The sequence below is a fragment of the Hyperolius riggenbachi genome, chromosome 4, assembly GCF_040937935.1.
Source record: "Hyperolius riggenbachi isolate aHypRig1 chromosome 4, aHypRig1.pri, whole genome shotgun sequence".
NCBI classification, from domain to species: Eukaryota; Metazoa; Chordata; class Amphibia; order Anura; family Hyperoliidae; genus Hyperolius; species Hyperolius riggenbachi.
In genome coordinates, this window is record NC_090649.1 from 487,236,445 (window position 1) to 487,338,214 (window position 101,770).

General features: G+C 45.6%; 2 protein-coding genes across 2 annotated transcripts in view; both read left to right on the top strand.

Annotated features, from left to right (window-relative positions):
• Window positions 1-11,691, top strand: part of PLEKHH2 (pleckstrin homology, MyTH4 and FERM domain containing H2) — a 229,527-nt gene extending 217,836 nt beyond the window's left edge. The window contains exon 30 of the mRNA XM_068279711.1: window positions 10,616-11,691. Coding sequence (XP_068135812.1) covers window positions 10,616-10,795 — 180 coding nt within the window. The 3' untranslated portion in view covers window positions 10,796-11,691. The remainder of the gene's footprint in view (window positions 1-10,615) is intronic.
• Window positions 11,692-38,927: 27,236 nt separating this feature from the next.
• DYNC2LI1 (dynein cytoplasmic 2 light intermediate chain 1) lies at window positions 38,928-100,219 on the top strand. The gene is made up of 13 exons (XM_068279712.1): window positions 38,928-39,081; window positions 41,067-41,184; window positions 44,790-44,824; window positions 47,645-47,714; window positions 50,409-50,497; window positions 52,320-52,506; window positions 56,981-57,049; window positions 68,165-68,242; window positions 72,019-72,095; window positions 75,071-75,141; window positions 76,843-76,940; window positions 78,947-79,039; window positions 99,830-100,219. The coding sequence occupies exons 1-13, from the start codon at window positions 39,068-39,070 to the stop codon at window positions 99,899-99,901; spliced, it is 1,071 nt and encodes a 356-aa protein (XP_068135813.1). The 5' UTR covers window positions 38,928-39,067; the 3' UTR covers window positions 99,902-100,219.
• The last annotated feature ends 1,551 nt before the right edge of the window (window positions 100,220-101,770 follow it).

Consider the following 101,770-nt stretch of genomic DNA (forward strand, 5'->3'; position numbering starts at 1 on the left):
CTGCCCACATTACGATTTTCTGGTGTCTGCTGCCCTCATTACGATTTTCTGGTGTCTGCTGCCCACATTACGATTTTCAGGTGTCTGCTGCCCACATTACGATTTTCAGGTGTCTGCTGCCCTCATTACGATTTTCAGGTGTCTGCTGCCCTCATTACGATTTTCAGGTGTCTGCTGCCCACATTACGATTTTCAGGTGTCTGCTGCCCACATTACGATTTTCAGGTGTCTGCTGCCCACATTGCGATTTTCAGGTGTCTGCTGCCCACATTGCGATTTTCAGGTGTCTGCTGCCCACATTGCGATTTTCTGGTGTCTGCTGCCCACATTACGATTTTCTGGTGTATGCTGCCCACATTAGGATTTTCTGGTGACTGCTGCCCACATTGCGATTTTCTGGTGACTGCTGCCCACATTGCGATTTTCTGGTGACTGCTGCCCACATTGCGATTTTCTGGTGACTGCTGCCCACATTAGGATTTTCTGGTGTCTGCTGCCCACATTACGACATTCTGGTGACTGACTGCTGCCCACATTAGGATTTTCTGGTGACTGCTGCCCACATTACGATATTCTGGTGACTGCTGCCCACATTAGGATTTTCTGGTGACTGATGCCCACATTGCAATTTTCTGGTGACTGCTGCCCACATGGCGATTTTCTGGTGACTGCTGCCCACATTGCGATTTTCTGGCCCACATTACGATTTTCTGGTGAACACTGCCCACGTTACGATTGTCTGGTGAATGCTGTCCACGTTACGATTTTCTGGTGAACGCTGCCCACATTACGATTTTCTGGCCCACATTACGATTTTCTGGTGAACACTGCCCAAGTTACGATTGTCTGGTGAATGCTGTCCATGTTACAATTTTCTGGTGAACTCTGCCCACATTACGATTTTCTGTCCCACATTACGATATTCTGGTGAACGCTGCCCACATTACGATTGTCTGGTAAATGCTGCCCACGTTACAATTTTCTGGTGACTGCTGCTCACGTTACTATTTTCTGGTGACTGGTGCCCACATTACGATTTTCTGGTGAACTCTGCCCACATTATGATTTTCTAAAGGCCCACATTACGATTTTCTGGTGAACTCTGCCCACATTACGATTTTCTGGCCCACATTACGATTGTCTGGTAAAATGCTGCCCACTTTACAATTAATTTACAGTGAAACGCTGCCCCATTACGATTATTTGGCACCTATGGGGGGGGCCCCATCCAAATATTCGCAGGGGGGCCCAGTGATTTCTAGTTACGCCCCTGGTCGTACAGCTAAGGAATAGATCATTAGTAGTAAAGAAAAGAGTCTCATATGGTTTTCCAGTACAGAAAGAGTTAAAGAGAACCCGAGGCGTCTTTTTAAAATCTTGCTAGGACACAGAGGCGTGTCCTGTGCACAATGACACGCCTCTGTCTCCTCCTATTGCCACCGTTCCCCCCTCGGGTTCTGCTGTTCTGCTATTTGTAGTGGGGGACTAACGGCGGCATTATGAGGACACAGAGGCGTGTCCTGTGCACAATGACACGCCTCTGTGTCCTCCTATTGCCACCGTTCCCCCCTCGGGTTCTGCTGTTCTGCTATTTGTAGTGGGGGACTAACGGCGGCAATATGAGGACACAGAGGCGTGTCCTGTGCACAATGACACGCCTCTGTGTCCTCCTATTGCCACCGTCCCCCCCTCGGGTTCTGCTGTTCTGCTATTTGTAGTGGGGGACTAACGGCGGCATTATGAGGACACAGAGGCGTGTCCTGTGCACAATGACACGCCTCTGTGTCCTCCTATTGCCACCGTTCCCCCCTCGGGTTCTGCTGTTCTGCTATTTGTAGTGGGGGACTAACGGCGGCATTATGAGGACACAGAGGCGTGTCCTGTGCACAATGACACGCCTCTGTGTCCTCCTATTGCCACCGTTCCCCCCTCGGGTTCTGCTGTTCTGCTATTTGTAGTGGGGGACTAACGGCGGCATTATGAGGACACAGAGGCGTGTCCTGTGCACAATGACACGCCTCTGTGTCCTCCTATTGCCACCGTCCCCCCCTCGGGTTCTGCTGTTCTGCTATTTGTAGTGGGGGACTAACGGTGGCATTATGAGGACACAGAGGCGTGTCATTGTGCACAGGACACGCCTCTATGTCCTATCAAGATTTTAAAAGGACACCTCGGGTTCTCTTTAAGAAACGTCAGTTGTTATCTATGCAAAAGAGCTTCTCTGAGCTCTCCGATCCACTAGGTGGAATACAGTCCTGTTTTCTGAAGAGCTTAAACAGCCAAGAAATAGTGAGAGACAGCATGAGATAAGGGTTTGCTGCAGGAAAGTTCAAAGGGTCATTAGCTCTGCTTTGTTTTACAACTTAAAATACAGAGTAGATCCAAAGATATCACCAGCACACCACAGATTATAGCCCACCTTTTATTGTGCCAGTCTCCACAATATTCCTGAATTGTTTTGGGGGCCACGCAGGGTCCCCCTTTATCAAGGCATGCGGTTACACAGCACATCGAAAAACAAATACTTTATATATGAAACTAATCCCCAATACCCCACCCATAAAAAGCGATCTTACATTGACCACATGGTAATTACCATAGGTAAACATAACTTTGCTTCTTATAGTTCAGGTAATCAAAACTTCTTTCAATGAATATACAATACTAGCCGACCCGCGTCGTAGCATACGCCGCATCTTCAATCTATCTAATAGAGTACGTGCCTCAACCTTGAAGCAAGAAGAATAAAGGTGGGTACACACATCAGATAAAAGTCTTTGGAAAATGAAAGATCACAGACCAATCTTACCACCTTCCATGTAGTATGAGAGCCACACCTACACAGTCTATTCTATGGAGCTGCACTCCCCATCAGACAGAAATCTTACCCCCTTCCATGTAGTATGAGAGCCACACCTACACAGTCTATTCTATGGAGCTGCACTCCCCATCAGACAGAAATCTTACCCCCCTTCCATGTAGTATGAGAGCCATACCTACACAGTCTATTCTATGGAGCTGCCCTCCACATCAGACAGAAATCTTACCACCTTCCATGTAGTATGAGAGCCACACCTACACAGTCTATTCTATGGAGCTGCACTCCCCATCAGACAGAAATCTTACCCCCCTCCATGTAGTATGAGAGCCACACCTACACAGTATATTCTATGGAGCTGCACTCCCCATCAGACAGAAATCTTACCCCCTCCCATGTAGTATGAGAGCCATACTCTACACAGTCTATTCTATGGAGCTGCACTCCCCATCAGACAGAAATCTTACCCCCTTCCATGTAGTATGAGAGCCACACCTACACAGTCTATTCTATGGAGCTGAGCTCCCCATCAGACAGAAATCTTTGCAAGATGCTGCACACAAAGATGCTGTACACATGCAACCGATCAGTATCTGCAAAAGATCTGTTCCTGCAAAAGATCAGTACCTAAAATACATTCATAGTCTATGTCTGCAGATCTCATACACACCTTGTTTAACGGACTTCATCTGCAGATCAGATCCACCAGGATGGATCTTTGGATCTTCAGATGATTGTCTGATCTGCAGATGAATATCCGTCAAACAAGGTGTGCATTATGCTGGGCATGCATGGTATGTTTTCTACCGTGTAATCGAGCCGCTGGCTCGATTCCCGCGGGCGCCCAGATCGATTCCCGCTCGTCCCCGCGAGCGCTCTCTTATTTTCCACTCGTTTCTTCTTTTGTCCTGCCCGCCGGTATCTAGCGCAGAATTGATCCGGCGGGGTATTGGACACGGCTCGATTACATGGTAGAAAACATACCGTGTATGCCCAGCATGAGATCTGCAGATATCATAGACTATAAATGCATTTTGCAGAAACTGATTTTTTGCAGGAACAGATCTTTTGCATGTGTACAGCATCTTTGTGTGCAGCATCTTGCAGAACGCAATGGACGTTAAGGTAAGTGCCTGTTTTTAATATTGGGAGGTGGGTGCGGACGGCTCTCCCCGGCGCTGACCACGCTTGGAGGGGGGTCGCCTGCGCCACCCAGCCTCCCCTTCCGGGGTGCTGCTGTGGTTCCCAGGCAGTGAGAGTGCCTGGGACCCCGCGCTTCCCCGGTTGTATAAAAAGGGGGCATTGGGAATCCTCCCTGTGGCGCTCCTGGATAGTGCTAATGTAGCATGTAGCAGTGTTTCTTGCGAATTTTCACCTAAGTCATTTTCGCATCGAAAATCCCGTTTTCGTTTTTGGCGAATTTTCACGCAAATCTTCAGAAATATTTGCGTTTTCGAAAATGCATTGTATGTGGATGCTTATGCCCTTATGCAGAAAAATGTCCACAATAATCCGCATGGAAATTCAGCCTATGCGGACGTTTATACGTAAAAATGTCCACAATAATGCGCAAGAAACTTCTCTGAATGCAGACGCTAATGCCCTTATGCGGAAAATGTCCGCAATAATACGCAAGTAACGCGAAAACGACTGGCATTAGCCGAAAATTAACGCGAAAAAATTAGATGGAAAATTTGCCTGTCAAAACGAAATTAGGCGAAAATTCCGTAAAAATTTTCGCTCATCACTGGCATGCAGCAGGGCGACCCCTTTATTGTTTTTTTGACTCTGCATAGTTTGGCATGCAAAAGCAATTTGCGTGAGCATTGCTTAATGAATAGCCAATTAGGCCAGATTTGCAAAGCCAGACTTGCTAGGGTAGGCCTCTTTTCCACGGACAGTTGATAGGCAGTAAAATGCCTCTCAAACTCTTACAACTGCTCACTACTGCCTGGTAACAGCTTGCTGCTGCCTGGTAACAGCTTGCTGCTGCCTGGTAACAGCTTGCTGCTGCCTGGTAACAGCTTGCTGCTGCCTGGTAACTGCCTACTGCTGCCTGGTAACTGCCTACTGCTGCCTGGTAACTGCCTACTGCTGCCTGGTAACTGCCTACTGCTGCCTGGTAACTGCCTACTGCTGCCTGGTAACTGCCTACTGCTGCCTGGTAACTGCTTACTGCTGCCTGGTAACTGCTTACTGCTGCCTGGTAACTGCTTACTGCTGCCTGGTAACTGCTTACTGCTGCCTGGTAACTGCTTACTGCTGCCTGGTAACTGCTTACTGCTGCCTGGTAACTGCTTGTTGCTGCCTGGTAACTGCTTGCTGAACACACAGCTCAACAGTCCATGGAAAAGAGGCCTTAAACTTGGTGTTTGAGCACGCATACATTTTCTCATGCAAAGTACTTCTTCTTCTTACTGGAAGGTTGAGGCACTTACTCTATTATATATATAGATTAAGTGCATACTGTGCTATTCAGCCTGTAATCTCACCGTCATGGATATGCCCATATCACTCTGGGTGTCATGTTGTGCCAATTAACTTCATATTTGAATTCCAATGCCATCCCCTCCGTCCGTTAGTAGATCAGAAATGCGTGCATCGGGTGGAAGATTCCACCATTCAGCACCGCAAAACCAGCCGAACCAAAGGCGTTGCTTTACTCCACCACTAAGGACGGAGGAGCGTCATTGCCACAAGCTGATCAGTGGGCATGGATGCGTACGTAATCGTCGCATAGGGTGGGCGCGGTTATAGGAGGGGCGGAGGATTGTCATCGCCGCAAGCCGAGGAGTGGGCGTGAATGCGTAAGTAATTGGCGCATAGAGTGGGTGCGGTTATGGGCAGAGGATACCCACGTAGAGTAGTAGGTGTGATTGTGGTACTGCCTATGCCACTTCACCAAGCACCCCTTAAAGTGAATGGGAACCGCATTTTAAAAAATGAGATAGATACTTACCAAAGGAGAGGGAAGGCTCTGGGTCCTATAGAGCCTTCCCGCTCCTCTCCTGGTCCCCTCGTTCCAGTGCTGGCGCGCCTGGTTAGCAGTATTTGACTAATTTAGTCAAATACAGCTTTACTCAGCCGAAGGAGGCTTCAGAAGTCTTCAGGGAGCCCGAGTGCTCCTGAAGAAGGGCGGCCCTGTACTGCGCCTGCGCAAGCACGCTCTCTTGCACGCTCACGCCTGTGCAGTATGGAGCCGCACGCCTTCTGGAGGACACAGCTCCCGGAGACTTCCAAATACCCTTTTGGCGGGGGATTGAAACGGGGGGAGGGGGAGCCAGCACAGGATAGAGAGCACCGAGAGAGGAGACGGAGGGCTCTATACAACCTAGAGCCTTCCCTCTCCTTAAGTATTTGCTTCATATTTTAAAAAATGCGGTTCCCATTCACTTTAAACTAATGTCTGATGGTGTGCCTGCTTCATCCTGGAACACTAAAATACAGAGTGTGCTTTATAATTTGCAAATATGACAGACAACGTTATAGAAAAAAAAAGCTATATAACTGAAAATTAATATATGAGACTCTTTCTTTGCTACTAATGTTCTATTTGTTATGCGTACTACACATACAATTCATTAAAGTATATTTTTTGCTGCTCTTTGCAGGTTTGCTTTAAACTGACATAGGACTGCTATGGCTTCTACCCCAAAACTTAAAAGCACACATAAATATAGATGGCTTCTTTGTTAGTAAATAGAGCATTTCAAAGACATTCGAAGTTCACAAAACCAACATTAGATGGCGACATTGAACCACATATAAAGCATCAGGAGTTGAGTTACTAAAGTCAGAGAAAAATGGAGATAAAAAAAATAAGTGATCAAACAAACCTGGACTGGAGGTTTTTTTTTTTTTTTAATGTCTGGTATAAGGTGACTAAAGTGTGGAGACCTCAAATGGGTTGTATCAAATCCGCAGCGCTGTACAGAGTATATTATCACTTAACTCTCCCCCAGAGAAGCTCACAATCTAATCCCTACCATAGTCACATGTTTATGTACAGTGGAGGAAATAATTATTTGACCCCTCACTGATTTTGTAAGTTTGTCCAATGACAAAGAAATGAAAAGTCTCAGAACAGTATCATTTCAATGGTAGGTTTATTTTAACAGTGGAAGATGGCACATCAAAAGGAAAATCGAAAAAATAACCTTAAATAAAAGATAGCAACTGATTTGCATTTCATTGAGTGAAATAAGTTTTTGAACCCTCTAACAATAAAAGACTTAATACTTAGTGGAAAAACCCTGTTTGCAAGCACAGAGGTCAAACGTTTCTTGTAATTGATGACCAAGTTTGCACACATTTTAGGAGGAATGTTGGTCCACTCCTCTTTGCAGATCATCTCTAAATCCCTAAGGTTTCGAGGCTGTCTCTGTGCAACTCTGAGCTTGAGCTTCCTCCATAGGTTTTCTATTGGATTAAGGTCCGGAGACTGACTAGGCCACTCCATGACCTTAATGTGCTTCTTCTTGAGCCACTCCTTTGTTGCCTTTGCTGTATGTTTTGGGTCATTGTCGTGCTGGAACACCCATCCACGACCCATTTTCAGTTTCCTGGCAGAGGGAAGGAGGTTGTCGTTCAGGATTTCACGATACGTGGCTCCGTCCATTTTCCCGTTAATGCGATTAAGTTGTCCTGTGCCCTTAGCAGAAAAACACCCCCAAAGCAAAATGTTTCCACCCCCATGCTTGACGGTGGGGATGGTGTTTTGGGGGTCATAGGCAGCATTTTTCTTCCTCCAAACACAGCGAGTTGAGTTAATGCCAAAGAGCTCTATTTTGGTCTCATCAGACCACAGCACCTTCTTCCAGTCACTCACAGAATCATTCAGGTGTTCATTGGCAAACTTCAGACGGGCCTGCACATGTGCCTTCTTGAGCAGTGGACCTTGCGAGCCCTGCAGGATTTTAATCCATTGCGGTGTAATGTGTTTCCAATGGTTTTCTTGGTGACTGTGGTCCCTGCTAATTTGAGGTCATTCACTAATTCCTCCCTTGTAGTTCTAGGATGCTTTTTCACCTTTCTCAGAACCATTGACACCCCACGAGGTGAGATCTTGCGTGGAGCCCCAGAGCGAGGTCGATTGATGGTCATTTTGTGCTCATTCCATTTTCGAACAATCGCACAAACAGTTGTCACCTTCTCTCCCAGCTTCATGCTAATGGTTTTGTAGCCCATTCCAGCCTTGTGCAGGTCTACAATTTTGTCTCTGACATCCTTGGACAGCTCTTTGGTCTTTCCCATGTTGGAGAGTTTGGAGTCTGCTTGATTGATTGATTCTGTGGACAGGTGTCTTTTATACAGGTGACTAGTTAAGACAGGTGTCCTTAATGAGGGTGACTAATTGAGTAGAAGTGTCTAACCACTCTGTGGGAGCCAGAACTCTTAATGGTTGGTAGGGGTTCAAAAACTTTTTTTACTCAATGAAATGCAAATCAGTTGCTATCTTTTATTTAAGGTTATTTTTTCGTTTTTCCTTTTGATGTGCTATCTGCCACTGTTAAAATAAACCTACCATTGAAATGATACTGTTCTGAGACTTTTCATTTCTTTGTCATTGGACAAACTTACAAAATCAGTGAGGGGTCAAATAATTATTTCCTCCACTGTATGTATCGTGTAGAGCATATGTCATAGTCTACGGCCAATTTAGGGGGAAGCCAATTAACTTATCTGTATGTTTTTGGGATGTGGGAGGAAATCTAAATACCCAGGGGAAACCCACACAAGCATGCGGAGGACATACAAACACCTTGCAAATAGTGCCCTGAACGCCCCCCCCCCCCCCCCCCCACCACCACCACCACCACCACCACACAACCTTAAATTTCAATAAACAATGTGTCCCACAAGTACGATTGTGTTTCATATTTTGACCCCTTATGCCATTTTTGACACCCCTGCACTATAGCTCTGAAATAAGAGAAAATGTTTTTATTTATTTTTTTCAGACAGACTTTTTTGAACAAGTTCAACATTTAGCAAAGCTGTGTGAGTCGGTGGAGGAAGTCTAGATTTTTCAAAGTATAAGGCCTTGTTCATGTAAATCGCAATCGCTGACACCAGGGTTTTGCGATTTTGTGGGCGATTTCTTTTAGCGCCTCCCGACACTTACCTGCGCATTGGGGATTTTTTGTAAAGTGCTTTTCTAAGCGCTTTTGCAGAGCGAACCGTTTTTTCACTTCCTGACATTAGTCAGGAAGTGAACTCTTTCACCCGGAAATGAATAACTACAATGTATTTATTCATGAAAGCGCTCGGGAAATCGCTATACAAAGAGCTTTTTCAAGCGCTTTGTGATTTCTCTATACTTGCCATTGAGGCAAATCTCCCCGAAAATGGTACAGACAGCACTTTGGTGAATATATATGTGTCACTTGCCCGCCCGCTCTCGTAACCCCTGATGACGGCGGAAGGCAGAAACTAGTCGGGACGAGAGCGGGCAATGCCACACACATCTGATCGTAAATACTTTGTTGGTAGTACCACACGGAGTGGGAAGCAGATATTGCCAAGAGGGTTCCTACTGGAGTAGGACCCTCTGAATGTGAGTTTTTATTTGCTATTTTTATCTGGAAGACTATGTACTCAAATAAATTTGTCTTTTACAAATTCCATGGAGAGAATCCCTTATCTCCTTTCTTTATGGTGCACTGAGTGGCACTTTTTAGGAGTGAAAGAACACACATACGGGATCTCTGAAGGTGGAACAAAGATATTCTGATGCTGGTCACACAGCGCTGCTGTTTTTGTCTGACAGAAGTAGTACAGGGCCAGGCTGTCCATAGCTTCGTGGCAAGCAGCTCGCCTATGCAGGGGAGCTGTTCGCCTACATCTCTAGTTGTGAAGTGCTGAATTGTAAAACATGGCCTGGTCACTAGGGGGTGCGTACGTTAAAAAAGGGCGCCGGGAAAAAAGGGCGCAGGGTTTTAAAAGATAATCATGAATAACGTTTAAAAAAAATTGTGTTATATTTCGTTTAAAAATAATGTTTTATAAAGTTATAAATCATTAAATAATGTGTATAAAATCGGCAATTTTAAAAACGTTAATCTTCCCTGTTTAAAAATTGAAATTTATAATAACGTTTTATAAAACATTAATAAGAATTTTACTAAAGCTATACCTAACCCTACTCTCACACAGAACCCTCCCTGTACCTATCCCTAACCCCTAGACCCCCCTGTTGGTGCCTAAACCTAAGACCCCCTGGTGGTGCCTAACCCTAAGACCCCCCTGGTGGTGCCTAACCCTAAGACCCCCCTGTTGGTGCCTAAACCTAAGACCCCCCTGTTGGTGCCTAAACCTAAGACCCCCCTGGTGGTGCCTAATCCTAAGACCCCCCCTGTGATAAGCATTAATAAAGTTTTAAAAAAATATGGTGCGGTTTTTTGTTTAAAAATGTAAAAAAAAAAAAAATATTGTACGGTTTTTCGTTTAAAAGTAATGTTTTAAAAAAATATTGTACTGTTTTTCGTTTAAAAATAATGTTTAAAAAATTATAAATCATTAAATAATGTGTAATCATGAGAAACCGTTATAAAACATTAAAAGTCTCCGGGCGCCGCTTTTAAAACGTTATTTTTCTCCAGCGCCCTTTTTTCCTGTTGGGCGCCGATTAAACGATATTTATTATGGGAGTGAATGGCGGCGCCCTTTTTGTCCACCTGCCTCATGCGCCCAAATTTCCTGCTTCCCTAGGGCGTATAAACCTCTGGGGCTCAAGTGGTTAATATGTTGTATTATATTGTGATTCTCAGCTGATGTGAAATTCTTTTTTTCTTACAGATTTTGGAGATCACGTTGCTGGTCGCCGGTTACATAAACACGATTCAGCAGCAGAAGATGGCAACCCACCACATGTCTGCCCCCGCCCTCCTCTCAGGGGAGGAGTCAAAGGCCAAGCAAATGGGAAGCCAGATCCTTGTGACAAACAGCCGGCCCACTAAAGGACCAACGTTGCTATAGCGATCTCATACCGGCATATTGCTATAGCGATCTCACTCCTGTGTATTGCTATAGCGATCTCATGCCTGCATATTGCTATAGCGATCTCATACCTGCATATTGCTATAGTGATCTCATGCCTGCATATTGCTATAGCGATCTCATGCCTGCATATTGCTATAGCGATCTCACTCCTGTGTATTGCTATAGCGATCTCATGCCTACATATTGCTATAGTGATCTCACTCCTGTGTATTGCTATAGTGATCTCATGCCTACATATTGCTATAGCGATCTCATGCCTACATATTGCTATAGTGATCTCACTCCTGTGTATTGCTATAGAGATCTCATGCCTGCATATTGCTATAGTGATCTCATGCCTACATATTGCTATAGCGATCTCATGCCTGCATATTGCTATAGTGATCTCATGCCTACATATTGCTATAGCGTTCTCATACCGGCATATTGCTATAGCGATCTCACTCCTGTGTATTGCTATAGCGTTCTCATGCCTGCATATTGCTATAGCGATCTCATGCCTACGTATTGCTATAGCGATCTCATACCTGCATATTGCTATAGCGATCTCACTCCTGTGTATTGCTATAGCGATCTCATGCCTACATATTGCTATAGCGATCTCACTCCTGTGTATTGCTATAGCGATCTCATGCCTGCATATTGCTATAGCGATCTCATACCTGCATATTGCTATAGCGATCTCACTCCTGTGTATTGCTATAGCGATCTCATGCCTACATATTGCTATAGCGTTCTCATACCTGCATATTGCTATAGCGATCTCACTCCTGTGTATTGCTATAGCGATCTCATACCGGCATATTGCTATAGCGATCTCACTCCTGTGTGTTGCTATAGCGATCTCACTCCTGTGTATTGCTATAGCGATCTCATGCCTGCATATTGCTATAGCGATCTCATGCCTGCATATTGCTATAGCGATCTCATGCCTGCATATTGCTATAGCGATCTCATGCCTACATATTGCTATAGCGTTCTCATACCTGCATATTGCTATAGGGATCTCACTCCTGCGTATTGCTATAGCGATCTCATGCCTGCATATTGCTATAGCGATCTCATGGCTACATATTGCTATAGCGATCTCATGCCTGCATATTGCTATAGCGATCTCATGCCTGCATATTGCTATAGTGATCTCATGCCTGCATATTGCTATAGCGATGTCATGTCTGCATAATGCTATAGTGATCTTATGCCTGCATATTGCTATAGCGATCTCATGCCTGCAATGCCTGCATATTGCTATAGCGATCTCATGCCTATATTGCTATAGCGATCTCATGCCTATATTGCTATAGCGATCTCATGCCTACATATTGCTATAGCGATCTCATGCCTGCATATTGCTATAGCGATCTCATTCCTGTGTATTGCTATAGCGATCTCATTCCTGTGTATTGCTATAGCGATCTCATTCCTGTGTATTGCTATAGCGATCTCATGCCTGCATATTGCTATAGCGATCTCATGCCTGCATATTGCTATAGCGATCTCATGCCTGCATATTGCTATAGCGATCTCATGCCTGCATATTGCTATAGCGATCTCATGCCTGCATATTGCTATAGCGATCTCATGCCTGCATATTGCTATAGCGATCTCATGCCTGCATATTGCTATAGCGATCTCATGCCTGCATATTGCTATAGCAATCTCATGCCTACACATTGCTATAGGGATCTCATGCCCGACGTTGCTATAGCGATCTCATGCCTACATATTGCTATAGCGATCTCATGCCTGCATAGTGCTATAGAGATCTCATGCCCACATATTGCTATAGCGATCTCATGCCTGCATATTGCTATAGCGATCTCACTCCTGTGTGTTGCTATAGCGATCTCATGCCTGCATATTGCTTTAGCGATCTCATGCCTACATATTGCTATAGCGATCTCATGACTACATATTGCTATAGCGATCTCATGCCTGCATATTGCTATAGTGATCTCATGCCTGCATATTGCTATAGCGATCTCATGCCTGCATATTGCTATAGCGATCTCATGCCTGCATATTGCTATAGCGATCTCACTCCTGTGTGTTGCTATAGCGATCTCATGCCTGCATATTGCTATAGCGATCTCATGCCTACATATTGCTATAGCGATCTCATGACTACATATTGCTATAGCGATCTCATGCCTACATATTGCTATAGCGATCTCATGCCTGCATATTGCTATAGCGATCTCATGCCTGCATATTGCTATAGCGATCTCATGCCTGCATATTGCTATAGCGATCTCATGCCTGCATATTGCTATAGCGATCTCATGCCTGCATATTGCTATAGCGATCTCATGCCTGCATATTGCTATAGCGATCTCACTCCTGTGTATTGCTATAGCGATCTCATGCCTGCATATTGCTATAGCGATCTCATGCCTGCATATTGCTATAGCGATCTCATGCCTGCATATTGCTATAGCGATCTCATGCCTGCATATTGCTATAGCGATCTCATGCCTGCATATTGCTATAGCGATCTCATGCCTACGTATTGCTATAGCGATCTCATGCCTGCATATTGCTATAGCGATCTCATGCCTGCATATTGCTATAGCGATCTCATGCCTACGTATTGCTATAGCGATCTCACTCCTGTGTATTGCTATAGCGATCTCATGCCTGCATATTGCTATAGCGATCTCATGCCTACATATTGCTATAGCGATCTCACTCCTGTGTATTGCTATAGCGATCTCATGCCTGCATATTGCTATAGCGATCTTATGCCTATATTGCTATAGCGATCTCATGCCTGCATATTGCTATAGCAATCTCATGCCTATATTGCTATATCGATCTCATGCCTGCATATTGCTATAGCGATCTCATGCCTATATTGCATTAGACTTTCCCGATTGTTCAGCCAAACCTAGTGGAATGAAGAACTACCCTCTCACTTAGCATTTTATCTGCATTTTTTAAAGTTCTGTTTTGCACCTTCCTGAACTCTGCCAGCTCTCAGAATCATGGAAGGAGGCCAGTTTGGACCAAATGAGTGGCATAGCAAAAGGGCATGCAGAGGTTGCGACCGCACCAGGGCCCCTAAATCAGAGGGGCAAATTATGGGCCCTCCCTAATCCTCTTTAGTAGCTTTTCATTGGTGCTATGCTGGTAATGAACACCTCTATATGTGCATCGAATAGTAGTAATCCTGTTTCCTTAGTCTGATTACACCTCTCTGACACTGAAACTGTCATTGGTAAGTTTTGGGACTTCATATCAATAGAATGCTTGGGGCCCCACATAAAACACGCACTGGGGCCCCAAGCTCCTCAGCTACACCACAGGATCAGAGAGGATGATAGATGCCATTCCTTGCCACTGCCACCAGGGGCATGCATTTAGCAGAGAGCAATGATTTTTGTGACGTTCACCAAAATATACAGAGTGGGCAGTATTCACTAAACTTTACTGTGTGCAGATAGCACATGAACAGTTTCGCGGGGTTCATGCAAGTAAAGAGGAACCATAATAACCTATAGCAGAATGTATGCTAATTATCTTGGTTTCAACATCAGAAACAATTCTAAATATATAGTATCGTATATTGGCCCTCCCAGTCTTGCTTAGCCTAGGCCTACTGCCCCAGAGCACTCTGGGAGACCACATTACCTTGCTCACTTCATGGTGTGGGGGGGGGGGGGACATTCTACAGTTAATTACTACGCCAGTAGTGAAGATGCCGGCATCTGTGATAATATGAAGAATGTAAATCAGGATGAGGAAAGATTTTACAGTTGGCAAACAATGGAGAAATAGTGTATAAATGAATACTGAATTGTAGAAAAGAATCCATTTTATTAAGGCCTGGTGCACACCGAGCGGTTTTTGAAGTGCTGCGCAAACCGCTTCCGCCTGTGAAAACGCTTGGCTAATGTATCTCAATGGGATGGTGCAAACCAGCGGTGTGAGGTTTTTAGCAAACCGCAAACGTGGGTGCTGCAACACTTTTGCGGTTTGCAGAAGCGTTTCTGCCTCAATGTAAAGTATAGGAAAAGCGCAAACCACTCTGGAAAACGCTAGATCAGAGCTGTTTTTCAGTAACAGCTTCACTGTAACAATATTTGTAATCTGCTACACAAATGCTCCAGAAAAAGCTAGGCTTGTTTAGAAAACGTCTCTAAACATGCCTAGAATCGCTCTGAAATCTGCTCCAAAAACCTCTAGCGTTTTGAGGATCTGCTAGTGGTTTTGGTGTGCACTGGGCCTCAGTTATAATCTGTAAAGTTACTTTTTAAAGTGTACCAGAGACAAAATATATTAATTCTATTCTAAGTTTTTATTCTAAGTTTTATACATACCTGAAGTCACACGTGGCAGGATGAGATAAACATGGGTACAAATAGTACTAATCCTGTTAATAAATTGGCTGTGTTCCTTTTCTGTTTTTATTTTGTCACCACAAGTGTTAAAAAAATAGCAAGTCTTAATCAGCAGCAGCTCTCCTGAAAAGTAGGAAGTTGGCTTCCTCCAATCGGCTTACGGAGGCGGGGAGGGAAGGGACACAGGCGGAGTGCTATGCAGGAGCGGTGGTGAGTGGGAGCCTGAAGGTAAACAGCAGGCTAGTGACAATTTGCGTGCCGCTAGCCTGGCGCTTTTTATAATGGCGGACAGCAGAGCCCAGAGGAGGGACAATGAAAGGAGTGGTGAGTGTATACAGAATGTGCCTCTATGTCCTAATTGGATTTCACAAACCCACCTCAGGTTCTCTTTAACATCACTGATAAGCAAAGGACAGCCATAAAAGATTTCCTGACAAAACACAACTTCTGAGAGCAGAGGGAGATAGAATAAGGCCAGTAGTTCATGTATCTTCATTTAGGGACACTTAATAGGATGCCACTGAGCAGATACAACAAAACATTAAATCTACTTTGTAAATGTTTAAATATAAAATAAAACCATGGGATATCTAAAAAAAAAAAGTAATTTTGTTTGGAGTAGGAGGATAAATACAATTGTTTATCTCATTAGTTTATTTTCACTTCGGATTCACTTTGTCTGTTTTTTTATTTTTATGATATATTTGATTCCTGCTGTTATTGCTATACGTTTTCTTTTATTACATCATACAGAGTTGCTGGAGAGGAACAGAACAAGGGAATTCGAGCACTTTCCATAGAGCATTCTGTGACAATTTCATTTCATTATTTTCATAATAAGAAGGGAGGAAATAGCCCCAAGAAACATATTATAAGCTTTCCTGATACATTATTTGCTATAATTACCCAAAGCAATTAGGGCTGCATTACTGCTGTGTACATTAGTGCCAGGGTTACCTGTGTATTCTTCTGCAGAGCCTTGTTGGGGGAGTCATACAGAGCTACTTATATCACTAATTGTGCAAACATCCACTACATGGAACTGGTTAATACCATTTTATTATTATTTTTAAAGATGATTCTATTTTATAATGTGGCAGATTTGTAGGCGCACGGTGGTGTAGTGGTTAGCACTCTCAACTTGTAGTGCTGGGTCCCGGTCCAAATCCCAGCCAGGGCACTATCTGCATGTAGTTTGTATGTTCTCCCCGTGCCTGTGTGGGTTTCCTCTGGGCACTCCGGTTTTGTTAAAGGAAAATAAACTTACTCATGAGACATTCCTCAATAAGGGCTGGTGCACACCAAAACCCGCTAGCAGATCCGCAAAATGCTAGCAGATTTTTAAACGCTTTTTTTTATTTTTATGAGGCGTTTTGCTAGCGTTTTGCGGATTGCTGCTGCGGTTTTCAGTATAGTAGATTTCATATATTGTTACAGTAAAGCTGTTACTGAACAGCTTCTGTAACAAAAACGCCTGCAAAACCGCTCTGAAGTGCCGTTTTTCAGAGCGGTTTGCGTTTTTCCTATACTTAACATTGAGGCAGAAACGCATCCGCAATCCAAAAAATGGCTCACCCAGGCATTTTTCGTTTCCGCAAAACGCCTCCCGCTCTGGTGTGCACCACCCCATTGAGATACATTGACCAAGCAGATCCGCAGCTGCAAGCGGATCTGAAAACGCCCAAAAAGCCGCCCGGTGTGCACCAGCCCTAAGTGCCAAAACGTAGAAATCTTTATTCACTTGTACAAGGACTTTTCTTCAGCCAGCATATATAGGGACTGCAGCTACACAGACCCTGCACAGCAGTAGAAAAGTAGCTCCTCCTGTGTGCAGGGAACTTTTAAACTCTAATCAATATGATAAAATATCCCTCCTTTTGGGCAGTTCTTTCTGTTAAAAGTCCAATCAGCATGTTCAGTTCTCCTTTTGGGTGGGGTCGCTTGACTTTTCCTCTCTGTCCTTCATTAAAAGTAAAAGTCAACTGAAAGAGGAAGTCTTCTGAAATCAGTTCCTTGTTTCCTTCAAAGTCACCCCCACCTTCAGAAAGCTGGCTCAGACTGGTTCTCAAAGAGTCGTCTCTCTCGTGGCTAGTACACCATGACACAGAGGGGGGGTTGAGGGGTGTTCTGGAATTTCACTGTGAAGGATATAGGAGACTGTGCACAGTAAAAGGCTCAAAAAACATATATAACATATATTCAGTGATATCGTGATAACTCCTTGGTTAATAATAATCCTATTACTTAAAGTGTCACTCTAACATACTGATCTGATTCTGTGCATGTGGTCCTTATAGCCACATGAAGATATAAAAGGATATGAAGGATATACATAAAGATTAACAGATTAATTATAAATTTCCATAATTCTTTCCACAGTTTCCTCCTACATCCCAAAAACATACAGATATGTTAATTGGCTTCCCCCTAAATTGGCCCTAGACAAGAGACATACACTACATGATGCATAGACATAAGACTATGGCAGGATTAGATTGTGAGCTATGAGGACAGTCAGTGACGTGACTATGTACTCTGTACAGTGCTGCGAAAGATGTCAGCTCTATATAAATACTAAATAATAATTTGTATTGTGGGAAAATATTAGCATCAAAAAAGTTGAGCACAATACTGATAACTGCAAACAGCGATAAATAATTCCATTGTGTGTTGCTGAATATAGTTTTGCCTTCTTAAAACAGAAGGTATTTGTGATAATTCAGCTGTAAGTGAGCAAGTGTGGTTTCCCATGATGCATCGCTCCTGAATATGCAAATCATCTCTTTATCATTTTGGTATATTTGGGAGTGATGCATCATGGGAACCACAATTGCTCACACAGGGCCCATTGCTGCTAAGTACGAATTCCTAATGTGATTTTTCGCATTAAAAATGAAAGCAATGCATGACAAAGGAGTCATTTCTATTGAATGAGGATTTTTATGTGCAGGGAAACAAATACTGTATATATAATGCATTCTGCAGATTTCTGTACCATGCATCTGTTTCCCATGTAATTATTGTCAGACGCATATGAAAAGTTCACATAAGAAATGTGAAAATTTGCATACAGAAAAGCGTATGTCAAGTGTAATATTCTAGTGGAAATACATCCATTTTTAAGTATTATTTATTTAAGTATTTATATAGCACCGACATATTACGCGGCGTTGTACAGAGTATATAGTCTTGTCACTAACTGTCCCTCAGAGGGGCTCACAATCAAGTCCCTGCCCTAGTCATATGTCGATGTATGTAATATGTAGTGCATGTATCATAGTCTAGGGCCAATTTAGGGGGAAGCTAATTAAGGCCTCCTTTCCACCAACTGTTGAGCTGTGTGCTCAGCAAGCAGTTACCAGGCAGCAGTGAGCAGTTACCAGGCAGCAGTGAGCAGTTACCAGGCAGCAGTGAGCAGTTGAGAGAGTTTGAGAGGCATTTAACTGCCTATCAGCGGTCCGTGGAAAGGAAGCCTAACTTATCTGTATGTTCTTGGGATGTGGGAGGAAACCAGAGTGCACGGGGGAAACCCACGCCGTCTCGGGGAGAACATACAAACTCCATGCAGATGTTGACCTAGCTGGGATTCCAACCAGGGACCCAGCGTTGCAAGGCGAGAGCGCTAACCACTACGCCACCGTGCTGCCCAGCTTACAGCTGAATTATTGCAAATACCTTCTATTTTAAAGGGACGCTGAGCAGTAATTAAAAATGATATCGGGACTTACCTAGGGCTTCCTGCAGCCGGCTTGGTCCCTTGGTACCCTCTGGGTCCCCTCCGTGGTCCTGCTGACTGCTCCTGTAGGTGCCTCGACTTTGGCAAAGTCAAGCATGTGCAGTACAGAGACCCGGCAGTCCATCACCTGTGGCGCCATCACGCGTACCGCCGTAAGAGTCCTGTGCGCGGTACAGTCTTTCTAATACCGATTTGCGTGCCCGATTGTCTTGGCCAAGTGCGCTGTTCTCCTACTCATCCCACCCCTCCTCCCATCGCCATAGCAACAGAACTTATCCTGAGGCTGTAGCCATGCAACTCATTTGGGTACTTATCCGTTAGCCGGGCGCATCCGGCAGGTGGCGCTAATTACTATTCCCCCTCCAGGCTGACATGGATAGTAGGGAATGATGTAACTCTGGTGGAGTTTTGTCGCCACCTGCCGGATGCGCCCAGCTAACGGATAAGTACCCTCATTTGTACTGCACTTGGCCCTGATCGGTTGCCTGAGCAATCAAGTCAAGTGTGTACAATCGCTCTGATGCATAAGGGAGCCAGAGTGCTGGAATGTCTAATGGTACCCATACATGGTACAATAAAAACATTCGATTTTCCCATTTATTCGACCAAAAATGATCGAATCGAATGAAGGTACAAAAGAATATTTTCTTTTTTCGATTAAGTAAAACAAACGATTATCGCGTTTGTTCTATAAAAATCCGATTTGTCATGTTGGAAAAATCTTTATGCTCGATCTAACGGAATAATCGAACGAAATTATCTTATCGAAAAAAAGAACAAATTGTACCATATATGGGCACCATTAGCCAAGCACATTGATCTCCCCGCGCCTGCCATAAGCTGCTCCATCTTAGTCCCTCCTCCTCCCCTCTCCGTAGCAACGGAATGTCCCGCAAGGCGGTAGCCATGTGACACATACTTGGCCCTGTTCTGTCCCCAGAGCTATCAATTCCTGATCTCTGCAGGTGATATTCTTTCTGTATGTGAGCACAAAGCATGTCGTGAATAAAATTAACTTCTATCTAATATTCATGTATAAATTATTTCATCAGTGTTTGCCCATTGTAAAATCTTTCCTCTCCCATCTTTAGTTCTGTCAGGTGCAGCTCTGTGGAATGTTCGTTAACAAAGTTCAGAAGCCAGTAGAAAAATATACCTGGTGTTCCAGATTGCTCTGGGAGGAGAATTCCGCATAGCTAAACAGCCTAGGCTAAGCATTACTGGGAGGGAGGGGGTTACATGCCAACATAAAGCAATATATATAGCTATAGGAACTTTCCGATGCTGAAACCAAGAAAGTTACTGTAAACGTGGCTAGCCTGAATAATTGAGTGCATTGTTCTTTATGTCACCACAGCACCTCTTAGGCCTCTTTTCCACGGGCAGTTGAACTGTGTGCTCAACAAGCAGTTACCAGGCAGCAGTGAGCAGTTGTGAGAGTTTGAGAGGCATTTCATTGCCTATCAACAGTCCGTGGAAAAGAGGCTTGAGTATGGCTGCACATAGGCGGTGAACATACATTACCTGAGCTCTATGCTAAAGGGTTTATCAATTACGACCACAACTCCACTGTGGTTAAATTTGATTGAGAATGGATAAAATAAATAATGCAAGTTTATTGCATTATTGATCAAGGGCTCATTTAGGCCTCTTTTCCACAGACAGTTGAACTGTGTGATCAGCAAGCAGTTACCGGGCGGCAGTTACCAGTTAGCAGGCAGCAGCGAGCAGTTACCAGGTAGCAGAAAGCGGTTGTGAGCATTTAAAGAGGAACTCTAGTGAAAAAATTGTAATTAAAAAAGTGCTTCATTTTTACAATAATTATGTATAAATGATTTAGTCAGTGTTTGCCCATTGTAAGATCTTTTAAATCCCTGATTTACATTCTGACATTTATTATATGGTGACATTTTTACTGTTGGCAGGTGATGTAGCTGCTGCATGTTTTTTTGGCAGTTGGAAACAGCTATTTCCCACAATGCAGCAAGGTTCACAGACAGGAAACTGCCAGGAGTACGTACTCAGTTTCTTGTGGGAGGGGTTTCACCACAATATCAGTCATACAGCGCCCCCTGATGGTCTGTTTGTGAAAAGGAATAGATTTCTCATGTAAAAGGGGGGTATCAGCTACTGATTGGGATAAAGATCAATTCTTGGTTGGAGTTTCTTTTTAAGAGGTATTTCACTGCCTATCAACAGTCCGTGGAAAAGAGGCTTTAGGCCTGGAACCCACTGAAAACTGCAAACGCAAAACGCAACCGCTAGCGTTTTGTCTGAGCGGTTTGCAAGCGGATTCATGCGCGTTTTTGGTCGTGTTTTGCAACATTGTATTTTTTCCCCCAGCGGGTGCCTAGCGTTTTGCGTTTTGCGTTTTTATCCTGATTGGTCCTGTGAATTATTTTTCATTTTGTTACAGTGTGCTGAACCGCAAAACGCTAGCAAAACCGCTCAGTTTAGGTTTTGCTGAGCGTTTCCGCTAGCGGTTCAATACTTTACATTGAAGCGCTAACGCTCCCAAAATGCTGCATGTCCTGCGTTTGCGTTTCTGGGAAACGCAAACGCTCCTGTGGAAGTTGCCCCATCCATTAACATTAGCCCAGCGTTTTGGCAAAGCGCTAGCGTATCGCAGTGCTGCCAAAACGTTGCCAAAAGCGCTCCTGTGGGTTCCAGCCCTGAGGGTATTTCAAACAAACAAGAACACAAACGCCTTGCTTTTTGGAGCATGACCGCATTATTTAAATAGGAGAGGCTGAAATAACTAATGTTATTGTGATTGTTTGTAAACATGAGAAATATTGGCAGAAGGATTTCCAGGAAAAGTGTTTGGTAGCCGCCTACCAGTCATAATTTGCAAGCTGCATTTGATAGGGAGTGTGCCTATGCTGTGGATTTAAAATGGACCTGAACTCTTGCATAGGACAGAAGGAAAACAGAGAGAAATGCACCCTGTATGTATGTAGAGAGTTTAGGCCAAGGCTTTCTCAACCAGGGTTCCCTGAGGACATTGCAGGGGTTCCCTGGCATTCCTCCCTCCGGTGAGACTGGTGTTGTGAAATATCACAGATCAGTCTTGTAGAAGTATAGTAAACGTTTATTTACTGTACAGGAGACGAAATTGTCTGGCGAGGAGGTCTCGGAACAGAAGTTATATACTGCAAATTACACATTACAATAATTCCTCCTACCAATAACCTGATTGGATCCTCACAAAATCTCTAAGTTAACTATTGGAATACAGAATACAGCATAAATGAATACATGAATACATATTTAAGTGGATGAGATCAGTCAGTCGTTAATTATTATTAGAGGTACATATTTCATCCGTAGCTTGTTTAATTTAAGGCTAGTTTGACTGGTGAGATTCACACAGCGCCATCCTTATCTACAAGACAGACAAATCATCCCTAGTAGCACATTCCAAACCCCTGAGACCATGTGAAAAAAGAGAACTAGTCTTATAAGAATAAATGTATAGAGTAAAGGAGTATGGTAATATGGTTTTCAGGAGGCCATTTTGTTATATTATCAATTTTACTTCATTGGCCTCAGTACCTCCTTGACTCCTCTACAGAAAGAAGGGCTAAATTGGGGGACAGTATAATAAGGATGTGCAGCAATAAAACAAATGATAGTGAGGCAGTATAAATAAGAGCCATAGGTACTTATTCGATAGCCGGGCACATCCGGCAGGTGGCGCTAATTACTATTCCCCCTCCAGGCCGACATGGATGGTAAGGAAAGATGTAACCCTGGTGGAGTTTTGTCGCCACCTAGAGGATGCGCCCGGCTAACGGATAAGTACCGAGCCATATTTTAGGGGAGAACCAGAATTGTGGGAACTATAATAAGAAATACTAATACAGGTTACTGCAATAGGAAACACTATAGAGGAGTAATATGGAATGGAGGCTAAACAAGGCGGGGTTTTGTTAGCCACGCCTTCTTTTAAAGACTGCGCCCCCCTGCAAAATAAATCTTCACTCCCTCTGCTAATACAGGGGTTCCCTGATATCTAAACAAATATATTTGAAGGGTTCCTCCTGGGGGAAAAGGTTAAAGGGGAACTGAAGAGAGAGGTATACGGAGGCTGCCATGTTTATTTCCTTTTAAGCAATACCAGTTGCCTGGCAGCCCTGCTGATCCTCTGCCTCCAGGGTCGGACTGGGCCACTTTAGTACAGTTTTTTTCATCGGCGGGCCCCGCCTCCAGGTCTCTGGTGCCCCCCCCCCCTCCTTGTCTGACAGAGCTCCAATTGCTGCCTGCAGCACAAAAATTCTCTTCTCAGTGCTGTAATCACTCATGCTGAGAGCAGTGGCGTAGCTAAGGAGCTGTAGGCCACGATGAAAATTTTACAATGGGGCCCCCCAAGCACTCTATACATAACAATTGATACGACGCACCGAAACCTGCCAATGGCAACTACAGTGTCAGAGGTGCAAGAAGGGGATGGGGAACAGCTTGTTAATGATTACCACTGTCCAAAGTATCTATAGAAGTGATTATTATGAGCACAGGACCAATAGAGAGGTAATACTGTAGTTGAGCGAGGTCCCTTCGGGGCCCCTTTGGCCCAAGGGCCCGATGCGGTCGCAACCTCGGCAACCTCTGCGGTCGCAACCTCTGCAAAGTAGGACATTACTTTATATTGAAGGAGGGGACTCTATGCAAAGTTTTGCTGGGCAGCAGTGTCTCTGAATTACAATGCTGCTAAGATCATGTACATTTGGCCCTGTCCATAATACATCATGACCACGCCCACCTTCCGATGCATGTCACGCCCTTTTTTCACTGCAATCATGGGATGTGTGGGCCCCAGGTTGAAATTTCTTTGGTGGGCCCCCAGTGTCCCAGTCCGACCCTGTCTGCCTCTAATACTATTAGCCATAGCCCCTGAACAAGCATGCAGCAGATCAGGTGTTTCAGACTTTAAAGTCAGATCTGACAAGACTAGCTGCATGCTTGTTTCTGGTGTTATTCAGACACTACTGCAGAGAAATAGACCAGCAGGGCTTGCAGGCAACTGGTATTGATTAAAAGTTCCCCTTTAAGAAAGACTGGTTTAGGGCTGGTGCACACCAGAGTGGTTCTGGAGCGTTTTTTAAAACGCCTGCAGGGGGAAAACCGCTTGGCTAATAAAAGTGAATGGGATGGTGCACACCAGAGTGGCTCGTTTTTTCCACAAACGCAAACTCCCGGGCTGCAGCATTTTTTAGATTGAGGCGTTTCTGCCTCAATGTTAAAGTATAGGAAAGTGGAAAACTGCTCTGAAAACGCTAGATCAGAGCGGTTTTCCAGGCGTTTTTGTTACAGTAGCTGTTCAGTTACAGCTTTACTGTAACAATATACGACATCTGCTACACAAAAACTCTCCAAAAAACGCTAGGCATGTTTAGAAAACCTCTTTAACCTCCTTGGCGGTAACCCCGTGTGTGACACGGGGTAAGCCGCCGGAGGGTGCCGCTCAGGCCCTGCTGGGCCGATTTACATAATTTTTTTTTTGCTGGACGCAGCTAGCACTTTGCTAGCTGCGCCAGCACCCCGATCGCCGCTATCCGGTGCGGCGCGCGGCCCCCCCCCCCCAGACCCCTGCGCTGCCTGGCCAATCAGTGCCAGGCAGCGCCAAGGGGTGGATCGGGTCTCCCAATGACGTCCTGACGTCGGTGACGCCATTCCGCCCCGTCGCCATGGCGACGGGGGAAGCCCTCCAGGAAATCCCGTTCTTTGAACGGGATTTCCTGATCGCCTATCGCCGGAGGCGATCGGCGGGGCTGGGGGGATGCCGCTGAGCAGCGGCTATCATGTAGCGAGCCCTCGGCTCGCTACATGATTTAAAAAATAAATAATTAAAAAAAAAACTGCTGCGCTGCCCCCTGGCGGTATTTTTCATACCGCCAAGGGGGTTAAACATGCCTAGAATCGCTCTGAAATCTGCTTCAAAAACCTCTAGCATTTTGCAGATCTGCTAGATTTTTTGGGTGTGCACTGGGCCTAAAATTCCCCCTCATCTGTGACTAATCACCACTGTAATTTCATCTCTCAGCTATGTCGGCTCAGGAACCTCTTCTGCCTCCACAGAGCAGCTAATTTATAAACACAGAATGTTAACTGCAGATTTATTGCAGAATTTGTAGAGATGAAGTGATGAGTTCAGATCCGCTTTAGGCCTCTTTTCCACAGGCAGTTGAACTGTGTGCTCAGCAAGCAGTTTCCAGGCAGCAGTGAGCAGTTGCCAGGCAGCAGTGAGCAGTTGCCAGGCAGCAGTGAGCAGTTGCCAGGCAGCAGTGAGCAGTTACCAGGCAGCAGTGAGCAGTTGTGAGAGTTTGAGAGGCATTTCACTACCTATCAACAGTCCGTGGAAAAGAGGCCTTAATCCATCTCTGGTGCTAGTGCAGAAGCATAAGCTGTCTGCGCCTGTGGGTGCAGCTGAGCACCATGGACAAGCCTTTCTTGACGAACACCCATTTTTCCCATCGATAAGCACCGATTTTGGGGCACTTTTTTCACTACAGGTACATTTTAATAACATTAAAATACAAAAAAGTTTAGCATAGCACTGATATGTTTATAGCAAATATTTAGCAAAAAATGGAATTCCCTTTGACGCTGTTGCTATTAATATTACGTTTCTAGTTGTGTCAGATTGTGTTGTATGAACAAGATCTGCGCAACCGATTATGTTGTATTATAGAATGATTCCTAACATACCAGAAATTTTTTAAAATAGATTTAATATAAAACATTTAACAATTTGGTGTAAATTAAATTCAACCATGTTTAGTCGGTTTTCCTGTTCCTGGAGAACGTCGTTTTTTTCTTGATTGTTTAATATTTTTTTTAGTATTTGTATTAAATCTGTTGGTTTATGTAAATGAATATTTAAAATAAAATTTCTGAAAACGCTAACTGAGCAGATTTTCTCTGGGTGGTGATTTCACGGAAAAAAAGTATTGTGAAGAACAGCTTGTGGGGCGAAAGTGACAATGTTAAAAAAGAAACTAAAGTAAACCTGAGACGGCAAAAAATATATACATACGCCTGCAAGACCATCGGCACCAATAAGCAAAAGGAACAGCGGGCGGCCGTGATTGGTGCCAGCAACCCCGCCTGATTGGTCACATGCCAAAGCTACCCCCTCCGCCTTGCCTTAATGATCTCTCGCCGGTGATGGGGTTTTATATATATATATATATATATATATATATACATTTGAAATTGGCGCGGGAGACTTGGGCGCAGGATACAGCCAGTATATGGCTGATCCTGCTGCTGCACAAGTTCCCGGCCGTATTAATTACTAGTCCCCCTCCAGGCCGCCATGGATAGTGGGGGAATGATATAATTCGGCTTTCAGCGATTGCTGGAGGCCAAATTATTGTGAATGGGAACCGTATTTAAAAAAAATGAAGCAAATACTTACCTAAGGAGAGGGAAGGCTTTGGGTTGTATAGAGCCTTCCCTCTCCTCTCTCGGCGCTCTCTATCCTGTGCTGGCTCCTCCCCGTTTCAATCCCCCACCGAAAGGGTATTTGGAGGTCTTCGGGAGCCGTGTCCTCCTGAAGACGTGCGGCTCCATACTGCACAGGCGTGAGCGTGCAAGAGAGCGTGCTTGCGCAGATAAAGTACCGGGCCGCCCTTCTTCAGGAGCACTCGGGCTCCCTAAAGACTTCTGAAGCCTCCTTCGGCCGGGTAAAGCAGTATATGACTAAATTAGTAAAATACTGCTACCGGGCGAGCCAGCACTGGAACGGGGGGACTAGGAGAGGAGCCGGAAGGCTCTATAGGACCCAGAGCCTTCCCTCTCCTTGGGTAAGTATCTGTCTCATTTTTTTAAATGCAGTTCCCATTCACTTTAAGCAACTTCGGCTCCATCTCCTGACGGCGCCGACGTTACTCACTGAGCGCCGCTATAGACTGATTCCCATTATAGTCTATGGCTGCGCCAAAATGTAGCAGCGCCGAAAGCACTGCTCCTATAGATAGATAGATGATATATATATATATATACACACACACACACACACATGGGAGAGCATCCTCCAAAGTTTTCTTAAAGGTGCGTACACACGCCGGACTGGAGGCAACGACGGGTCCGTCGGATCGCTCAGAAGCAGCCATATCAGTCCGCCGACAGTGCGTACACACGCCGGACTGTCGTTGGCACGCCCACCCAGCGGGAGGTAACGACGGACCCGTCGTTGCCTCCAGTCCGGCGTGTGTACGCACCTTTAGTCAGCAGAAAGTCTAGAACCCTCCCTGTCCTTCAAGCTGTCATTGTTCCTTCATGAAGCACCTCCTGTGGGACTTTTACCATACTTTCTGCTACTATTGCTACATTGCAGAAAAAGGACTCCCGTTGCAAGTAAAAATGTTTTTAATACTTTTTATTGTAAATCAGGGAAATGCCTACTGTATATTCCTGCGTATAAGACTACTTTTTAACCCTTGAAAATCTTCTGAAAAGTTGGGGGTCGTCTTATACGCCGGGTGTCATTGATGTCGGGTGATACGCCCTATACTGTTACCGCCTCTCAGATCTCGCTGCTGAGGGAGCGCAATCTATTCTTCCATACCGCTCTGATAAACAGGTAGACAAGGAGAGCTGACCAGTCTACTTAAGGAGAGTTGACCAATGCGACAAGTCAATTGACTATATACTGGGTAAGACATACTGTACAGCACCAGTACATGATTATTTTAATTTGGTGTGCGTTGGAAGAGGGGTAGTCTTATACGGCGAGTATATCCCAAACTCTATATTTTAGCTGGAAAAGTTGGGGGGTCGTCTTATACGCCGGAATATACGGTATTTGCAGTGCTTGGCACAGAGAAACTGGCACTCTGAACCTGGAATGTGCCATAGATGGGTGATAGCGGGATAAGGTGACGTTGAGACAGGGCAATCCAAGCCCCGTCTTTCCAGCATTCCTGAAGGGCGTGGCCTCGTGACCTTTGACATTGAGAATCCAACATGGGAGGAGTATGGGGAGTACATTTGTAAGTTTCTGGAAGAAGGTGAAACGAGTTTAAAACATGGGCAAGTTTTATTTTCCCTAGACCTTAGTAGGGAGACAGACCCTGAGAATAAGTAGACTAAAGGTAGACTAAGGGTCCAATTTCTAGCGAAAAATCGTTTGAGTGATCAGAATTTCTTATTGCTCGAACGATTTTTCGCTAGAAATTGGACCCTTAGTGGCCACCTTAAAGAGACTCTGTAACATGAAAAACCTCCCCTGGGGGATACTCACCTCAGGTGGGGGAAGCCTCCGGATCTTAATGAGGCTTCCCACGCCGTCCTCTGTCCCACGGGGGTCTCGCTGCAGCCCTCCGAACAGCCGGCGACAGAGCCGACTGTAGATTCAATATTTACCTTTGCTGGGTCCAGCGGGGGCGCTGTGGCTGCTTTCGGCACGGAAATAGACGGAAATACCCGATCTCCGTCGGGTCCGCTCTACTCTGCAGGCGCCGGAAACTTGCGCCTGCGCAGTAGAGCAGACCCGACGGCGATCGGGTATTTCCGCCTACTTCGGAGCCGACAGCCGTCAGAGCGCCTGCGCAGGAGCCGGGAAGGTAAATATTGACGTCCCCGCTGCATGGAGGGCTGCAGCGAGACCCCTGAGGGATGGAGGACGGCGTGGGAAGCCTCATTAGGATCCGGAGGCTTCCCCCACCCGAGGTGAGTACCCCCCCAGGGGACGTTTTGTCGTTACAGTTCCTCTTTAAGTATCTCTCAATTGTCTGAAAACCCATATTTACTAAATCCTTGAGAATGTCCAATGGAAACATGATGTGGGGCCTTCTAGAGGAAATGACATAGCCTCACACAGTGCATTCTAGGTGAGAGGTGTGGTACATTTTGACAATCACCCTTACTTATGTTTTATCTATGGGAGGAGGGTGTGGCTAGGTGAGCCTTTAGTCCACCAATCTGTCTGCATCCAGGAAGCGAGACCGGCGCACGGAGGAGCAGTGAAGTCTGCAGGGAAATGACTTGACTCCTAAAGTTGAGAACCTTGTAGATAAGGGTGATAGGGAGAAAAATAAGTAGACCAGGAAGTCCTAGTAAGGGCATCCTGTCGGTCTGCAAAAGAACCAATAGGAATCCTCGTGCAACAGAGAAAATTCTGATTGGTTCATGTGGACCAATGAGAATCCTCCCTGTCACTAGGTGGGATTCACATGCTTTTTTACCAACCAAAAGGAAGCCCCATGCTTACTGGACTCCGGGCGTGCGGGTGTACAGTGTGGACGATGAGAAAAGCGGCAAAAGTACCGGTGGACGGGTGGCATCGCAAACGCAGCGGCCAGTCTGAACAAAGTCACTCAGGATGCAATCCCTTACTGCAACCTTTACACATGCATGGCATTTGCGTCCTTGTGTGAACCCAGCCTTAACTAGAAAAATCATAATGGGATAGGTGCCGAAAGATTTATGCACAGAAGAGCTCAAACCTTATATCCAAAAATTACAGGAGTCAAAAAAGTTGGATCACTAGTACAATAACCAATAACTGTGCTAGTGGATGACCGATCTGTTGCTTTCTGGCTCTACGGGCAGGATGAAGAATGTATAGTAACCTATGACTAGACCACGTAAAGACATTAACCTTTCTCTTCTTCAGACACTGTGTGGTCAGTTTGGCTGTTTGGATCTTAAAAATGACAGGTCATTTTTTCTCTGACCCAGGAGTAAAACTCATGACCTCATGCTTCGAGGTCAGGGGCAGTACCTCTGTACCATCTCAGCTGACTAAAAATGACAGGTTTTTTTTTCTCCGACTCGGGAGTCAAACACATGACCTCGTGCTTCACAGTCAGGGGCAGTACCTCTTCACTATATCAGCTGACTAAAAATGACAGGTTAATGGAGCTCCCGATCTAATGTTAACCATTTGGTATAAAAATGTGCACACATGGGTCCATATGCAATTCATTTTTTTTCCTAAGTTTTCTCCTAGGTGATATTTTCACACCTATTTAATAAAATGCCTTTTAACCACTTGAGGACCCACCCTTTACCCCCCCTTAACCTGCTGGGCGGTCTGGACGAGCTCAGCTCGTCCATTACCGCCGGAGCCTGCCGCTCAGGCCCTGCTGGGCCGATTTGGCTCAAATAAAAAGCAGCACACGCAGCCGGCACTTTGCCAGCCGTGTGTGCTGCCTGATCGCCGCCGCTCTGCGGCGATCCGCCGCGAGCAGCGGCGAAAGAGGGCCCCCCTAGCCGCCTGAGCCCAGCGTAGCCGGAACAAAAAGTTCCGGCCAGCGCTAAGGGCTGGATCGGAGGCGGCTGACGTCAGGACGTCGGCTGACGTCGATGACGTCACTCCGCTCGTCGCTATGGCGACGATGTAAGCAAAACAAGGAAGGCCGCTCATTGCGGCCTTCCTTGTTTATTCTGGGCGCCGGAGGCGATCGGAAGATCGCCTCCGGAGCGCCCTCTAGTGGGCTTTCATGCAGCCAACTTTCAGTTGGCTGCATGAAATAGTTTTTTTTTAATTAAAAAAAAACTCTCCCGCAGCCTGCCTGGCGATCTTAATAGAACGCCAGGCAGGTTAAGGACCAGCGCTGGTTTGATTGATCTGTGCTGGGTGGGCTCTGCAGCCCCCAGCACAGATCAGGGTGCAGGCAGGGAGATCAGATTGCCCCCCTTTTTTCCCCCCTATGGGGATGATGTGCTGGGGGGGTCTGATCTCTCCTGCCTGCTGTGGGTGGCGGGGGGGGGGCACCTCAAAGCCCCCCTCCGTGGCGAAATTCCCCCCTCCCTCTCCTACCTGCTGCCTCCCCCGGTGATCGGGGCTGCACAGGACGGCTATCCGTCCTGTGCAGCCAGTGACAGGACGTCCCCTGTCACATGGCGGCGATCCCCGGCCGCTGATTGGCCGGGGATCGCCAATCTGCCTTACGGTGCTGCTGCGCAGCAGCGCCGTACAAATGTAAACAAAGCGGATTATTTCCGCTTGTGTTTACATCTAGCCTGCGAACCGCCATCGGCGTACGAGCGGCTGCTTCCTGATTAATTAGGCTGCAGCTGGCGACGCAGTACTGCGTCGCTGGTCCTGCAGCTGCCACTTTGCCGACGCACGTTATGAGTGTGCGGTCGGCAAGTGGTTAAGCCACCAGCATGCAAGAAAACACTCAGAATCATTTTGACAGTACCTTTCCACCTGCTTTTTCAATGGAGAGTGCTGAAAAGTTATTTTAAACAGAAGATGAGAATTATCTACTAGCAGAAAACTTAGGAGAAAAAGTAAATTGCATAAATCAGAAGTGAATTCTCCAAGCAGCCCTCAAATCCCACCTCCACACCTCTCATTGACTGTTCTCTAACAGCCTTCTCTCCACTCTCTGAACACTCTCTCTCCTCTATAATATCCAAAGCTAATCTAACCACCTGTTCTTTGGATCCTATTCCCTCCTATTTCATTCCGCAGCTATCCTCATCTGTCTTGCCTGCACTAACATCGCTATTTAACCTGTCCCTCTCCACTGGTATCTTTCCGTCGCCACTCAAAAAGGCTGTTGTGACACCACTACTTAAAGAGAAACTCCGACCAAGAATTTAACTTTATCCCAATCAGTAGCTGATATCCCCTTTTACATGACAAATCTATTGCATTTCACGAACAGACCATCAGGGGGCGCTGTATGACTGATTTTGTGCTGAAACCCCTCCCACAAGAGGCTCTGGTACCGTACGGTACTCTGGGCAAACTGCCACAATGTAACAATGTTCACAGACAGGAAATGGCTGTTTAGAGCTGTCTGCAAGGCCAGAACAGTTAGAAACAGCTACATAACCTGCCCACAGTAAAAATGTCACCATGTAATACATGTCAGAATGTGAATCTGGGAGAGGAAAGATTTTACAATGAGCAAACACTGACTAAATCATGTATACATAATTATTGTAAAAATGAAGCACTTTTTTTTATTACATTATTTTCACTGGAGTTCCTCTTTAAAAAACCTTCTCTAGATCCTACCACACTTGCCAACTACCGCCCAGTGTCACTTCTCCCATTTGCATCCAAACTACTTGAACGCCATATACATGCAGAATTAAGCCATTATTTATCTGCTAACTCCCTACTTGATCAGTTCCAGTCTGGCTTTCGCTCTAACCACTCCACGGAAACAGCCTTTACCAAAGTGGCCAATGACCTTCTTACAGCCAAATCCAAAGGTCAATTTTCCATACTCATCCTTCTTGACCTGTCATCAGCATTTGATACTGTCGACCACACCTTACTCCTACAAATACTTTCAAATGTCGGAATAAAGGGCCTTGCTCTCACATGGTTATCTTCCTACCTCTCTGGAAGGTCTTTCACAGTCTCCTACTCAGATCAGATCTCTTCTCCTCATGCTTTGTCTGTCGGGGTTCCCCAAGGCTCTGTCCTTGGTCCCCTCCTCTTTTCCATCTACATGCATGGTCTTGGTGATTTAATCAACTCTTTCGGGTTTCAATACCACCTCTATGCAGACGATACACAACTGTACCTCTCTGCCCCAGACCTTAACACCCTCATTAAACGTGTTCCTGACTGCTTGTCTGCTATATCCTCCTTCATGTCCTCCCGCTTCCTAAAACTTAATATGAGTAAAACTGAACTGATAATTTTTCCACCGTCTCTGTCCACCTCTCTGCCTGAAGTAATAATAAATGTTAATAACACTCCCATAACTTCAGTTCCCAAAGCTCGGTACTTGGGGGTGATATTCGACTCATCTCTCTCTTTTATTCCTCATGTTCACTCCATAACCAGCTCCTGCCATCTCCAACTCAAAAACATATCTCGCATCCGTCCCTTTCTCACTCAAGACACAACTAACATGTTAATACATGCTCTCATAATTTCTCGTCTGGACTACTGCAACGTACTACTTTGTGGACTACCGTCTAACAAACTGGCCCCGCTCCAGTCAGTACTGAACTCAGCTGCTCGTCTCATTCATCTTTCTTCTCAATCTTCCTCTGCCAACCCTCTTTGTCAAGCTCTTCACTGGCTGCAAATTAACCAAAGGATTCAGTTCAAACTCCTAACCCTAACCTACAAAGCTCTCCACAATCTCTCTCCACGGTACATATCCTCACTAATCTCCAGATACAAACCCAATTGCAATCTCAGATCGGCACATGATCTTCTGTTGTCCTCCTCTAGAATCAACTCCTCACATTCACGTTTACAAGACTTCGCACGCGCTTCACCCCTCCTCTGGAATGCTCTCCCACAACACATCCGTCACTCACCAACCTTTGTTACCTTTAAACGCTCTCTAAAAACACACTTGCTCCGACAAGCATATACGCTACCTTAGGCCACTTCCCTTTGTACTAAGACCAAATTGCACTCCTACTAGGTATCCTAAAACACAAAGCCTCTATATATTTGCTGCATACTACCCCTCCTCCTGTCCCCCCCCCCCCCCCCCCCCTATTCCCTTTAGATTGTAAGCTTGCAAGGGCAGGGCTCTCTCCCCCTTTTGTGTCTTGGTAACCATTATACATTTTATTCATCATGTTAATTTTATCACTGTCATTACCAATTGTATAATTTGTATTTTGTATCATTCTTTGTATTTTGTCACTAATTATGTATCTTGTATATTGGTGTACACCATTGTCTGTATTATTATGTACCCCATGTTTGTTTCTTACTTTGTACAGCGCCACGGAATATGTTGGCGCTTTATAAATCAATAATAATAATAATAAGGGCCATGGGCTGGTTTTCATGAATGCATATGCCAAGATAGCTACACACCTATTGGTACACAACCTTACATCATGACATGCACGAGAGTATGTACGCCCAACTGTGACCCTATGCCTAACGCCCCATTCGGATCCACTACCTGCACTTGGGCACTCGTGTGCCAGCCACCACACCTAGACAGGTAAGTGACCCTAACATTGTGACAATCCAGCCCCGCGATCCCGTCGAGATCTGCTCCCGTTAGTGTTTGCAGGAAGTACGGGTGCAAACGGACAACGAGACCGGTTGCTGGATCGTCAGAGGGAGAAAGGTTAATGCGACAGAGCGTGCCAATCCCCTCTAATCTGCTCCCGTTAGCATACGCAGGAAGTACGGGAACAGACCGACAATAAAGATTGATCGCGCAGCTGCCGACGATATGTAATGGGACAGTCCTTCACCAATCGCGTCTTACTAGGCCACTGTTGCCCTGCAGGTCTCATGCACTAGAGACTGCTGGAGGCAAATTCACTGTGTTCGTAGTAAACGGTTAAGATTGGTTGGAGGTGCCCATACATGTACAACGCCAATTGTATGTACAATCGGTAAACTAAAAGAAATCGATTTCGCGCTGGAAATGGGGTAAATACACTGCCACCACTCTTCCAGTTCAGTAGGGAGGAAAGAGACTCCCGCTATCATAATACGGTAGCCAGCCCAATCACGTTCGACATGCTCCAATCACGGTTCGGGGAATAGTCACTTCCGACAGCTTAAAGACTGTGAGCAATCTGACGTTAAAGAAAGGTTACTGGGTCCATATATGATGCAATCTCAATTGTATCCAATCGAGAAACTAAAAGTTATTGATTTTGCACAGGAAATCGGGTACTAGCTAATCCTAGAAGGAAGAAACGGTTATTTACAACCTAGCTAGCAAATCAACAATTTATAAGCAAATAATAAACAATGCGGTAGTATGACTGACTCTTCAGAGGGCAGATTCGTTATAGCAGCAATCAGATGACCAGAACAGACACAAGACTGAACGATAAAAATCGTTAGTTTTATTCTAAAACTACATACACACACTGCTTACTTTAGAACAGATTGATTGGATAGAAAAAGAGTAGAGATGAAAAGAAACAGAATGTCTTAATATACAGTTCAAATACCGTTATTTGTAGTCCATGCGCCAATCGTAAGTCTTTGTTGAAAAGTCCAAGATGGCGATTGCCATGTGGCCAGAGGCCGTGATAGGAATAATCCAAGATGGAGATTCTGCCAGTGTCCAGCTGGCTTGTCAGATGTTATAGACAAAGATTCCAGATGATGGACTTGGACCCAGAGCTTTCTGGGCTCTCTGTAGTTATAGCCCCCACTCCAGCAAGGAGGGGTTAGGGGGCGTGGATCACACACCTCTTTGAACCAGGAGATATGGCTGCCCCTCTCATGGACACAGGAATATACCTGAATCATGATAGGTGTGCTAATCTGCAAACCATACAAGTTATGTTAAATCTAGTAACATTTTTAGGTTTGTCAGAATTTATCAAGAACGTTGATACCAAACTTGGGGGATCAGACCCCTGGAGTATTAGAGAGTTATTTTAAAACAGTCTTACGCTAGATCTTGGAGTCCGATTGGTCCGTAAACCTCTCAGAACCAGCGTCCTGAGGAATCCCACAACCTGTGCAGATTAGATGCCCTGGCACCCTAGACTTCCCCCTCCATGAACCTACAAAACCTCGCCGAAACGCACCGCAAGTGTGCTGGCTAGCCCAGCTTTCACCTCCCCGCACTTCCCCTGCCTGGCGTAGGTAGCCACAGGTGCCCTTTAGTATTAGGACGTACCCTCAATATTAACTGTCTTGAGGTGCCCCCAAGAATTAGGTAGCTAGAGATGCCCCTGGCTAAAGGGAGATCTGGTCAGTGGCTGGATAGTGTAATGGTTAAGGGCTCTGCCTCTGACACAGGAGACCAGGGTTTGAATCTTGGCTCTGCCTGTTAAGTAAGCCAGCACCTATTCAGTAAGGAGTTTCTTGGGCAAGTCTCCCTAACACTGCTACTCCCTATAGAGCGCTTCCTAGTGGCTGCAGCTCTGGCGCTTTGAGTCCGCCAGGAGAAAAGCGTGTGTTTGTCTTTTGGAATGCTGAGATCAGAGTAAGTAACCTCTCATTTACACTCTCATCAGGACTCTGCATAAAGAAAGGAGGGAGGGAGGCACTTCGGAGGAAAGTGAGCCGCCTTTCCATTAGTGATGGGAATTTCGGCTCTTCTCAGAGAATCGGCTCTTCTGAATCGGCTCCCATTAAAGAGCCGGCTCTTACGGCTCTCAATCGGCTCTTCATTAAATATCACTAGACACCACTCAGAATCTGCGTAAAAGCCCTGCCCCGTCTCCATGACAACTCCAGACTGCTTCTCTGACTGGGGCAATCCCTCCTGCTACTGCTCTGTTCCGCCCCATACACTCCTACAAGCTGCAAGAGGAGGACTACATCTCCCAGCATGCCTCAGCGCCCTTTATTACACAGCAAAGCAGGGCTGTGTGGGGTGGCTGTTAGAGCCGGCTCGTTCGCGAACGACCCATCACTACTTTCCATCATCAGGCGCCTGTAGGCACGTGCCTATAGGCACTTAGGCAGGGGTAGGGAACCTATGGCTCGGAAGCCAGATGCGGTTCTTTTGATGGCTACATCTGTCTCACATACAAATCATTAGGGGTTGATTCCCTAAGCTACACTGCTCAAGCAGCCCAGCTTAGTGTGGCAGCGCAAATAAAATTTTCAAAGTGGGCGCGCTACTGCTGTAGCCAGGGCTGGGCCAAGGCAGAGGCAAGAGAGGCTCCAGCCTCAGGGCGCAGTGTAGGAGGGGGTGCACAACTCACTCAGCTATTATTCCCCGATTGTGCTTGAAGCAGAGAGAAATAAGAAAAGGGGATACATGGCATTAACTGCAAGCCAGTTTGTTAGAAATGAAGGTGATGGGAGGTTTGGGAGCCTGGGGCGCCTCTTAGTGTAATAGCAATCAGTGTGTGACGGCTGGGGTGGGAGGGATGGGGGAGGGGCCTCTTAGTCTAATAGCAATCAGTGTGTGACGGCTGGGGTGGAAGGGATGGAGGGGCACACTTTAGTGTCTCAGCCTTGGGTGCTGGAGGACCTTGTCCCGGCGCTGGCTTAGCATGCACTATTAACTTACACTACCCCAAAACGAGCAACTGCTCCAATTGTTCCACTCAGGACCCTGTCAGGTCCAGTGACTTTGTAAGACGAGTCAATTGACAGGCAGCCTATTGGGCCAATCAAAGTGCTCGGATCTCATCCTACAAAGTGAATCAACCCCCAAGTCAGCTGGCTAATTGTACAAGCTGTTAGTTGGTATTTCTCCTGTCTGGCTCTCGGGGAAATTGCTGATGTTACTAAAACCCAAGAGAAGCTGAAGACATGTCTGACACGTCTGCTGCCTGGCAGATCAATAGTATACACATCACCATGGCAACAGGGACATGAGCCCTACTGTCCCAGTTTGAAACATATTGTATGGCTCTCACGGAATTACATTTTACAATAAATGGCATTTATGGCTCTCTCAGCCAAAAAGGTTCCTGACCCCTGCTATAGTGCGTTATGGTAAATCCGGCCCTGCTTGTACTGTTCTCATAATAGAAAATCATTTATAAAACAAGGGGAATTGTTTGAAATTATGTTTTATGTATTCAGGAGAAGGTACTTAGAGTGTACCTGAGACAGGAGAACAATTGGTGGGATAGGGCAGAAGCATCACTCTGGCTGTGCTGTGTGTGTAGTATCCACAGCACACCTATAGCAGGGCTGTGGAGTCGGTCCAAAAATCCACCGACTCCGACTCCTCAGTTTAGGATTCCACCGACTCCGACTCCACGACTCCGACTCCTCTAATTTGCATATTACAATTTTGTTGATTAAAAGTATGTAACATGAAATTCGTCTCATAACTGCCAACGCTTAGGAATTTTACAAGACAACTGAAGTGAGAAGGATATGTAGACTACTATATTTATTCCCTTTAGACTAAAACTAGTCCTTAGTAATAGTACTTGTAAAAGGTACAAACCGGAACAAAGAACATCTATCAGGCCCTAGGCAATGTAAGTGTGGGTACATGTAAGAATGATGTGCAGGTACTCTGCAGGGGAATGAGGAGATTGTAAACAGACAACACCTCTGTGTTCAATGTGCACAGCATTCTCAGTGGATTCCCTGCAGCTCTGTGAGGAGTGCATATGTAGAGTATAGTACTACTGTGTAACAAAGTAAACCTGAGACAGATGAAATTAAAGTTTTATACATACCTGGGGCTTCCTCCAGCCGCCTTCAGGATAATCAGTCCCTCGTTGTCCTCCTCCACCACCTGGATCTTCTGCTATGAGTCCAGGTACTTGAGCCAGTCGGGCGTAGTGTGCATGCACACACTCCGCCGCCAGGAGCATACTACACCTGTGCAGCACTATTGCGCAGGTGCAGAATGTTCCTGGCTGTGGGAGCGGCACACGGCCGGACTGCGCTGACTGGCTGAATTACCAGGACTCATAGCAGAAGATCCGGGTGGTGGAGGACAGTGAGGGACTGATTAGCCTGAAGGGGGCTGGAGGAAGCCCCAGGTATGTATAAAACTTTACTTTTCATCCGTCTCAGGTACCCTTTAATTTGTAGTCACCAAACCAAATTTTAATAACATATCAAATTATTTGATTTCATCAGCAAAGGGAGTGCATACATTTGCATAAATCAGCATCAGTGCAGAATTATTTCCATCTCATTGACCATCTCTATTAGTGACACAGCTACACATCAGGCTTTATTCTTACAGCATAGATGTTATTTAGTATATATAAGAGATTCCTGTGTACGCATCATATATACAGTCACAATCAGATATGTATATCTGACCTTAAAAATACGGGGACTGCTTTATTGAAGCAGCACAAGTAACTAATTTTGATTGGTTTATTTCATTTTTGTGGACTAAGCACAGCTATTACTGTATATATACATTATTTTTAATGACTATTATCTGAGAAATAGAACATTTTATCATATTTTCTGTTTTAATTACAGTTACAAATTCATTAGGAGTCGGAGTCGGTGCATTTTTTCCCGACTCCGACTCCAGGCACCCAAAATTGCCCCGACTCCACGACTCCGACTCCACGACTCCGACTCCACAGCCCTGCCTATATGGAAGTCAATAACACAGCAGCTCCTCCCCCTGCTGGCTGTCAGTCACACGCAGCAGCTCCTCCCCCTGCTGGCTGTCAGTCACACGCAGCAGCTCCTCCCCCTGCTGGCTGGAAGAAGTGAGCAGAGAGCTGGGGAGGAGCTGCGGCTCCCGGGTCGCGCAGCATCCTAACGTCATCACTACGCGACAAGAAGGGAAGCGTTACTATGGTGACGGAGGAGTCGCTGGATGCTGTCATATCTCGGGTGTAGCGGCGATGCCCCGCACCGGGTATGGAGGGGAGAGCGGTACAGCGGGAGGGGAGGAGGGGGGATAGGGAGGCTACGCGGGGCCCCGCCCCATCCAGCTCTGCGTGTCCAGGAGTCTTTGTTTGATGTATTATAGCTGATGTAGCACGCAGGGCCAGGCTGTTACCTCGGTGTGCCCTCTCAGGTCGCGCTGCTGCCCAGCTGGAGGAGTTTACAGCAGGCTCAGGACACGTGTGTGCTTCTGCTGCTCGCCTGTCCATCAGTGTGCTGCTCATCCATGCTAGTGCATAGCTCCCAAATCTCCCTCTTTCTATGTAAATCTGTATATTTCTCTAATACAAAATGTGTTTGACTCTAAACCTTATTCCCATCCTTTAAATTGATATATTACTAATTGTAAAAATAAATGATAATATGAAGGAAAATGCACCAGGATAGAAAGGACCAGTGTGGTTTGAATTATAAAACAACATATTTTTCTTATGAAATCTTTATGGTATGCGTGACTAGGGGTGTCACCATGATCGGGGGTGTGATGGGGGTGTGACTTAGGTGTCCTTCTTTCTCATCTCAAAAGATTGGGGGGTATGCTAGTGGGCCGAACACAGTGAATCCAGCGCAGGAGACTTGGACACAGCCGGCGCCACCATAGGCTGTGATAGGAATTATAGCGGCGCACAGGGAGTAACTTCAGCGCCTTTAGAAGACGGAGCTGAAGTTACTTATAAAACACAATATTTGGCCGCCAGCAACTGCTGGAAGCCGAATTATTTAATTCCACATCATCCATGGCGGCCTGGAGGGGGAATAGTATTTAACACAGCCGGGACTTGTGCAGCAGCAGGACTAGCCATATACTGGCTGTGTGCTGCGCCCAAGTCTCCCGCACCGATTCCTTTCGTACGCTAGTGGACAGCCGTATGTAAAGCTAGGCACACACATACGAACATTGTTGCCTGCAGGGATTGAGGATGGGTCCCTCAGGCAGCCCAGCGACGCATTCTGTTACTGTGAAGGGTAGGGGCAGCGGGACAACGAGTAGGGCACAACAGAGTGGGAGTGGTAATGAGAGAGAACAATGGTGTCAAGCAGCCTTCAGCCAAGATTTTGGCTTAAATTGCAACATCCCAACCGTGGCCTCTCCGCTATAACCCTGTACACACGCTAGAAGAACTCAGCCAAGACAGCCACTGAAGAACGCTGCTGCCGAGAATCGTGTGTGTGTGTGTGTGTGTGTGTGTGTGTGTGTGTGTGTGTGTGTGTGTGTCTGCGTGTGTGTGTGTGTGTGTGTGTGTGTGTGTGTGTACACAGCTTCCCCCAACTTCACCCCAATGCATTGGCTTGCCCATCCTCTAAGACAAACACTGCCTGACACCATATTCCCCTGTTCTTACCTCTCCCACTCCATTGTGCACCGTGTCCCCCCCCCCCCCCACACACACACACACCTAACAGTGCATTGCTAGCCTGCCTGTGTGTGTGTGTGTGTGTGTGTGTACACCTAGCTTTAGGGTGCACATTAACATGCACTTTAGACTGGCTAATGATTGGCAAATTTTGCCTTTTCCATGTTGGGGGGAGAGCCAACAGCTTTTGAATACTATGAGCAGATTGTGTAGGCAAGGTCTCATGCTGCATGGAAGTGGTAAAATTGGCTAATCAAAATTGGATGTGTGTACGCACCCGAACATCTCACTCCGGGTTGCTGGAAAGCCCCATGCCCATGCTGATGTGAACCAGTCTGTTGGGTCACTCACTGTAGATATGCCCTCTGCCAGTCAGTATACTGATTAAGAGGACCACTATAGTAAAGAAGTAAGTAGTTAAAATCTGACAGAACCGACAGGTTTTGGACAAGTCCATCTCCTCATGGGGGGGTTCCCAGCGTTTTCTTTGCTTTCAAAAGCATTTCTTGAACCGAGTAGTAACATTTCTGTTGCTCTGCTGTAAGAATTCAACAAGAGATGTTTATGTGATGTGAGCAATCTATGTATGTGTCATTGGCAGTGACAGTCTCTGGGAGCTCGCAGCAGCAGAGGTGCAGAGGAGAGACAATCCCGAGGATGATACTGAACCATCTGCTGATACAGAAAGATCTGTGTTCTTTATAGGAAACAAAAATGGGGTAAGATACAATCCTGCTGTGAACCTGTACACTGCCACTGAGGTATGAAGGTGGCCATACATCATACGACGATGGGCAGATTGACCTAGAGACAGATCTGTCTATGATCAAATCTGATCAGAGAGAGAGATCTGTCGCCTACCCATACACCACAGGCCGATTCCCAATCATCAATATCATGCTGAAATCGATTTGGAATCAGGTGACGCTGTTCCAATATTGCCCCCCTTAATGGTGAATGACCCCCCCCCCCCCAGGGGCCCAGTGCTCTATACATTATCTGTCCACGTCTGCCGCTGGCTCCTCCATGTGCCCCACGTGGTTGCCGGAGTAACATGGGCTCGTGTGTATCGTCACACGCCCATGTGTAAGCCGGCAACCACGTGGGGGGGGGGGGGTGTGTACGGACAGAGGGCCGCACCCAGAGACAGCGTCGGTCATGGACAGGTAATGTATAGTGCACTGGGCCCCAAGGAGAGCACATTGGCCATTAGGGGGGGCCGCATCTGGGGTTTTGTTGCATTCCTTGCTCGTCCCAATATCGCTTGTCCTTACCGTCGCGTACCCGACCGACCATGAAGGTCGGACATCTGGCAGTATATCCGACTAATGCGACCAATTTTGGCCCGAAATCGGACGCATCTTCAATCGGGTATGCACTTGGCGGCACTGATTTTTATCCGATTCGATTATAATAATCCAATCGGATGGTCGATCGGCCACCAAGTCGCCTGATATATCGCTACCTTTACAAATTTCAGGTCTACTCTCAAGAAAGAAAGCATAAACTCCATTGCTATACCTTTACATGTAAATCGGAGGTTGCCAGCTCACTAAATATAGAGGAACCTAAAGGAAGCTGTTTGATATGGCCAGCAGATAGATCCTTCTCCAATCATTATCTGATCAGAGAGGGATCTATCTGCTCGATTCCCTCCACACACAGATTTTCAATCGATTTCAGCATGAAATCTTTAAAAGTCTGTGCAGATTAAAAATGGGATTTAGATATTCCACATCGTAAAATAACATTAATGACATTTGTAAAGGGCATTTCTGTGGTATGTGTCAGATCAGTAGGGTTGTGTGAATTGTGTTACAGAGGAAGGCAGCTACATCTGTGCCAGACTAAACATCTGGCCCTTCAATTTAGATTTAAATCCTTCTTGGGATGGAGCATTGATTGTCCTGAGTGATATTGGTAAGAAGTTCCGAAGAGTATGGCACAGTGCACACCGTGCGGATTTGGATGCGATCGGCCGGCCGCGTCCGCCTGTAAATCCGCTTGGCTATTGTATTTCAATGGGCTGGTGCCTCCTGCTGCACGTTTGCAGTTTGCTAAAAAACCTCAAACCGCCAGTGTGCACCAGCCCATTGAAATACAATAGCCAAGCGGATTTACAGGCGGATGCGGCCGGCGGATTGCATCCAAATCCGCTCGGTGTGCACTGGGCCAAATCTCTGAAATCCGCACCAAAAACCGCTAACGTTTTGTGGATCTGCAAGTGGTTTTGGTGTGCACTGGGCCTTAGAGCAGCATGACAGAAAGCTCTGGTTCAAAAGGTTGTGAGGTGGATTCTGGAGATGACCAAGATATTGGATCCTGTTGATCTGAGGTTGTGGATGGTATGGTGCAGTTGTAACAAGTCCTTCATCTAGTCAGGGTCTGAATTGTGTAAGGACTTGAATGTTCATGGGCCAATCTAGAATATAATTCTGTATTTTATGGGTAGCCAGTGAAGTGAGCAGCCTGTTAACAGCCTGGCAGCAGTGTTCTATACTCACTGCTAGTGGGATAGGGCATTTTTGGAAGGCCTGTGTGGGCATACCTATGAAATAGCCGCCAGGAAATTTGAACGCAGGATAAGGCCGATATACGGCTCACCCTGTTCCTGCACAAGTCCCGAGGGCGTTAACCCCACTGGCGGTTTGATTATTAACAGATTATAGGGTTTTTTCAGCACGTTTCAGACCCTAAAACCAGGAAAAAATCATGCCGCCAGAGTCTCTGCAGCAGCCCCTGCTCTCACTCACCTCCCTGGGCTCCAGTGCTGCAATTTTACCTCTGTCCCATGAGTGGCGCTGTAACTCTGTAGTGAGATCACTGACGGCGATCTCACCAGATGGCGAAGAAGACAAAGAAGATGCCGAATTACAGCTTTTTAAAAGTAATTTGAGCTCCGTCTTTTGATGGCGCCCAAATTACTCACTGAGTGCCACTATAGCCGTAATTCGTATTACGGCCTACGGTGGCGCTGGCTGCGCTCAATTCTCCTGCACTGCTTTAACAATGCTCGCTGTGTGGAGGCAATGCAATAGCTTCTTTATACTCGCCTCTTTCTGTAACAAACCCCTCTCCAAACATGTGGTAAAATCTCCTTCTCTCCACACGCAGTTCATGTTTTCTTGTTCTTTGTACAGACAGAGGGATCCAAAGCTAATTTGCGAAGTTTTTACATTCCCCTAGGTGGTATCCGTTTGTGCTAATTACATTGCTTTTAATTTGAGGATACAAAAGTCCGGTTTGTCTGATCTTTCTCTGCAAGTGAAACCTTCCAAACCCTTTGATTAATTTAGTAGCCTGTTTTGTACCCACCTATCTTAATTGTAATGTGCTTCCCAAAACTCTATCCCTTATTCTGTGTGCATTTGAAATCTCCGTGGCCAAATTTCAGCGCAGGGTGATGCCAAAAGACAGCTCACCCTGCACCTGCTGAAAGTCGGGGGGGGGGGGGGGGGGGCGTCAATGCTATTCCCCCTTTGAGTTATGGGGGATGGACACTTAATTTGGACACCGGCTATTGCCAACAGCTGAATTACCTTGTTTTTTCTCATTTAAACTCCGGCAATTGCCGGTGCCCAAATAAGTCACAGAGTGCTGCTATTGCCGTAATTCTCATTATTGTCTGTGGCGGGTGCCCAAATCATACTGGGCCGAAATGAGCTGTCTTGCTGTTGTCTCACAAGGAATTTATACAGCACAGATGTACTCTAGTGTCAGGGTAGCACGGTGGCGTAATGGTTAGCGCTCCGGTTCTCTGGTTTGAATCTCAGCCAGGACACCATCTGCACGGAGTATGTATGTTCTCCCAGTGTCTGAGTAGGCAATTTCCAGTTTCCTCCCACATCCCAAAAACATACAGATAAGTTAAGTGGCTTCCCCCTAAATTGTCCCTAGGCTTCGATACATGCACTACACAATACATACATAGACACATGACTATGGTAGGGATTAGATTGTGAGCCCCTGTGAGAGACAGTTAAGGGACATATACTCTGTACATCGCTGCGGATGATGTTAACGCTGTATAAATAATAATAATAATAATAAATAATGTCTTATTTTCCTTGTTTTTCCATCATTTAATTGGCTTTAGCTGCTGCTGCTGCTTATCATTGATTACTGCTGCTTAACGTCTCATAAACCAGTGTTCCAAAGTCCTTCTCCAATCCTGAATTTCCCCATTCAGTTGACATGTTGCTAGGCCACTGGCACAGCCAAGATAGACGACCTGCCGCTTTATGTAGTCATGCCGTGTAGACTCTTCTTAATGCTGCTGGCTCCAGAACATCTTCTAATAACTGACCTTATGCTTTCATTCCAGGGTAAAACTACCATTATCCTTCGATGTATTGACAGGTAATGTTTTACATTTTTACCATGTTTACCTAATAGATGTAAGGCTGATGATATATGGCAAATCCTAGCTATTGAAACAGTAATTGTAGTGTTTGTGAACTTGTAGTATCAGAAAGAAGAAAAGTTGACATGACTCTATTGTGAGTCTTCTTTTAACCTCCTTGGGGGTTATCACGAGTCAGGGTAGAAGAAACAAACCAGGAGCGGTTATCCTAAGCGTGAGGATGCAGAGCATAGCCCAGCCGGATTATGCAGAGTATAGCACGCAGCGGGTGTATTCACCCACCTCCCGGGGGATCCAGACACTGGCAGCCATTCTCCTTCCTGTCCTTGGAGTCTCTGCATCCCTTGGGTGAGATTGCCGTTTGTCATCATGACGACAGACAGACATCTCATTTCAGGGTTACAGCGCCACCTGGAGGATGGAGGGGAAACTGCAGAGCTGAATCTCAGGGGGGTGACTTAGTGATGGGGTATTCGGTATTAGGGCTGCACAATTTTAGGGAAAAATCGAAATTGCGATTTCTAAACAAGCTTTTGCACTTTAGGGCAGCGGGGGGGGGGGGGGGGGGGGTGTTTCATGTTAAGACGATCTAGTGATTGTCTACTATCTGCAGCGGCCCGTTGTCTGTAGTACCTTATGTCTGTCTGGCCCCGCTGTGCGCGGATTGGCCAGAAGCAGTGAATATGTATGAGTGTTAATGAGCGAGGGGCGGATCCACTCGAGCGAGCAGCCGGACACATGCAGCTTTACCAATCACTGGATAGCAATGAAATGACGGCAGCGATAGGCGGAGCTGTACGCTCTGTACAGCTCCGCCTTCCGCTGCCGTCATTCCATTGCTATCCAGTGATTGGTAAAGCTCCATGTGCCCGGCCGCTCGCTCGAGTGGATCCGCCCCCCCACTCATACATAGTCACTGCTTCTGGCCAATCCACGCACAGCGGGGCCAGACAAGGTACAGACAGCGGACCGAAAAAACGAGGTTACTGACGATCAGCAGATCGTCTTGCCACGAACCGCGGTTTCGGTTTTAAACCGAGAAACCGCGCAGCCCTATGCGGTATGATTTATTTCCTGGTTTTAAGTTCTAGAGGCCTGCAATGAAAAATTGCACCGCTTTTAGACCCTAAAATCTCGTAAAGAATCATACCGCCAGGGGGGTTAACCACCCTGGCGTTCTGATTAAATCGCCAGGGTGGCTGCGGGAGGGTTTTTTTTAAATAAAAAAAAAACTATTTCATGCAGCCAACTGAAAGTTGGCTGCATGAAAGCCCACTAGAGGGCGCTCCGGAGGCGATCTTCCGATCGCCTCCGGCGCCCATAATAAACAAGGAAGGCCGCAATGAGCGGCCTTCCTTGTTTTGCTTATATCATCGCCATAGCGACGAGCGGAGTGACGTCATCGACGTCAGCCGACGTCCTGACGTCAGCCGCCTCCGATCCAGCCCTTAGCGCTGGCCGGAACTTTTTGTTCCGGCTGCGCAGGGCTCAGGCGGCTAGGGGGGCCCTCTTTCGCCGCTGCTCGCGGCGAATCGCCGCAGAGCGGCGGCGATCAGGCAGCACACGCGGCTGGCAAAGTGCCGGCTGCGTGTGCTGCACTTTATTTGATAAAAATCGGCCCAGCAGGGCCTGAGCGGCGACCTCCGGCGGTGTTGGACGAGCTGAGCTCGTCCAGACCGCTCAGGTGGTTAAACAGCTTGTTTAGGTCCTTTTTTTATGTGGTACACATTTAAAAAGCATGACGTCTTTGCTATTCCCATCCATAACACCCAAAGCTGCAAGCGAGCATTCTTTTTAAGCAAGGCAGCAGGAAGACCAGCCTCTCCAACCCCACCCACCGGCCTTGGTATCCCACGGTGCACATGTAACGTCCGGTTTTGCTGTGTTCAGAGGAGCTCACCACTTAAGGGGCTACATTCTGGTATTGCACATGACGTCTTTATGGTGCCCCCCGGAACACCTCCCCTCTTAAATTTTAAATTGTAACTGTCGGCATAAAATCAAAAATCAATTCTTTATTTGTATCTGGTAAACAAGTAAGAAGGATGCTAACCAGGCAATCCAACAGTTAAAATCTCTATTACTTTTTTGTTGATAAATGATCATTCCCCAGTTTACCTGACTCTTATTTGGTACACACAAAATTTGGTATGCAAAAGGGAAGTTGCAGGGCATGCTGGGTTGTCCTTTTTTGCTTCTCTGCTTTCCCTCAACCTTAACTAATGCAGCCTGATTGGCTGAAGCCTCTTTCCCTCCTGTTTTCCCTTCCCACGCCTCTGTTTCTCTCTGATTGGCCAGTATTTCTCATGCTGAGACAATGCACTTTCTATAGTGAAAAGCAGGCATCAGGATTGGCTTTAAAATATCCACAGTTAAAATGGGAAATGCTAAAAAGGATTTTCTCAATTTTTTTTGTTTTTTTTTACTGTAGAAAAATTACTAAAATCAATACATGGACAGTGCAATACATCTATTATGTAAGTAGAGCAAGTATTTATCTACTTATATATGTTTTTTTTTTTTTTTTTTTTTAGATAGTATAGCTGACAGCTCCTCCTTTAATCACAACGTGGCCCGCAACTGAGACCATGTGTCAGATTGTGGCCCCTTATGCGAGTGAGTTTGACACCCCTGCTCTAGCAGTGCATGCCGGGGTGATGCCCTGTGAGACAGTTTACATATTTTAGTTCCCTGCAGAGATACGCTTGATGCATGAGCTGCGGTAGAGTCACATCTAGTTATAATCACAGATAATGGAGCATACAGCGAGATAAAATCATAATGACTTATTTATGTTTTCGCTTTTCTCTTTAAAGAGATGAAACCCCCACCCCGACCCTAGCATTGGAATATACCTTTGGCAGGAGGGCGAAGGGACACAATACAGTAAGTATTTATTTAGCATTGGAAGTGACTATACTGTATGTGCATGAGAAACGAAAGCTTGCTTTCTTAAAACAGAAAGTATTTGCAATGATTCAGTGGTCGAATCCTGCGTGGACGCGGTTGGACGGTGTCCACTTACTTTTTCCAGAGAGTGAACGCCGTCCACCCTGGCTTGTGTGGAGGGCAGAGAAGGCGAGCTATGGGGACAGCGGGGAAGGGCGGGCGTCTTCTCTCCCCCCCCCCCCTTCCCTCACCTCGTGCTCCCCTTCCTGCCTCTCCCCTCCGGTGTTTTCAAGTGTCAGGCGGGCGGCGAAAGTGGGCGGATACTTACCGCCTTCTTCCAGCCGCAAGGGACGCTCTGCTCTGTGTGCGGCTAGAAGACCAGACTAGCCGCACACAGAGCGGAGCGTCCCTTGCGACTGGAATGCGGTAAGTCTCTGCCCACTTTTGCCGCCGGCCCGACACTTGAAAACACCGGAGGGGAGAGGCAGGAAGGGGAGCACGAAGGTGAGGGAAGGGGGGGGGGGAGACGTCCGCCCTTCCCCGCTGTCCCCATAGCTCGCCTTCTCTGCGCTGCTCCACTCCTGCTGGGGCACACCTGGCTAGCTGGGGACATATACCCCTGCCTACATATACTGGGGACATATCCCACTAGCTACATATGCTGGGGACATATCCCACTGGCTATATATACTGGGCACATATCCCACTGGCTATATATACTGGGCACATATACCTCTGCCTATATATACTGGGCACATATCCCACTTGCTATATATACTGGGCACATATCCCACTGGCTATATATACTGGGCACATATCCCACTGGCTATATATACTGGGCACATATCCCACTGGCTATATATACTGGGCACATATCCCACTGGCTATATATACTGGGCACATACCCCACTGGCTATATATATACTGGGCACATATCCCACTGGCTATATATACTGGGCACATATCCCACTGGCTATATATACTGGGCACATACCACACTGGCTATATATACTGGGCACATATCCCACTGGCTATATATACTGGGCACATATCCCACTGGCTACATATACTGGGCACATATCCCTCTGCCTATATATACTGGGCACATATCCCTCTGCCTATATATACTGGGCACATATCCCACTGGCTGTATGTACTGGGCACATATACCCCTGGCTATATAAACTGGGCACATATCCCACTGGCTACATGTACTGGGCACATATACCTCTGCCTATATATACTGGGCACATATCCCACTGGCTATATATACTGGGCACATATACCCCTGCCTATATATACTGGGCACATATCCCACTGGCTACATATACTGGGCACATATCCCACTGGCTACAAATACTGGGCACATATCCCACTGGCTACATATACTGGGCACATATACCTCTGCCTATATATACTGGGCACATATACCCCTGGCTATATATACTGGACACATATACCCCTGCCTCTATATACTGGGCACATATACCCCTGCCTATATATACTGGGCACATATACCCCTGCCTCTATATACTGGGCACATATACCCCTGCCTCTATATACTGGGCACATATACCCCTGCCTCTATATACTGGGCACATATACCCCTGCCTCTATATACTGGGCACATATCTCACTGGCTACATATACTGGGCACATATACCTCTGCCTATATATACTGTGTACATATCCCACTGGCTATATATACTGGGCACATATCCCACTGGCTATATATACTGAGCACATATACCCCTGGCTACATATACCCCTGCCTATATATACTGGGCACATATCCCACTGGCTACATATACTGGGCACATATACCCCTGGCTATATATACTGGGCACATATACCCCTGACTACATATACTGGGCACATATACCCCTGGCTACATATACTGGGCACATATACCCTTGGCTACATATACTAGGCAACTATACCTCTGGCTACATATACTGGGGACTACTATACTCATGGCTACTTATACTGGGGACACCTATAGACCTGGCTACCTATGCTGGGGGTACCTATTTTGGGGGAACTGCATTTTGTGGAACCGCTGTTATGTATTTTGGGTAACAGCTGCCAGATTATGTGTATGTTAGGGGAACGGCTGCTGCCAGATTACATGTATTTTGGGGAACTGCTGCCATATTGTGTATGTTTGGGGGGACCACTGCTGCCAGATTATATGTATTTTGGGTGTTCCGCTGCCAGGTTTCGCGTATTTTGGGGAACTGCTTCCAAATTATGCGTATGTTGGGGGAACTGCTGCTGCCACATTGTCTATTTTGGGGGAACTTCTACCAGATTATGTGTCTTTTTGGTTAAATTCTGTCAGATTACATCTATTTTTTGTGGGATACACTACGGCAGAGCTCAAACTTCCCCGGCAGACCTTTTACATCACTGCTAAGGTCATGTATATTTGGCCCCACCCATGACCACGCCCACGGTATGCCTGACCACGCCCATTTTTTGGCGCTACGCTCGGCGTGGGAGTTTTCCAAGTGAGTCCACTCACTTCGTTTCCCAGCAATGATTTGTAATAAATTTTAAATATAAATCGGGGAGAGGGAAGACTTTACAATGGGCAAACACTGAAAAAATAATTTATAAATGAATATTGTAAATATCAAGCAATTTTATTCATTATGTTATTTTGACTACAGTTACTTTTGTAATTTTCAGCCAAAAGACATTGCTCATTTCTGGGAATTAGGAGGAGGGACGTCTCTGATGGATCTGATACCCATCCCCATCACACAGGAGAACATCCGGTAAGATGCATTAGTGGCGTTCTAGTGGCCTGGAACGTGGAAGCAGAGGGCGTAACTAGAGGGGGGCAGTCCATGCGACCGCAGGGGGGCTCAGAGCTGTAAAGCTGGGTACACACAATACAATTTTCCATCAGATCGACGGATCTATCAGATAATTTCCAATTGGATACTGATCAATCTTGTGATCGATTTTTGGGTACTTATCAATGCAAAATTGATCAGGAACAATTTGGACTTCTACACACGATGCAATTTCTTATCAGCTCACTGATCGATCTAATGGAAAATTGTACCGTGTGTATGAGGCTTAAAGGAAACATGAGCCAAAATAAGCTTCCCCCCTTTCTACTTACCTGTGGCTTCCTCCAAGATGGCCTTGAGGTCGGCCTCTGCACCGGAGTGCAAGGAGTCCATCCTACAGGTCAGGTGATTAGTGGCTACACTTGTTATAGGTGTGAAGGTCAGGATAGTCACACTTGTTTTATGACCCTTGTGAGATGGGCCTCCAGGCTGTGAGGGTAACCATGGGAAGGGGTGTGACCATTGGGGGCCCATTCAAAGTTTAGCTGCTTGGCCCCTCCCCATGATTTATAGTTCCGCCCCTGCATGGAAGCTTGGTTTCAGGGATCTTTTATATAGGTAGCTGAAGACAGTGGATTCACCGCCTGTCAGCTGCTCTCTTGCATCGGCCGGGCGCTTGCTACCCCACGGTACCGCCAGTGGGCATGCATACCCTCCCACCCCCCCATGGAGTCACATCTGAGTGCATGCGCAGCCGTCCTCAGCTGTGACATGCTGCCGGGTGATGCCACCGCATGTCCAGTGCTGATGCGTGGCGTTACAAACGCTACCATTCGGGTGGCGGCAGACGGGATGCTGCTGAGCTGCCCAACAAGCTTGGCGTTCAGTCTTACAGAGGCCTTCATCTGCTGGGTGCAGTTTAATAATCATGAAATAAAACCAGTAGATTGAGCTTCCTATAGGTGGGGGATTCCCAAATTTCAGGAAAGAATTCTAGATGGACCTGCACAGGTAGTTCTCCAATGCTGTGAAGTAATTGCAACAGTAGAGGGTGATACAGGCTGTTGTAGAGCGTTCCAAAATGAAAAATAATTGTACCAGTAGATGGTGTTCATACTTAACTTTTCATAGATAGTTCCCATCATTTTTATTGCAATATAAGGATCCGTTCACAGTGCAAAATGCAGTCGCTAGCGCTTAACAATTGCGTTTTTGCAATGCAACTTTCAGAGTGATTTTTGCACATTCATTTGCACAATCAAGTTTGATTGTTCCAAAAAATGCTAGATGCAGCAAGTTTGTGATTTTAACCCTTTAGCTGCTCATTTATTTAGGCTTGCAAGTGCTCCAGGCCAATTTCTTTTAGCACATTTTTTTTATTTCTTATGTTTCCTTGCTACTAATTAGTACTGCTGCAATGTGTATTTATGGCCACTTGTCACTAGGGGGCAGTGTGAGACAATAACAGTGGACTTTCAGTTTCTATATCTTCTGCTTAGCAGAGAGACATCAAAGCATTCCAAGAATTTACAGCCAACGAGTTCTGCCGATTCAGGTCAAAAGCAGTCCACTTATCTCAAATGATATAATTCCTTTAAAACTGCTAATGGTTTACCCAAACCACAATGCTGCTGTGGGAACGCTCTAATAGGGTAGCGCTTTGCCGATAGTCGACAAGCGCATCGCAAGCGCCCCCGGAGTGGGGCATGCCTAACACCCCATATTGTTACATGCTGTATAACATTGACCTGCTTCTTATATTTGTAATTATTTATATATCTAATGTGTCTTCTTCCCCAAGGACACTTTCTATAGTACTAGTCCTGGATCTATCAAGGCCCAGTGAGCTATGGAACACTGTGGAAAAGCTGCTACAGGCCACCAGGAACCACGTGAATAAAGTTCTAGCTGATATTGGAAAGTCCAACACCAAGACAGCCAATCAGATCGTGCAGAACGTTTGGAGAAATTTCCCAAATAATCACCCAGTATGTATATCAGAAAATAAAAATGCAATAGATGTATGTGGAGTGTGCCTGTGTTTCTGTAGCAAGTGAATGGGGGCCCGGCCACCGACAGCCAGGGTGTCCTCTCGTGGTGAGGTGTAATTAGAGGAAGTAGTACGTTTGTTTACATGTATTACTGATTATCTGACATGGGTAGTCTTTAAAGTGAACCAGAGACAAAGCACCATCATGTATTTTACCATATATATCAGTGGGAACATTAGAGAAAATACCTACCCTGCTCTCAGTTTCATCCTCACTGCTAAAAGTGTCTGTTATCAGCTGTGATAAGAATCCCTGATTGAGCACTCAGTCTGGCTTTGCCGGGAATGATTTTAGCTGAGTCATTATAGCAGAGCCACAAGGGGGCAGGCTTGGGCTTGAAAAGACACCAGAGAATGCAGAATCAGCTATAATCATTCTGTAGCAAAGCTAGACTGAATGCTCAGTCGGGGATTCTTATCAGAGGTGATAACAGTTAGATTAAACAGAGAACAATGAAACAAAGAGCAGATTAGGTGTTTACTGTCATGTTCCCACTGATTTATAAGGTAAAATACATGAGGGTACTTCGTCTCTGGTTCTCTTTAAAGGGGGTCTGTGACGGTATCTAAAAACAAAGTGTCACTTACCTGGGGCTTCTAACGGCCCCCTGCAGATATCTTGTTCCGCGCCATCACTGAGAATACTCCATTCCCCGCCACGGGTCACCGTCCAATTATTCATCTAACTAGACAAATGCATCCTGGCTCCCGGACAAATGAGCGAGAATGCTTGAATGACGGAGATCCACTCCATCATCAGTCTCCCAGTGGCGAACGCCGCTAGGAAACTGTTAGAGGTTGAAACAGCCGTCTACTTACAATGTACAGAGCTGCGATCTACAATCCCCCTGGGACCCACATAGGCTGCTGCCAGGTTCGGGGTGAAGCCTGTGGTCTTTAAGTGGTTAAAGGGAACCTGAGGTGAGATGGATATGGAGGCTGCCATATTTATTTCCTTTTAAAGAGACTCTGAAGCGAGAATAAATCTTGCTTCAGAGCTCATAGTTAGCAGGGGCATGTGTGCCCCTGCTAAAACGCAGCTATCCTGCGGCTAAACGGGGCTCCCTTCACCCCCAAACCTACTCCCGCAAGAAGAGACCCCCAGTAAGCAGCCGGATAGCGGCGGTTTAGCAGGGGCACACATGCCCCTGCTATCTATGAGGTCTGAAGCGAGATTTATTCTCGCTTCAGACTCTCTTTAAACAATGCCACTTGGCATAAGTATGGTCTGGGTCAAAACCCTGGAACAAGCATATGGCTAAGCCAGAAAAAAAACCTGATGTAGAGTACCTTGATCTGCTGCATGCTTGTTCAGGGTCTATGGCTAAAAGGATCAGAGACAGAGGATCAGAAGAACAGCCAGGCAAATGATGAGTTAGGTAGCATATGTACAAGGCTTAAAGGATACCTGAGGTGACATCTGACATGAGTAGACATGGGTATGTACAGTGCCAAGTACACAAATAACTATGCTGTGTTCCTTTTTTACTTTCTCTGCCTGAAAGAGTTAAATATCAGGTATGTAAGTGGCTGACTCAGTCCTGACTCAGACAGGAAGTGACGACAGTGTGACCCTCACTGATAAGAAATTCCAATTATAAAACGCTTTCCTAGCAGAAAATGGCTTCTGACAGCAGGAAAGATATAAAAAGGTCAATAGTTCATAGATTTTAGCTCTGGCATACTTCAATGAATGTGTCATTGAGCAAAAACTATAAAACAGTTAAAACTTAAAAAGTAGATTTAAATATAAAATAAAACGGTGGAATATCTTAAAAAGTCATTTTTAGGAGAAGGAAGATGGATACAATTGTTTATTTCATTAGTTAATTTTCGCCTCGGGTGTCCTTTAAGTCGACCTAAACGCTGAATTCCAAATTACAGAATGATACCTTTACTGTTCCCCCACTTTCCCATCTGATGCATCAGTTGATTCCAGTATTCAGCTACAGGAAGGTACAGTACTTTGGTAGCTTTGTTAGATTTCATACTGTGACTGGCATTGTGAAGACTTGGCTTGGCACTCTTCCCCTTTCTTATACAATACAATACAATAATACCATAACATTTCTATGGCCCTTTTCTCCCATAGGACTCAAAGCGCTTAGGCTCTCTCAGATTCAGTAATTGGTAGTAGGATGAAGTATTCACACAACAAAAGTTATATTTCTGCAAATGCCAAACTGAACAGGTGGGTTTTCAGTCTGGATTTAAACATGTCCAGGGATGGAGCTGTCCTGATCTGTTGAGGTAAGGAGTTCCAAAACGTAGGGGCAGCATGACAGAAGGCTCTGGGACCAAAAGTTTCCAAGTGGACTCTGGGTATGACTAGATTATTACAACCTGTGGATCTGAGAATGTGGGGATTGCTACGCAGCTGTAACATATCTTTCATGTATCCCGGGCCTAGATTATTCAGGGATTTAAATGTCAGTAGGCCGATCTTGAATAGGACCCTCCATTCTGTAGGTAGCCAGTGAAGGGAATGCAGGACTGGCGTTATGTGGCAGTGACGGGGTTGGTTGGTTAGCAGTCTGGCAGCAGTATTCTGTATCAGCTGTAGGCGGTACAAGGCCTTTTTTGGAAGGCCGGTGTAGAGAGCATTGCAGTAGTCCAGGGATGTGATGAAGGCGTGGACTAAGGTTGGCAGATCTTCTGGGGGTATGAGGTGCTTGATTTTTGCAATGTTCTTCAGGTGAAAATAGGATGATTTCACCACAGCAGAGATTTGAGTTCTGAAGTTTAAATCCCCATCAATTAGAACTCCCAGGCTACGCACATGGTCAGAGCTGCGTAGATCCGTGCCTCCTATTCCCAGTGGTGAAGACTGCAAGTTAAGTTGTTTTGTTATCATGCTCTGCCCTCCAATCAGAAGGACTTCAGTTTTGTCTGCATTTAGTTTCAGCCAGTTGTCATTCATCCATTGCTGTAGTTCACGTAAGCAGGCGTTTAAAGTTAGAGTTGGGTCTGTCACACCAGGCTTGAAGGAAAGATATAGTTGGGTGTCGTCTGCATAGCAGTGGTATGTCAGGCCATGTTTTTGGATTAGTTTTCCCAACGGTAGCATGTAAATCGTGAAAAGCAGGGGAGAGAGGATTGAGCCCTGGGGCACCCCATATTTAAGTGTTACAGGGGTGGACAGGAAGGGCCCCATAGACACTTTGGGCCCTTTTCCACTAGCGCGTTTGTGCTAGCTGAATCGCAAAACCGCAAACCGCTAGCGATTTGCTTTTTAACATAGGAATCGCGGTAGGTCATTTCCACTACCGCGATTCGTTTTTTACTTGATCGCGATCGCGCCGCGGAGCGACTTTTGCCGCGATTTTGCTATGCAGTGCATAGCATAGCAAAATCGCGGCCGCAAACGTCGGGAAAACGGCGAAATTGCGATTCAGCAATCGCTAGCGTTCAGCGCGAACGCTAGCGACTGCTAGTGGAAAAGGGCCCTTTGTGGGTTCTGCCACTCAAGAAGGATTGGAACCACTGAAGTACTATGCCATCAATGCCGCAGTATTCCTGTAGCCTGTTTATCAAGATGTCATGGTCAACTGTGTCAAAGGCTGCAGAAAGGTCTAGCAGTATGAGGATGGAGCACTCTCCTCTGTCTCTTGCCATGAGCAGGTGGTTGCATATTTGGATGAGGGCAGTTTCAGTGCTGTGGTGTTTCCTGAAGCCAGACTGGAATGGGTCATAACTGTTGTTTTGTAGGATTTTGGCTTCTAGCTGGAGGTAAACAGCTTTTTCAATTAGCTTGCCCAGAAAGGGGAGGTTAGAGACAGGTCTGTAGCTGGTCATTGCATCTGGGTCCAGGGAGGGTTTTTTGAGGAGAGGCCTGATGATTGCTTCCTTCAGTAAAGCAGGAAATATCCCTGATTGTAAGGAACAGTTAACAATTTTGAGGAATACCGGTACGAACAGGTCGGGGCAGTTCAACATGAACTGTGTTGGGCCAGGATCCAGGTCACAGGTAGTTAGGCGGACGTGAAGGAGGATGCTTGATGTGACTTCTTCATCAATTTCTTTGAAGTTTGACCAAGGTGTTACGTTGTTTCTTCACTGTTCCCCGCTGTGGTAGGCTGGATCACAGGCACAGTACCACTCAGGCCACACCCACTTAACTGCTATGAGAGACTCCTCCCACCTATCTATGGTACTCCCAGCAGCCCTAGCTGCAGCCAAAACAATGTTTCTGTTGCAGAAGAGGGTGGGGCTAAGTAAGAACACTCAGATTTGTTGCATAGAAGGTTTTTAAACATTTATTCCTGCTATGCTAATATAACTTCTGCTGACCACAGGATGGTATTTTTACACTTCAGGGCTGTTTTAATTGGAACCTGCTGTTGTGGTTGTTTGTACTGTAGTTGTTTTCAGGCTCCCATTCCATTTCCTGAATTTCTTTTCATATCACGCAGGACCGAGAACTGATTGACCCGTTTCCGCTGCCTTTGCTGGTTATTGGAAGCAAGTATGATATATTTCAGGTAAGTACCTTGCCTGCCAGTTATATACTTATTTCACTATGAATGTATTGGTATGATTTTTGATACTGGTACATCCCACACTATGGATGTCTAGGCTGTGAATGGCTGCAGTTAAAGGTAACTTAAAGAGAACCCGAGGCAGGGTTCTGGGAATGAAATCCCCATACAGAGGCTGGGTCTGCTTATAGAGCCCAGCCTCTGTTGCTATATAGATCGCTCCTAAGCCCCCCCTGCGCTCTGTAATCCCCCCATAAATCACAGCCGCGCTGTGCGGCTGTGTTTACCTCTCCTCTGTCAGTCTCGGCAGCTCCCCGCCTCCTGCATCGCTCTGGTCCCGCCCGCATCCCTTCCCTCCAATCAGCGGCGAGGGAAGGGATGTGGGCGGGGACCGGAGCGATGCAGGAGGCGGAGAGCGGCGAGACTGAGAAAGGAGAGGTAAACACAGCCGCACAGCGCGGCTGTGATTTATGGGGGGATTACAGAGCGCAGGGGGGCGGGCTTAGGGGCGATCTATATAGCAACAGAGGCTGGACTCTATAGACAGACCCAGCCTCTGTATGGGGATTTTATTCACAGAACCCCGCCTCGGGTTCTCTTTAAAGGGAACCAGAGGCCACAGAAAAAAAAATGTATACATACCTGGGGCTTCCTCCAGCCCCATACGCACGGATCGCTCCCACGCCGCCGTCCTCCGCTTCCTGTTTACGGCGGTCCCGTAGTTTCGGCCTGCCGGCGGCAGCACACGGCCAATTGTCCGCATCACAGGGGCTCCCGGCATACCCTTACGCGTGCGGCTGCATAGTGCGCAGCCGCAAGCGTACGGGTATGGAGGTAGCCCCTGTGCATGCGGATAATTGTCCGCGTCCGCCAGAAGTGACGGGACCCGGTACCGGCGATCCAGGAAGCGGAGGATGGCGGCGTGGGAGCGATGCAGGCTTATTGGGCTGGAAGAAGCCCCAGGTATGTATGAAATCTTATTTCTTTTTTTAACGCTGGCGTCTCTGGTTCCCTTTAAAGCCGATCCGAGATGAAAAACTAATTATAACAAGTAACTTGTCTATATATCTTATCTAAAGTTTAGATAGTTTACACAGCATATCTAGCTGCAAACCGCTTCAAAAGTTTATGACTATTTATTCCTGTTATACAATGAGGGCAGCCATGTTCTGTTTGTCACATTACACACAGGCAAGCTGATAACATCTTCAGCCCTCAGCCTGTGACAAATTCACTCCGCTGTCCTCCTCCCTCCTCCCCTCATCCTCTGAAATCAATGGCTAGTAACCTCCTCCTCCTTCTGGCCAGACTGAGCTCCCATAAGCCTTTGTTACAGTGCCAAGGCACAAAAGGAGCTGTGGGCGAGGCTTGTTTAGTTTATAGTGAATTAGAGTATTAAAACAAAACAAAAAAAGTATTTGGCTTGAGGAATGCCCTATAAACTATATGAAAGGAACACAATTATGCAATGAGTAAAAGTTTATCTCGGATCCACTTTATAGAGGAACTTCAGCCTAAATAAACATACTGTCATTAAGTTACATTAGTTATGTTAATTAGAATAGGTAGGTAATATAATCTCTTACTTGCCCTGTTTTAAAAGAACAGGCAAATGTTTGTGATTCATGGGGGCAGCCATCTTTTTGGTAGAAAGGAGGTGACAAGGAGCAGGAGACACAGTTCCAACTGTCCTGTGTCCTGATCACCCCTCCCAGCTGCACACACTAGGCTTCAAATTCTAAATGTAAAAAAAAAATTGCCCCAAAACAGCAGAAAGAGAACAACAACATCAGAAATCCCATTATGCTTTGCACAGCATCAGGGGAAAAATGCCTGGGCAGTTTTTTTCTGTGCAGCTAAAAATGAGGCTTGGGTAAGAAAACAAAGTTCTGATGCTGTGAACCTGTGAAAGAAATACCAAGCCTTTTCAGTGCTGCTGAGTAGATTCTTAGTGCGGAGGTTCACTTCTGTGCTGCTGCTCTGCCTCTAATACTGTGATAAGTGGAAAGTAGTGTGGCCAGTTACTTAGCTGGGCTTCTTCCAGCTGAAGTCCCCTCCGTCGCTCGCCGTCATTCCGCACTGTTCCATTCCCCCTTTGTGCCCTTCTATAGGTTGGGCGACTCGGTGAGTCACCGGAAGCTGCGCATCGCTGGTTGCGCTCCTTCTCCATTGCGTAAATTCTACAGAACAATCCCGGCCATGGGAGCACAGTGGAGCAGTATGGTGGCCACACTTTCAGCATTCGGAGGGGGACAGTAGAGGATCGGAGCAGTGAGAGATCAGGAGAACTTCAAGAGGCTGGAAGAAGTAACTGGCCACATTACTTTCCGCTTAAAATTTCCTTTAAATAGAAACCGTAACCAAGAATTGAACTTCATTCCAATCAGTAGCTGATTCCCCCTTTCCCATGAGAAATCTTTTCCTTTTCTCAAACAGTCCATCAGGGGGCGCTGTATGGCTGATACTGTGGTGAAACCCCTCCCACAGTGTGATGTTAGGACCATGGTCCTGACAGTTTCCTGTCTGTGAACCACGTTACATTGTGGGAAATCACTGTTTACAGCTGTTTCCAACTGCCAAAAAAGCAAGCAGTGGCTACTTCCAGTGACATCACCTGCCAGCAGTAAAAATGTCACCATGTGATAAATGTCAGAATGTAAATCAGGGAGAGGAAAGATTTTACAATGTACAAACACTGACTAAATCATTTATACATAATTATTGTAAAAATGAAGCACTTTTTTTTTTGGTATTATTTTCACTTTAGGTCCTCTTTAAAGAGGAACACCACTGAAAATAATGTACTGAGCAGCGGATCAGATGCTTTGCAATTTTTGGGCTCCTCTAGAAGGATTCCTGTATGTCTTGAAAGTGCAAAAAGAGTGAAAATCTATTTTTACTCACCTGGAGCTTCTTCCAGCCCCCAGCAGCTGTTTAAGTCCCTTGCCGCAGCCCCTGGCCTCTTCGGTGTCCCTGCTGACCGGGCTTAATCAATGTGACCCTCCGGGGGGGTCAGCTCCTCTACATTACACTCCAGATGACGTGGGCACGATGATGCATACGTATGGGCACTCCCAGATGACGTAGGCATGATGACGCACACGCACTCCTAGATGAAGTGGGCACGATGACGCGTACGCATGGGCACGATGATGCTTACGTGTGGGCACTCCCAGATGACGCATACGCACTCCCAGATGATGTGGGCACAATGATTCATATGCGTGGGCACTCCCAGATAATGTGGGCATGATGACACGTATGCGTGGGCATTCCCAGATTACGTGGGCACGATGACGTGTACGTACCCTCCAGATGACATGGCCGCGATGACACGTACGCGTGGGCACTCCCAGGTGATGGGGCACTCCCTGATGACGTGGGCACAATGACTCGTACGAGTGGGCATTTCCTGATGACGTGGGCACGATGATGCGTACACACTCCCAGATGACGTCGGCACAAAAGAGCCAACCCCGGCGGTAGGTCGCGATCATTATGGGGTGGCCAGCGGGGACTCTGAGGAGGACCATGGCTGCGGCGAGGGACCGAGATGGCTGCGAGGGGCTGGAAGAAGCCCCAGGTGAGTAAAAATAGATTTTCATCTCCACCTCCTGAGTACTTTAATAAATAGATTCATTTTTTCCAAATTGTTTTTATGATTGTTATCCTTTTTATGAAAGCTATCCTTTGGTTGCACAGAACATTATGAACAGAGTGGTGGGACACTATTAAGAATATTATAAATACTCCCAATTGATTGCATTTAAAAACCCAAGGCCAGGTGCACAAGAGACAGACCAAACATGGCCTCCCTGTATGACAGGCATTTAAAGATGTGGATGTGATGTCTCCTTTCTGTATGTACAACTGCTATGCTTATTCTGCTGCTTGTATTCAGAGCTCTGCCATGTCACTTTCTATGCATTGTTCATACTGAGTTCTGCCTCAGCCAAGAATTTGTTTTCAGGTTGTGCAAGGAAAGTGCTGGGAGCAGGGGCGTAACAATAGATCCTGCAAGAGTTGCAGCTACAGGGGGGCCCAGAAGCCACAGGGGGCCCCGTGAGGGAAGTAGTTTCTTTTCCCTGTCCTAATAGACAGACAACTAAGGGCACAGAGAGAAAAAATGTTCTGCTATCTGCACAATTGTTCTAATGACTGCATCTGCTCAGCCACTGATAAGGAATCATATAAAGTTTTGTAAACAAAGATTTGTAGACAGTCCCTATTCAGTGTGCAGCAGGCTCTTGTGTACAGCACCCCACCCCCAACCTCTCCACCCCTCCCCAAGTGCTGTGTACTGTAGTGATGCTGGAGGAGTCTGCAGAGCCAGTTCTGCTCCATCAGAGATGGACAGAGTAAGTGTAAGAAGCTGAAGCTGGGAGCACATCCAAAGTTTTACAGGTGTGCCCAGTGATTTCTAGTTACGCCTCTGGCTGGGAGGAGCACAATCTCCGAGCCAATGAGGTCCTTCCTATGGTGTTGTGTTGTTAACCCCCTAGCCACCACACTGGCCACGAGCGCTGTCATTACAGCGCAGGAGATTTAGGTGCAGCCAGTGCCGCCATAGGCCGTAATAGGAATTACAGCTATAGCGGCGCATAGTGAGTAACTTCGGCGCCGCTGGAAGCTGAATTACATCATTCCCCCACTGTCCACGTGGACCTAGAGGGGGAATAGTAATTAACACTGCCGGGAACTTGTGCAGCCGCAGGATCAGCCATATACCTGCTGTATCCTGCGCCACGTCTCCCGGGGGCGATTTCATATGTATGCCGCTGGCCATACCGTCACACGTTATCCCCATACAGTCATGTATGCACTGAGAATGACTGCCACCAAATCAGCCTGACAGCTGTATAATCAAATGAGCGGGATGGTAAATGTCAGCTAGAGCCAGATGTTCTCTGCAGAAACACCAGATACACATCCCTGTCTGATGAGACACTGGCCAGCTTGCACTACATGTTTAGACTATCTACGGCCATCAGATATCGATTTCCCAATTGGAAGTGATGATCTCATGTCTGTAGATTCTCTGCAGACACTGCTGCCTGACAGCAGAGTGAGAGGTAATGGGACTATTGGACAGATGGAAACAAACTTGAGTCACTACAATAGTTCAGTACTCCACCTTGAAAGCGTTATTGTAATTACTAGAAGTATTTAAATACAGCACATTTACATTGTGGGTCTTTGCAAACAGGACCCTATTTGTGTGTGTTCACATTATATCAGATGCACATAAAGTGCTTAGTGAGTACAATATGGACTTGCCCACTCTCAAAACCTGACCTGTTTCGCCCGTCCTCCATTGCCGTCACAGGGCAAAGCCATACCTCTCAACTTATTGAGATGAGAAAGAGGGACACTTAAGCCACGCCCCTGATCATGCCCCTGACCAGGGTTGCTCAAATCGGGGGGGGGGGGGGGGGGGGCGCAAGCTTACCTATCTGACGTCTTCTTCGGTCCGTCCCTCGGCGCCTCCCACGATGCGTTACACGCGGCGGTCAGGTGATTACAAACACTTCCCCCTTTCCGGGTTGAAGGAGGAAGTGTTTGTAATCATGTGACGCGCATGGACCGCATCGTGGGAGGCGCCGAGGGACGGCCCGAAGAAGTCGTCAGACAGGTTAACTTGACACCCCCCCGCGCCCACTCCGCACGGGTATCTGGGTGAAATCCAGATAGCAACTATCCAGGTTGCACGCGAATTCGGATTTTAGCATCCCTGCCCCTGACACACCCCTAGTCACGAATACCATAAAGATTTTATAAGAAAAATATGTTTTTTAATTCAAACCACACTGGTCCTTTCTATCCTGGTTCATTTTCCTTCATAATAACATTTTAAAATAAGTAATATATCGATTTAAAGGATGGGAATAAAGTTTAGAGTCAATCAAACACATTTTTAGTAGAGGCATATATATATTTACATAGAAAGAGGGACAAGGTCCTGAAAGAGGGACAAATGAGGAGGAGAGAGGGACAGAGGGACAGGGCTGCCACAGAGGGACTGTCCCTCCAAAAGAGGGACAGTTGGGAGCTATGCAAAACTGTCCTTGATCTGAATAATTAATTGCATTTGGAGTAGGTTAGCTTACCATAAGTCAATAAAAGAAGAGAACCTTAACATAGGCAATATAAAATCATATATATTTTTAAAGATGACTCTAAACCTCAAAAAACTCTAAACTCCTGGAAGTAATTTTCTAAGGATCATTTGCCAATTAATTCAAAGCGAAGTATACATATCCTTGATATATAAAAACCAAGAACTTAACACAAGACAACAGCGCATTTTAGTTTAAATTAGTTTAGTCTAATTTTGTTAGTTTAGTTTAAATTAGTTCAGTAAGAATATATCACAGGAATATTGGAATCTTGTAATGTATTAGACATAAATTTTGATAAGGTTATAGGCTTCTTTTGCCTATTTAGGCCTAACGCGTTAATTCGCATCATTTCAAGTGAACTTGTGCATTGAATGTTATTCTGTGTTTTCTTCTATATATATAAAATCGTGTGTGTGTGTGTGTGTGTGTGTGTGTGTGTGTGTGTGTGTGTGTGTGTGTGTGTGTGTGTGTGTGTGTGTGTGTGTGTGTGTGTGTGTGTGTGTGTGTGTGTGTGTGTGTGTGTGTGTGTGTGTGTGTGTGTGTGTGTGTGTGTGTGTGTGTGTGTGTGTGTGTGTGTGTGTGTGTGTGTGTGTGTGTGTGTGTGTGTGTGTGTGTGTGTGTGTGTGTGTGTGTGTGTCGATCACGTGAAAACGGCTTGACCGATCTGAACGAAACTTGGTACACAGATCCCTTACTACCTGGGATGATATGTTCTGGGGGTCTTGCGGCCCCCCTGCACATGTGGGCGGAGCTACAAACAGCTAATCAGATTCCACCCATTCAAGTCAATGGAAAAAATGTAAAAGGCTGCCATTCTCACAGTAATCAAGCCAGAGTCCCTACACATGGCACAGTTGGTCACTTGGTGACCGAGGTTACGAATCCAGGAAAAGTGGGCGGAGCATAAAACAGCAAATCAAATTTCAGCCGTTCATTTTACATCGTAAAATGTAAACTGCAGCCATTCTTAGACTGTTAATCGCAGGGTTCTCAAACTTGGCACACTTGGTCACTGGGTGAATGCGATTAAGATTCAAGAAAATGAGTGGAGCCTACAACAGCCAATCAAAATTCACCTATTGATTTTCAAGGGGAATATTTAAACTGCTGCTATTCTTACACTTTTAATGGCAGAGACTTCAAACTTGCTACAGTCAGTCAGTGGGTGACTGGGGTCCAAATTCACTAAAGGGGCGGGGCCACATACAGCCAATCAGATTTCCTTGGTGGATAAACTGCTTCAAATCACACATTTTTGATGCCAGTAACCTGAAAACTCACACACTTGGTCACTGGGTGACTGTGTGTCAAGGTTACAAAAAGTGGGCGGAGCTAAAAACAAATTTCACTGGAAAATATAAACTGCAGCCATTCTTACACCGTTAAAGTGAACCTAAAGTCACTTAAAAAAAACGAGATTAACTCACCTGGGGCTTCCCTCAGCCCCCTGCAGACGATCGGTGCCCTCGCAGCTCCGCTCCGATGTCCCAGGACCCGCCGGCGAGCACTTCCGGTTTGGCCGCCACCGGCCGACAGGGATGGGAACGCGAGTGATTGTTCGCGTTCCCAGCCTGTATATCGCCCCCTATGCTGCTATTGCGACCTCCTGGCCGCAATAGCAGCATAGGGGGCGATATACAGGCTGGGAACGCAAACAATCACTCGCGTTCCCATCCCTGTCGGCCGGTGGCGGCCAAACCGGAAGTGCTCGCCGGCGGGTCCTGGGACATCGGAGCGGAGCTGCGAGGGCACCGATCGTCTGCAGGGGGCTGAGGGAAGCCCCAGGTGAGTTAATCTCGGTTTTTTTAAGTGACTTTAGGTTCACTTTAATAGCAGGGTTCTCAAACTTTGCACAGTTGGTCATTGGGTGACAGATTAGGATTTTGGAAGGTGGGTGGAGCCTACAAGAGCCAATAAAAATTCACCTTTTGATTTTCAAAGGGAATGTTTCATCTGCTACCATTCTCTTATACTGGTAATAGCAGATGCCTCAAACCTGGTACAGTTGGTCACTGGGTGATTAGGGTCCAAATTCAGGAAGGGGGCGGAGCCACAAACAGCCAGATTTGTTTATTTTTCAATGGGAATATACAAAGTATTGATACCAAGGACCCCAAAGCTGATAAACTTGATGATTGAGTGACTGTATGTCATGGTTAGAAAAAGTGGGCGGTGCCAACAACTTCATTTTTTACATTGCAGGGTTCCCAAACTTTACACAATTGGCCACTGGGTGACTGGGATGAATATTCAGAAATGTGGGTGGAGCCTACAACAGCCAATCAAAATGTACCTATTGATTTTCAAGGGAAATATTCACATTGCTACCATTCTTACACTGTTAGTGGCAGAGGCCTCAAACCTGATACAGTCAGTCATTGGGTGACTGGGGTCCAAATTCACTAAAGGGGTGGAGCCACAAACAGCCAATCAGATTTGTTAGATTGATTTCAGCCATTCTGTTATTGGCAGGGTTCTCAAATGTGACACAGTTGGCCACTGGGTGACTGGGACTAATATTCAGAAAAGTGGGTGGAGCCTCCAGCAGCCAATCAAAATTCACCTTTTGATTTTCAAGGGGAATATTTACATTGCTGCCTTTCATGCACTCTTAATGGCAGAGGCCTAACATCTGCTACAGTCAGTCACTGGGAGACTGGGGTTTAAATTCTGATGGTAGCGGGCCAAAAACAGCCAATCAGATTTGTTTAATTTCAATGGTAAAATGCAACTTTTTGATGCCAAGAACCCAAAGCTCATAAACTTGGTCATTAATTGACTGTATGTCAAGATTAGAAATAGTGGGCGGAGCCAAAAACAACTAACTTTTTACATGGGGAAATGTAAACTGCAGCTTTTCTTACACTGTTAATGGCAAGGTTCTCAAACTTCACACAGTTGGTCACTGGGTGACTAGGATTAATATTTGGAAAAGTAGGTGGAGCCTACAAGAGCCAATCAAAATTCACCTATTGATTTTCAAGGGGAATATTGAAACTGCAGCCATTCTCACACTGTTAATGGCAGAGGCCTTGAAACCTGCTACAGTCGGGCGTTAAGTGTTTGGGGTTCAAATTCATTAAAGGGGCGGAGCCAAAAACAGCCAGATTTCTTTGCTGGATAAACTGCTTCCATTAGCACAATTTTGATGCCAGGAACCCAAAAGCTCACAAACTTGGTCATTGAGTAGTGACTGTGTGTCAAGGTTACAAAAAGTGAGTGGCGTTAAAAACAGAATTTTCTGGGAAACTGCAGCCCTTCTTCACAGTTAATGGCAGGGTTCTCAAACTTAGCATAGCTGGTTACTGGGTGACTGGGATTAATATTCAGAAAAGTGGGTGGAGCCTAAAAATGCCAATCAAAAATCACATGTCACTTTTCAAGGAGAATATTAAAATTGCTGCCATTCTTGCACTGTTAATGGCACAAGCCTCAAACCTGGTACAGTTGGTCATTGGGTCACTGAGGTTCAAATTCAGAAAAGGGACAGAACCACAAACAGTTAATCAGATTTGTTTCATTTCATGGGAAAATACAAATTATTGATGCCAAGGACCCCAAAACTCACAAACTTGGGCATTGAGTAGTGACTTTGTTTCCAGGTTACAAAAAGTGGGCGGAGCCAAAAACAAATTTCACTGGGAAAGTGAAACTGCAGCCCTTCTTACACTGTTTATTTCAGGATTCCCAATCTTTGCCCTGATGGTCACTGAGTGACTGAGATTAATATTCAGGATAGTGGGTGGAGCCTATAATAGCCAATCAAAATTCACCTGTTGATTTTCAAGTGGAATATTTAAATTGTTGCCATTTTTACACTGTTAATAGCAGATGCCTCAAACCTGCTACAGTTGGTCATTGGGTGACTGGGGTTCAAATGCTGGAGAGGGGTGGAGCCACAAACAGCCTATCTGATTTGTTTAATTTCTATGGGAATATACAAATTATTGATGCCAAGGATCCCAAAGCTCACAAACTTGGTCATTGAGTGTTTGTGTGTTAGGGTTAGAAAGTGGGCGGAGCCAACACCAGTCAAATACATACACAGGCAACGCCGGGTCATCAGTGGCTGGAGACAAATACAAATTTCACTGGGAAAATGTACACTGCACCCATTCTGTTAATGACAGGGTTTTTAAACTTTGCACAGTTGGTCACTGGGTGACTGGGATTAATATTCAGAAAAGTGGGTGGAGCCTACAAAAGTGAATCAAACTTCACCTATTGCTTTTCAAGGGGAATATTTAATTGCTACGATTCTTGCACTGTTAATGGCACAGGCCTCAAACCTGGTACAGTTGGTTATTGGGTGACTGGGGTTCAAATTCAGAAAAGGGGGTGGAGCCACACACAGCCAATTAGATTTGTTTCATTTCAATGCAAATTATTGGTGCCAAACAATGCAAAGCTCACAAACTTGGTCAGTGAGTAATTGTGTGTTAGGGTTAGAAAAAGTAGGTGGAGCCAACACCAGCCAAATACTGTACATACCCGGGCAACGCCGGGCAATCAGCTAGTATGATATATATATATATATATATATATATATATATATATATATATATATATATATATATATATATATATATATATATATATATATATACACGTTTTGTACAAATTTGATAAGCGCTGTAGGTGCATTTTTTGCACATTTATACGCGGTCTATGAGCAGCAAAATTTTATAGTACTGATCATTGTATTAATGATAGTGATATAGGTAAGACTACAGTAATGTTTCTGTAATTTATATTCAGATTTTTTTTTTTTTATTTATATAATCTTTTGTACAGGTTATTTTATATTATTTGTTTACACAAAGAATGTTATTATGTATAAAGTGTATCTCTGTTTTTTTTATACATGATATGTCAATAGCATATTTGTTAAAAATTTGAAATTCCAATAAAAAATATTGAAAACTAAAATCATATATATTTTTTGGTATACATTTGTATATGTTGAAGTAACTAACTGCATATTATTCATTGATTTTAGGATTTTGATCCTGAAAAACGAAAAATGATATGCAAAACTCTTCGGTTTGTGTCCCATTATTATGGAGCCTCTCTTCTGGTTAGTACTATAAATAAAATGATTGGGAGTGGGAACATGTTTGCTATTGTACAATGGATGGCTTATCACTCCATACATAATACAGGAGAATCCCTTTTATAGTAAACTCTAGGGGAACAGGCAAAGTAGATTACTATATCAGAATTGGTCATACAGTGTATATTTATACAGATGCAGTTGCTGGGACCTGAGGACTGAGTCTACTATAGCCGGAGGTTTACTATATAGGAGTTTACTATAACAAGATTTTACTGTATATACACCCTGTACCCTGATCTTCAGGCAGGGGTCACGCTTCCTCAAAATCGTGTGTTTTCTGCAACGCAAAAATGCACATAATGCTTCCCAATGCACATCGCTGTGCACTGGGAGCAATGTGCGGTTTCCCACAGCAGTAAAAAAAAAATTCTAGCACGGCTACTTTTTGGGGTTTTTGTTCCCCTTTTTTTTTTTTTTTTTTCTTTTTTTTTTTTTTTTTTTTGCACATGTGATTCCCTTTTTGCCAACATAAGGAGGCTGCCATATTTATTTTTTATTTTAAACAGTACTAGTTGCCTGGCTGTCCTGCTGATCCTACGCCTCTAGAACTTTTAGCCACAGCCCGTGAACAAGCATGCAGATCAGGGATTTCTGACAGAATCTAACTGGATTAGCTGTATGCTTGTTTCAGGTATGTGATTCAGACACTACTACAGCCAGATCTATAGCATGACTGCCAGGTAATCGGTATTGTTTAAAAAGTAATCAATATGGCAGCCTCACCTAGGTTTCCCTTTAACCTGTTAACAGCCACAAACAAGTTATCTCACTTTAAGATAATGCACTGCTTTTGTCTTTAGCGGCAGAACTTGTTGTGCTGTAAATTTTTGCAATGGTTTGATCTCTCTACAAGCAGAAAACATATAAACTGAAAGCAGAAGTTCTCCTTTGTCTTACACTGCCCCCTATGGACAAGTTTCCATAAATACATATTACAGCAGTACTAATCAGAAACTAGGAAATGTAACAAATAAGAAATAAAAAAAAAAATGTGGTAAAAGAAATTGGCCTGAAGCACTTGCAAGCCTTTAAATAAATTGACTGCTTAAATGGTTGAGAAATATGGCAATAATTCCTGATCCAATTAAATGTTCTCCATCAGAGAGCTGCAGTTTTTTGACACTGGCGATGTAGATGTAATTGAATAGTTACACTTTTGTGGCTCCAGGAAATTAGATTACTTTCCAGCTTTGAAATGCCAGGAATTCTCCGCCTCGGTTATAGCTATATCATCAGTATCTGAACGCCACAAGTCAGGGGAGGTAGAAGCAGAGTAGCATCCAATGACTGTGAGGAGGAAGTCTGCATGAGGTATATTAGAAGGTGAATGGAGAGAGGAAAGGTGAGTAAACAGGAAGAGATGAATGGCGTAAGTAGGGAGACCTCATGAATGGCAGAACGAGGGGAGCAAGCAGGGGATACAAAGCAGAGCAAGACATGAATGGGTGCATGAGGGGGATAGCAGAAGATACAGCAGGCAGGCGTGTCGCTAGCCACATAAATCTGTAGCACATGCCACGCATCTATTCTAGGGTGCCCCAAACCTCAGCGGCAGAGACGTGCAGCGGGCCACACAGCACTCACCTCCGCCCACTTGGTCTCCGGAGCCTGCAGACATTTTCACATACAGGCTTCTCCCCCTAGTGTCTGATGTCTGAGAATGAATCGAACGCTAGGAGGAGAAAGCCAGGAGGGAAGATGGAGGAGGTGAATACGCAGCCTCCCCCTATGCTATATTGCTGGGGGGTTCGGGGGACAGGGGAGGCAAGTACATAGCCACCCGCTGTGCTACTGTGTCGGGGGACATCCAGAGCACATCCGGGGCAGAGCTGCCACTTTTATATGTGTGTGTCCCTGTCCCTCTCATCTAGCTATGCCCCCCCCCCCCCCCCCCAGCCTGGAGGGCAGATGTGAGGTGTGTGTCCCTGTCCCTCTCATCTAGCTAGCCCCCCCCAGCCTGGCAGAGGTGAGAGAAAGGGGGCATAGCTGGCAGAGGAGAGGGACTCACGCAAAACAGCACCCAGCATGCCCCCCATTAAGACACCACAGCTCCCAACATGTCGCCATAGAGGCACTTCAGCTCCCAGTATACCCCCATAAAGCTGTGGTGCCTCTATGGTGACATGTTGGGAGCAGTAGTTCCTCTATGGAGGCATGCTGGGAGGTGTGGTAGTCCCAGCATCATAGCCAGCCAGTACACATCACTGCCAGGCCAGCCAGCATAGCATCACCGCCAGGCCAGCTGAGTACAGCATCCAGGCCAACTCAGGAGCCAGGTAAGGGGACTCTCTGCCTATTACTGTGAAATGCTGACTATTTAATGTATTTCTATGTGGAAACACACCTGCCACACTGTGATTGTCGCTATAGGTGTTTTTTTTGCAAAGCGGGCCTTATGCCACACCGCAACGTGCCACTGCGGACGTTGCCTAGGTTACATTGCTGCTAGGTTCATTTGCATTTGGCCCCTCCTATGATCGCCCACTTTCCAACACATGGCTATGCCCATTTTTTGCCAAGGCGCCTCTGCTCAGTACTGACATGGTGCCCAGAGGAGTCCTGTATTTCCCAGGACCTTAGCAATGCCCTCTGGTAGCAGGCAAAGCGCGCATTTTGAGCAGTAGGTGCTGAATGGCTGGATGAGGGGCGTGCCTACCAGCTGAATCCAAAGAAAACAGGAAGCAAGCCATAATGTAGTTCCAGGCACATGTAGCTGATGTAACAGGTATTCTGTCCACCACTTTCCTGCTATACATCTTTTTATTTGAGATTTATGTGGGTATGCATGTCTTATTGCACCACTAAAAACTACCTACTCTACTCTAAAAACTTTATCTATACATCTAATTGTTATAATTTAAGTAGGCCTCAGTTATTTGGTCTGAGTTCAGGTAAAAGGCTTGTCCGCAGTGTATGCCTTTAAAATAGAGTTCTTGTGATGCAGGCAGAGGCATCTCAGGGTCTGCGTGTAGCAGAGGATACACGTAGATACTGAGAACATGTTCCTGAAAGAAGGCCACAGACCTGCTCTGACCTCAACACGTACACCACAAGAACAATCAACATAGGCCATGTTTACCAAAATACCAAATTCCAGTAAGTAAAGGAAAGGTGACATTGAATATTAATCGAGTAGGTGGGTATTATGACACCACGAGGGGGCTCAACAAATAGTCTGGTCTAGGGGATGGCGAAGATGATGTCACATTTAACTCTTTCCTAGTCGGTATTAAAACCCAGGTGGGCAATCAGAGCTCTCCCTGCTTCTTACTTTCACACTAGCTCTAAATGCTGACTAGGACCTCTAAGTATTTTCATTCTATATGTAATCTGACATAATGTATGCTGTACATAGGTAGTCTAGTGTAACGTAGTTTAGAAAGAAGGTACCTGATTGACTTCAGCAGGAAGTTTAATCAAGAAGCTTGTAACGCAACATGAAGATTGGCGTGGCTAGGATATGATGAACTGTATCTATCTGTATTTCTGTTTCCTGAATAAATAACATGAATATTGAAGAAGCCTGAGAAAGTCTATCTCCTGCTTGCTGTGTTGAGTCGTGTGTGCAACTCTTGCTGATGAGTTGCTGGTGCCGGAAAAAGGTGATTAGAACAGTTTATAACACTAATGTGTGTACAACACTAGGGGATGGTTGTCATTACAGTGCTCGCCTCATTCATGGAAAATACTGAACCATTAAACTTGCCATATCACATGACGTATCTTTCCTTTTTCAGTTCACAAGTAAATCTGAAAGCCACAGAGGAGTAATGCGCACATTTGTCAATCAGCTGGCCTTTGGACAAGATAAGAGGTAAAGCTCTAGAGGAAAACATAAAGGCAGTCAGTTGTGTGTCGTCCGGTATTAGTCTGGGAGGGAATCCGAAGGCATAACAACAAAAGTTGTTTAGGTGGTACCTTTAATGACTAACTGTACAAGATTTCTCTGCAAGCTTTCCAAACTTTACGTTTCTTTTTCAGGCATGTTTCAGAACTAGATCGAAAGCTTGTAGAGAAATCTTGTACAGTTAGTCATTAAAGCAGGAGGATTAGCCATACTATGCCAGGGAAAAAAACACATGTATAAGTAGATAAATACTTGATCTACTTACATAACATGTATTGTACTGTCCACATTTTGATTTCAGTGAATGTTATATAGTAAATGAAGAGAATTCTGTTCCTGGTGGGGGCCATGTCTTTTGCCCACAGTTTAGGCTAAATCCTGATGTCATTTCTGCCCTTTACTTTTTTTTTCTCATCCAATCGCTGAGTCACCTCAGCCTTGCTTGTAAATACAAGTGAGCAGAGGATCATGTTTCAGCTAGGCAGTTAGGCAGGGGAATAAAGGAAAGAGGAGGAATATATTATAGATAAAAATTTTCTCCAGCATGCAACTGTTTGGCACTGACTACTAAAGGGCCAGTGCTCCTTAGGTATGTGATAACTCCAAATCAGAACTGCAGAAAAAGTTTTGAAAGTTTTGAATGCAGGATTAGCATCTTTATCACTTAATACACTCGGACCAGTTGCTGTTGAAATTTGATTTTTATGGTGACAATCCTACTTTAAAGGTATCACCTAAAAACTTTTTTTGTTATGTTTTCTGATAAAGGCAGTCATATGCGATTGCTCAGCAGTGACCAGGAAGTGATTCCTGCAGCTGGGGGCTCTTTCTATGGAGCGAGGAGAGGAAGCCACTATGAACCGCAACGCGTTGTCCTAATTGTGTAATAATCTGTCAGGTTCGACTGGCTTTGTCCTCTGCACATCCACTCAATAACTATTTAGTTATCTGCAAGATTTATAGAGAAAAAAGGTTAAGGGATCTATGTTGGTAATTTCTGAGCAGTTAATCTTATAATAAAAGTACAATATTTCTAAAATGTTGAGATATGCAGTAATACCTCCACAGCAGTATTTGTTTTCTTTTTATGGATTTCTTTTTTTTCTGCCTAAAATATAACTTCTGGAATTGAATCTTTTTTGTACACAGTGGGGTATTAGCGTGGTGAGTGATGTATCCAGGGCATTAGATAAATTATAGGACATTAGTAACCAACGCAGGATTTACACAGGCTAAAGATTCCTCTTGAGTGGAGCTTAATGTTTAAGTGGCCGGCTTTCATCTTGTAATTGGAGGTCTGAGAGGGTTGAAAGTTAGGCCATTGGGAAATCCAGCGGAGTCTGTTAGGATTTTATCTCTGGAGGGATGGGAAGTGACTTTGACATGTTTAGCGTTCTTACGGTTTGGCTGAATAAGCAGAAGGGGGATTAAGTGAAGGAGAATGCTAACTTTTGAAGGACTTTCTGGAAGTTCAATCATTGTGTTTCTATGTAACCCAGCGCAGCTTGCCAAGAATGTAGCTTTGCTGGGAAGGGGACTCAGAGAATGCAGATGGGAGTAGGGGAACCGAGACTCTTTTGTATGGGATTTATTGAAACGTTTTGTGGCTTTCTGTAGTCGCTCCTTGTTCTTTACATTTGTAAGAGTTGTATAGCGGCACAGATTAGGGTTGTGTCTATAGTCTTAGCGGAGTAATCATGTAAGCTTCATCATTTCAGGCTTCTGCACTGGCATAGATGTGTACTGAGCTGTCACTTGTTATATAGGAGATCACGGGAATCTGCCCCTAGTTTGGTTAATAAAGCTCTGGATATAGACATAAAAGAAATAGAGAGGGGGCACTCAGTTTTGTGTAGCTTCTTTAGTAAATACAATAATACATACAAATTGCACTGACCAGAGATGGGATCAAAAGCCCCTCCCCTTGCTGGGTGTATTTTAGGAGCCTTCTGAAGTCACATGGTCCAGGATCCCTCCCATGCTGGGTGCATTGCAGAAGCCTCCTGAAGTCACATGGTCCAGGACCCTGCCCTTGCTGGGTGTACTGCAGGAGCCTCCTGAGGTCACATGGTCCAGGATACTTCCTGTGCTGGGTGTACTGCAGGAGCCTTCTGAGGTCACATGGTCCAGGATCCTGCCCATGCTGGGTGTACTGCAGGAGCCTCCTGAGATCACATGGTCCAGGATCCTTCCCATGCTGGGTGTACTGCAGGAGCCTCCTGAGGTCACATGGTCCAGGATCCTTCCCATGCTGGGTGTACTGCAAGGGCCTCCTGAGGTCACATGGTCCAGGATCCTTCCCATGCTGGGTGTACTGCAGGAGTCTGAGGTCACATGGTTTAGGATGCTTCCCATGCTGGGTGTACTGTAGGAATCTCCTGAGATCACATGGTCCAGGACCTTTGCCACGTTGATGCACGTTTCAGATATTTTTTTCAAGTATAAATACGTCATTAAGATGCCTTAATACAAACAGACCATCTACTGTAAATGGGGTAAGATAAGGATCCTTGTTTACTCCAATGCTCACAGACCTGGTATTTAGGATTGACCCACTAAATCCTAAATACCAGGTCTGTGAGCATTGGAGTAAACAAGGATCCTTATCTTACCCCATTTAGATGGTCTGTTTGTATTAAGGCATCTTAATGACGTATTTATGCTTGAAAAAAATATCTGTTTTCCCTTTTGATGTTGCATGTATATAAGCTGTCTGTACCACCAGCTTGCAAACTAACAGGGTATAAGCCAGACGAAGGCTGCAAGGCCGAAAGCTTGTTTATTCTTATTCATTTGTAGTTAGCCAATAAATGGTAACATCCTGATTTAAAACTTATTGCTTTTACTGATGGCTAACACGGTACAATACCCTACTGCTACTACTATTTACCATCATAAGAGGAGTATGAGAAGAAATAACTTTTGTTTTTCTGATTTTCCAGCAAATCTTTGTCAGTAGATCACAACAAGCCGCTGGTCGTTCCAGCAGGACTGGATTCCTTCAGCCAGATTGGTGAGTTCAGCCATTAGCTGATTAACTTTTTCTAAACTAGTAATAACTTTGAAGTGACCATATACTAGTAGAGTGTGATCGACATTCTGTGTGCTGGATCAGCGTGATTGGAATCCTAAGTATGGAATCTTTTATACAGGATTAGAGTGACCAGTGTTCTGTATACAGGATTAGAGTGACCAGTGTTCTGTATACTGAATTAGTGACCAGTGTTCTGTATACTGAATTAGTGACCAGTGTTCTGTATACTGAATTAGTGACCAGTGTTCTGTATACAGGATTAGAGTGACCAGTGTTCTGTATACAGGATTAGAGTGATCAGTGTTCTGTATATAGGATTAGAGTGACCAGCGTTCTGTATACAGGATTAGAGTGGCCAGTGTTCTGTATACAGGATTAGAGTAATCAGCGTTGTGTATACAGGATTAGAGTGACCAGTGTTCTGTATACTGAATTAGTGACCAGTGTTCTGTATACTGAATTAGTGACCAGTGTTCTGTATACTGAATTAGAGTGACCAGTGTTCTGTATACAGGATTAGAGTGAGTGGTGCTCTTTATATATGATTAGAGTGATCAGCATTCTGTATATGGGATTAGAGTAATCAGCGTTATGTATACTGGATTAGAGTGATCAGTGCTCTGTATATGAGATCAGAGTGATCAGTGTTCTGTATACAGGATTAGAGTGATCAGTGTTCTGTATACAGGATTAGAGTGACCAGTGTTCTGTATACAGGATTAGAGTGACCAGTGTTCTGTATACAGGATTAGAGTGACCAGTGTTCTGTATACAGGATTAGAGTTACCAGTGTTCTGTATATAGGATTAGAGTGATCAGTGTTCTGTATACTGGATTAGAATGATCAGTGTTCTGTATATAGGATTAGAGTGATCAGTGTTCTGTATACAGGATTAGAGTGACCAGTGTTCTGTATACAGGATTAGAGTGACCAGTGTTCTGTATACAGGATTAGAGTTACCAGTGTTCTGTATATAGGATTAGAGTGATCAGTGTTCTGTATATAGGATTAGAATGATCAGTGTTCTGTATACTGGATTAGAGTTACCAGTGTTCTGTATTCAGGTTTAGAGTGATCTGTGTCCTGTATACAGGATTAGAGTGATCAGTGTTCTATATACAGGATTCAAGTGACCAGTGTTCTGTATACAGGTTTAGAGTGATCAGTGTCCTGTATACAGGATTAGAGTGATCAGTGTTCTGTATACTGAATTAGAGTGATCAGTGTTCTGTATATAGGATTAGAGTAATCAGTGTTCTGTATACAGGATTAGAGTGACCAGTGTTCTGTATACAGGATTAGAGTGACCACTGTTCTGTATACAGGATTAGAGTGACCAGTGTTCTGTATACAGGATTAGAGTAATCAGTGTTCTGTATAAGGAATTAGAGTGACCAGTGTTCTGTATACAGGTTTAGAGTGACCAGTGTTCTGTATACAGGTTTAGAGTGATCAGTGTCCTGTATACAGGATTAGAGTGATCAGTGTTCTGTATACAGGATTAGAGTGATCAGTGTTCTTTATACAGGATTAGAGTGATCACTGTTCTATGTACTGGATTAGAGTGATCACTGTTCTGTATACAGGATTAGAGTGACCTGTGTTCTGTATACAGGATTAGAGTGATCGGTGTTCTGTATTCAGGATTAGAGTGATCCGTGTTCTGTCCTGACCTGTAGGATCACCTCCTGCTTCTGACAGTGACCTGAGACAGGTACAGGTGCGCACCCCCATGGAGCTGTGGAAGAAGATTTACGAGAGACATTTTCCTCCCAAGGTAAACCGCAACTATTTCACATGGATTTTCTACGCTTTCCCTGTATTTATGGAATTCAGTCTTGGATTTGAGCTCAGCTGCTTTTGTTGTGTGATCTATGTATTCCATTCATAAGGGCTGGTTCACACCACGGAGCTTTTCAGGAGCGTTTCATAGCTTTGCTGGTTGCACACACACCCCATAATGTTCCCTGGTGTCTTGTGACTTCCCTCCCCTATACAGCTCCCTGGTGCCTAATGCTCCTGATCCCCTGTACAGTTCCCTGGTGTCTAGTGACCTCCCTCCCCTATACAGCTCCCTGGTGTCTAATGCTCCTGATCCCCTGTACAGTTCCCTGGTGTCTAGTGGCCTCCCTCCCCTATACAGCTCCCTGGTGTCTAATGCTCCTGATCCCCTGTACAGTTCCCTGGTGTCTAATTCTACACCCCCCCCCCCATCCCTATCCATTTCCCTGATGTCTAGTACACCCCCCTCCCCCCCATACAGTTCCCTAGGGTCTACTGCTTTCCCTCTTTCTCCCCCACATTGCTTTCCTGGTGTCTACTACACCCCCTCCTTTCCCTATACATTTCCCTGGGGTCTACTGCTTTCCCCCTCCCTCCCCCATGTGGCTTCCCTGGTGATCTAGGGTTTAATCTCCACTATAGCTTCCCTGGTGGTCTAGGGTGTGTCATACACAATGCAAAGTGGTAAAACCACTTGCGGGCCATTGCGATCATGCAGTGCTCTGACATCTTAGCAGATGTCAAACGGTCGCAGCACACATGCTGGTGTCACGGTTCTCGTCCAAACTGGTCTTTTTCGTCTGCCGCGGCTGAGGTCCAACCAGCGTGTGTACGTAGCAACAAAGCGTGTTGCCCGACAGGGATTGGGAGTTGATCCCTCTGGTGACCTTGTAGGGCCGATGTTGTACAGACACATCGCTAGCCTGCAGGCTAGAGACACAATCCTTTGCGATGTGGAGGAGAGGAGGGCTGGTGAAGCGGTGAGCAAAGAGTGGGTCACAGCTGGGGGGGGGGGAACAATACCCTCGGCCAGCGCTCAGCCAAATGGATCCGCCATACTGATCAGTGGCCGAGGCGTCGGGGCTGCTGTACACACAATAGAGTCTCGTTATCAATCTGCCTCTGCCGAGCTTCATCCATCGTGTGTACACAGCTTTAGATTATGATAATAATACATTATAAAAATACAATTCATTATAAATTATAGTCCTAATAAAAAGTCATAAAATAGAAAGCATTTGCATGCCTGGCAATCATACAGTGATCACATTAAAGTGTACCTGAGATGAGTCTCCGGTTCCATAATTACCTGGGGCATCCTCCAGCCCCCTTGAGGCCACTCAGTCCCTCACTGTCACCCCGGGCCACTCTGTTGCCAGGAGCGTTCTGTAGGTTAACGCATGTGTGACAAAGTGCAACTCTGACAGAATACCTGGCCGTTCAGCGGGGGGGGGGGGGGGGGGGGGTCAGGAGCAACCCGGAGGGACAATGGAGAAAGCCAAAGGCAAGTATGGAACCTGAGACTTCTTTCGTCTCAGTCTCCTTAGAGGTTATCACGAGTTCAGCTCGGGGTGGAAAAAAACAAGCCAGGAGCGGTAACCCCGAGCTGAACTCGGGGTAGCCGCCGGGAGGTTACTGCAGAGCAATGCCTCAACTCCCGGGGGATCCCGACATCGACCGCCATTCTTCTTCCTCTCCTCCGAGGCTCTGCTTCCCCCTGGTGAGATCGCCGTCTGTCGTCATGACGACATCCAGAAATCTCACTATAGGGTTACAGCGCCACCCGGAGGACGGAGGGAGAACTGCAGCGCTGTATCCCAGGGAGGTGAGTAAGCGTTGGGCAGTGCAGATCTCCCTTGCAGCATGATTTTTTTCCAGGTTTTGGGATCTAAAAGTGTGCAAAAAAAATGCACCGCTTAGGTCCTAAAATCCGGAAAGAATCATAACGCCAAAGGGGTTAAATTCTGTACAACAGAACCTGATTTTTCTTTCCTTTTGCAGAATACAAATGACACCAAAGACACGAAGGACCCGGCCAAGGACCCCCAGTATGCAGAGAGACATATTGATGCCATGAGGGCACAGAAGGACCAGGTGTGTATCCCTGTAATCTCGTTAAGGTGGCCACTAACGATAGAATTTGCTGAATGATCGTTTACAAACGATTCTTTGTATGGACGATCGTAAAGGATTGTTTGGTTCCACTAATAAACAAAAATCTCCTAACCAATCCGATCAGATTAATAAGATCAAACCGAAATTCAGATCGATTTCATTAATCTGATTGGATTGGTTAGGAGATTTTCGTTTCTTAGTGGTACCACACAATAATTTACGATCGTCCATACGAAGAATCATTCGCAAACGATCATTTAGCAAATTGTATCATTAGTGGCCACTTTTAGGTCAAAAGACTGGCACTCTCCAAAAAGTAACTGAAAAGGTAGCTTTTACATGCAATACAAAAATAGTGACAATCCGGAAGATCAATAGGCTGCAGCGGGGGTAGGGAAGCTATGGCTCGGGAGACAGATGTGGCTCTTTTGATGGCTACATCTGGCTCACAGACAAATCAGTAGGGGTTGATTCACTAAGCTACACTGCTCAAGCAGCACAACTTAGTGTGGCAGCGCAAATAAAAGTTTCAAAGTAGTGCACATTACTGCTGTAGCATGCACTACTAACGTACTCGTGCTGCCCCCAAAAGGAATGGCTGCTCCAATTGTCCCACTCTGGATCCTGTCAGGTCCAGTGACTTTGTAGGACGAGATCCCCGCACTTTGATTGGCCCAATAGGCTGCCTGTCACTTAATCTCATTCTACAAAGTGAATCAACCCCCAAGTCAGCTAGCTAATTGTACAAGCTGTTAGTCTGTATTTCTCCTTTCTGGCTGTCAGGGAAATTGCTGATGTTGCTGAAACCCAAGAGAAGCTGAAGACGTGTCTGACACTTCTGCTGCCCTGCACATCAACTGTATCACCATCACCATGGCAGCAGGGACGTGAGCCCTCTGCTGCACATGTACACTGTGCCAGTTTGAAACATATTGTACGGCTCTCACAGAATTACAGTTTAAAATATGTTACCCCCGGGCTACAGGATAGTTACCAATGGCAATCAGAGAACCAGAGAAACCATCAAACATGCCAGATATAATGAGCGATATATAGTGGTGCTGTATCCCTGTAACCTCACATAGATCTGCAGCAGAGGTAACTATGGGGACCAGGTGTTGTATCCCTGTAACCTCACATAGATCTGCAGCAGAGGAAACTATGGGGACCAGGTGTTGTATCCCTGTAACCTCACATAGATCTGCAGCAGAGGTAACTATGGGGACCAGGTGTTGTATCCCTGTAACCTCACATAGCTCTGCAGCAGAGGTAACTATGGGGGCCAGGTGTTGTATCCCTGTAACCTCACATAGCTCTGCAGCAGAGGTAACTATGGGGACCAGGTGTTGTATCCCTGTAACCTCACATAGATCTGCAGCAGAGGTAACTATGGGGACCAGGTGTTGTATCCCTGTAACCTCACATAGATCTGCAGCAGAGGAAACTATGGGGACCAGGTGTTGTATCCCTGTAACCTCACATAGCTCTGCAGCAGAGGTAACTATGGGGGCCAGGTGTTGTATCCCTGTAATCTCCCATAAATCTGCAGCAGAGGTAACTATAGGGACCAGGTGTTGTATCCCTGTAACCTCACCTAGATCTGCAGCAGATGTAACTATGGGGACCAGGTGCTGTATCCCTGTAACCTCACATAGCTCTGCAGCAGATGTAACTATGGGGACCAGGTGCTGTATCCCTGTAACCTCACATAGCTCTGCAGCAGAGGTAACTATGGGGACCAGGTGTTGTATCCCTGTAACCTCACATAGATCTGCAGCAGAGGTAACTATGGGGACCAGGTGTTGTATCCCTGTAACCTCACATAGATCTGCAGCAGAGGAAACTATGGGGACCAGGTGTTGTATCCCTGTAACCTCACATAGCTCTGCAGCAGAGGTAACTATGGGGGCCAGGTGTTGTATCCCTGTAACCTCCCATAGATCTGCAGCAGAGGTAACTATAGGGACCAGGTGTTGTATCCCTGTAACCTCACCTAGATCTGCAGCAGATGTAACTATGGGGACCAGGTGCTATATCCCTGTAACCTCACATAGCTCTGCAGCAGATGTAACTATGGGGACCAGGTGCTGTATCCCTGTAACCTCACATAGCTCTGCAGCAGAGGTAACTATGGAGACCAGGTGTTGTATCCCTCTAACCTCACATAGATCTGCAGCAGAGGTAACTATGGGGACCAGGTGTTGTATCCCTGTAACCTCACATAGCTCTGCAGCAGAGGTAACTATGGGGACCAGGTGTTGTATCCCTCTAACCTCACATAGATCTGCAGCAGAGGTAACTATGGGGACCAGGTGTTGTATCCCTCTAACCTCACATAGATCTGCAGCAGAGGTAAATATGGGGACCAGGTGTTGTATCCCTGTAACCTCACATAGATCTGCAGCAGAGGTAACTATGGGGACCAGGTGTTGTATCCCTGTAACCTCACATAGCTCTGCAGCAGAGGTAACTATGGGGACCAGGTGCTGTATCCCTGTAACCTCACATAGCTCTGCAGCAGAGGTAACTATGGAGACCAGGTGTTGTATCCCTGTAACCTCACATAGATCTGCAGCAGAGGTAACTATGGGGACCAGGTGTTGTATCCCTGTAACCTCACATAGCTCTGCAGCAGAGGTAACTATGGGGACCAGGTGTTGTATCACTGTAACCTCACATAGATCTCCAGCAGAGGTAACTATGGGGACCAGGTGTTGTATCCCTGTAACCTCACATAGATCTGCAGCAGAGGTAACTATGGGGACCAGGTGTTGTATCCCTGTAACCTCACATAGCTCTGCAGCAGAGGTAACTATGGGGACCAGGTGCTGTATCCCTGTAACCTCACATAGCTCTGCAGCAGAGGTAACAATTGGGACCAGGTGTTGTATCCCTGTAACCTCACATAGCTCTGCAGCAGAGGTAACCATGGGGACCAGGTGTTGTATCACTGTAACCTCACATAGCTCTGCAGCAGAGGTAACTATGGGGACCAGGTTTTGTATCCCTGTAATCTCACATAGCTCTGCAGCAGAGGTAACTATGGGGACCAGGTGTTGTATCACTGTAACCTCACATAGATCTCCAGCAGAGGTAACTATGGGGACCAGGTGTTGTATCCCTGTAACCTCACATAGCTCTGCAGCAGAGGTAACTATGGGGGCCAGGTGTTGTATCCCTGTAACCTCACATAGCTCTGCAGCAGAGGTAACCATGGGGACCAGGTGTTGTATCCCTGTAACCTCACATAGATCTGCAGCAGAGGTAACTATGGGGACCAGGTGTTGTATCCCTGTAACCTCACATAGCTATGCAGCAGAGGTAACTATGGGGACCAGGTGTTGTATTCCTGTAACCTCACATAGATCTGCAGCAGATGTAACTATGGGGACCAGGTGTTGTATCCCTGTAACCTCACATAGATCTGCAGCAGAAGGTAACTATGGGGACCAGGTGTTGTATCCCTGTAACCTCACATAGCTCTGCAGCAGAGGTAACTATGGGGACCAGGTGTTGTATCTCTGTAACCTCACATAGATCTGCAGCAGAGGTAACTATGGGGACCAGGTGTTGTATCCCTGTAACCTCACATAGATCCGCAGCAGAGGTAACTATGGGGACCAGGTGTTGTATCCCTCTAACCTCACATAGATCTGCAGCAGAGGTAACTATGGGGACCAGGTGCTGTATCCCTGTAACCTCACATAGCTCTGCAGCAGAGGTAACTATGGGGACCAGGTGTTGTATCTCTGTAACCTCACATAGATCTGCAGCAGAGGTAACTATGGGGACCAGGTGCTGTATCCCTGTAACCTCACATAGATCTGCAGCAGAGGTAACTATGGAGACCAGGTGTTGTATCCTTGTAACCTCACATAGCTCTGCAGCAGAGGTAACTATGGGGACCAGGTGTTGTATCCCTGTAACCTCACATAGATCTGCAGCAGAGGTAACTATGGGGACCAGGTGTTGTATCCCTGTAACCTCACGTAGATCTGCAGCAGAGGTAACTATGGGGACCAGGTGTTGTATCCCTGTAACCTCACATAGCTCTGCAGCAGAGGTAACTATGGAGACCAGGTGTTGTATCTCTGTAACCTCACATAGATCTGCAGCAGAGGTAACAATGGGGACCAGGTGTTGTATCTCTGTAACCTCACATAGATCTGCAGCAGAGGTAACTATGGGGACCAGGTGTTGTATCCCTGTAACCTCACATAGATCTGCAGCAGAGGTAACTATGGGGACCAGGTGTTGTATCCCTGTAACCTCACATAGCTCTGCAGCAGAGGTAACTATGGGTACCAGGTGTTGTATCTCTGTAACCTCACATAGATCTGCAGCAGAGGTAACTATGGGGACCAGGTGTTGTATCCCTGTAACCTCACATAGATCCGCAGCAGAGGTAACTATGGGGACCAGGTGTTGTATCCCTCTAGCCTCACATAGATCTGCAGCAGAGGTAACTATGGGGACCAGGTGCTGTATCCCTGTAACCTCACATAGCTCTGCAGCAGAGGTAACTATGGGGACCAGGTGTTGTATCCCTGTAACCTCACATAGATCTGCAGCAGAGGTAACTATGGAGACCAGGTGTTGTATCCCTGTAACCTCACATAGCTCTGCAGCAGAGGTAACTATGGAGACCAGGTGTTGTATCCTTGTAACCTCACATAGCTCTGCAGCAGAGGTAACTATGGGGGCCAGGTTTTGTATCCCTGTAACCTCACATAGATCTGCAGCAGAGGTAACTATGGGGACCAGGTGTTGTATCCCTGTAACCTCACGTAGATCTGCAGCAGAGGTAACTATGGGGACCAGGTGTTGTATCCCTGTAACCTCACATAGCTCTGCAGCAGAGGTAACTATGGAGACCAGGTGTTGTATCCCTCTAACCTCACATAGATCTGCAGCAGAGGTAACTATGGGGGCCAGGTGTTGTATCCCTGTAACCTCACATAGATCTGCAGCAGAGGTAACTATGGGGGCCAGGTGTTGTATCCCTGTAACCTCACATAGATCTGCAGCAGAGGTAACTATGGGGACCTGGTGTTGTATCCCTGTAACCTCACATAGCTCTGCAGCAGAGGTAACTATGGGGACCAGGTGTTGTATCCCTGTAACCTCACATAGCTCTGCAGCAGAGGTAACTATGGGGACCAGGTGTTGTATCTCTGTAACCTCACATAGATCTGCAGCAGAGGTAACTATGGGGACCAGGTGCTGTATCCCTGTAACCTCACATAGATCTGCACCAGAGGTAACTATTGAGACCAGGTGTTGTATCCTTGTAACCTCACATAGCTCTGCAGCAGAGGTAACTATGGAGACCAGGTGTTGTATCCCTGTAACCTCACATAGATCTGCAGCAGAGGTAACTATGGAGACCAGGTGTTGTATCCCTGTAACCTCACATAGATCTGCAGCAGAGGTAACTATGGGGACCAGGTGTTGTATCCCTGTAACCTCACATAGCTCTGCAGCAGAGGTAACTATGGGAACCAGGTGTTGTATCCCTGTAACCTCACATAGCTCTGCAGCAGAGGTAACTATGGGGACCAGGTGTTGTATCCCTCTAACCTCACATAGATCTGCAGCAGAGGTAACTATGGGGACCAGGTGTTGTATCCCTGTAACCTCACATAGCTCTGCAGCAGAGGTAACTATGGGGACCAGGTGTTGTATCTCTGTAACCTCACATAGATCTGCAGCAGAGGTAACTATGGGGACCAGGTGTTGTATCCCTCTAACCTCACATAGCTCTGCAGCAGAGGTAACTATGGAGACCAGGTGTTGTATCCCTGTAACCTCACATAGATCTGCAGCAGAGGTAACTATGGAGACCAGGTGTTGTATCCCTGTAACCTCACATAGATCTGCAGCAGAGGTAACTATGGGGACCAGGTGCTGTATCCCTGTAACCTCACATAGCTCTGCAGCAGAGGTAACTATGGGGACCAGGTGTTGTATCTCTGTAACCTCACATAGATCTGCAGCAGAGGTAACTATGGGGACCAGGTGCTGTATCCCTGTAACCTCACATAGCTCTGCAGCAGAGGTAACTATGGGGGCCAGGTTTTGTATCCCTGTAACCTCACATAGATCTGCAGCAGAGGTAACTATGGGGACCAGGTGTTGTATCCCTGTAACCTCACGTAGATCTGCAGCAGAGGTAACTATGGGGACCAGGTGTTGTATCCCTGTAACCTCACATAGCTCTGCAGCAGAGGTAACTATGGAGACCAGGTGTTGTATCCCTCTAACCTCACATAGATCTGCAGCAGAGGTAACTATGGGGGCCAGGTGTTGTATCCCTGTAACCTCACATAGATCTGCAGCAGAGGTAACTATGGGGGCCAGGTGTTGTATCCCTGTAACCTCACATAGCTCTGCAGCAGAGGTAACTATGGAGACCAGGTGTTGTATCCCTCTAACCTCACATAGATCTGCAGCAGAGGTAACTATGGGGGCCAGGTGTTGTATCCCTGTAACCTCACATAGATCTGCAGCAGAGGTAACTATGGGGACCAGGTGTTGTATCCCTGTAACCTCACATAGCTCTGCAGCAGAGGTAACTATGGGGACCAGGTGTTGTATCTCTGTAACCTCACATAGATCTGCAGCAGAGGTAACTATGGGGACCAGGTGCTGTATCCCTGTAACCTCACATAGATCTGCACCAGAGGTAACTATGGAGACCAGGTGTTGTATCCTTGTAACCTCACATAGCTCTGCAGCAGAGGTAACTATGGAGACCAGGTGTTGTATCCCTGTAACCTCACATAGATCTGCAGCAGAGGTAACTATGGAGACCAGGTGTTGTATCCCTGTAACCTCACATAGATCTGCAGCAGAGGTAACTATGGGGACCAGGTGTTGTATCCCTGTAACCTCACATAGCTCTGCAGCAGAGGTAACTATGGGAACCAGGTGTTGTATCCCTGTAACCTCACATAGCTCTGCAGCAGAGGTAACTATGGGGACCAGGTGTTGTATCCCTCTAACCTCACATAGATCTGCAGCAGAGGTAACTATGGGGACCAGGTGTTGTATCCCTCTAACCTCACATAGATCTGCAGCAGAGGTAACTATGGGGACCAGGTGTTGTATCCCTGTAACCTCACATAGCTCTGCAGCAGAGGTAACTATGGGAACCAGGTGTTGTATCCCTGTAACCTCACATAGCTCTGCAGCAGAGGTAACTATGGGGACCAGGTGTTGTATCCCTCTAACCTCACATAGATCTGCAGCAGAGGTAACTATGGGGACCAGGTGTTGTATCCCTCTAACCTCACATAGATCTGCAGCAGAGGTAACTATGGGGACCAGGTGTTGTATCCCTGTAACCTCACATAGATCTGCAGCAGAGGTAACTATGGGGACCAGGTGTTGTATCCCTGTAACCTCACATAGATCTGCAGCAGATGTAACTATGGGGACCAGGTGCTGTATCCCTGTAACCTCACATAGCTCTGCAGCAGAGGTAACTATGGAGACCAGGTGTTGTATCCCTCTAACCTCACATAGATCTGCAGCAGAGGTAACTATGGGGACCAGGTGTTGTATCCCTGTAACCTCACATAGCTCTGCAGCAGAGGTAACTATGGGGACCAGGTGTTGTATCCCTGTAACCTCACATAGCTCTGCAGCAGAGGTAACTATGGGGACCAGGTGTTGTATCCCTCTAACCTCACATAGATCTGCAGCAGAGGTAACTATGGGGACCAGGTGTTGTATCCCTCTAACCTCACATAGATCTGCAGCAGAGGTAACTATGGGGACCAGGTGTTGTATCCCTCTAACCTCACATAGATCTGCAGCAGAGGTAACTATGGGGACCAGGTGTTGTATCCCTGTAACCTCACATAGATCTGCAGCAGAGGTAACTATGGGGACCAGGTTTTGTATCCCTGTAACCTCACATAGATCTGCAGCAGAGGTAACTATGGAGGCCAGGTGTTGTATCCCTGTAACCTCACATAGCTCTGCAGCAGAGGTAACTATGGGGACCAGGTGTTGTATCCCTGTAACCTCACATAGATCTGCAGCAGAGGTAACTATGGGGACCAGGTGCTGTATCCCTGTAACCTCACATAGATCTGCACCAGAGGTAACTATGGAGACCAGGTGTTGTATCCTTGTAACCTCACATAGCTCTGCAGCAGAGGTAACTATGGAGACCAGGTGTTGTATCCCTGTAACCTCACATAGATCTGCAGCAGAGGTAACTATGGAGACCAGGTGTTGTATCCCTGTAACCTCACATAGCTCTGCAGCAGAGGTAACTATGGAGACCAGGTGTTGTATCCCTGTAACCTCACATAGATCTGCAGCAGAGGTAACTATGGAGACCAGGTGTTGTATCCCTGTAACCTCACATAGATCTGCAGCAGAGGTAACTATGGGGACCAGGTGTTGTATCCCTCTAACCTCACATAGATCTGCAGCAGAGGTAACTATGGGGACCAGGTGTTGTATCCCTGTAACCTCACATAGCTCTGCAGCAGAGGTAACTATGGGGACCAGGTGTTGTATCTCTGTAACCTCACATAGATCTGCAGCAGAGGTAACCATGGGGACCAGGTGCTGTATCCCTGTAACCTCACATAGATCTGCACCAGAGGTAACTATGGAGACCAGGTGTTGTATCCTTGTAACCTCACATAGCTCTGCAGCAGAGGTAACTATGGAGACCAGGTGTTGTATCCCTGTAACCTCACATAGATCTGCAGCAGAGGTAACTATGGAGACCAGGTGTTGTATCCCTGTAACCTCACATAGCTCTGCAGCAGAGGTAACTATGGAGACCAGGTGTTGTATCCCTGTAACCTCACATAGATCTGCAGCAGAGGTAACTATGGGGACCAGGTGTTGTATCCCTGTAACCTCACATAGCTCTGCAGCAGAGGTAACTATGGGGACCAGGTGTTGTATCCCTCTAACCTCACGTAGATCTGCAGCAGAGGTAACTATGGGGACCAGGTGTTGTATCCCTCTAACCTCACATAGATCTGCAGCAGAGGTAACTATAGGTCAGCTGCAGTTATCTAGACAGCCGTGTGCTGAGGCCTAAAAATACCCGTCTCTGAGGTGATTCCCGGTTATCAGGCAAAGATAACTCGTGTAATGGTTTAGCAGGATGAGGCAATACCACACATACATTCTTACCTCCTAATACATACATGAGTGTTTGTACATATGGCAGAGTTCAGTAGTGCTGAGTATAGCAAGGCTGAAAGGAAAGTAAATACTGTATCGTGCAAAAGGGAGGGGGTTGGTTAGAGTAAGGCGTCAGGAAGGGGGGTTGTGCTGGGGGGTGTGGTTAGGCGTCAGGAAGGGGGGTTGTGCTAGGGAGGCGGTTAGGTGTTGGGAAGGTGGTTTGTGCATGGGGGGCATTTAGGGTTAGGTTTCAGGAAGGGGGTTTGTGCAAAGAGGACGGGGGCAGTTAGGGTTAGGCGTCAGGAAGGGGGGTTTGTGTGTGTGTGTGTGTGTGTGTGGGGGGGGGGGGGTTAGTTAGGGCAAGGTGCCACCAGGTGGATCTTAGGTTTAGGCACCAACTCTCCTGCTCCATTGCTCCAATAGTCCATGTGCTCTTAGGTTTTAGGCACCACCTGGGGGATCTTAGGTTTAGGAACCACCAGGAGGGGGTGAGGTCTTAGGGTTAGGCACCACCAGGAGGGTGGTTAGGCACCACCAGGGGGGTCTTAGGGTTAGGTACCACCAGCGGGGTCTTAGGGTTAGGCACCACCAGCAGGGTTTTAGGGTTAGGCACCACCAGCAGGGTCTTAGGGTTAGGCACCACCAGCAGGGTCTTAGGGTTAGGCACCACCAGCGGGGTCTTAGGGTTAGGCACCACCAGCAGAGTCTTAGGGTTAGGCACCACCAGCAGAGTCTTAGGGTTAGGCACCACCAGCGGGGTCTTAGAGTTAGGCACCACCAGCGGGGTCTTAGGGTTAGGCACCACCAGCGGGGTCTTAGGGTTAGGCACCACCAGCGGGGTCTTAGGGTTAGGCACCACCAGCGGGGTCTTAGGGTTAGGCACCACCAGCGGGGTCTTAGGGTTAGGCACCACCAGCGGGGTCTTAGGGTTAGGCACCACCAGCGGGGTCTTAAGGTTAGGCACCACCAGCGGGGTCTTAGGGTTAGGCACCACCAGCGGGGTCTTAGTGTTAGGCACCACCAGCGGGGTCTTCGGGTTAGGCCCCTCCAGGGGGGGTCTTCGGTTAGGCACCACCAGGGGGTCTTTGGGTTAGGAACCACCAGGAGGGGGTGGGATCTTAGGGTTAGGCACCACCAGGAGGGTGGTTAGGGTTAGGCACCACCAGGGGGGTGGTTAGGGTTAGGCACCACCAGGGGGGTGGTTAGGGTTAGGCACCACCAGGGGGGTGGTTAGGGTTAGGCACCACCAGGGGGGTGGTTAGGGTTAGGCACCACCAGGGGGGTGGTTAGGATTAGGCACCACCAGGGGGGTGGTTAGGGTTAGGCACCACCAGGGGGGTCTTTGGGTTAGGCACCACCAGGTGGGTTAGGAATTGGAAGTGAAGCGTTCTGTGTATGTATAGGGCTAGGTTTAGCTATAGTAAAATATTGGTAACAATTACCAATATTTTACTAGCGAAAATTAACACTTTAAATAGTAGAGTATTGGTAAGTTAACCTTTATTCTACTCTCTGCGCTGTTATTGCACCCGATTCTCCATGACGCCCAAAATTCCCGAAATGCATACATTTGCATAAAAGTTTGCATCATTTCAGAAGAATTTGCATCTCATTAATCATCCCTAGTCTGTTGTGATCCGTGTTCATGACCAGAACTTTCAAAGTTTGAGTGAATTTTATTAGAGCCTTGCACAGAATGCCAGAGGCTTCCCGAGCAAGGCCGTCTCCTCCGAGCGGAGTGTTTTCCTGCTTACCACTCCCACTCAAGGTTGTCAGGGGCGACAGTACCGTAGAGGAAACTTGGGCACTTGCCCCGGTGTCCCGGAGCGCTGCTGGGGCCCCCCAGGTCTCCCCCAACTTTTGGTCCCTGGGGCCCCTGCAAAGTGTTTGGCAGCATTGCATCTCTCCTCCGGCTGCCGCGTTGCTCCATTAGTCCATGTGCTCTGGTTTTCCTCCCCGCCTGGCTCCGTAGATCACTGGGAGATTAATGCAAAGTGATAGAAACTACCGGAACTGCCTTTTGGTTGTCATTATTATTGTTTTTGGAGTACACAATAAAGATTTTTGATGAACATTCCTTGCTGACTCTTCTATGGTGCGGCAAGTTGCGTGTTGTCCGATATTGGACATCATGGAGAGAATCCAAAGACCTAACAAAAGTTGTTATAGACTAACTGTAAAAGATTTCCTTGCAAGCTTTCGAAACTTTAAGTTTCTTCTTCAGGCATGTTTCAGAGCTGGATCAGAACCATACCGTATGGTTCTGAACCAGTTCTGAAACATGCGTAAAGAAGAAACGTAAGTTTTGAAAGCTTGCAAAGAAATCTTGTACAGTTAGTCATTAACCCTCCTGGCGGTCTATTAAAAACCGCCAGGGGGCAGCGCTGCCGTTCTTTTTTTTTTTTTTTTTTTTTTTTTTTTGTTTAAATCATGTAGCGAGCCTAGGGCTCGCTACATGATAGCCGCTGCTCAGCGGCATCCCCCCAGCCCCTCCGATCGCCTCCGGCGATAGGCGTTCAGGAAATCCCGTTCAAAGAACGAGATTTCCTGGAGGGCTTCCCCCGTCGCCATGGCGACGGGGCGGGATGACGTCACCGACATCATGGACGTCGTGACGTCTAAGGGAGACCCGATCCACCCCTTAGCGCTGCCTGGGGCTGATAGGCTAGGCAGCGCAGGGGTCTAGGGGGGGTGCTCTGCGGCAGCGCGGATAGCAGCGAATCGGCGCGGGGCGGCGGCGGCGATCGGTGTGCTGACGCAGCTAGCAAAGTGCTAGCTGCGTACAGCAAAAAAAAATTACGCAGATCGGCCCAGCAGGGCCTGAGAAAACCTCCTGCGCGGCTTACCGCCAGGAAGGTTAAAAGTATTACCTAAACAACCTTTGTTGTTATGTCTTCAGATGGGGCGATAAGTGTTACCTCCACCTGTTTTTATTGGTTTTAATTTATTTAAATCTGATTGGTGCCACTTTTTCATCTGCATAAAATACATAGAGTCCGCCATTGGGGTTTACCACCGTCCTTTTCCTGCTTTGACAGAGAGCGAAATCTTAATCCTTGAGTGGATGGGTTTTAGCAGTAAGTATAAAGTTATACTCACAAGTATGGGTTACCAATAGCCAACCATTTTCCGGCAGTAGGGGAACTTAATCCAGTACCAATCGTGGTCTGAAATGCTACACCGTAGTGGGCTCTCAATTCTCTCTTTATATCTATTTTTATTTTACTCCACCTCGGGTTCTCTTTAAGTTAAGACGTAAAGCTATTGGTGTTCAGTATTGATGCCGGTATCTCTGCGCAGGAATTGTACAATATCAAACAAATGCACTAACTGGGAAAGCACTGATGTTCCAAGGCTGCAAATCTTTTGATGGGGGCTACTGAGCTGGAGTACCAAATATACTCTAGTATAAGCCGACCCCCACTTTAAAAAACTGGGGAAAATAGGTGACCCGAGTATAAGCCGGGTCACAGCCATGGCGGCCACAACCATATATTAGAAAAGCAGCATAAATTCAGCATATTGCAATAATAGGCCAGAACATAGGCCTACAATGGAGATGGACATGCAAGGAACTCCTGTTGCAAAGTTTAAGCTGACATAAAAATAAAGCAAGGAATGCAGAGCCACATTGTCATATAACTAAAACTTGATATAGGAATGCAAGGATTCTCAATACTAAGTAGACACTGTCCCTGTATGCCTTCCAAGACTACAACTCGAGATGAGGTTAGCTGGGACCTTCCGTGGAAATGTCAAGTGTGTGGTCTCCCTAAGATGATGCACCACTGGGCATATACTGGGAGAACTGTGGGGGTTACTCTAGTATAAGCTGAGATCCCCAATTATGGGCCACTTTTTTTGGCCCAAAATTTAGGCGTATACTCGAGTATATACAGTTAATACCTATATAATTTACTCTTAAATAGTTTGACCGAGAGTAACCCCACAGTTATCTCTTCCTTCTTGCTTATCATTGAGTATGGATCTGGCACCTCTTATCTAATTGCGTCTTCTTATTATAACTCCTTTATTTTATCAGCTGGGCACATGACATCAGCACTTATAGGTCAATGCCCCAGAGTTACCTCTACTGTGGCTGCCCTCAGCTTCTGGTTCTCCTCATATTACAGAGAATTTGCACAACACTTCTAGAGTGGATTATTTTCGTCATTTGTTGGTTTGAGGCCGGCTTGAGAAGTATGAATATGTAAAGCACATTTTTAAATACTTGTGTAAATAAAAAAAATAAAAAAAAATAAAAAAAACCATCACGCAGAGTTTATACTGCTTTACAATGATGTACCAGAAATTTTCCCAAAAGAGTTTTGGCTGCATTGCTCATTGATCTTGGTACTCAAGGAGATTTATTTATTTATTGTATTGATAAAGCGCCAACATATTACGCAGCGCTGGACATTAGTTAACCACTTCGCATCCAGACCTTGTTTCCCACTTATGGACCAGAGCAGTATTGACAGTTTAGCTATGTCCTTATTTAATCAGAAATAACTTTATCCCTACTTAGGACACAGAAATGAAATATATATTGTTTTTTTCAAGACAAACTAGGCTTTCATTGTATGCCATTTTTTTCCCTCAAACAATTTTGTTTTCTATGAATTTTAATGAAAAAACACTTATTTCTCAGTTTTACCAATTCCAGTTTAAAAATAAAAAGTGCTACTGTAGATAAAAAACACAACTTTTGTGTGGCTATTCTTACCGCTTATCACACAACTTAGATTATGTTCCGGTCACAATTTATGGTGAAAATATTTGATTCTGTAATAATGCTACAGAGTGTATTTTTCACTATGAACTGAGAATATAAAAGTATTTTTAATAGTAAAAATCAATCTCATTAGCTCAGGAAACATGTATTCCCGTTCACCAATTAGTGCTGCATGAGATAGTGCCAGAAATGTGCACAGGAGCAAGCCCAATCCTGCACAGCACTGCTTCTGCTACGAGACGTATATCTACTGACTCGTGGCTTAGATGAAGTCACAGAGGACATAGATATACTGACTTGTGGCTTAGATTAAGTCACAGAGGACGTACATCTACTGACTTGTGGATAAAGTGGTTAGGGTTACAGACAATATTTAGAGGCGACATACAGCAATATGACAATACAGGAATACATGCAAACCAGATCACACAGCACAGTATGAGTACAAGGTAATGCTTAGTCAGTTACTGGAAGGGAGCATGGAGATTAGGTCAGTTGAGTTCACTCAGATGCATAGCATGGGTGTACAGTAATGGAGGTGCATGATCAGGTAGGAGGAGGACCCTGCCCAAAGGCTTACAATCTAGAAGAGATGACCATAAGGAGCCAAAAGAATGGGGATGTTGATTGCGGCACTTTAGCAGCACTTTCTGATCGCTGGCGATTGGAAAAGCGATTCAGCATTGGATCCCTATGGGGGTGGTTTCCCAGCAGCCACTATGGCAAAGAGCTCTGCCTGCAGCATTTTGCCGTGATCCCAGAGCGAGCATTGAAGGCAATTAAAGGAACACTATCTTGGTTTAAAGAGAAACATGGATTCCAGCAGTCTCCAAGCAAATATTCATTTATTGATGCCACAAAGCACAGGTACAAGAAAAGCCCCTACTGGAACACTATCGATTTGAAATATTTTTTTCAATTGAGATAGATATTGTTTGGGAAGTGCTGCTAAGTACTGGTGTATACATTTCACTGGCAACCTATTTGTTTACTGTTCTCAAAATACTTTCACATTTTACTGAAGACTGACAGCAGAATGAGCCATGAGGGGAGGGGGAATTCCCCTCACACTTCATTTGTTAACCCTGTGTGTGAGAGAAAGCTCTCAGCAGCTTCCTGTGTCCTGCGTCTCTGACTGAACTGTCTGAAGAGCGCAGAGGAAATGTAACTTGTTATAAACCTTTGTAATTGTCTGTGACACCACAGCTTTTCATACTGTTTTGCTTTCAGAGAAAAATACTCTAGTCTCATATGCAACACTGGCTGTGCATTGAAGCAGACACCACTTCTGCAGTTGATTTGTTCCAAATGAAACTAAATCCTACACACAATAAAGTAAAGCTTTTGCCTCTGATATTTAGCATGAAAAGTAGGAAAATGTTTACACAGCTACTTAGACATTAGTTGTACATGTCATTTTAGAACACTTGGGTATTGATAGTGTTCCCTTAAGGGCAATTACCGATTGCTCTGGCAATTGCGCTGAAAATCCCCTTACTTTGCGATTTGGGAGTGATTTCTGAATTGCGTACGCGGCCTTTAGTGGCCCCAGCCCTAACGCCTCCGTATCAACATCCAGCAAGTTTCTCCTCTATAGTCTCTCCACTTTGCCCCCTTCTCTTCACTCACCCTCCTCCAACACCCTCTAATCACCTCCCGCTCAGAGACCCGCCTCCCTGCTTCTCACTTCACTGTCCTTGTATCTCCCCATATTCTTCAGTTCTTAAAGAGAACCTGTACTGAGTAAACATATTTAAAATAAACACATGAGGTATATTCAAGTGAACATTACATAGTTACCTTGCCATCAGTTCCTCACAGAAGCTCACCATTTTCTTCTGACAATAATCCCTTCCAGTTCTGACAACATTTTGTCAGATCTGAAATATATCAGTTGCTGTCAGTAAAATATCAGTTGCTGTCAGTTACAGCTGAGAGGAAAACTGATGTACCAGGTAATGTCCATGTTTCCCTATGGCTCAAGTGGGCGATGTTACAGTTTAACTGTGTGCTGACCAGAAAGCTGTTATGGGTAATGGCCATTTTCAAAATGGAGGACGGAAAATTCCCTTGATCACAGTGAACAAACAGGACACGGGACAGGAGAAAGATACTGAGGAGTAGACTACATGGAAGGTAAGTATGACTTGTGTATGCTTATTTTGACTTTTAATTTTCAGTTCAGGTTTTCTTTAAAGTAAATCAGCTGTGGGAACAAAACGATTTGATACTCACCCAGGGCTTCCACCAGCAGCATAAACACTTGTGAGTATCTCGCCATCCTCCCAAGGTCTGCCGTTCAGCCGCGATCAGACCTTGTAATTTGCCTCCAAGATTCTGAAGATGAGAAACCAGGAGCCTAATGGTGCAATATGGATTGTACAAAGTGGTGTATTTCATAGCAGATATATTATACTCACAGGGGTGCGATGCAGCACTTGCAATCACCATCAGAGCCTGTGGGAAATTAACAGTTCCCGCTCGTAATCCAAAGTCTGCAGCGCAGGTACTGGTCGGTCGCACTGCTTGGATTATTGGAAATTTTAAGTTTGCAATATTGGACACCGAAGGGTTAGAGCTAAACTAGAAACACTGTTGGAAGCTCTATGGATATCTAACAACTAGTATATGTACGATAGGCGTAATTGAATCTTACCTTCAAGGACAAACCACAAAAGGTAGGTATAAATGTTATTCATGCACATAAGACAACGCGTTTCACAGGTGCTGGCCCGCTCCCTCAGGTCATACAAAGTGCCTCAGTAGCAGTAATCATGGGTGTGAGCACCTGACCTTTTGAGGGTTGTCTTTGAAGCAGGTAAGATACAATTACTTCTGTCGTACATATCTAGTTGTTAGATATCCAGGGCGCCTCTAACAGTGTTTCTAGTTTATGTCAGGCTGACCTGCGCTCACATGGCTGCTTGAATGAAGAGCTGTGAACTTGCTTTGCTTGAATGAAGAACACAGATAGCTGCATGATAAGCGTATCTGTGTTCTTGCTGGAGAGTTCAGCTACCCTTGGCTCAGAGAGCGCTGTGTCTCCTCCAGACACCTCTAGCATTCTGCCACTCACTGCCATTTGTTGTGCAGATTATGCAGAGAAATGAGATAAGCTTTACACTTTTATGTAACACGATAGATAATCAGTGTCAGTGGCAGGCAGCGGGCGCCCTTTGCTCAGACATGGCCGGATTTCCAGATCTCTCCAGGGATTTGTCAGCAATCACTGTCTACTTTTCAAGCTGACATTTCACTCAGTGATTGCTAAAAGGTAATCGCAGTTGCCAGATTAAAGAGGAACTCCAGTAAAAATAACATATTGAAAAAAAGTGCTTAATTTTTACAATAATTATTTATAAATGATTTAGTCATTGTTTGCCCATTATAAAATCTTTCCTCTCCCTGATTTACATTCTGACATTTTATCACATGGTCACATTTTTACTGCTGGCAGGTGATGGCAGTGGAAGGAGATGCTGCTTGCTTTTTTGGCATTTGGAAACAGCTGTTATTTCCCACAATGCAACAAGGCTCCCACAGTGTGATGTCAGCACCATGGTCCTAACATTATGTGGGAGGAGTTTCACCCCAATATCAGCCATACAGAGCCCCCTGATGGGAAAAGGGGTATTAGTTACTGATTGAGATGAAGTTCAGTTCTTGGTTACGGTTTCTCTTCAACTTATCAGATCAATTAATGAGGAACTGTAGTGAAAATAACACAAAGCTGCTTTTTTTTTTTTTTTTCTTTTTCACAATATTAATTTATAGATTATTTAATCAGTGTGGCCATTATAAAATCTTTCCTCTCCCTGATTTACATTCCAACATTTATCACTGGTGGTGACATCTTTAGTCCTGTCAGGTGATCCCTGCGGAATATTCGTTTTTGAGAGTTCTATGCACAGAAGATGATACTGCTTGCTTGGCAGTTGGAAAAAGACGTTATTTCCCACAATGCAACAAGGTTCACCGACAGGAAACTGTGCGAACCATTGTCATGACATCACACTGTGGGAGGGGTTTCTCCACAAAATCAGTCATACAGACCTCCCTGATGATCTATTTGTGAAAAGATAAAGATTTATCATGGGAAAGGGGGTATCAGCTACTGATTGGGATGAAGTTTAATTCTGGGTTAATGTTCCGCTTTAAAGCGGATCCGAGATGAAAAACTATAACAAGTAACTTGTCTGTATATCTTATCTAAAGTTTAGATAGTTTACACAGCAAATCTAGCTGCAAACAGCTTCAATAGTTTATGATTATTTCTTCCTGTGATACAATGACAGCAGCCATGTTCTGTTTGTCACAGGCTGGGGGCTGGAGATGCTATCAGCTTGCCTGTGTGTAAATTCAGTCCCCTCTCCTCCTCCCCTCTGCCTCTGAAATCAATGGCTAGTAACTTCCTCCTCAACCTGCCCAGACTGAGCTCCCATAAGCCCTTGCTTGTAGTGCCAAGGCACTGTGAAAAAGCTGTAGGCGAGGCTTGTTTAGTGTATAGGGAATTAGAGTATGAAAACAAAACAAAAAAAGTATTTGGCTTGAGGAATGCCCTATAAACTATATGAAGGGAACACAATTATGCAATGAGTAAAAGTTTATCTCGGATCCACTTTAATATATGTTGAAAAGAGAAGCGATGGCCCCATTTGGTAGAATTATGCAGGCTAAGCATAGCTTGGGTTGAGGTAGTAATGTTTAGTAGCAGAGAAGGGCATCTGTTATGGTTAAAGTGGTTTTAAGTGAAACAGACGCTTCCTTTAAAGTGAACCTCCGGACTAAAAATTTACTCAGCAGAACTGAAAAGGCTTGCTGTTTCTTGAACCATTTCACAGCATCAGAACTTTGTTTTTCTTACCAAAGCATCATTTTTAGCTGCATTTTTAGCTAAGCTCCACCCATCAAAGAAAACTGCCGGGGCTTTTCTCCCTGATGCTGTGCTGAGCATGATGGGATTTCCTATGGTGTTGTTCACATTGCCTAGCAACTGGGAGGGGTGATCAGCACACAGGACAGATGGAACTGTGTCTCATGCTCCCTGTCACCTCCTTTCAACCAAAAAGATGGCTGCCCTCATGAAATCAAACATTTGCCTGTTCTTTTAAAACAGGGTGGGTAAGAGATTATATTACCTATCTATTTGAATTAACATACAGTGGAGGAAATAATTATTTGACCCCTCACTGATTTTGTAAGTTTGTCCAATGACAAAGAAATGAAAAGTCTCAGAACAGTATCATTTCAAAGGTAGGTTTATTTTAACAGTGGCAGATAGCACATCAAAAGGAAAATCGAAAAAATAAGCTTAAATAAAAGATAGCAACTGATTTGCATTTCATTGAGTGAAATAAGTTTTTGAACCCTCTAACAATAAAAGACTTAATACTTAGTGGAAAAACCCTTGTTTGCAAGCACAGAGGTCAAACGTTTCTTGTAATTGATGACCAAGTTTGCACACATTTTAGGAGGAATGTTGGTCCACTCCTCTTTGCAGATCATCTCTAAATCCCTAAGGTTTCGAGGCTGTCTCTGTGCAACTCTGAGCTTGAGCTCCCTCCATAGGTTTTCTATTGGATTAAGGTCCGGAGACTGACTAGGCCACTCCATGACCTTAATGTGCTTCTTCTTGAGACACTCCTTTGTTGCCTTTGCTGTATGTTTTGGGTCATTGTCGTGCTGGAACACCCATCCACGACCCATTTTCAGTTTCCTGGCAGAGGGAAGGAGGTTGTCGTTCACGATTTCACGATACATGGCTCCGTCCATTTTCCCGTTAATGCAATTAAGTTGTCCTGTGCCCTTAGCAGAAAAACACCCCAAAGCAAAATGTTTCCACCCCCATGCTTGACGGTGGGGACGGTGTTTTGGGGGTCATAGGCAGCATTTTTCTTCCTCCAAACACAGCGAGTTGAGTTAATGCCAAAGAGCTCTATTTTGGTCTCATCAGACCACAGCACCTTCTCCCAGTCACTCACAGAATCATTCAGGTGTTCATTGGCAAACTTCAGACGGGCCTGCACATGTGCCTTCTTGAGCAGGGGGACCTTGCGAGCCCTGCAGGATTTTAATCCATTGTGGTGTAATGTGTTTCCAATGGTTTTCTTGGTGACTGTGGTCCCTGCTAATTTGAGGTCATTCACTAACTCCTACCATGTAGTTCTAGGATGCTTTTTCACCTTTCTCAGAACCATTGACACCCCACGAGGTGAGATCTTGCGTGGAGCCCCAGAGCGAGGTCGATTGATGGTCATTTTGTGCTCCTTCCATTTTCGAACAATCGCACCAACAGTTGTCACCTTCTCTCCCAGCTTCTTGCTAATGGTTTTGTAGCCCATTCCAGCCTTGTGCAGGTCTACAATTTTGTCTCTGACATCCTTGGACAGCTCTTTGGTCTTTCCCATGTTGGAGAGTCTGGAGTCTGCTTGATTGATTGATTCTGTGGACAGGTGTCTTTTATACAGGTGACTAGTTAAGACAGGTGTCCTTAATGAGGGTGATTAATTGAGTAGAAGTGTCTAACCACTCTGTGGGAGCCAGAACTCTTAATGGTTGGTAGGGGTTCAAAAACTTATTTCACTCAATGAAATGCAAATCAGTTGCTATCTTTTATTCAAGGTTATTTTTTCGATTTTCCTTTTGATGTGCTATCTGCCACTGTTAAAATAAACCTACCATTGAAATGATACTGTTCTGAGACTTTTCATTTCTTTGTCATTGGACAAACTTACAAAATCAGTGAGGGGTCAAATAATTATTTCCTCCACTGTAACTAATGTAACTTAATAACAGTATGTTTGTTTAGGCTGCAGTTCCTCTTTAATATTACAAGGTGTATCTGACACATTGTTTCTATTGTATTGTTCTTCCAGGAGCTGGAGCAGTACAAGAGAAATGCTGACAAGTCCTGGAAGTCCATGTCGCTGGGATCTCACGTGCGATGACTCCCCTCATCACAGGAAGGATGTGTCTCCATGCAGTTATTCTCTATACTGATTTCTAGCTGCAGGAGATGTGTGTGTCCTGCCTGCTTGTACAATAAACATTCTGCACAGTGACCCCTGTCAGTTGTTGGGGGGGGGGGATCAGGCCAGGCGTCAGGGATCGGTCTGATGGGTGTAAATGCTTCCGGCACCGATGTGTGAACATTGCAGTAATGGAAGGAGTCTGTTGTCTGCTGTAGCTGGTACAATGGTAGCTTGTGTGCAGCGCTGCATAATATGTTAGCACTTTATAAATAAAGTTTAATAATAATACCATGACTACTGAATTGTGAAGAATATATGTATTTCCTTTTAAAGGTTCACTATGGCAAAAAATTTTAAATACAAGTAGTCCTCGGGTTACGTACGCCCTCTTTACAAACGGCCTGACGATTGCTCCGCCCCGTCGATGACGTCACCGCGACTGCCGGATTGCGCCGATTTAAATGTTTGTAAGTACATTTACATTGCTCTAAAGACGCCGTGTGTGTGGGGAGGTGAGCAGATACATACCGTACACCTCCCGTGTGCTGGCGTCACCCTCTGCCATTGCAAAACACCTCCGTATCATTACACAGATCCGCGCCCTCTGACCTGGATACTATACTGCGCATGCGCAGTATGCCGGGTCACCTGCGTCAGAGGGCGCCGATCTGTGTAATGATACGAAATCTGCTCACCTCCCCACACACACACGGCGTCTTTAGAGCAATGTGTACTTAAAAACATTTAAATCAGCGCTGTCTTGACTTAAGGACGGATTCAGGTTAAGAACGAGCCTACAGTCCCTATCTCGTTCGTTAACCGAGGACTACCTGTATGTGCAAACATAGACAAATGAGAAGTACGTTTTTTTCCAGAGTAAAATGAGCCATAAATTACTTTTCTCCTATGTTGCTGTCACTTACAGTAGATAGTAGAAATCTGACAGAAGCGACAGGTTTTGGACTAGTCCATCTCTCCATAGGGGATTCTCAGCAAGGCTTTTATTTTGTATAAAGATATCCCCTAAAAAGGATTTAAAGCGGACCCAAACCAAACATTTTTTTAATTCAAAATATTTAGTTGCACTGCTCTGACACACAAAGATATATAAACACTCCTTCAAGCCTATGAGGATTTCAGTGCATGCTTTTCACCCTTCTCTTTCCATAACTAGGGTTATACTGGGGGCAGCCATTAGCAATTCCTCCATTGGCGGACACCACCTATTCCACCAGTTTGCCGTAAAAATCCCGGCAATTTGAAAGGAAGGGAGGGGCTCCTCCAATAAATGTAAAATATTTTATATTTGTCATCATGCAGCTGAAAAAAGGCTGCTATTTATTATTATAATTTAGAAAATAGATTTTATTTCTGAAATCTTGTATTTGGGTCCACTTTAAACAATGATGCTGACCAGCTTCCCTGCTCACTACACAGTTTTAAGTGCTTTTGAAAATAAATCCCTGAGAATCCCCTATGGAGAGATGGACTAGTCCAAAACCTGTCGCTTCTGTCAGATTTCTACTACCTACTGTAAGTGACAGCAACATAGGAGAAAAGTAATGTATGGCTCGTTGTATTGTGGAAGAAATGTACTTCTTTGTATATGTTTGCACATATTTTAAATTTTACAATTTTCCGCCATAGTGCCTCTTTAATGACCACTACTATTCAAAGTATCTATAGAAGTGAATATTATCAGCACAGGACCAATAAAGAGCTAATACTGTGTTTAAAGAGACACTGAAGCGAAAAAAAAATGATGATATTATGATTTGTATGTGTAGTACAGATAAGAAATAAAACATTAAGATCAGATACATCAGTCTAATTGTTTCCAGTACA

Coding starts and splice junctions, on each gene's coding strand:
- DYNC2LI1 (XM_068279712.1), top strand. Junction 75,142..76,842: donor GGATTCCTTCAGCCAGATTG/GTGAGTTCAGCC, acceptor CCTGACCTGTAG/GATCACCTCCTGCTTCTGAC. Junction 79,040..99,829: donor TGAGGGCACAGAAGGACCAG/GTGTGTATCCCT, acceptor TTGTTCTTCCAG/GAGCTGGAGCAGTACAAGAG.